This window comes from Onychomys torridus, chromosome 4, assembly GCF_903995425.1.
Source record: "Onychomys torridus chromosome 4, mOncTor1.1, whole genome shotgun sequence".
Classification (NCBI taxonomy): Eukaryota; Metazoa; Chordata; class Mammalia; order Rodentia; family Cricetidae; genus Onychomys; species Onychomys torridus.
Window position 1 is genome coordinate 92,838,849 of NC_050446.1, and position 138,725 is coordinate 92,977,573.

The 138,725-nt window shown below is 51.6% G+C and overlaps 6 protein-coding genes across 12 annotated transcripts in view; 3 read left to right on the forward strand and 3 right to left on the reverse strand.

The window, feature by feature from the left end:
- The first annotated feature begins 10,438 nt into the window (after positions 1-10,438).
- On the forward strand, positions 10,439-44,348 carry Pak6 (p21 (RAC1) activated kinase 6). Of its 3 annotated transcripts, XM_036185884.1 has the most exons (11): positions 10,439-11,362; positions 12,114-12,193; positions 24,644-24,749; positions 35,509-35,717; positions 36,757-37,410; positions 40,294-40,791; positions 40,929-41,062; positions 41,339-41,465; positions 41,561-41,686; positions 42,252-42,386; positions 43,443-44,348. In XM_036185884.1, exons 4-11 carry the CDS (start codon positions 35,514-35,516, stop codon positions 43,608-43,610), a joined length of 2,046 nt encoding a protein of 681 aa, XP_036041777.1. In that variant the 5' UTR covers positions 10,439-11,362; positions 12,114-12,193; positions 24,644-24,749; positions 35,509-35,513; the 3' UTR covers positions 43,611-44,348. The 3 variants fall into 3 exon arrangements, with proteins under 3 accessions (XP_036041777.1, XP_036041778.1, XP_036041779.1); XM_036185885.1 differs by lacking the exons at positions 10,439-11,362; positions 12,114-12,193 and adding an exon at positions 24,151-24,246; XM_036185886.1 differs by lacking the exons at positions 10,439-11,362; positions 12,114-12,193 and adding an exon at positions 24,288-24,553.
- Positions 44,349-45,820: 1,472 nt separating this feature from the next.
- Positions 45,821-50,716, reverse strand: Ankrd63 (ankyrin repeat domain 63). The gene has a single exon (XM_036183225.1). The coding sequence runs from the start codon at positions 50,015-50,017 to the stop codon at positions 48,845-48,847; it is 1,173 nt and encodes a 390-aa protein (XP_036039118.1). The 5' UTR covers positions 50,018-50,716; the 3' UTR covers positions 45,821-48,844.
- Positions 50,717-54,634: 3,918 nt separating this feature from the next.
- Plcb2 (phospholipase C beta 2) lies at positions 54,635-74,571 on the reverse strand. Of its 3 annotated transcripts, XM_036186430.1 has the most exons (32): positions 74,301-74,362; positions 72,605-72,777; positions 71,065-71,142; positions 70,422-70,490; positions 69,638-69,778; positions 69,429-69,508; positions 69,285-69,338; positions 69,109-69,184; positions 66,569-66,669; positions 66,246-66,412; positions 66,007-66,153; positions 65,686-65,843; positions 65,334-65,416; positions 64,974-65,058; positions 64,122-64,296; positions 63,945-64,054; positions 63,736-63,832; positions 62,252-62,336; positions 62,016-62,140; positions 61,368-61,522; positions 60,663-60,827; positions 59,997-60,096; positions 59,225-59,329; positions 58,983-59,077; positions 58,780-58,855; positions 58,179-58,389; positions 57,930-58,098; positions 57,759-57,835; positions 57,575-57,670; positions 57,022-57,079; positions 56,371-56,457; positions 54,635-55,790 (listed from the first exon to the last, which is right to left on the reverse strand). In XM_036186430.1, exons 4-32 carry the CDS (start codon positions 70,485-70,487, stop codon positions 55,587-55,589), a joined length of 3,348 nt encoding a protein of 1,115 aa, XP_036042323.1. In that variant the 5' UTR covers positions 70,488-70,490; positions 71,065-71,142; positions 72,605-72,777; positions 74,301-74,362; the 3' UTR covers positions 54,635-55,586. The 3 variants fall into 3 exon arrangements, with proteins under 3 accessions (XP_036042323.1, XP_036042321.1, XP_036042320.1); XM_036186428.1 differs by lacking the exon at positions 72,605-72,777 and having other exon boundaries at positions 74,301-74,571; XM_036186427.1 differs by lacking the exon at positions 72,605-72,777 and having other exon boundaries at positions 63,945-64,057; positions 74,301-74,571.
- Positions 74,572-90,431: 15,860 nt separating this feature from the next.
- On the forward strand, positions 90,432-93,295 carry Inafm2 (InaF motif containing 2). Its single transcript, XM_036184522.1, has one exon. The coding sequence runs from the start codon at positions 90,588-90,590 to the stop codon at positions 91,044-91,046; it is 459 nt and encodes a 152-aa protein (XP_036040415.1). The 5' UTR covers positions 90,432-90,587; the 3' UTR covers positions 91,047-93,295.
- Positions 93,296-97,693: 4,398 nt separating this feature from the next.
- On the reverse strand, positions 97,694-107,170 carry Ccdc9b (coiled-coil domain containing 9B). 3 transcript variants are annotated; one of them, XM_036185947.1, is made up of 11 exons: positions 106,651-107,170; positions 105,271-105,384; positions 104,875-104,982; positions 104,134-104,286; positions 103,921-104,049; positions 103,118-103,317; positions 102,792-102,844; positions 102,186-102,239; positions 102,013-102,103; positions 101,454-101,493; positions 97,694-101,370 (listed from the first exon to the last, which is right to left on the reverse strand). In XM_036185947.1, exons 2-11 carry the CDS (start codon positions 105,358-105,360, stop codon positions 100,828-100,830), a joined length of 1,461 nt encoding a protein of 486 aa, XP_036041840.1. In that variant the 5' UTR covers positions 105,361-105,384; positions 106,651-107,170; the 3' UTR covers positions 97,694-100,827. The 3 variants fall into 3 exon arrangements, with proteins under 3 accessions (XP_036041840.1, XP_036041841.1, XP_036041839.1); XM_036185948.1 differs by lacking the exon at positions 106,651-107,170 and adding an exon at positions 106,184-106,317 and having other exon boundaries at positions 105,278-105,384; XM_036185946.1 differs by lacking the exon at positions 106,651-107,170 and adding an exon at positions 106,184-106,317.
- Positions 107,171-128,231: 21,061 nt separating this feature from the next.
- Positions 128,232-138,725, forward strand: part of Disp2 (dispatched RND transporter family member 2) — a 14,841-nt gene continuing 4,347 nt past the window's right edge. The window contains exons 1-8 of the mRNA XM_036184415.1: positions 128,232-128,480; positions 134,650-134,979; positions 135,263-135,292; positions 135,434-135,557; positions 135,824-135,939; positions 136,125-136,252; positions 136,554-136,651; positions 138,129-138,725. The exon at positions 138,129-138,725 is cut by the window's right edge and continues 4,347 nt beyond it. Coding sequence (XP_036040308.1) covers positions 134,666-134,979; positions 135,263-135,292; positions 135,434-135,557; positions 135,824-135,939; positions 136,125-136,252; positions 136,554-136,651; positions 138,129-138,725 — 1,407 coding nt within the window. The 5' untranslated portion in view covers positions 128,232-128,480; positions 134,650-134,665. The remainder of the gene's footprint in view (positions 128,481-134,649; positions 134,980-135,262; positions 135,293-135,433; positions 135,558-135,823; positions 135,940-136,124; positions 136,253-136,553; positions 136,652-138,128) is intronic.

The following is a 138,725-nucleotide window of genomic DNA, read 5'->3' on the forward strand; positions in this document are numbered from 1 at the left end:
AAAGGCTGTTGCCAGTAGCAAGGTATGGAGAATCAGGTGAGGCTTGGAACTGTGTGGCACATCTTCCAGGAACTAAGTGCTCTGGCATTTAGGTACGCAGAGGCCAGCACCAGCCTTAGAGAGCTCCCGGCCGTGAGGACAAAACCCTCCGTGAGAGTCAGATCTCAGGAATGCACCTGGCCTTGTCTGCCAGTGCTGGAGCATGGTGAAGTGGGGCCATGAGAAAGCAGAAACATCCCGGATACAGATGAGGGGTAGATCAGCCTGAGCTGTGGGGAGCAGGAGCAGCAGAGCCAGGGGACAAAGTGCCCTGTGGGTAGTAGAACACCCATGAATAGTCCAGAGGAAGTCCAAAAGACTGAATGGGAATAGATGATATGGAAGAGCCGGGAGAAACTGAGGCAGAGCACTGCACCCCAAACATCCCTCAAATTGCCTTTTGCAGAGGAGCTGTGCAGGATGTGGCCTGAGCATGGTCAAGGTCCCTAAAATGAGGAACACCACAGCCCCTGCAAATGGGTCCAGCTATTGGCAGTTTTAGTGTGGGGGTGTGGACAATGTCCTTTAAGCAAACCTGAAAGGAGACCGTTTAGTCAGCGCTCTCTACAGGGACAGAACCAAGGTGAAGAAATGTGTTAAGTGACCTGTAAAATAGTGACAGAGACTGAAATCATACCTGAGGTTCTGAGTACCCGGCAGTTACTCAGCCCTTGAAGGTGGGTGCCTCGAAGGTTGGGTCGGGGAGGCGACAATCAACAGTTACAGGTTGCCTCAGTCGTCTGGCGACTGGGAGCCTAGAAGAATCCTAGACAGTCCCTGCTTCCTAGTCCATGAGGGAAGCTTGGAAACTTCTATCATGGGTGAAGGATTCAGCAACAGGGAAAATCAAGTCGGCGGAGAGTGTGTGTGTGTGTGCAAAAAGTGAGGTGAACATCTTTCTGAAAGGCATTTTGAAACGCCTTAGGAAAACCCTTTTTCATATGGGCTGCTACCTGAAGGTGCCACCCACAATCAGGGTGTGCCTCCCCACATCAATCAAGGCAATCAGGACAATCTTCAGGTGAGGTTCCTTACTTAAGTGATTCTAATTTGCGGCAAGTTGGCATTAAAACCATCCATAATAGAGGGCATAAGTGGTCTATGACCAATTGAAGCACATGATTTGGCCCTCCAGTGTCTCAGACACGCCAAGCTCCCTAGCCTCTGTGTCAGTTTCCCTGATACTGGCAGAAACCCTATTGCCCTGTAGGAACACTGGGCTAGTAACCTCAATACCCCTTACCTTTAGCTTGTAGAGAGTCAGCCCCAGGGGGTAGAGAGAGGTCTCTGTGGGTAGACAGGCAGAATGGACAGTCTCTGTTGGGGGGTCATGTTCCTCCTTAGTACCGGAGGCAGCCCGTGGCCAGGTGACCTGGGTTGTCAGTGTCCTCTTTATGCTGGTCAGTCAGTCTGTACATTTTGAGGTTCTGGGGATGGAACCCAAGGCCTTCTGTGTCCTAGACATACCCTCAGGCTACTTACTGGCTTGCCTTAATTCATAGTACTCTGTGTATCTAAACTTGGACTGTAATAATAAAGACAGGTCAAGAAACTTTTCTGGCTGGACAGTGGTGGCACACACCTTTAACCCTAGCACTCGGGAGGTCAAAGCAGGTGAATTTCTGTGAGTTCAAGGCCAGCCTGGTCTACAAAGCAAGTTCCAGAACAGCCAGGGCTATACAAACCCTGTCTAAAGAAAAAAAAAAATTGTTCTGAAATCAAAGGTTGGGAGTAATATCTAAAGAAACAAAAACCAGATAATCAGGAGGGTGTATCTGCTTTTGTTTTGGTCCATCAGGCTCTTTGGACCCCAAGAGTCACTGGCTTGCCGCTGCGGGGTTTCTGTGCTCTGTGCAGAGTGCAGGAATCTTCTCGGACCCTATTTACCCTCATACACCAGGCTAGTACTACCCACTAGCCACCCACAGACATGGTGCCTCCTTCCTCTCCCCTCCTTTCCCTACAGGGGAAATCTCTGGCTGGCTTAGGGATCTGGGCCCACTGACATCACACAAAGCAAAAATCCTTGGCCTCTTCCTGTTTGCACTCAGGCTTTTGAACCTTTTCTATTTTGTGTTCTGCTATATCCCTTTCTGAATGCAAGGCAATCAGTTGCTTAACAGAAAAGAGTCAGGGGAAAATAGGAAATTCCCTGAGCTTGACTCAGGAACTGGAAAAGTAGCCCTGCCAGTGACCAGCTGCGGACCAGGGCAGGCCAGTCTGCCATTGCTCTCCTACACAGGCCTGTACTTCCTACCTCGGGGCCGAGAGAGAGGAGCAGGACCTTTCTTGGGCTCACAGCAAACCACAGATTCATCTGCTTGCCGGGCATCCAGCTCTGAGAAGAGCATGGCTGGAGCTGCCCCATCGCTGAATCCAAGCCATGAGCAAACAAGATACCTCACACGCCTGCCTACTCACCGAGACCTCCAGCTGCAGTCATTGACTCCTGTTTTCCTGCTTGTTGAGACCAGTCCACAGACCTCCTCCAGGGCAGCAAATGATATCTTGGAATGTGGTTTTAAAAAAAAAGCCAAAAAGTATTTATTAAGCTCCACCATGGCCCCTCATCTGTGATAGGATTTAAAGAAATGGAAGGCCTGCCTATTCCCCCCTGGAAGGAGTTTATAATTTAGAGTTAATGGGATATAACAACAGAAAGTACACGAGAGAAGTCAGAGTCATCATAGGCAGCAAGATGGCTCATGGGTAAAGGTGCTTTTCGCACAAGCCTGGCAACCTAGTTCAGTCCTGAAACCCATGTGTGGTAGGAGAGAACTGATCCACAAAGCTGTCCTCTGACCTCCATATATCTCCAGAGAGCCATAGCATACATGCTCCTCACCCCCCACATCATGCACACACACAGTAATACTAAAGAAAAAAATGTGAAGGGTATTTGTATGTGTATGTGTATGAGCCACAGTGAGTGTATGTTCACCACGGGCATGCAGGAGCCAGCAGAGGTCAAAAGAGGGTGTTGGAGCGCCTGGAATTAGAGTCACGAGTGCTTGTGAGTCTCCGTGTGCATGCTGGGAACCAAACTCAAATCTGCAAGAGCAGCAAACCTCTTGCCTGCTGGGTCTCTTCAGCTGGGGGGTGGAGGTGGGGGAGACTCTAGAGAGTCATCTCAAGGAAGCAGGAGCCAAAGATGTAGACCCCTTAGTCTATGTTAGTACACCCAGAAAGTGAAAACCAGTGGATGGGGGCAGCCAGGAGCCACCACAGCTGGGCAGCAGTTGGAACTGCCTTGAATTAAGTAGTCTGGAACTGTGGGGTGTGGGGGTGGGGTGGAGTGGGGGACAAAACAGCAACAAAACCAGAGAGGCATGGCAACCTCACTTAAGGAAGCCTGGAGCTCAGCAGGCAAGTGATCAAATGTTGGCTTCTGCCTCAGGCTGGACCCCTTGTAAGAGTGGTTGGCTACCACAGTTTGGGCAACGTGAAGCTGAAAAAAGAAAAGAACAAAACCAAAAAATGTGCAGAAATCCTCCCAGCCAGTCTACCCAAGTATCCCTTGGCCAGAATGTCACATATTTGGGGCCTATGCCAATCTGTGCCTAAGGGAAGAAAAAGAAGTTACTAAGACCGTTTGGTCTAAGCCACATTCATCCCCGGGGCTGGGAAGGGACTCCTCCCTGGGCACATGGGCAGAAGGTGTACCTACAGATAAACGGGCTTCATCCACAAAGAAGGGGGATGAAACTGGTTTAGAAGGGCAATCAACAATGAGTGAATAGTGCTAGGAAGTAGAAAAAGGCGGGAAAAGGGTTGTTCCTCAGATACACTCTGTCACGACCTGAGTAAGTGAGTTAGCCTTAGGAAGCCTTAGTTCCCCCATCTCTAAAATGGGATAATAGCTTTTGCCCAGGCAGCAAATTTAGTGCAGATGGGCACTTGTTGGCTGAGTTATCATCTCCAGCAGTTAGCAGGCACACAGGTGTTTGCTGGAAGGGTGGATAAATTCACTGAGGTGCTGTGAGGTTTAGAAGAGTCAATGTTTAATAAGGCCTTAGCACACTGAGTAACCTGTAGTATGTGTGGGGAGAAATCCCTTTAGCTCAGCCCTCAGGAGCCGCCCTGCCCTCCACAGGCCTCCTGCTGCCCTTGCTCTCCCTGAAGCTGAGATGGACATTTTCAGAAGATTCTGCTTCGGTGGGTGGTGCTGAACCACAAAGGCCCATCACTTCCTACACTGGTGGGGGGCCCTGCGCGTCAGTATCTGTGGCTCCCTGGCTTCCAGCCAGTCCCTACTTGGCACTTCAGTTTGTAACTACCCTTGGACTGGCTTCTGAGCAGCTCTCTCTACACTGCCCTTAACCCCTCAGAGTTGACCCGCCCCTCCTTGGACCAGCTTCACTCACTTCCAAGGCCACCTAGCCGGGATCTGGATGGGTGCCCATCATTGACAAAAGGCTTTTCATTTTCATCCTTTTCCTACTGAAATGCCTGTTGTTGTTGTTTTTCTCCCTCCCTGCTCTGACAGCGGTGGGTAGCCCCTTCTGGAGACTCTGCACCCTGTACAGGCCCCTCTGTGAGGGATGAAACACTTAGCCATCAATAAGCTAGGCTGCTGCTGGGCTTGCTGCCAGCTGGGAACAACTAAGGACTGAAAGCCGCTCCCACCTGAGGCCTGAGCTCCTGGCTTTCCTCTCCCACAGGCCGGAGCCCTCCAGCCACAGAGGCAGGCCATTCCTTACAAGTGACCCACCACTGTGCTGTGTCATCTTAAAAAAAAAAAAAAAAAAAATGCAAAGCTCCTCAGTAAGTCTTGCCTGTGCCCTGAACTGCCCCTGTAAAAGCCAGACACAGACCCCAGACCCTGAGCCTAGCAGTCCCTCTCTGACTTGGGACAGGCTCTTCAGACACTGAGCTGGGGGTAATTGCACTCGCCTTGGGATGCTTTGAGGAGTCAGCACAGAAATAAGGCAGAGAGAACCTCGCCTTACCATGCCCGACTGTTAGATGTCCTCCAGTGGGGGCTTTTCTCTGTGTAGCCTCCGCCCGTCTGTCCGTCTGTCCGTCTCATGAAGCTGCCTGTTTTTGCAGTTCCAAAGAATCCCATCCTCTGTTTACCTCCTTGAAAAGACCTGTTCCAAGCAAAAGCTCCTCTGGAGGAGAGTCCCTTAGTGGGTAACTCCTGACCCTGTGACATTCTGACTCAGGACCCCTCACTCATCTCCCCCACAACACTGTGACTGAAAAGTGAGCAGGAAGGGAGGACCATATAAGACAGTGTGCTCCTGCTGCCTGAGCCCTGGGTCTGTGCCTATAACCGTGTTCTTCCAGAGCGCAAGCTCTCTGAAACAAGGGTGTTGTAGATGTGGAAGCTTCCCAGGCTTCCCTTGCCTTCCTTCAGGTCCCTCAGAGTTCCTCCCCACCTGTTCTGCCCATCGGTAGCCAGGATTGTAGCCCTGCCCTGACACTCGAAGGCTCCTTTTCTTCCTCTTTACTTCCGGGAAGAGAAGCAACCTCACCCCAGGTCAAGGCTGAGGGGCGGGGCTGGCCCACAGTACCTTCTGCCAGGTGGTCATTAATGGCCCCTCCTGACACCTCTTGCCTCAGCTGTCTTTGCAGAAGAGGGGGAGTTCCTGGCCACATTCCCTCAGCTGCTGCCCTGGCACCCACGTCTAGAGTAGAGCCTGGGGAGACAGGCCTGTCAGCAGACTACAGGGGACAGGGAGCAGAGCCAGGAAAAGGCACACAGGGGACCTAGAGCATCACCTGGAGTCTCCTCCCCTCTAGGAACACCTTGAATGGACCTAGTGATTCTCCCCTTTGTGGCCAACCCCCTGGAGTGGGTGCAGTGACCTGGGATGCCTGATGACCTCTGCTTCTGGTCTAGCCTTTCCCACTTGAAGGCCAGGGGCAGGTCAGCTCTGAGGTGCATGGGCCTCCAGTGGCAACACCTGCTCATGTGTCCAAGCTGTTCCTCTCAGGCTTGCCCTGGCCTGGGCTGGGCTGGGCTGGGTGTGGCAGGAAGTCTGTTCATCTCTTCCAGGCACTGACAGTCTAGGCAGGTGGAGACAGGCCCAGCTCAGTCAGCAAAAAAGGCCATTGTAAAAGGTGGGTAGGGAGTGTGGGGAAGCACCCCAAGATCTAGACATTTGGGGCCGTGAAGAGGAAAGTTTTGGACGCACTGGAAGCCGGAAGTTTGTGTACAACGTGTATAACAAAGTAGGGGAAACTTTGGAATTATTGGTTTATGAAGACATGAGATTTCGTTATTGACATGGCTTTTCCAAACGCATCCACACATGATAGTTTAAAATCATGGAGTGGGACAATGCAAGAACAAGCAGCTGTTCCTGCCGAGCCGACGCTGTGAAGAGAGAGGTTCTACTGCCGCGCTCATAAGTCTGTGTTCATTCACAAAAACAGAAGCGAGCAAAGCGAAAGACTTTATTTTGAAGTTGTAAGGACACTGGCTTGGCTGAGTCACACTGCGGCACTTCCCTGTGGGCCAAAATTTAAAGGCCAAAATGTCCACGGGGACAGGGCTGCTGCTGCCTTGCCAGTTACTGAAATATCACACTCAGGGCTCCCGGCTACAACGGGCTTGTGTCAGCAGCAGTAAGGGGAACACCCAAACCTGTGAGTAGGGAGAGTTAAGTTCTAGTCCTGGCTGCCTCTAATTGCCTTGGCGTTTTTTGCTGAATCACCTCATCTTCCAGGGCTGCAGTTGGCAGTTGGTATCTTAAGAGGAGGGGTGGGGCTTCATTTGAGCCCTGAATCATGTGTTCCAAAGGTGGCTAGAGCACAGAGCCTCTTCAGATGTTCATTCGGCTAAATGACCCAAGCAGCTGCTGTATCCTGTCCTAGAGATCTCAGAGGCTACTGGAGTGAGAGAGGCAATTCAGTAGGATAAGGAGGGTACAGGGTGCACCACTGGCCAGGACTTGGGATACCTGAGACCTCTCACTCACAGCAGGCAACCAAACCTTTTCAGGAATTCTTCTGGCTGGCAGATCTTCCCTTCATATGGGCTGTGCGTGTGTGCACATGTGTACAGACCCAAGTTTACACATCTCTCACCCCAGCCATGCAACACAACAGAGGACTGGGTTTCAGTCTGTGAAGGCCCTCAGCTTTCACAAGTCCCTAGAGATACAAGAGATCTAAGAGACAGCAACTGCTGACTCTCATACTTGTGACCTTAATTAGAAAAAGTAGTGGAGATGTTGTGACGCCCTCTGGCTGCAGTGTTTGTGGTTGTTGAAGGTGATTTTTGGAAGCGCGGCACCCAGTTCCCATTCCTTTAGTGGTAGCACACTGATTTTCCAGCTCATATATGTGAAAGCAGAAGTACTGCCTCCAGAATCTCCCTCCCTCTTGTCAGAGCGAGAGGTGGGCACATGACCAAAGACAGCCAATCAGAATCCCCTTGGTCCCAGGGCAGGGTTGCAATAGGTGCTTCGAAGCACCTTTTGTCCAGGTGTGAGCATCTGTATAGACTGAGGTCAGTGCTGATGCTTCGAGGCCCCGGGGCTGCCCTGTTCGCGATCTCTGGGCTGGTATTGGAGAACGTGGCTGATCCAGAGTGGGAGAGGGAGGCGGCTTGTTTTGTTCTATCCACGCACTCACAGTTATCTGTGACTGCTGTAGTGTAGCAGAAGGGAGATGTGTCTTCACTGGGGATGCTGACAGTTTCTTCAGCATTTCTGCTACTACTTACAAAGCAACAGGAACCTAGAAATGTTACAGTTCCTAAAGAGAGTGACTGTAATTGTTACCTCTATCAATTATTCTTTCAAATGTAGTATAATAAACAACCCACCTCTTAACCCCTTTAATCTTTATGTTGTCCTTCCTTCTAAAACAGACCATTTCTGGAGATTTGAAAGAAGAAAAACTGTTTTGTTTTGTTTTTTCATATGCCCACACTGCCTTAGAATGGAATTGGAGGATGTTCAAATATATGTATTTTAATTATTCTTCATAACTTGTGGGTTTCCATGCTAGCTTTGTATTCTGTATTTGAAATTGTAAACTCTTGCTTATTTCTTTAGAGCTTTTACTTTATGTATATAGGTGTTTGCCTGCATGTTTTTCTGTGCACCGTGTGTGTGTGGTGCCCACAAAGGCCAGAAGAGGACATCAGATCCAGTGGTTCCAGCTGCCATGTGGGTGCTGGGAATCAAACCTGGGTCTGCTGGAAGAGCAGCCAGTGCTCTGAACCATTGAGATATTTCTCCAGCCCTTCTTGCTTATCTTTACCTTCATAATTTTAAGACTAGAAATATATGCTCAGTGAAAATTTCAAATAATGCAAAAGTTATCTTTTTTTTTTTTTAAGTAAAAGATTCACTAGGTCCCCTCTTGGGGGCAACAGCATGAGAGTTTATTGTTCAACAAATGCAGAAATATCTTTTACTTTTCAACAGACATAAAGTGCTGTTTTCTCATTGTCTTGCAGCAAACTTGTGTCTTCTCTTTTCTCTTAGCTGTGGCTACCATCCTTCCCCACACACAAACAGATACAATTTTTAAATTTTATTTTATTAATGTGTCTGTGTGTGCATGTGCGAGTCTAAATGCCAGGGCACACATGTGGAGGTCAGAGGATAATCTGCCTCTTCCCCCATGGGATCTGGTGCTCCAATTAGGTTGTCAGGTTTGTGTGGCTATCACTTTTACCCACTGAGCCATCTTTCTGGCCAACTCCATCTTTCTTAAGGATCTAGGTACTTGGTTGCATTAGGAAGGACCATCCTATATTAGTCAACCCCCTATTGGTGAACCTTATTATAGCTTCCATTTTTTAAATATATTTATTTATTAAAATTTTTTTCATTTTACATATCAACCCCAGTTCCCCCTCCCTCCCCATCTCCCGCCTCCTTACCTCCCTCCCACTCTATCCCCATCCACTCCTCAGAGTGGGTAAAGCCTCCCATGGTAGTCAACAAAGTCTGGCATACCAAGTTGAAGGAGAGCCTAGCCCCTCCCTGTTGTATCAAATAGCTTCCTTTTTTTTTTTTCCTAATCACAAAAAATACTAATACATGTGTGGGGTGGCAAGAGAGAGACATCAGATTCTGGCAGGCCTAGAACTCTTTATGTAGCCTAAGCTAGCCTCAAACTAACAGTAATCCTTCTGCCATAGTCTTCGAAGTGCTGGAATTACAAGTATGACCCATCATAGATTTGCTTCTGACAAAATTTGCACCTGTCTGGGTTTTAGATCCTATGTAGACCATTTATAGCTGTTCCCTCACAACGTTCTGTTGAAGGATAGAAAGGAAACAGTTCTCCAACGAGAACCGCCTATCTGGTTAAAGGGCAAATGTTTCCTGTTGGCCCCTAGATGACGTTTGTATTTTGATTCCATGATGTGGGGCCCTGAAATTGTCTTTGTGTGCGGCCTGAGACCTTTGCACAAGCAGTGGCTGGGACTCACGGCTGTAGAGGATTGACTTGCTGACTGGGTAAATAAGAAAGAGCAATAAATGACATAGACCAGCCAGGAAGAAAGCAGATGTTCATCGATCTCTCCGATGAACAGTCCCTGAGCCGGGAGCTTTGTTCGCTGAATCCCCACATTCCTGGGAGGCAGGTGAAATCGTCTCCATCTTATAGATGGGGACATTGAAGTTCAGTTGGTTAAGCAGTATGTCAAAGTCACTCAACTAATGAACTGTGGAGCTCAGATCTGACCTCAAGACTGAAAATTCAGAGCTTGGGGTGTTAGCCAAATTTTAGGAAAAATTAAAGAACGAATATTCAAAAGTAGTATGTACACCTTAGTGCCATCTTGGACATCAGGTGGCTAGAGTCAACATCTCCAGCTTCCTCCTGTCAGTACTTGTGGACCTAGGAACAGGCGTTGGCCAGTGTGGGGTGGGCTGCCCACAATGGGACAGCTGCTGCATATGTTCGAGGCCAGCCTTCACCAGATTTTAGTGGAAGTCACCGAGAGGAGGTATTTCAATGGAGGGCTGGATGGGAACAGGGAAAAGACAAACAACTGGCCAGCACTGGAACTTGGGCACTTCACAGATGGACGGGAGAGATGGCCAGTGAAGAAGGCAGGAGGCTCAAGACCGGGAGGGAGTGGTCAGGCTCACCCAGTGCTATCCGGGGAACCAGCAGGTGGGCATCCTGAAAGCCCAGGGCTCCTTTCCAGCCAGTGCAAATGTTTCTAGTCATGGGAGGGGCATGCTGGGGCAGGGGAGAGCTGGAAGGCTGGTACCCACAGGGCCGAGTACCCCACCCTGCATCCTCACCCTTTTTGCCCTTTAGGACAAAGCCAGATGAGAGCCACTAAGGGGTGTGCATCCCCGGCTGTGGCCACGCCTGCCATGGCTGAGACCCACAGCTGCAAGTAAACCTGGGGCAGGGGCGGGAGAGGGGGTGAGGCTTGGCGGTGAGCCAAGAAGGTCGGCTTCTAGGGAGCAACGGAGACTACAGTAGGCTTCCATGAGCCCCACCCCTCCGTCCTTCTTCGCCCTCCCCCTCAGCAAAGGAAAGCAGTGAGAAACGTGTTTTTTATAAATAGCTCCAGCCCCAGCTGATTTGTAAATTCAGTGGGCTTTTTTTGTGTGTGTGTCAATGACATCACCCTCCTCCCCATGGCAACCCCCGACGATATCAAAATTGCCAGGCAACGCTGGAGCTGCTCGCGCCCTAAAGGAGCAGGTCGCTGCCTGAGGATCTAATGGAGAAATCCCAAAGTGAGCTGGGGTGCACGGTGGAGGAGGGGCGTGCCGCGGCCGGGGCTGCCGGGCCCTGATCAATCGGCCAGAGGAAGGCGGGAGTGGCTGCAGCTTGCTCTGCCAGCTCCTCTTGACAGGAGCAGCGGACCCCATCAGGTGGGGGGAGGGCACTGCCCGGTTCCTGACGTACCGGGAGCAGCAAGCAGCCATCCAGGTGACTAAGCCGGCCCACCGCCACTGAGTCACCCACCCGCCTTGGCTTTTCTTCCTTCCTCCTTTGCATCTGATTATTTGGGGAGCTAAAAACTTGGAGGTGTACCTGAGGCCCGCCCCTTCTAACTCTCCCCTCCCTGCCTCTGCTTGGAGGAAGATGGAACTCGCTGGGAAGCTGCCACTACCCCCTAAGGACATGGAAGGCACGGAGGGAGCCGGAGGTGCCCAGGGAGAGACCGCAGCTGGCAGAGTACAATAGTAGACATGGCGATCAGGCTGCCCATGTGTCCTCTGAAGGTGCTGGGAGAGAAGGGGAGTCTGCTCCATACCGACTGGAGTCCTCCTGTGACGGCTTTAAGCTCACCTCTCAAGGGGATCTTTCTGTAAACGTGTGGCTTCCAGGGCCATTGGTATTTGGAGAGCAAGGCTGGATTGGCATAGGCAGGCCTGTGCAGGTAGGTGGCTCTGTACTGGGTGTGGACCCACGTGTGTGTGAGAGGGTGAGGGTGTGTCACAGTGTGTGCGCCCAGCCAGACCTGAGGACAGCGGCTGGTCAGCGGAGAGCTGGGGATGGGGACTTGACAGCGGCTGAATCTGACGGATGCTGGGCTGGGCGGGTCCAGTCTTGAATGCATGCTGCGGAGAAGGGACACCAAACACATGGCCTGAGCAGACTGAGGGACGGCTGCCTGCTCAGGCAAGCCCAAGCCCTTGCTGGGTCCACAGGACGGAGACATGGCCAGATGCCAAGGTGGGAAGTGGTCCTAAGGCCTGTCCAAGTATGGGAACTAGACTCCGGAGGTTTGGGTCTGCAGGTCCATTGCTCCATCTTCCTGACAGCTCTGGGCACTCAGGAACGCCTTCCTACCAAGACAGTGTCACTACCCCATGCAGAGCAGGTCAGCACCCATGTGTGTCCCCTGCTGAGCTCATAGACACATTCAGTGAGTGAGCAGGCTAGTGTCCGGGGCTCAGCTGGAGGCCTCTTCCAACCATGCCCCAGTGTGTGTCAGGCTGAGGGGTGTGGGCCCCCTGCCTCCCCCACACCATTGGCAGGCTTTCAGGCACACCAGTGAAGAAGCTACCGCAGGGAGGGAGGTTGTGCCTACAGAGACTAGATGACACCAATCAGGAACCTTCCGGAGAAAAGAGGCTGAAAGAGAAAGATCACTGAGGTTTCCCTTTTTCTTTCTTTTTTGCCTAAAGGCAGAGCAGCTTTCTGGGCTCCCGACGAGCATCAGCCTGCAGTGGGAGAGAGTGAGGCCCAGCTTCCCAGGAGTGCCAAGGTAAGGTCTCTACTGTGGCGGCAGACTGAACTCTTGAGCTGGGGACAGGGTGTCCATGTATTGAGGCTACTCCTCACCTAGGACAGAGAAGCTAACTCCATGTTTACAGAACGGCTGTGAGGAGGTCCTGGACTAAGGAGTCTCAAGGCTGCTTGCCTGCTCGCCACCACTCTCCAGGCAGATTTTGAAACAGTTCTGTGGAAACTGGCTTCAGCCTCTGGGCTCGTTTCTGCAGTCCCTGAATTTGCTTCCTGCTCCAGCCGGACCAAGCCAGGGCCACCAGGACTCCTTCCAAGAAGCCCTTCTCACCTGCCCCTCATGTAGTCATTCCACAAATATTTATGGCGAGTCCTCTGCCTACTGGATTCCTGCTCCCTCTTGGTGCTCTCTTCCTGAACTTGACCTACCAGACTGACTCTGAAAGTTTGCATGAGGCCAGGGCCAGGGACCTGCCTGGGGGCACACTAGTGCTCCCCTTAATCTTGGGCTCCCAGCCTCTACCCAGGGTTCTTGGCTGGTAGGCTCCATCAGGCCCCAGGAACTCAGGTTCTGTAGGCACAGAGCTCCAGGCAGCATTTCTGCCTCTGGTGTGGAATGTCAAGGTCTGAGATACTCTGCTTTTGTGCTGGGAGGGGGGATGGGGTCTTTGCCAAAGTTGGTTCTCATGGAAACTGAGTTCCCAGGGTGGGCTTGGGAGCTCACCTAGATAAGATTGAGGATTGGCCTTTGGGCCAAGAAGGGTCTCCCTCTGTGGGTAGATACACCCACATTTTTTTTTTCTGGCGGTGAGTCTGGGAACTCTAATGACAAGGGTACCAGGGGAGTTGGCACCAAGAGCAAGCCCTTCTAGAAGTATTTGACTTGGGTGGGAACTCTAAGCCCCTGCAGGGTGGATAGGAACTGCATAACCTTTCCCCCCACATATACACTGAGTGCATTTGGGACTTGCCAAGCACAGGGAAGGTGCTGACCAGTGGGGTCCCAGCATACTCTGTACCATTCTTCAGGATGACCAACACTGTCCCTGTCCTGGGAGAGCACACAGGACCTCAGTCAGGAGGAGCCTATATAGTATGTTCTACACCTGGCTCCAGGATGAGGAAAATGACCCAGCTCTGGAAGTGCTTCTCGCTTCCTCCCAGAAGATGACTCTTAACCTTGGGAGCCTCCAGGTCTGCAGAGCTGAGCAGAAGCCAGTGCCCAGCTTGGGGCAGAGTAGCAGATGCTAGCGAGTACCTGAGCAAACAGTGGGCCCTCAGGGAGGCAGCTGGCTTGGCCAAGAGGAAGCCTCGGGTAGAAGCCAGGGCATCGGCAGATGGAAAGGCTGTCAGGTGCTTAAGAGGATGCAATGAAGGCTCTAGGCTGGTTTCTGACCAGGCCTGTCTCTATGAGAGATTCTCTGCGGAGGACTGGCTGAGTCAGTCAAGAGGTAGGCCAAGATCCTTGAAAACGGCATTCCTTACCCGCATGGCCCAATGAGCTGTGTCTCCCTTGCAGAGGCAGAAAGGGCTCCTGGGAGACCTGTGGCTGGAAGCAGAGAGCTCTTCCCAGTGGCTGCTATCCAGACTGTCAATGGAAAGACCCAGCAATAGAGCAGATGGCCAGACTTGGTCAGTACTGGGGTCTTGCAAATCTTATTATCAGGCATTTTGTAGCCATCCTTGAGAAAAGAGCTCATTTCTGTGAGTCTTCTGGTGAAAACGAGCTAGCTAGCAGCTTGGGGCAGAGCATAGGAAATGGAAACTCCTTAGCCAAGGTTGGCCTTCCTGTGTGTATAAGCTATGTGCATGACCTTGGAAGCTGTCAGCCTTCACCCATCCACCCACCCCCGCCCCCAACACACACACACACACACACACACACACACTCCACCTTCATCATAACTTAGACTCTGGGTCCAGGAAGGGATAAGCAGAGAATAGGGACCAATAAGATGGAGAAGACTTTTCTGGTGTCTCATATGTTACTATAGCATAATATATACAGCTAAGTAATCCACACACAACGGAGCTTTATTGGCATGCCGGTTCTAGAGGCTGGGAAGTCCACAGTCACACGGCCTACGTTTAGCAAAAGCCTTGGTGCTAACTGTGCATGGCAGAAGGCAGAAAGGCAAGAGAGCTCCACACACTTCTATAGTACACTGTGCTAGGGACATTAATCCACACATGAGGGTGGTACCCCAGTGACCCGAACACCTCTCAACCCTGTTGCATTGAGGGTTGCCCACAGACCATGGTGCCCTGCAGGCTGTGAAGTACAGAGAGTGTGTGTCCCTGCTCACTGGTTTGCATCTTGTGATTGCCTGGCTACTAAGTACCAAGTCCAGATGGCTGGATGAGGGAGTGGGAAAGAGATACGCAGGACAGAGCTCTGGGCCTGGGGAAGTTTGCAGGCCGTAGAGGGATGAAGAGAGAAGCTTGGGGTCAAGGCCACCGGGAACCAGCTGAGCCACCGAGCCAGGTTACGACTGGATGGTTTTGTCCTTACACCTCTGCTGGGTCCCTGTCTCATCCCTGAAGTTGTCACCCATGACTCATCCGTTCCAAATACTTTATGAATTCAAGACAGCCCTGAACTAGAACTTGATAAAGTACCCCCTACCAAAAAAAGAATCCCCATGTTATGAGTGAACTGCAGATGGGAGCAGCTCTTACCTCCAGAGTGCTCAGGGATAAGTCAGCCAGACCTCGGACGGTGTCACCGTGCATAGTCAGGAGCGAGTGTCAGGCCTGCACTGCTGCTTCTGCTAATGTGGATGAGTTATTTCATGTCCCTCCATTTCAGTTTCCTCTCCTGACCCGAAGAGATAATTAGCAGCTGTGGGTTAGGGCTGTTGAGCGGGTAACCATGATGCTTTCTGCTGAGACCATCAGAGGGGCAAGGTGCCGCCAGGAAGAGACCCATCTTATTTAGGGGACTCCGGAGAGGCTTGCTGGGTGACTGTGGAAGACCCTCCCCTGAGAGAAGCTAAGGCATCACAATGCTGATGGATGATGGATCAGGCCCAAGAAAACCAGGGAGAATAGCAATGCCAGATCAATTTGCCCCGTAGAGCAAATTGTGTGCTCAAGATATTTAAAGATCCCCGGGCTGCTGAAAACAGTTCCTTCTGAGGTCCAGACTTGAGGGTCCTGAGGATTTGGAGTGGATTGTACCCATGGAAGGGGTGGAGGGGCCTAGGACCGCTCCTCTCTGGCCTGACATCTTTTCTCACAGTGGTGGCTGCCGTTCTTGAAGAGCTATGGACTCAGCATCCCCACCTGACTCACAAAGCTTGGGGGCACTCAATCCCAAAGACTTGTCAACTTTTCTTACCAAATGGTAATCCATCATAGTAATTTAGAAAGTGTAGGCCGCTGTTCTGATTTCACCTAGAAATGAAGGCAAATCCAGAACCTGACAGGCTTTTGTAAGCTCAGAGAAATCATGTAAGTTCCCTTTCTGGACAAAGGCTGCAGTACCTCAACCCCAGCAAAGGAAGTCTCACAGCAGTCAGTAATGTGTATAAAAGCTCTTTATGGCACTATTGTGGTACAGAGACCCAAGTATTCACCAAGGGATGCCAGTGACCATTTTTGGACAATTAGGACTTCTCTGGGGCATGGATTCTGCTGAAGTCCCATTTGATCAGCAAATTAGACATCCCTGTCCTAGGTTGCTCTGCTTATGTGTGCATTTGTATCTGTATCCTAGGGTCCCTGACCTCTGGCTAAGGAAGAAGCATCATGGCTAGGTCTTTCCTCCTCACTTCAGGCTGCCCAGAGCTTGGAAAGGGCTTCCCTGCATGCTCAGAAGAGGAAGTGCAGAAACCTCAAGTCAGCTTTGCCTTGTTCTGGCCTCTGATCTCAGTGCAGCAGGAACTCAGCCTACTCTCCCCTAAGGCAAATAGCAACAAACCAGTCACCTTGCTCAAGGCTGCTGCATGGCACCAGGACTCCCAAAGCCAAGGCAACAGCAGAGTTAAAACCGGGAGGACTGGTTCTGTAGTTTAGTTTCCTGGCCTGGAGCATCTCCAGCTCCATGGCTTTCTTTCAGCCTCAAATGGTGCATCATATGGAATTGTACAAGAAAGTACTGAGGTAGAAGGGGCTTGAGGACCAGTTACACCACAGCCACATGGCCAGGGGAGGAGAGGACTATCCACAAATGAGCTGGCCCTCTTGGATGCTGCAGCACCTTCAAGACAAAGGAGGGTCTCTCTCAGTGTTCAGTTTAGATTTATAGACAGGCCCAGAGGGAAAAGGTGGGTCCTGAGGTCACCCAGCTAACTAGAAGATCCACCTCCCTTGACCAGCCATAGGCAAGAATGGCCCATAGCTTGATGATTTTGAGAGAGGTGGTTTGGTCGGACAGTGTGAGGGTGGACGGGTCCCTGTGCCTCTCCTGGGCATGCTGTTCTTTCTCACTGGGGTCTGAGCTCTGCCATCCCACCCTGCATTCTGCTCAACATGGGGCCTCAGTCTGACCTGTGCTTGTTGACCAAGTAGTCCCCAAGAACAGACATCATTCCTGGCACTAGGCTGCTGGCCAGTAAGCAGATCTAACTAATTCGTGAATGGATTGATTCAAGTTCTGTGTGTCCCAGGTAGTAGCACAGGCTGAGAAGGCCTTGGGCCAAGAAGGGGGAAGAATTTGGGCAGAGGGAAGAGAGAGCATAGGAGGAGAGGTATCTCAGACCATCTTTCCACCAGTATATATTTTCCTTTCCAGCAAGGAGTGTGCGTGCATGCGTGTGTATGTGTGTGTGTGTTATGCTGGTATGCTCAACAGTATGGACACAATGAGGAAGTCAGAGGTTGATGTTAGTTTCTTCCTCAATTACTTCTCTACCTTATTATTTTTATTTTAGAGATTTAGTTTTATATGTGTCTGTGAATGTGGATGCTGTGCGTGTGTGCGTTCGTGGTGTGTGTGTATGTGTGTGTGTGTGTGTGTGTGTGTGTGTGTGTGTATGTACATGTCAATGGTGGCCAGAAGAGAGTGGCAGATCCTCTGGAGCTGGATGTACAGGCCGTTGTGAGCCACGTGATGTGAGTGCTGGGAACTGAACTTGGGTCCTCTGGAAGCGACAAAGGGCTCTTACCAGCTGAGTCATCTCTCCAGCCCCTTCCACCTTATCTTTTGAGACGGTGTCTCACTGAACTGGAAGTGCATTATTTCAGCTGGATTACCTGGCCAGTGAGCCCTGGGAGTCTGTCTCCCGCTTACCCCAAGAGCTGGGGATACACTCTGTGCTTGCCATAGCTGGTTGGTTTTGTTTTTGTTTTTATGTGGCTCCTGGTGGGGGAGGAGATATGAACCCAGGCTCTCATTCTTGCACAGCAAGTACTTTGCCCACTGAGCCATCTCTTTCCCCATGAGGAAGGGATGTAAATGTGTAGCAGTCACCATTAGAGGTCAGTTCCCAGGAGGAGGAGGGTGGTGCTGTGTCAGCAGATCTGAGACAGACTTTAGGGTAGAACTTGTTGGAAGAAGATGGTGTGTCCAACATCCAGAAAGGAGGGTGAGGTAGAAATGTCAACCCATGTGAGGGATGGAGCCGGACTCACAGAAGGTGGGGCAGGAAACGCAGATATTCAGGACCCTATGGGAGCATGTAAGAGAAATATCAGGGACAGCCCCCCAACTAGCTAAGCAGGGGCACGGGTATGGGTGTGACAATGGTGTGATTAGGACCCACCCTGTCAGTGTTCACAGGAATGTTCCAGTAAGCAAATGGGAGCTTTGCCCAGTATGTGCCAGAGAGCTGGGAAAGGAAAATACCCAGAGAACAGACAGTTAAGCACAGACTGAGTAGCAGTTAAAGAAGCCATGCCTTCAAATATCAACCCAGTGGTCAGAGCTCCATAGAGGACACACAGCCCAGACCCTGTGGCCTTCGTGCAATTACATCTATGTATGGTCTTCTATTCAAAGAGTTAGGGTGGTACTTGGGGGGCCAACATCATACTCCCTCAGAAGCTTTGGTCCTCATCTGCCCAGGCGCAGGTCTCCCCCACCCCCATACCATCACCATCTGTTCTTCCCTGAAAGTCAGACCCAAGGATGCCCCAGTCATAACCCTGCCCCAGCCTCAGACCTGGGGCAGCAGTTGCAGGTCCAGCAGAGAGAAAGAGGGATAATGAAGGGGTCCTATTCAAGGGGGCTTCCAGCCGTTAGTTCAGCCAGTAGCAGTGGTGGCCAGAGAGCCATAGTGACAGCATGAGGCATTTGGATGGAACTTTGGGGGCCATTAAGAGTAGAGTCTGCAAAGCAATTGTAGCAAGAAGATACCAAATGACTCCATCATGCCTCTAAAGCGAGTGTCCTTACTGTAGAGATGGCTTTGCTCCCCAAGCCTTCCCAGGTTGGCTCGGCTTACAGTCAGTCCGTGCACCCGGGAAGGATGCCATGGACTGCAGTTAGGCCTCTGCTCCTGAATGGCTCATCTCAGGTTGTCAGGCCCCCTTGGGAATGTCTGGCTAGTTGAACCCCCAGTTCCAGTTTTTATCTGGAGGGCAGTCCAGAAAGGGTCAGAACTTGAGAAAAAGTAGCCAGAAAGAGACTGTTGTAGATGGGGCTGTCTCCTTCTACTGAGGCCAGTATGGGCCTGAGCTCCTGTCCCATCAGCAAATGGATGGGGTGGTCCCATCAAGTGGGCACCCATGGACTTTCCCAACACCAACTGGACCCTAAGCAGGGCTGGGTTTTTTTGTTTGTTTGTTTGTTTGTTTTTGTTTTTGTTTTTTTTTCTGGGCTATGAATCAGTTGAGTAGCAACAGGCAGTAACTGTATCTTCTGGAAGAATTCTGGGGATTCTGCTCTGTGGCATACCACAATGGGCTTGGCTGCTCTTTATGGAAGTGTGTGTACACTGTGTGTGTGTGTGTGTGTGTGTGTGTGTGTGTGTGTGTGTGTGTGTGTAGTCTCCTTCCTTTATCAGCTTCATTCACTCTGTTTGGAGGTATTTTTTGTTGTTTTTTGTTTTTTGAGACACGGTTTCTCTGTGTAGTTTTGGTGTCTGTCCTGGATCTTGCTCTGTAGACCAGGCTAGCCTCAAACTCAAAGAAATCCGTCTGGCTCTGCCTCCCGAGTGCTGGGATTAGAGGCGTGTGTCACCACTGCCCGGCCTGTTTGGAGGTATTGGTCTTAAGGACCCCTGAACGCTAATGCTTAGACCTCATCACTTCACCTTCCCAAGGCAAAGGAGCAACGTTTCCCCATTATCCACAGCAAGAAACCAAAGCCAAGATCACGATGAACAGATAGAGAGGAGGCCAAGGGGGCCCCAGTCCTGCAGGAATCCATGGTTTCTACAGCTAGACTCTTCCTCCCCCTGCGGGAGGACCCAAGGGTCGGTCTGGCAAAGGAAGCTTCCTGGCCATGCTCATGCTGCCTGGCCCTTGGAGGTATGCACTTGTTCTTGCTCCATCAGCAAATAGTGGATGGGCTGCCATGGAAAGGTGGTAGCAGGACCAATCCCAGAACAGAAAGAGACAGGCGTGGAACATCTTAGAAGAGAGGCATCTTCCGGGCTGGGAGTTCTGGGGAGCAGGCCCATTGCCCCTCCTAGACCCCAGTCCCCACAGACTCCTCCTCCTGCCTGGAGTGTGCAGGTGTGTTGGCTGTCTACCTCCCCAGCAGTCTCTGAATGCGAGACCCATGCTGACAAGCCCATTTTTGTCTGTGATGGACAGCTTGAGGAGGATCGGCAGGCAGGGTGTTGACTCATGACCAGCGAAACCTAGTACTTGGTCCTTACAAGGGACTCAGTGACCACCTTTACCCTGCACATATGGTAGTTCTCATGTCCTACTCAGATTTTGGGTGGAGATATCCCATACACCAGGCTCACCCTTCGTGCATAGCGGTATAAGGTGATGTCTTCCCACTGCCAACTGTTTGGACTGTCCTTGGCCTCAGGGGCTTCTGAACCTCAGGTTAGGAGGACAAACTTGGAGTCGTGTGATGTGGCTTCTCCACTCAGTAACTGGCTTAGGCCCCTGGCTGATGTACAGGATACCACTGACCATGGGCCTTATACACAATGCCATTCCTCACGTTTCTGCAAACTCAGAAGTCCAAGGTTAGGATGCTGGAAAATTTGGTGTTCAGTGATGGTCCATTTCCTGGTTTATAAATGGTTATCTTTTCATAATAACATCAGGTGGCTAGAAACTGGGGCCCATTCTGAGGCCACTTGTGTAGGGCACTAATTCGGTTCATGAGGTGTTACGGTTTTTTGTTTGCTTGTTTTTTAGAGTAAAAGCCTGTCCTCTGGCAGCCCCCAAAAGCTAGGCTCAGTCACCTCCCTGATAATGCCAATTAAAGAAGGAAGTAATGGGGTTTGGGAGTGGAGTACAAAATATTTATTCAATATGGCCACATTGGGAAGAGGAACAAAAGGAGGGATTCAGTGGCCCCCGCCAATGCCATCTTCAAGAGTACCAACAGGTTTAGTTGTAAATAGAGGGCAGGAAGAGAGTATGACTACCTAGTCCTAGTGAAGGTGTGGTTCTGCTGTTAGTCGCCCATCTTTGTCTCAGCAGCATCCTGTGAGGTGGGTGGATAGGTTGTCAGAAGTGTATGAAGTCCCTTCCTGGGAGGCAAGTTCTGGCTGGCACCAGAGCTTCAGCTTATCCCTTCCCTTAGAGAGGAATTCAAGCAGAAAATCACAATTCTTTGTGGTCCACTATCTCATAGGTTGGGTGCCGCTAAGGGAGGGCACACATGTTTCTCTTTAGACTATTTCCCTGCTAACCTGGAGAGTTATTTTGTTGGTGGTGAGTGCTTGTTTGTTTTTGGAGACAGAGTTTTTCTGTGTAGCCCTGGCTTTCCTGGAACTTGCTATGCAGACCAGGCTGACCTCACACTTACAGAGATCCACCTGCCTCTGCCTCCTGGGTGCTGCCTGGGGTTAAACACCAGAGTAGTTACAAGGGGTCTTCCGGGTGCTAATCACCTCTAAGACCTTGCCTTGTAATAACTTTCTCACATTGGTGATTAGATCTCAACATATGGATGGGTATGTGCGAGGGTGGGAAGGATCCATACATATGCTTCACAGCAGGAATTATGGGTCCTTTCTTAGCCACCCTGTGCCTCAGTTCCATCGCCTGTAAAGTAAGAATAATAGTACGGTGCTTCTGTCAGGGTTATTGTGCAGATAGAGTGAGGCAGTGTAAGCTAAGCGCTTACCTCAGGGCTCCGCCCACAGGAACCACTCAGTAATTGGCAGGTGTGATTACTACTGTTGTTAGGAGAGCAGAGGCATCCAGAGATAGGAAAGGAACAGAGAGCAAGGGAGCTTGTTAGCAAGCTCCTGTTTCCTAGGAAGCTTTTCAAGTTCTGAGCAGAAAAGCACAGGGAAGGATAATGTGTTTGTATTTCTAAACCACAAGTTGATCCATATCTTTCCTCTTTGGCCCTAACCTGGGCTCCCAGCCCTGACGGTGCCAGTCAGATGTTACAACAGGCCCGACTGCCACTGGCTGGGAGAGAATTGGGAAGTGCTCACCACACCCTATGTGCCACCCCGAGGCCCTTGAAGACTGCGCTGGCTGGCTGGCCAATACTCCCAGAGCCTTTTCTCAAGGTCTTATCTGCTTTCTCCAAGGCTCCTGCCTGATGTGTGGATGGCAGCACATGAACTCCCTTGGCAAACAGACCTACGCCAGAGACCAAGTCTCCTCAGGGGACTGTTTGCCTGGTGTCCCATAGCCTTGGCACCACAGTGGAGGACACAGGCCCAGAGTGAGGTGTGTGCATACTGGAGGCAACACTGTCCTTCAGACTGCAGCTAGGACTCTCCACACTGTTGTCCTGTGCTCTCCTCTGAGGCAGGGCTGAGCTGCCCATGGTTGAGAGGAGCAAGGAGGGAGAGACACAAACAGGGATTAACCATTCAATCTACACTTTATATCCTAGTTATCCCAGCAACAGGGCATCCTCCAACCTACTGAGTTGAGCCTTGTGTAGAAGCAGCGGGAATATAGAAACGTGGCTTGATGTGTGTGGCTCATGAGCCTGAGAGGTCCGCTAGTGTAGTCCTGTACTGAGGATGGAAACTTCTCTAGCGAATCTTACTGATAGCTGGTTTGGTTAACTTCATCAACGGAGGAGTCATTACCTCCTTGGTCCATCTTGTTTGGAAGTCCCTGCCTTTCTTGAGGTCCCAAGACTCCAGTTCAGCTTCCAAGGGTGGAGGAGAGATCCAGTGTTTCCTAAACCTACTCCCTGTAAGGAAAGGATAAGACTTGACCAATAGCTATTCTGGGATATGTCAACCTTGATTCAAACCACATTAGGTACCAGCTGATTTCCGGTAATATTCTAACATTCATATTTTATTGTAGTTCAATAATTCAAATTAATGCATAGAGCCATGGTTTTGACATATAAAGGTATTTTATTAAAAGACAGTAATTCACATGTACACTTGTGGATCAGTAAAAAAGTAATTTAAGGTGTTGATTCTAGAGTTCATGCTATACTCCATTCCAGCTTTGGCTTGCAGTTCATTTCAAATCCACAGCAACCAGTCTCCTCCCACCCTCCACACAACACAACCTCCTTCCTATAGCCAACACCAGGCAAGTACCTAGGCCCAGGGTGACTGATCTATGGGGAAGCCATATTGGTATCACTTCAAGGGACTCAGGCAGCTTCCTAGCTGGCCACAGGAAATCAGGGCTTTGCTTATAATGTCCAGAGGAAATAGAATCCACTTAGGAAAGTCAGAGAGGACAAAGGGGAGACAGAGGAAGGAGTGAACAGACATGAAATGCACATATGTGTGGAGCTGGGAGCACCTGTGTTGAGCTGCTGAAGCTCCCACACCACCCTTCCATAGCACACAAGGCTGCACCATGCCTTCCCCAGTACAATGAGGGTATGGAGGTCTGAGGTGCAACCACACAAGGCTCAGAGCTTCGTGGGGGATGGCAAGTTCCCATGGCTCACCCTTATGCAGGTTGGTGAGAGCCCCAGAGTAAACTCCAGAGAAGCAAGCGAGCCCACAATGCAGATGACATCTAGAAACAGCACCCAGACGGCTAAGGAATCGGCGATCAAAAATGTGTGGTAAACTTGATGTCAATTAAAAACCAAAGTTTGAGATACCTAGCAATGGTGACAGATGAAACAGTCCTGTACCGTTCGGTGTCTTGTGTCCCCTACCTGTGACTGACACCACAGTCACCTAGCCGCCATAGGAAGCAGCCATTTGGGTTCCAGATGTCACACATTTCTAAGCTAGAATTGCCTCAGCACTCAGCGAGTAAAGTTCTCCCCAGCGCCCAAGTAGAGGACAGCAAAGGTCTTTTCCTTATTTGGGGAGGAGAGAGACAGGTGGCCACTGCCCCCCCCCCCAAACCAGGTAGAGGGCTCCTGCTGGGATGTCACCGTCCAGTTTGTGGGTGGCATGCCGCTGGAAGCGGTCTCTCCTCTCAAAGTCCCTTTTCTGTAATCTTAAAACCACAGAAAGTTCTCAGGACTAAGCCAGGGTGACAAGGAAATCGGGATCCCTTTATATCCTGCTCTCCTGCCTGCTCGCCCCGGGACAGTCTCAGGGCGGGGGAACTTGTCCAGACTTGGCAAGCAAGCTAAAGTGCCCAGTTTCAGGACTCCGGATCGGGCTCTGAGAGATGTGCAAGTGGACACAGGTTTTGGAGAGTGGGTTCAGGGCCCCCCATCAGGTATCTGCGAGCAAATTAACGAGTTGATTGCACAACAGCCGCTCAGTAGATAAAATCCAGGTCCTGGCTGTGGTGCCTCGAGGAGGTCTCGGCAGGCGGGCGGGGGGGGGGGGGGGTTGGTGGCGGGGGGTGGAGCACGCAGTCGCCCCTTAGGCCGAGCCCGGAGCCCCTGCTCCCGGGAGCTCCGGCGCTCGCTCGCGGCGTCCCACCTGAAGCCACACCCTGCAGTCCAACTCCGGGCCAGGTGAAGCGGGCGGGCGCTGCACCGACGTGCCGCGGCCCCTCCTCGCCGTGCCCGCGCCGAGGTCCCTCCCGCGGAGGGCGGGCCCGGCTCCCACGGCCTCTCGGGGCTCTCCGCGGCTTCCCGCTTGGCAGGTGGGTGCCCCGAGGGCCGCGGCGGCCCGGGGATCCCGGGACCCGAGCGGGGATCAGGACTCCCTAGGGGGACAGGCTGGCCTTGCCCCTGCTCCTGCCCGGGGTTCTCAGTTCCCGAAGTTTGGGACTGGCCCGCCGCGGGACCTGGAGGCCCTTGGGCGCACGCACACCGGCGTGAGCGCCGGGCGGGACCGAGCGTGAGGGGGGACACCGGCGACCTCGGAAGCGGCACTGCGCCTCCCCTCCCCCACCCTCTCCAGCCCCACGGTCCGCAGCCCAGCAGGCACCCGAGTTCGTTCCGGGAGAGGTGCGGTTCCCAACGTCCTGGACTCCAGCCAGTCGCAGAATCCGCAGGGACACTTAATTACATTGATCACAGTGTGCTGCTTCTCCCTAGGCCGGCAGAGGACTGGCTCTGGAAGGTCCTGGGATCTTCCCTCCGCTTCGTGCTCTAGAGAACTGACCGAAGAGTAGCGAAAGGAACGGAGAGAAGGCCACAGGAGGTGAGTGAGGGGCCTCCTGCTCCAGTCCTTCCTGGGAGGTGGGTTGGGAGGGACAGGCGGAAGGGCAGGAGGCCCTCCTGGAGCTGGATCCTCTAGGTACTGTTAGACAGTGGCCGGGTGGAGGTGCCATTTCTCAATCCATAGAGAGTGCCTGATAAGTCATTGCAACCTCTTCTAGCACATGGTAGGCCAGCAGGGCTTCAAATGGACCGCCCCGTCTCTGGCCCGGCCTCTGATGTCATTGGGTTTGATAACCTGCTGAACAAGGCAGTCAGCAGGCCAGATTCTCAGAACGCATGCTTAGGGGAGAGGCCCCAGACAAGGAGGATGGTAGCTAACCCAAGTTTGTGCTGATCAGTGCAGGAAACTCTGCTAACATCCTGCAGCTCTTCCCACACTCAGAGAGCAGCGTTCAATGGGGGGTCGGCTCCTGGGATCCCCTGGAGCTAAGGCACAGAGTTCCTGGGATGTGAGCTATATTCTCTCTGTTTTGCCATATTCTAGTGCTTTTGAGGATCTTCTGACTTGTTTTTCTATGCGGAGTTGGGGAGGGGGCCCAGCCCATGTCTGCTTATTTTGTACTGCTGTGTGTATATAGGACTGAGAACACAGCGCAAAGTGGTGGTGATAATGTTGCCCTCATAGGTTAGCTGAAATGTGAAACTGGAATGGTTTACACCCAACAGCCCAGGAGGCCACCTCACTGGCCTCTGGCTAGAAGAGTTTAAGCTATCTTGAGCTGGGGACTTTTGAGAACAGAGTGGTCCACTTGCAAGATTATTATTGAGGGTGATAGAGACAAGCGGTAGGGATAAGACCAAGGCAGAGCGTCTAATAGGAGACTCCAACTCGCCGTCTCTAGCGTGGAGGAAGGGACTGGTTCTGGAAGGAGACCCGCTTCACAGACAGGAACAGGAGGAACATCTGTACACGTGACATTCATTCTCACGTGTTCACAGCCTGACCTGAGATATTGTTTCTGTGGGTACTTCAGGGACACTAGGAGCCTTGAGCTTGTGAGTCCATCAGAGCAGTGGTGTGATAGGACAGACCGGGTACTCCTCGTGGTGGAGGAGCTTAGAGTCAGAGAGACTGTGTATCCCACATCTCCATGTGCAATTGAGGAGAGAAGGTTTTCTCTAAGCCTCAGTTTCCCCATCTGTAAAATGGAGCCGGAATAACCGTACCAACCATTAGATGCAAGGATCAAAAGCACCTGGGACAGCATCCGGCACATGGCAGGTATCATACATGTGCCATCTCTTTCTTCCTCTTCCATGATGCCCACTATTTCCCCCCTCCCCAGCTGAGGACTGAATCCAAAGTGCTAGGCAAGCACTCTACCACAGAGTTAAATCCCCAACCCCCTGATGCCCACCATCTTTAAATGGGCCTAATAGTGGGACATGGTGGCACATGACTTTAATCCCAGCAATTGGGGGGACTGAGGCAGGAGGACCCCTGTGAGTTCAATTTAATGAGCTCCAGGACAGTTAAAAAAAAAAAAAAAGCTGGTTCTGCCTATCTCATGGTGGTTTTGAGCATAAAGCACGGAGGTGCACAAAACAGAACTCTGGAAAGTGAAGGGCTATAGAAACGTGAAGCCATCTTGTGGTTGAGGACTGCTGAAGTTCTTCTGGAAAGGTCCTGAGGACCAGGGCTTCTACATGAAGTCAGCTGGAATCTGAGCGTAAGAAGGGCCCCGGCCTCTAGCGCTCTTTAGGAACGTCATTCTTGGGCCTTCTTAGAGCCCGGTGCCCAGGCCAGCCCCAGGTGCGCAGGAAGCAGGATGGGAAAAGACTGGGATTCTAGGTCCAGTACACAGAGGTCCGAGGGCTGGGCTGGGGTGAGCAGCTGCTGAACCACAAGACTGTTAGAATGGGCTGGAACTGGGCCCAGACAAGGCCCAAGTCAATATTGACTGTCCTCGGCTGGCTAGCCTACTCTTCGGCCTCTCTCTCAAGGGGAGTGTTGACATAAGCTACTGAATGAGCTTCCCCATGGTATTCTTTAAACAACCCGTTGTCTCTCCCTGGGATTCTCTGAGGTCTGAGGTATGGGAATGGTATAAGGGTTTAGACCCACTTCTTTCTTCTCCCTGGGTCACACAAGTTTTCTGGGGCCTTCTATACCTCAGCACTGTGACCCTAGGCAGCTTCTCAAAGCCAGCAGACCACAGAGCAAAGGGTTATGGTTTGAGCCTAAGGTCTCAACCCTGAAGGGAACAACAGCAAAAAACCAGCGTAACTTCCTCGGGTGTGGTTTGGGAAGTCAGCATAGGCTGCTGGGATGCCACTTCATCTGACTCTCAGGGCATGTGAAGAGAAGTAACTGGCAGGCCTGGACCCTCCCTCGTAGGGGCTGAACAGTGAGGGGAGGAAGCCCCCATTGCTGACCATGTTTAAGCAGAGTGCAGCCAGATCGCTCTTAGGAGTGCCATTAGGGATGGAAATGTGGACAGAGGCAGAGGAACAGGTCAGAGGGTCCATGGAGTAGACATCACTTCCTCTGGACAGGCTAACCCAGACCAGCATCTCCTTGGAAGGAGCAAGCTTACCTTTCCCAAAAGTGAAGTCTTGTTTACCATGGTGTGCAGAGCCAGGAGTGGGGTTGATGCATAATAAATGATATAATTTGATATTTAGGCAAACTCCAGAGAGTAAAGGCTGAGAAAAATCTTCCTGGCCAATGAGACTTTTGGTGACCTGGGGGCTGATGAGGCCCACCGTTCTTCCAAGAGGAGTTGGGTGATGGGCCTACGGTGAGGTACAAGGGAGCCACACAGGCCTGCTGTAGATATGAGTGTTGGGGCCCAGCTCTGTAGGGAACAGGGTCCTCTACAGGCCACATCGCGCCCAATCGTGGCAATAATGAGTACATTTCTAAGCTCTGTAGAATCCAGGAAAGTCGCCTCTGTCTTATAGTACGATTTTTAAAGTAGGCCCTTCCTCAAGGAATCTTGGTAAACACCACTTGGGTGGGATGGGGTCCTGATGACTGAGTGAAGCCAAGTTGGCTCCAGGGTCTAGAAGAGACCTTTCTCTCCTTGCCGCTATACTTAGGCAAGCAATTTGGTTTTTGTGGTCATGCCCATTCCTCACCTCCTTAAGAGAGTAAACACTTCTCCTCACAGACCTGTGCATAGGGATCGTGTACATGACACCCTCAGCCTAGAGCCTGGTACTTGAACTAGACTCTCCCTAAGGGAGCCTTACTAAAATCGCCCCAACAGCTCCTGGAGTAAGGATTGTTACTCTCCTTGCTGTGTGGAGGGAAATGAATTCTTTATCAGCAACAGATACAAAGGCTGAGACCTGATATTAGGTCAAGGCCACAGGCCCCAAGGTCCCTGCTGAGCTGTAGGCCCTGGACATGAGCTGATAAGCATGCCCTGAGCCTCTCTGTGAGGAAGCTGGGACATTACTTCCCACTACATCATTGGCACCTGAGCTGGGGGGTCCTTCACTGTTCTGTGAACCGGATTCCCAGAAATGGCAGGGACTCCATCAGCCTCATTCCAGTATCCCGGAACTTACTTGTGTAAGTGACCTAATCGAATCCGGTCTTTTCCCCAGGAGCAGCACACCCCTTGCCATTCACTTTTTCTCGGCCTGTGGTCCACTCTCTGAATCCCTTTAGTGAGCTAAGCATGTTTTCCTCGAAAGGCATTCAAGGTGTGGAAGCCACAAGCCATCCACAGCCAGGGGTGGCAGGGTAAGGTGGGTGACCATATCGGATACTCGCTCCTGGTGAAAAGCAGGGCCGACAGGTTAGAACAACTGACATTGATTCAAGATAGGACCCAGACGTGGCTCTCAGAGCACAGGAAACAGATGTACACCCAAGGGCCCTGCTCTAAGGGTTGTGTCAACCCTGGGCCTCTATAGTTCTGTCCTGGGTCTGTGAGGAGCTGGCATGGCAGACTGGCTGTCTTCTCTCCTCCAGGAGCAGCAGTTTCAGAGCTACCCTCTCATCCTCTAAGTGGAGGACACTTGACCTGTTTTCCTTTGTCCCTATGGAATGGCGGCATAAACATGGAACCCTGCCCACTGCCCTGGGAGCCAAATCTACAGTTACCTCCCTCCTTCCCCAGGGGCTTTGTTTCTCATACATGCCAGAGCCTGGTCATCAAAGCTGCTAGTGCACTCCTCATGGAGTACAAGACATACTGGTTCCATACAAGGTAGAGTCAGCCTCCACAGGTCAGGATGGCCCTGCTTACCTGGGCTGACCCAGGCAGGCAGCAGGTCAGATGGAGGGAGAAGACCCTGTCCCTCTCACTTTAGACTTCCAGAAGTCCTCACAAGGCTATTAGTGGGCCCTGTCCCCTGCTGGTGAAGACCTCCAAGAAGGAGATCATTAGCAGAGCACTGCTCACAGTGCACAGGTGGACACACGGACACACTGCTCACAGTGCACAGGTGGACACACGGACACACTGCTCACAGTGCACAGGTGGACACACGGACACACTGCTCACAGTGCACAGGTGGACACACTGCTCACAGTGCATAGGGGACATAGAGATAGAGCAGGGCCCATGGAATCTGATCTGGGTTTAGTCCCCATCCCCACCCCACACACATACACAGTCATTTCCTGTTTCTGTGATCTAGGACAGGCTGTCTGCTTGCCTTGAACCTCATCTAGATGGTGAACAATGATGATTCCTTCCTTGCAGAAGGGACCTAACTAGTACTTACAAACAGCTTCTGCCTTTTCTGATTCTGAGTCTCCAAACCCACTACAGTCCCTGTCTGTGACCCCAGGCCTGTGGCTCCCTGGACACAGCAGCTCCCCTCTTCCTGAGTTCACTGGGGAGGGCAGCACTTCATCCATAAAGCCTCTGCCAGGGACGGCCACACTCCTGTCTGCCAGCCTCCCTGCCAGGGCAGCTTCCTTCGCTAACTGGTTTTGGCTGGAGTCATCCCTCCCAACACTGGGCACCCCGCTCTGATCCGGTTGTGGGTCGAGAGCTGGAAGAGAATATTGAAAGTACTCGGTAACCACCATAGTGCATTCCTAGCCTGAGCTCTGATCCTCAGCCAGCCTCCCTGTCCGGGGTTAAAGCTAGGGCCTGGCAGAAGTGGAGAGGCCAGCTCATGCCTGTCTGTTTCTGCGTCAGGTCTGAGGCTACAGCCTTTCTCAGGCAAGGCAGAAGAAAGTGTGGTCTGTCAGGAAACTCCCACTTTGCTCATCTTTGCCCCTAGCTCCTCTTTGGGTGAACAGAGGAGGACACAGAGGTTGGGTGACAGTTAAAGACTAGTGTGGCCTGATTTTATTGAACACCGCAGCCTGGTGATAAATGCAGCAACTGCTCTCTCAAGGCTCTTGGAAATACGTGGTTCATGCAGTCCGGGCAACACTGGCTATCGTGGGTCCCTCTTATGTTCAAAACTATCTTGGGGGCTGGAGAGATGGCTCAGTGGTTAAGGGCACTGACTGCTCTTGCAGTTTGGTGCCTGGTACCAGGACCAGATGGCACACAGCTGGGTATACCTCAAATTCCAGGAGATCCAACTCCTTCCGGCCTCTGAGGGTACCTGCAGTCACATGCATGTACCTACACACGGGTACCACACATGCACATACATAAAAATAAAATAAACCATTATAAAATAGATAAAAGATTTTGATCCACTCCTATAATTCCAGCACTTGAGAGTCTGAAGCAGGAGGACCAGTAGGAGGCCAGTCTGGGCTACATCCTAAAACTCTGTCTAAAAACCCAGGTGGTTTTCCTGAGACGAATGGACAGGTGGCATAGGAGAAAATCCCCACGGTCCCACCAGTTAAACCCAGCAATTCCTTTGGTATATTTTTTTTCCTATTACACTGCCAAGTGGTGGAGGTGAAATTTTAAGGTTGACCCCTTATTCCTCCTGCTTCGACAAAGGAAACCTTGATGGTTTAGTTTGCCTCTGGGGTCCATGAATGCAGACAGGTTTGGGCCCCAGCATGTCAGCAATTCCAGAAGCTATCGAACTTGGGCCCAATATAGTCATCACACGAGACTGGGGAGGGGATAGCCAGACTGTACCCTCCACCCTGCCACCTGCCACCAGCTTTATGATTTTACCTTTTTCTTGTAGGCTATGATCTGTATCTAATTAATTTGAGGGTATGCTATGAGCTCATTTCTTCAGGTTCATTTTTTTCCCCACATGGATATTTAATTGCTCCAGCTATATTTATTGAAAAGATCATCCATTCCCACCATATTGCAATGTCACCTTTGCCATCAATCAAGTGGCCTCATCTGAGTGGCTCTATTTCTGGATCCCTGCTTCTGTCTCTGCCTTGCTCTGTTTGTCAACCCTTGTGCTGTTTCTACAGCATATTAATTACTGTAGCTTTATGATAAATCCCAATATATATTTAGTATAGTCCTCCAACTTTGTTCTCTCAGACTGCTGAGGCTATTCCTGGTTCTCTGTTTCCTGCACATTTTAGAATCAGTGTGTCAGTTTCTGCCACAAGAAATATGCTGAGCCTGAAATAAGTCTGTAGGTTGATTTGGGAGTAACTGACATCTCCACAGTGTGAAATCTTCAACATATGAACAGTCTTTAATATCTCTAATGTTTTATGGCTTTCAATGAGAAGAGCTTTATTCCTGGATGTTTGCTATTTTTAATGTAAAATGATAAATAATGTCAATTCCTTTCTCTCTTTAAAAAATGCATCTTTATCCTATTTTGCATGTGTACATGTGTGATGTATGTATGTAAGTGCACCACTTACATGCAGGAGGCTGCAGAGGTCGAAGGAGGATGTCAGGTTCCCTGGAACTGGAGCTCCAGGTGGTTGTGAGCTGCCATGTGGGTGCTGGGAACCAAACCCATGTCCATGTCTTCTGCAAGCGCAGCAACTTTTATTTATCTTTTCCAGATAGGGTTTCTCTGTGCAGCCCTGGCTGTCCTGGAACTCACTCTGTAGACCAAGCTGGCCTCAAACTCACAGAGATCCACAGAGATCCGCCTGCCTCTGCCTCCTGAGTGCTGGGATTAAAGGCATGGGCCACCATTTCCCAGCTCAGTAATCACTCTTTTTTTTTCTTTCTTTTTTTTTTTTTTTTTTTTTGTTTGTTTGTTTGTTTGTTTTTGGTTGTTTCAAGACAGGGTTTCCCTGTGTAGCTTTGCACCTTTCCTGGAACTCATTTGGTAGACCAGGCTGGCCTCGAACTCACAGAGATCCACTTGCCTCTGCCTCTCGAGTGCTGGGATTAAAGGCGTGCGCCACCACCGACTCTTAACCACTGAGTCATCTCTCCAGAAGCACCACCTCTTCCTCCTCAAGACAGGCTATCTAGCCCACACTGGCCTCAAACTCAGTATGTAGTGCATGCTGACCTTGAATTCCTGATCCTCCAGTCTGATCTGGGATTATAGGTGTGAGCTGCTATGCCCAGCTCTGTTTCATTTTATATTGAAATCCAATGAACTTTTATTTATGTTGACCTTGAGTTGAGGACTTTCTAAATTAATTTGGTTGTTGCAGACTCTTCTGGTTTTTCTACTTTCACAAACACACTGTCCCAAGCACAGCTGGCCTGACCACATTTCAGATGAGTCCCAGTGGCCTTCCTTTCGGTCCCAGGTTTTTCATTGTTTAAGTGATTAGCTGATTTCTGAATCTCTGTCTCCTACCCAAAGCTCCGTTGACTGCTTCTGCCAGCTTCCAACCTCCACAATCCCTTGGGTGCTGGTCTTTGTCCTCGTAGCTCTCCGCTGATCTAGAGAGATCTTGTCAAGGAATGGCTGGTAGGGTGCACTCCAGAAGGTATAAAGTCACTGATACCACTTACCACTGCCACCTTCCCTCCCGATGAATTCCTATGCAAGAGCCAAGAGCTGATCTATTGGTTGGCATGGGAGAGTTGCAGAAATCAGGGTTCTTGGAGGAAGTTCCTTTGTGGCTCTGGATGGTATTTTCACCTCTAGAAAATCTCACAGCTACAGAGGAAGCAAGTGGGTCTGTGTCTTAGTTAGGGATTGTATTGTTGTAGTGAAAACCATGACCAAAAGCAAGTTGGGGAGGAAAGGGTTTATTCAGCTTATACTTCCAGGTAACGGTCTGTCACTGACGGAAGTCAGGACAAGAACTCAAACGTCTGGAACCTTGAGGCAGGAGCTGATGCAGAGGCCATAGAGGGATGTTCCTCATGGCTTGCCTAGGCTGCTTCCTTCCTTCCTTCCTTCCTTCCTTCCTTCCTTCCTTCCTTCCTTCCTTCCCTCCCTCCCTCCCTCCCTCCCTCCATTCCTCCCTCCCTCCCTCTCTCTTTCTTTCTTTCTTCTTTTTTTTTGCCAGAGCTGAGGACCAAACCCAGGGCCTTGCACTTGCTAGGCAAGCACTCTACCACTGAGCTAAATCCCCAACCCCTAGGCTGCTTTCTTATAGAACCCAGGACCACCAGCCCAGGGATGGCACCACCCACAATGGGCTGGGCCCTCCCCCATCAATCACTAAGTAAGAAAATGCTCTATGGCCAGATCTTATGGAGGCATTGTCTCAATTGAGGTTTCCTCCATTCAGATGGCTCTAGCTTGTGTTACGTTTACATAAAACTAGCCTGAAGAGTCCAGGAGAGAGGGTCTGCTGAGGGGCTGTGGGGATTGGCTTGCTGACCGAAGCAGTCCAAGAGGCTGCACAGTGGAGATGTGAGGTCCAGTGTCTGGGTCCCAGAACCCAGAGGTTAGTCATGATCCCTTAAGAAGTAAATGAGAGGGGAAAGGAGTTTGATGTCACTCCCCGACCCAAATCTACCCAAGTGCCAGTGTCTGAAGACCCCAGCTCAGGGACAAAGGGAGAGAGAACACAGCTAGAGAGATGGCCAACATCTATGGGAGTCTATTACTCTGCACTCCCTAGCTTGTGAGCCGTCTTCCACAAACACACCACTGGATAGATAGGAACACAGAGGCTCAAGTTCCTTGGGTAACTTGTTCCAAGTCACTCCTCTTTAGGGAAGAGATTCTCTATAGCTGCAACTCAACGATGCATTTCGATGTAAAGTTTTGGGTTTGTAAGGGTCCTGGATACTGACTCTGCCCTTAAGGAGGGTTAGAGGGACTGATCTTCTAAGGGGTATGCCACTGCCTTACACATGGCAAGTTCCTGCTGAGAAATCGGTGGTCCTACCACCTTTTCCAGTGGTACCTATTGCGTGCACATCCTCTCCAGAACCTACCAAAGTGATGGGGGAAATTGTTTCTGGAGCAAGAGCAGTCAGAGACCGCAATGACCCTGCATGCCAACTCTTTAGCTGGATGAGGGATCCAGGCATTTATATGGAGAAACAGCGGAAGCTGTGTAAAACAGTGTACTTGCAGTCAGAGCTACTCCAGAGACGGAGGCAGAGGGATACCCCTCTGGGAAACACAGAGACAGAGGCACATTGATTCATTTCCTTTCTGAAATGTTTTGAACTGCTTCATATTCAAAGACTCAAGTGTCGCTCATCAATATACTGATCCCGGCCTGGGACTCTCTAGGACTGACTAAGACACCTTTGGAAACTGCTCTGCCCTCCAGGTTCCCAGATCCCCACTCTCGGGTCTAGTCATATTATCCTTTCCAAGCCCACGTCATTCCCATTAACAGAGCTCAGTAAAGAAAGCCTCATGCAAGATCAGCAAGGTGTGGGTTGCAGGCTAGACCATAAGAGACATTTTGTACAGTGTCCTAGAATAGGATTAAAATCCATGAGTTGGGGATTTAGCTCAGTGGTAGAGCACTTGCCTAGCAAGCGCAAGGCCCTGGGTTCAATCCTCAGCTCAAAACAAAAAAATCCACAATAAATGAGTAAGTGGGACTCTGTCTTTTCTGGAGAACTTGGCCTATAAGGTAGCTACCCTAGCCCTACCCAAGGCTGACCTTTTGGCTCCGCCCTTTCCAGAATTAAGGCAAGGTGCATGTTTATGAGGGGGCCCATCTGGAGTGGCCAAGTGGTATGTATGATACCCACTCTCAGCCTGGGCAACAGTACTGCAAATTGGCTGGTTGGCTTCTTGTTAATGTATGTCACTTTAACAGGTTTCCTGTTCATCAGTCAGCAACAAACAAGATTTGAGCGTGACAAATTTTTTAACATATAATTTGATTCATATATTTGCTCGTTTTTTTCACATTTACGGAGTCAGGGAGGGGGCAGTTTAGACAAGGTCTTATTATATAGTCCAAGCTAGCCTCAAACTCACAGTAATCCCCCTGCCATAGCTTCCCAAGAGCTGGGATTACAACCATGTAACACCATGCTCAGCTCACGTTTATGTTCTTCAGTGAGACTGGTTGAGATTTTCCTTTTCTTGTATTCTTAGTTGGCTGAGAGTCAAGGTCATACTTGCTTCACAGAATACATCTGCCAGCCTCCTACCCATCTGCCCTCCTTTTGTAATTCTTTGACGTGGATTGATGTTTGTAATGGGCTTTGGGTTTTAAAAAACACTCCTTGGTAGGCGAGTCGGCACAAGAAGGTGGCTGACACCTCTTTTTCCTTGCTTGTAGTCTGTGTTGGCTTATTTATTTATTTCTGTATTTATTTTATTTATTTAATTTTGTATTTGAGGTACTTTGTCGTTTCTAAAACTGTTCTGCTGGGAGCCAGCCATTTCCCTGAGGAAGTCTGGAAGACAGTGGGGGAATCTCCAGGGACAGAGAAGTTACGCTGAGGGAGAGACATAGGCCTGAGCCTATACCCAGCATCCACTGAGCCATCCCACGGTCCCTGGGGCCAGCTCAACTGACCCTCCTCTTGCAGGCACCATGTTCCGCAAGAAAAAGAAGAAACGCCCTGAGATATCAGCCCCCCAGAACTTCCAGCACCGTGTCCACACCTCCTTTGACCCCAAGGAAGGCAAGTTCGTGGGCCTCCCTCCACAATGGCAGAACATCCTGGACACCTTGAGGCGGCCCAAGCCCGTGGTGGATCCTTCTCGAATCACCAGGGTGCAGTTGCAGCCCATGAAGGTAAGGGGACAGGCTTATAGCCATGTTCAGCCTCTCCCACTCCACAGGACGAGAAACCCCAGAGGCACCCAGAGGGGCCACTTGGGTATCAGAATCAAGTCTGCCATCTCAGTCCTCTGCTAATCAGCTTTTCTAACTGGGGAGAATTTTAAAACAGGTGTGGAGGCTTTTTATTATAAATAAGCCCAGCGCTTGACAGGCTGAGGCAGTCGTATGGCAATGAGTTGGAGGCCAGCCTGAGCCACAGGGTGAGGCCCTGTCTTGAAAAGAAACCACCCCCAAACCCACCAAAATTAATTCATTAATTTGAATTTCCGTTAACAAGAGTCTTTAAGAATGTCTCATCCGGAGCTGGAGAGATGGCTCAGAGGTTAAGAGGCTATTCTTCCAGAGGTCCTGAGTTCAATTCCCAGCAACCACATAGTGGCTCACAACCATCTGTAATGAGATCTGGTGCCCTCTTCTGGCCTGCAGGCATACATACGGGCAGAATAGTTTACACATAATAAATAAATAAATCTTAAAAAAAAAGAAAAAAGAAAAAAGAAAAGAATGTCTCATCCAACATTTAGACCTGTAACCCCAGAGGAGTTGCAGCTGTCCCAGCCCAGAGGTCACATGGGAGATTTAAGAGTTGGGTAGGAGTTGGGATCAGGAGCCCTGTTGTAGGATGGGATGTCAGGGAGGGAGGAGGCCCCAGAACTGGTTTTCTGAGATATCTCTCTGGAGACCATGGGAAGAGCTCGAGCCTGAAGCGCCTCTCCTGAGTTCTCCAGCTCCCTAGACTCGCCTGGCCACCCACTTTTCATCCTGGCCTGACCTGTCCTGCTGACAAGGGCTTTCTCCCTGCATCCTTATAGGCTGCCCAGCATGGGCCTCACCCACTGTGAACACAGGCAAATGTCTGGAAACCTAATGGATGGGTGGGGTGATAACGGAGGTGTGTGTGTAGGTATTCCTTCCCAAGGCCCTCAGGAAGGTCCTAAGCTACCCTCTGCCACGAAGGGGCTGCCTCCCCACACTCTTTTGTCTTCCACAGACGGTGGTACGGGGCAGCTCAGTGCCCACAGAGGGCTACATCTCAGGGCTGCTCAACGACATCCAGAAGTTGTCAGCCATCAGCTCCAATACCCTGCGTGGACGCAGCCCCACCAGCCGGCGGCGGGCACAGTCGCTGGGGCTGCTGGGCGATGAGCAATGGGCTGCCGACCCAGATATGTACCTCCAAAGTCCTCAGTCCGAGCGCACTGATCCCCATGGCCTCTACCTCAGCTGCAATGGGGGCACACCAGCAGGTCACAGGCAGATGCCATGGCCGGAGCCACAGAGCCCGCAGGCGCTGCCCAATGGACTGGCTGCCAAGGCACAGTCCTTGGGCCCCGCTGAGTTCCAGGGTGCCTCGCAGCGCTGCCTGCAGCTGGGTGCCTGCCTGCAGAGCCCCCCACCCGGCACCTCACCCCCTATGGCCACAGGGAGGCGTGGAGTGAAGGCTGCCAAGCACAGCTCGGAGGAGGCCCGGCCACAGTCCTGCTTAGTGGGCTCAGCCGTCGGCAGGCCAGGTGGAGAAGGCAGCCCCAGCCCCAAGAACCAGGAGAGCGGCCTCAAGCACCGGCTCTTCCGAAGTATGTTCCTGTCCACTCCTGCCGCAGGCTCCGCAAGCAGCAGCAAGCCTGTCCCTCTGCCACAGAACAAGGTATGTCCCCTGGGTCTTCCTCCTGGGGTCACTCCAAGGAGGACAAGGAAGCATGCCTAGCAGACAGCCACAGGGCACTGAGTACTAGAGACGCCAAGCCTGCCTGGCCCTCCCCCACTTACTGGGTCAGGAGAAGAACGTGAGAAATCAAAATGACCATCTAACCAGCATGGCCTCGGCTAACAAGTGTAGCCTGACTTCGCTATCTGAATCCATGTCTTCCAAAGGCTTAGCATGTGTGAGTCACAGGCTGCACGCCAAGTCATTTCAGGAGGAGTGGAAACCTGTGACTGACATTCCTATCCTCTGAGGCCCTGCAGTCCACTGGGAGGATCCTTCTCTTAGAAGCATTTTTAACCAAAAGCTCAGGGCAGAACCTCAAGACCCAAGCAGGGATGTGCACCCTGGCCTGGAGAGGGCAGGGTCTCTCCACCTCCCTGTTTTGGGAGCACTGTGGAGCCTCCTGCTTCCCTGAGGACCGCAGGAGATTCTGGATAGGGCTGCCTACAGCGACCACCCCTTTCACCTTTCCCTTCCCCATAGCTGTTTCTTCTCTAGTGTGTTACAGGAAGACCAAAGGGTCAAAGAAGAATCGGGCCGGTTCCCACTTCCACAGTGGTGATGGGGCTCCGGTTCCCCCGCTTCCACAGTGGTGATGGGGCTCCGGTTCCCCCGCTTCCACAGTGGTGATCCGGCTCTGGTTCCCACTTCCACAGTGGTGATCGGGCCCCGGTTCCCACTTCCACAGTGGTGATCAGGCTCTGGTCCCCACTTCCACAGTGGTGATCGGGCTCTGGTCCCCACTTCCACAGTGGTGATCGGGCTCTGGTTCCCCCGCTTGCACAGTGGTGATGGGGCTCCGGTCCCGTCCCCCCCCCCCCCCCCCCCCCCCGCTTGCACAGAGGTGTGTCCTGTTGTGCCCTCCTTAGTTTTTCAGTGTCCCTGGAGGGCACAACTTGCCAGATTTGTGTACTACGAGACTCCGTGGGACTGACTTTGCCCCAGAACTTGGAGTAGCAGGACAGGGGAGAGAGGGGAGGATGTCTTGGTGGTGGCTCTCCTTGGCGGGCAGATTAGCCTGGTTCCACTTCTCACCTAGCCCCTCCTTTCTAGGTGACAGTAGCACTCTCTCCCATCCAGCAGGTATGGCCTACTCAGAGTGAGCTCGCACCAGGAACTCCAGTGAGGCAGAGAAGCAAGCAAGGCAGGCACTGGCTCAGAGCTGGCACCCTGTCTCCGGCCTTCTAGGCTCCTGGATCTTGTGTACAGAGCTTTTTGATCATAGTAGATAGTTATCATCTAACTCTTGAAAGACAGGTTGAGCGTAAGGGCTTTAAGCCAGGCCTAAGAGACAGTTGCTGACGGTGAACAGGGAGAGCTTTGAGAGCAAGCCGGATCCTCTGCTGTGGTGACGCTGTGATGGCGATCTAGCCTGAACTGGAGGGTGACCTGCATTTACAAGGTCACTGCCAGCTGAGGCACCCAGGAAGCTTTGTGGCTTCATACATCCGTGCCCCTCATGTGCTTGTGAGCTTAGGGGTCTCTGGAAGGGAGGCTGTGACCTGGGAGACATCCTCCACTAAATTAAGGTGTGGCAGGGCAGGGCATAGCTAGCACCAGGGAGGTGAGTGTCACCTGATTCCCCCCATGTCTGCTTGGGTAGGCTGCAGGGGTCTGGAGGAAAGGTGTCCTAGCACTGAGCTGGGCACTGAGATCATCTGTTTGAACCGCCAGTCACCACACTGGCCATCCCTACTCACTACTGAGAACCCCTATGGGCCACTATGTGTGCCAGTGCACACGCCCACAGCAGAAGCAGTTTGTGGTTATCATGGGCTCAGCAGGGGTCCAAATTCAGGGGAGTAGTTTCCTTCGGGGCATCTCGGCAGACTTTCCAGATACATGTTCTCTCACTGGGGCTCTTCAGCCATCACTGTGTACCTGCTAGATTCCCTGCAAGGCCAGGGCCCATGCTGGGGAGTGGAACCCCAAAGCCTGGGAGTGGGAATCTAGAGCTAGAAATCCTTTGGCAGGACCTAGATTTGGGGTGCCTAAGCGAGCAGCCCAAAGTAACCATTCCAGGAGATTCCCTTCGGATAAATTCAGTGCTGAAGCCATGAGCAAAGCTAGTGAGTGTTAAGACATCTGTCTGTCTCTGTGATGGACTTAGGGACACCCTAAGCAGCCCTCTGCATAGCTACAAGGTCCCTCTCCACATGTTTAAAAACACAAGATCCTGGAAGCGGTGTGGAGAGGAGGGCTCCTTTTACTCGGGTGCTGGCCGGAAGGCTTGAGCTCAGAAAGGAGAGAGGGTTTCTTCCCTGGCTTTCGGGGATGGGCTGTCGCTCCTCTGCCTCGCCCCCCACTGAGGCTGTGAGACCAGCTCCAGGATTCCTTCTCCAAGGGTCCCTTAGCCCCCTAGATACACAGCCTCCCTGTTCTAGACACAAGCAGGGCTGCCAGACCCCGGCCAGGGCTTCTTCCCTGTCTTGGTTCCGGGAGCCAGTCCCAGCTACCCACCACCCCTTCCTTGCTCAGGGCCTCTTCCACTCACCCCAGGAGTCTCATCACAGCGGCCTCCCTGAGGTCTGCCTGTCAGTGGCCCAGGAAGAAATATCCAGCTAGAGGCCATCCCAGGACCCCAGGACTGTCTGTCTTCTCTCGAGCAGTAGAGTGGATATCAAGAGATGCTCTCGGGCCTGTCACCTTGGGAGCTTGGGGGTCTGGTTAGACTCAGCTTCAGTTTTCACTTCGTCCATTTAACCGGAAGCCCTGGGTGCTCCTGCTAGTGTCCAGGCCCCAGACACCAGCCCCGCTTCTAGGAAGCGTGCACTGCATATTCCCTGACCACACCCATTATGGCATCTCTCCTTGTCCTTACAGCTCAACTCTGCTTTCCGACCACCGCAAAAAGATTCCTCCTCAAACCTGGTCTCCAAGGCCCAGTCCTTGCCGTCGGACCAGCCCATGGGGACTTTTAGCCCTCTGACCACCTCGGACACCAGCAGCCCCCAGAAGTCCCTCCGCACAGTCCCAGCCGCTGGCCCACTTCCAGGCCGGTCTTCTCCAGTCGGCTCCCCCCGCACCCGGCATGCTCAGATCAGCACCAGCAACCTATACCTGCCCCAGGACCCCACAGCGGCCAAGGGGGCCCTGGCTGGCGAGGACACGGGCATTGTGACCCATGAGCAGTTCAAGGCTGCGCTCAGGATGGTGGTGGACCAGGGTGACCCCCGGACGCTGCTGGACAGCTATGTGAAGATTGGGGAGGGCTCCACGGGCATTGTGTGTCTGGCCCGGGAGAAGCATTCGGGTCGCCAGGTGGCGGTCAAGATGATGGACCTCAGAAGGCAACAACGCAGGGAGCTGCTCTTTAACGAGGTGGGAGCCAGGTGGGACCGGCAGCGGGGCAGTGAGTGTGCACCGAAGCCGGGCACCTGGGGGCAACGTGGCAGGGGGCCAGGGGGGCCTGGCCATGGGATACGGAGCTAGGCACTCAGGCCTCTCTCTACCCTCAGGTGGTGATCATGCGTGATTACCAGCACCTCAACGTGGTGGAAATGTACAAGAGTTACTTGGTGGGCGAGGAGCTGTGGGTGCTGATGGAGTTCCTGCAGGGCGGGGCCCTCACGGACATCATCTCCCAAGTCAGGTGGGCAGTTGAAAGGGCTGAGCTGCGGGAGGACCACCCCGCCCCGCCACTGCCTTGGCATGGGGATCAGCTGCCTCTGGCCCATAAGGCTAGTCATCTTAGACCCCCTGCCTATTTGGGGGTAACTGAGACTCGGTGGTCTTAGAAAAATGGTTACAGCCCGCTTAAATATGCTGCTTGGGAGTTGTAGGTCCCTTTGCCTGGGTCTCCTCTCTGCTCAGCCCAGTCACCCCGATAACTCGGCTCTCCCATGGGTGGCCTATCTTCTCTGTCCAGGCTGAATGAGGAGCAGATTGCTACTGTGTGTGAAGCTGTGCTTCAGGCCTTGGCTTACCTGCATGCCCAGGGTGTCATCCACCGGGACATCAAGAGTGATTCCATCCTGCTGACCCTTGATGGCAGGGTATGTCTTCCCTTTTCATGGCTCAGCTGTCTCCCATATCCTCTCTAGCACCCCCTCTCCTCCTGGTCTCTACCTAATTCTTTTCCAACTCCCAGGTGAAGCTTTCAGACTTTGGATTCTGTGCTCAGATCAGCAAAGATGTCCCCAAGAGAAAGTCCCTGGTGGGAACCCCATACTGGATGGCTCCCGAAGTGATCTCCAGATCTCTGTATGCTACTGAGGTAACTATTTCCTCCACCTCCAGGCCTCCCTGGAGAAACTTTGGAACATGTTGCTCCTCTGTCTTGTCCCTCTTAATGGTTCCCACCACTAATAACCCCCGTTCTGAAGTATCCATTTAACCAGATCTGTCTCTTGCCCCCCCCCACTTTGAAATAGGGTCTCTCTATGTAGCCCTTGATTTCCTGGGACTCATTATGTAGACCAGACTGGCCTTGAACTCACAGAGCTACTCCTGCCCCTGCCTTGCAAATGCAGGGATTAAAAGGCCCTCACCACCAGGGCCAGGCCTACCTCTCCTTTTCAATGGAGTCGCTCTTACGTGTACTTTACCGCCACTCTCTTCAGTTCAAGGGCAGGGTGGCATATGGCCAGCGTTCTCCATGGGGAATGGCTTCTATGGTCTCTGGCCACTCATACGAAAGGGGTCTGACCATAGGGTAGCTGGCCAGGGGATGAAGGAGGCAGACTCACTAAGGAGACTTGGAAGGAGACAAGATGCTCCATCCAATACACTGCCACCAAGAGCCAGACCCCAGCAACAGAGTCAGGGCTATTCTCCTGCAGGTGGATATCTGGTCTCTGGGCATCATGGTGATTGAGATGGTGGATGGAGAGCCTCCCTACTTCAGTGACTCCCCAGTTCAAGCCATGAAGAGGCTCCGGGACAGCCCCCCTCCCAAGTTAAAGAACTCTTACAAGGTCGGTTGTTGCACAAGCTGTGAACTCCCCGACCTCATACCCCAAGCCCTTTTCTCCTGAGATAAGAGGATGGGAGCGTAGGCTTCTCGAAAGCAGGGGTATATGCCTTTGGTCTTCTTCCATATAACATCTGTGCTGGGTACAAAGTCACATTCATGTACAAACTCCCACGTTCACTCCAACACATTCCCACCTGTAGCTGCAGCAGGAGAATCACTTCTTGGCAGGCTCTCGTCAGGAACCCACTCATACTGATGAGGAGGCAGAGTGAGGACCCCAGGACTCCCAGCTGTCTCCCAAGAAGGAATCCCAAGGAGAATCCAGCTCCTTCCACCTTATGTGTCCGTGGCCCCATACCAACACAGTGCCATCACATGAATGGCCTGTCCTCTTGTATGACACATCCTGACCATAGCTGAGCCAAATACCACTACAGCTTCCCCCCAGAAGCAGTATATATACTTATTAACTCTCTCCTGCCAAATCAATCCCCTGCTGGCAGATTGGCACGGGACAGCTAAGTGGTACTGCCACCTGGTGGCCAAAGCAAAGAAAAGGTCCTAGAGGATTGAAGCGAAGTCTCTAAATGGCTCCAAGACAGCTTGATCCTTGGAGACTGCTGTGCTAAGCCTGAGATGAGCAGGTCCAGAAAAGCGCCCATTAGTGAACTGCCCCCAAGGAGGCAGCCTTCTGTGGCATCCTAAGGCAGCCTTTTAGAACTGGAACTGGATCGCTGATCCCAGTTCCATGCCCCTTTCACAGAGCTGCAGAGCCTGAAATGCCAAGAGCCCCCAGAAGCAGGCAGGGGTAATGGGCCCTGTATGGAACCCAGCTCCCCAGAGTTCCAGACATCCTCATTCCATTGCTCTGCAGCTCTCCTGACAGGTGAACTGGCTTCCTTTTCTTACCTCATAATCCAACCCATCAGTGAGCCTGGGAGGAACCAGGAAGTAAGAAACCAGAGAAAATGAGGTCTAAAACAGTGGGAGCCCCTACGGCCAAGCTGCAGGGAAGTGACTGTGAGCCAAGGCTTCCAGTCACTGTTCTGCTCGACAGGTCTCCCCAGTGCTGCGAGACTTCCTGGAACGGATGCTGGTACGGGAACCCCAAGAGAGAGCCACGGCCCAAGAGCTCCTGGATCACCCCTTTCTGCTGCAGACAGGGATGCCTGAGTGTCTGGTGCCTCTGATACAGCTCTACCGCAAGCAGACCTCCACCTGCTGAGTCCACACCCAGGGTGAACCTGCTGCCTGTGCCCGCAGGCAAAGGACACTGGGCAGCCAGTCCACTGGCAGGGCCTACCTGCCTTGTTCTCTCAGTATTGAATCTCTCCAAAGATTGAATGTGAAGTTCCAGCCCCTCCCTCTTGCCCTTCTGCCCGCCGGGCCAGGCCGGACCTGCCCCCTTAGTCTCACTCCCCAGCGTCCCAGCTGCCTTTGGGATGACAGGGACCCCTTCTGCAGGTTTGGCCCTTTGTTATTTGCACAGGGATGTTTCTAAGAAACACGGAGAGCGGTGCTCCTGGCCACCAGCCAGCAAAGCTGACGGGCTGCTGAAGATTTTTAAAGGCAGTGTCCACTAGTGTCCTGGGCCACCAAGAGGGTGCATGCCCCATCTTCACATGGATACTTGTTATTCTCAGCTACAGCTTCAAACCCTGGAGGCCCAGAGGGCCGTGGGGAAGGATTTATTGCCTGAATCCTTCTCCCCCCCCCCCCCCGCCTTGCTCTGACTTCTGGAAGCCCCACTTGCACCTGTTCCCTGGCTGTCCCCTGGCATAGCCTCTCCCCAGCAAGCCTCCACAGAACTGTGAATTGCCTGTGTGTAGGCCATGGGAGTAGCAAGGGGGAATCTTCTGAGAGAGTGTGTGTAGTTGATGGTAAAAGTGGCCCCGTTTTTCAGGATGGAGAGAACATATTCTCATTCTCTCTCTCTCTCTCTCTCTCTCTCTCTCTCTCTCTCTCTCTCTCCCTCCCTCCCTCCCCCTCCCTCTGTGTATGTGTGTGTGTGTGTGTGTGTGTGTGTGTGTGTGTGTGTGTGTGTGTATAAAGTCCCCCAAAAGGCCCAGGCCTTTCCAGTTACCCACAGAGAGCTTCAGAAAAGCTCCCCACCCCCCACAATCTTCTTTTCTACCAAGCTCTACTCTGAAGGGACCTGCTTTGGGGGCCTGGTTTTCTGTCTCTCAAGTCTCATGTTATTACCTAAACAGTGAAGGGGTGTATGTATGTCAAGTCTAACACATGCTGGGGGCCCTTGATGTGTCTGAGTTTCTCCCATACTGAGGCAGGAGCCAGATCATCAGGGACCCATCCTCTTCAGAACTCTGGGCTGGGACAGGAAAGTGAACCGCTTCCTGTGTGTGTGTGGGGGGGGTCCCTCATGCCAAGGGATGGGTACCTCCTCGTGTGAACCAGCTGCCCCTGCAGATGCTTACCTGCCCCTTTGCCCTCTCTCCCTTCCCACCTTCCTGGCTGTGTGAGACAGGGAATGTCAAGGAAGAACTCCAGTATCTGGACCCTATCCAGACACTATTTTTAGATTCCTCTGCTCCCTGGTGACCTGCATTAGGGCAAAAAATAAAATAAAAAAATTGCAAGGTCTTTTTTTAAGGGTCAGAGTTTTAAAAACAAAAGCATCTTCCCTAGAAATTTTTGTGAATTGTCTGCACTTGTGCCTGTTTTAAATTAAACTGAACGTTCGAACCTCTGGGTTTTCCATTTTCTGGGACTGAAGCTTTGTTTTGGAGCTGGATGCCCTTGGAGTGGGTGCTTAGTGGGCTCCTCCATGGTCACTTGAGTCCACAGAACACCCCGCTTCTCTTGTGACTTGTACACCTAGAACGAGGGCAGAGGAGGAGGGAAACGGAGTGAAAGGCCCTAGGAACAGACTCAAAGGGGTGAGGGGCTCTGGCCAGGGCTGAGCTACTGAGCCACAGGGCTGACTGACCCTTCCACTTTGGCTCCTCCCCTTGCCTGGCCCTCAGGCTGCCCATAGACAACTCCCTGGAACATCTACTTGAGAGAAAGCAGACCCCCGTTCACTTCTTAAAACTGAAGGAGAAATTTCAAATTTTCAAAAGAGCAGGGAAGTGACCAGAAACCAAGAAACTTGTAGTCCTGGGATTGGAGGTGGGTAAAATTATCTTTTAACTTTTAGCTATGACAAGATTCCAATCTCCCTTTTCTGAGCTCTACACCCAAGGCACTGCTCACTGAAGCCACTTCACTAGGAGTGAGGAGCCATACCCAGGCCCTAGCCCCAGCGATTCAGCAAGAAGCAGTCTGCTGCAGCCCTCTACCTTCAGGCTCTATCTGTGGAATGGCCGGGGCCAGGGCCGGTGAGGGGAGGAAGCACCTCCAAATGAAGTGTGTGCTTCCATCTTTTCAAAGGAAGCCAAGAGGCAGGCGTGAGCACAGAGAGGCCAGTTCTCCAGATGGAATAACACTGGGTTTATTAGCTCTCCCCCACTAGTCCTCACGTATCGTCCCAAAGGCACGTGCCAATGCCCTTCAGCCTTCCACACAAGTCAGTACTGAGGCGCCAGTGGCCTGGGCGACTCTTCACAATGCCAACGATAATATGAAAAGCAAAATACACAGCAAAATCTCTTCTACAGCAGGAGGGGACAAGGGGGACCACAGCCTCAATGTACCGATAGCTGACAGGAAGTTTGGGGAGAGTGGAGCGTACTGGAGTTCTCCATGGAGCCTGCTAAGGAGTCTGTGCAGACAGCAAGGCCCACAGCTCAGTTCAAACCGGAAAGATCTGCTGCGGTGTTCCAAAAACATCACAACCACCCAGCTTCCAGCCACTCCACAGACCACAGACAGAGATGCACCAAGGTGACATTCCCCCAGAATACCACATCAGAACTGAAAAGATGACAGCAGCTGGACACACAACGTGTGAGCCAAACTTCGTGGTGCTTGAAGCCAAAATATTTGTATCCTTACACCATTAAAAATGTCATTAAAATTAAACACAGTTGAAAATGGAATGTGAGCAAGGAAGGGTCAGAGAAAAAGCAGTATCCTCTTGGGGTGACCCTGCCCTGACCTCCTCTGGCTTTTCAGACACTGTGGTATTGTTTATCTCAGGGGACTGAGGAGAGGCAGGTGTGTGTGTCTGTATGTGTGTTGGAGTGGGGTGGCAGATCTATCACCACAGAATGCAAAGCAGCTGTTAGAAGAAAACAACGCACGTGGTCAGGTCAAGGCTCAGAAACCATAGGGGTTGGCAGCTCCAGCTGTTCTAAAGATAGCAGGAACTCTCTCAATAGTGGCCTTGGCTTGGAAAATGGCTTGGGGTTCTTGGTAAAGGGTTTCTTGGTGGGGTTCTGGGCACTTTTTACACTCAGTGCTGACTTGTACACTGTTCCTCACTTCATTGAAGTGACTTCAAGTATACGGATTTAATATTCTACCAGAGGAACATGCTTCATGGGTAAAATGCACACAGTCGGGGAAGTTACACATCGATGATCTCCAATCAACGCCAAGTCTGAGTTCCCGGGGCGCAGCGAGGAGAGCGCAGAGGTGCCACCAGGGGGCAGCAAGGATCACCGTCCACAGTGTGGGCTGGCCCGGCCTCGGAGGCTAGCCAGGCAAGGATCTGGGGAGGTGTCGGGCTCTGCAAAAGCTGACTTCCTACCCCTCAGCCGCAGGCCCAGTTTCTCAGCATCAACATTCTCTCTCTGGGCAGTTCCCTCGGAGTTACTGGTGAGAAACCCTCCCACAAAGACAACAGGTCAACGTCTTAAAAAGACTTGATCGCAGGCAGGTGAGGAGCTACACGCTCACTCTTCGGGGTTCACGGCCAGAAAACTTTCACTGCCTGGAAGCAGGAGTTTTCAGCACCCCCCGCTGGTATAGCTCTCCCACCAGGAGCTAACACTGACATAGGGTCGTAGAGCATGCGACCTGTCAAGCCCCTTTCTTCGCAGCTTGTCGCCTGTCGCCGCAGTACAGAGTTGGAGGGCAGGGGCGGGGTGGGGGGGAAGGAGAGAGAGGACAAAAGACTTGGCGGGGAGGGGGCCTAACTACTACCTCTCCACGGTTGCTTCTGACTCACTAATCTGCCCAGTAATAAAAGCTGGAAGCTGGGCTGGGACTGCAGCCCACGCGGTCGGGCACAGGCAGGGGTCCTGGGGCTCGATCTAGCATCCATCATCTGCCCTGCCCTCCATTAACAGCCCAGCAAGAAGCAAGAGACGTTTAGCAGCCCCCTCCTATGCTCTCTCCGGAGTTTGATGTAATTTAGATCCGGACCTGCGGTTCGTGTGGGCTCCCGACTCCCGCGCGCCGCCGGTTAACGTTGCAAACACTCCAGTCAATTATCCCCCTCGAGGAGGTGCTATTTAAAGAGACATTGTCAGGTTCTTAAGCCTCGGATCAGACCTGCTGCTTTCTGCTTCATACACAAAGGCTCAAAACGCGAGTTCTTTTGAGGGCTGGAAGAAATACAATTAAGCAAATCCTTCCTAACTGTTCCACCCTCCTGGAGCACCCACGTGCAGAATGGGGGAGCTGAGAGGGGGAGGTGGGACGCTAAGTCCTTTCCATTTCAGGCCTCTGGGACTAAGTGGAAATATAAGTAAAGCTGGGCCAGCACGAGTGAGGGATTGAACCTCAAAGATGAAATTCAAATGCAATCATGCTGGGGGGGGGGGGGCAAGCTGGCCCAGGAGCCAAGAGTCAGTAGGGCTTGGAGGAGCAGTGACCCTATAATATCAAAGAAGTTGAACCCTGGGTCTGACTGAGAGAGCCAGAGGAAGCTCATTCTCCAGAAGCTGGTGAACAACACTGTACAAAGTCCCCAAACATCTTCCTCATTGCTTTGAAGAAGGAGTTTCTACCTCAGAAAACCTTAGCCACTGGATCCCTTCATAATCAGCCCTCTCTCTGGTCCAAAAAGCATATGGGGCCATTTCAACCCTCCCTTTCTCCAACACTTACAGGGAAGGGAGCTGGTAGTTTATCAGCATCAGTAGGCAAGGCAGGCTGGGCCTTTGTTCTCCATAGCCCGCCCTCCTGTTGCCGGGCTGCCAAGCTGATGCCAAGTTAGAAATAAGCAGGGAGTCTTACAGGAACCGAAGCAGAACCTAGGCGGCTGGGCCTCAGGGTCCACTTTTCTGGCTAGAAAGCTGAAGCCTACAGAAGAATCTTTCGCACCCCTTTCTTGCCCCCAGAACGAGTGAGGCTGTATAGGAAGGTGAGGGTCCTACACAGGAAATACCAGAGAGCACAAAAAGATGAGATCTCTTTCTCCAATCTGGTGGAGGACTGGTGGAGGTCTCCCTTTAGCAGTGAGGAACGTGTGTGTGTGTGTGTGTGTGTGTGTGTGTGTGTGTGTGTGGGGGGTGTGTGCAAATCGCAGAAAAAGGGAAGGACTTGGAGGAAAGGGACATCTCAGTGACCAGAGTGAGACAAGAGGGTGGACTTTGAAGGGCTGCATGCCCCTTACCGCTGAGCCTGCAGTACCACAGCCTCTGTGCCCGCCTGCCAAGGCTTTGGCTCAGGCACTGAGAAAGGCAGAGCGTTGGTCTCTAATTCCGAGCCACTCTCTGGCCCTGAAGCCTCCCCGACCAGGCTGGGGATGTCTGGGGCTGTGGAACGTCGCCGCAAACCCAGGCGGCCAGAGCCTGGACCACCCTCGGGATGAGGACTAAGGCCGATGGGGGCTTGCACTAGGGTTGGGGGCATTCCCTCCAGCACCTCCTGGGAGCGCCACCGCCCACTCCCCGACGACTGGGGTGAGTTTGATCGGGCCATCAGAGCTCCTGCCCGAAGGCGTGCTGTCTCCTCCTCCGTCATGGTACCCAGCGCTAGGCTCATGCTCCGGCCCAGCTCTGGCCTCTCGCTGCCTTGTGCCCTGTGACGGCCCGAGCCCTTGCCAGCAGAGGCAAGCTCACCTCCGTGGCCGTGGCCGTGGCCGTGACCATGGCCGTGGCCGCCGGCAGCTCTCGCGAACCGTGCCAAAAGGGGCCGCGGTAGACGACGGGGACTGGGTCGTCGACGCTCTGGGCTGGGCGCCGGGGCAGGGCGTCCAGGGGGACTGTCGGAATTGGAGCCCCGGGCCGCCGCCGCTGCGGCTGCCCGACCCCAAGGCCCGGTGAGGGCCTGCACACAGGTCCCGTGACCGCGGGAGGCGGCCAGCTGCAGCGCCGTGAGGCCCGCGCGGTTGGTGCGGTCAAGGCGCAAGCCCAGGCGGCGGAAAGAGCGCACCAGGAACTCCAGCACCGCCCCGTGGCCGCACGCCGCCGCCCACATCACCGGGCTGTTGCCCGCCGAGTCCGCTGCCTCCGGATCGCCGCTGAACTGCACCAGCAGCTGCACGGCGTCCAGGTGGCCTCGCTCGCAGGCCAGGCTGAGAGCAGTGCGGCCGCGCTCGTCCCGCAGGTTCACGGCCGCACCCTGCTCCAGCAGCAGTCGCACGAAGCGCGAGCGCATGGCGGGGTCCGGCAGCCCCACGGCCACCATGAGCGGCGTACGGCCCTGCTCTGCGCGGCAGTCGATGATGCTGCGGTCCAGCGCGTCCAGCACGAAACGGGCCAAGTGGACTTTGCCCGCCTGCATGGCCTCAAGGAAGGTGCGCGTACCCGCCCGGGGGCATAGGTCCTTGGGCTTGAGCATGGCTCCAGCGACCGTGCTCGGGAAGTCCGACAGCTCCGCACGGGGGCGCCCCTGTTCCCTCACCCCAAGGGGCTACGGCCCCGGCCCGGACACTGGTACCGCTCTTTCCGCGCGTAGGTGGCGGCTGCCAAGGGTCCTGCGGTTCCGACTCCGGTCTCCCTGCTGCTGCGGGTTCGTCTGGCGCTCCTCCCTGGGCCTCCCGCCTGGAGGTGTGGGCTGCTTGCTACTCCCGGCGCCCGCTCAAGCTCGACCTCCTCAACTCTTGGGCCGTTCCCCCCGTGTCCGACGCCCCTCGGTCCCTCGTGGCTTGGAGCAGCGCCACTCACCGGCACCCCGGGCAGCCCCGGCTCCCCTGCTGAGCGGCTGGCTCCAGCCTGGCGCGCTTGCCTCCTGCCTCGGCGGGGAGCGCCGCTCCTCCAGCTCTCGAAGCCTCTCCCCGCCTCCTCCCCTCTTGCGGGGGCCGGGACGCTTGCTTTTTTTACTTGGGGGGGCTCAGCGGCTCGTGAGGTGCCCGACGCCTAGATACCTGGCTTTATAGCTTCGGGGGTCTCCATGGCAATGGCTGCCCTGGAAGCTCGCTCCGCCGTCAGGGACAGAGACGGACAAGGCGAGGGAGACCGCCCCTGACCCCCACCCCTTCGTGGGCCACGAAGTTGGGGCGCGGCTCCTCCTCCGCGCTCCCCAGGGAATGCGGCGGCGGTTGCGGGGCGGGGGCGGAGGCTGCTCACCGGGGGGCCACATGCACCCGGCGGGGCCAATCCTAAAGTCGCAGTCTTCTTTCCCCGCCCCCCGCCTCCGCCCGAGTCGGTACCCTCCGCTGCTTAGAAACTGGCGGGAGCTCCTGCCATCGGTTCTAGGTTAAAGGGACTGGGACCCCCAGAGGATAGAACTGGACAATACACGAGCTTAACTGGGGTGGAGGTGGGGCAAGAGACAGGAGTAATTTGGGGTGTGAGGCATTTGTGCTCCGGACTGAGGGCGCTCAGTCTGGCTGATAACTGCCATCCAAAGTGCAGCGAATCAGTCACATACAATTGTGCCTCCCGCACGCGCTCACTCAGAGCAGGGCAGGGGTGCGTTCTCCAATCTCAGACGTCTCAAACCTGACAGCGCGCCCGCATGCTAGTTCCGCGGTCGCTGTGAAGCAGGCTGACTAGACACCTGCCGCTGTGACCCTTAGGAAGCACCTGAGAGTGTGCAGGCATTCGGACTATCTGAGCACTACTCCCTAGTCCCTCCAGGGCAAGCTACGGTCCAGGAAAGGGCAAAAGACAAAAGCAAAATTCCCCCTCAGGGCTGGGTTCTCTTGAACATAAAATCATCTCTAGGCCGCAGGGCTCTAGACCTGACCCCTAAAGAAAGGGGCGAGCCTGATCCATTTTCAATCGGATGTGTGCAAAAGCCACTGGAGCGCCTCTTCCTTTGGGGAACCACTGCTTGGCTCTGGGGAGAGGGGGATACTGAAGGCCTCAGCAGAGATGAGTTACAATGGGTGCCTCACTTTCCCAGGTCCAGAGGGCATGAGAATAGTTGGAATGGAATCTATTTGTAGAGTAAGTGAAGGGCTAGGGATTTTTGCACTTGTCCAATATACACAAAGCCATTGGTTCAATTCCCAGCACTGCATGAAACCAGGTGTGACGCTGCACACCTGTAACCCCAGCACTTGATAGGTAGAGGCAGGAAGATCAGAAGTCCAAGATCAACCTCGACTGCACAAGACCCCTGTCTCAAAAAAAGAAAAAGTGGACTCCTGAATCAGCTACTGGATGTCTAAGCTGTCATGAGCCCAGCGTTGTGTTTCTAGTAACGGGAAATACAGATGCACAAACTCGATCCTGAATGGATGAGATTTGCCTTCTCAGTCAGGAAGACAAACCCAGGATATGAGGAGGAGAGGCTGTCGCCCAAGGATTGACTATATCTGCTAAATACAAAACTCAGCCAGCCAGTGTAAGGAAGGACAGAATGATGGGAAAGAGAAGGATCAGGGGTATCCTGAAGACAGCAGCTGAGGTGGTTGGCCCTTCAAGGATGAATGGCGTTGGGCTGCTAAGCAACGGTCCAGACAGAGGGGTTACAGAGACAAGGGCTCCTAACCGAGACAACTTGAGGGTTGTATTCAGGGCTCCTTCGCTGTAAGAGACAGGAAACTCAGTGAAGAATCAAGGGGTCCTCAGCCTCGGCAGGGCAGGAATATGCTTTGTAGGAGACTCCTGAGGCCCAGGATTCTGTGAGGAGGGCTCTTGCTCCTGGAGAAAGGATAAAAGGCCCAGGAGCCCCTGTGCCTTCTGGAACTCCAGGGCTCCAGGGATGCCCACCGTGGATTTGGGCCAGACCATGAAGCAGGGACTCACACTCTCCTTTGTCCCCTGAGGAGCAGGTACTAACTGCACACCCTGTGAAGTGAGCCCCCACGCATTTCTGGGCACGAGAGCTAGGTCTCAGCCTGTGTCATGTACTAGTAGCATCATTCCAGACCTGCATGCTCCCATCTGTAAGAGGGCAGCACTGCCTCATTATTTAGAGGGTAGTCTGTCCCGCCTACGACCAGGTGACACTCTCCACTCCCAGGAAGGGAACAGGAATGTTCTCTTTATTCAGCAGAAGAAGCACTTTTGTCCCCTTTGGACTCAGTTTTTCCGGTCTGCATCTTGAGAGAACACACATTCTTCCTGTCTGTCTGCCTTGCGGATCAGGAGATAGGTTAGGCTGGGTACCTCTGGGAGGAGAAAAGCAGCAGACGGGCATTGGCCAAGCCCTTCCTCCCAGTGGACCAAGGCAGCTTTGCTTACGCCCCTGTTGCCTGTGGTGGAGGGATTAGTTGTGGGGGCGGGGGTAGTTGGTCAAGTCCCCTTCACAGCCTCACTCTGTCTGTGCTGAGTCCCTAGATGGACAGTGATCCCTGGGCTTAGGCCCTCCGGCCTTTGCTCTGACTTTCTTCCCTGGGCTCACCGTGTTCGGAACAGGAAAGAAACAGCAAAGCAGGAAAAAGCTGAGCCCTCGCTGTGGGGCCCAGAGGCACCGACAGCCTGAATTAGAAGCTGTCGCCCAGGGAGCTGAAGGCTGCCAGAAGGAGCTGTGCAGGTGGGGGCAGGCAGGCACTTCACGCTCCTCCCCTCCCACCTGCCCAGCTTCTCCTCCTGCAGGTCCCAGGCTGGCACAAGGGCTTCCTCCCAGAGGTGCCTCAGACTGCAAAGCTGTCTGTCTGTAACTGCCCTTCCCCGCCCACTCCTTTCCTCCTCAAGTGTCACCAGCCCCCTCAGCCTGTCACATTGCACTAGCTAGCTCCTCGGGGTTGAGCCTAGTGGCACGTGCCTGGGAGCTGCAGGGAGCTGGGGAGGTGGGGTGAGTCAGCAGAGGATCTGGTACTGAGTCAGCCACGGGACTGACTGCGAAGGGGTGAGGACCCTTCCCCATGGGGAAGGTCAATGGAAATCATGAGTGAAAAGGGAGCCTGGCCCTGGCCCTATGGTACAACAGGGCTAGAACCCAGGTGTCTTTCACCTGTCCAGTGCTCAGTGCCCAGTGCCCGCGGGAGAGCATCAACTCTTCCTCTGTCCTTCCCCGGTGGCCAGAGATTAATTTCTCTCTGGGGCCTACAGACAGCATTTGCCCAGGGGGAGAACCGGCCCCTTTGGCATCAGGCTGAAAGCAGGCAAGTGAGTGTCTGGACTGCTTAAGAAGCTGTTCAGAGGCCCCTTCAGGAGGCAGGGTCGCACCCCTGCCCGGTCCTGGGCTGCTCCGCTCAATCCTGGCCTGGCGAAAGGAGAACCGAAGGCAGTTTCTCCTTGCCCCGTGGGTTCATGGGTATTGATTGTGGCTATTGCCCAGTGGGCCATGCTGACTGATGGGTGCCCATGTACCTGGCTCACTGAGGTCCCCTCAGCCTGGATCCTCATCCCTACAGAGTTCTAGCCCCAGGAGGTAGGAGGAGAGGGGGAAACAGGACTTCTGGCAGTGGGTCGAGGTCTGAGCATTGCTCTGGGGTGTAGATGTCCCACCCCGGTGGTACCCAGTGTGGTATGATGGGGAGGCTGGCTGACAAATGCCAGGCTTTAGTTGTATGACTGAATAGGCCTTAGTTTTACTCCGTGGTCAGGGACTGGTAGGGACCTCTGAGGTCGGGCCCTGAGAGGTACAGGGGAGGGTGTCCCTGTTCATTTTCCAAAGGCACAGGTGCTCATAGTTAATGGCATCTGCTGTAACTCTCCGATAAGAAAACAACCTCTTCCCAGAATCACCCCACCCTGCTAGCCCCATTTGGGATTTGGGACAGAGCTGTAGGTGTAGTGAATGCCCACAAGCCCTGCCTCCAGCAAGAGCTGCAGTCGACCACAGCAGCGGCGGGTCCCCGAATATGTGGTCACTGTGGGTCTTCCTAAAAGAGGCCCAGATAACCTAAGGTTTGTGGGTTCCTAAGAGGGTGGGATGCACGTTTGTACTGGAGTCTTTTGCTCCAGCCCCGAGGGTGGAGACAAGGAAGGGCCACATCTGTGTGGGAGTGGAGAAGGGGAAATGACATCATCCTCCAGTGGTTCCAGCACCAGGACCAGCAGATGGGAAAGTTCAAGGCCAGAGGCAGGGCCATGTTACAGAGAGCCCCAGACCACTCCCAGGGACCCACCGCCATCCCCATTCAAACAGCTTCATTTCAGAGACATTCCACTCCTCTGCTGTTTTTTCCTCACCAGAGAACAGAGGCCAGCCTAAGGCAGGAAATGCCAGGTTAGGGTTCTTTTGACAGGCATAGGAAGGAGAAAATAAATAAACCACATCAATCAGGGAACAAAAATGATGACTAACCCCTTCCTCAAGCAACCCACCTGAGAGGGGTGGGGCACCTGATAGGAAGTACTATACCGAGACCCAGAAAAAAGGGTGAACCCGGGTTCATAGAGGGGAGAGTGAACACCCGAGAAGCTATAACCCCACCACCACCACCAGTCCAGTGTTTGAGCAGTCAAGGAAACTCGTCCATGCAGCCGCCTGTCCCCATAGGCAGGAGGTGAGGGCAGGGGTCTTTTGCTGCCATTCTGGAAGTAGCCATCCCCAGAGAGCTTTGAGGCAGTACCAGGCTCTGCCTTAAGGAGTTGGCAACAACACTCTGTACTCAAGGCAGGCCTGAGATGTGGCCTAGAAGCCTGTGTAAGGTACTACTACATCAAGGCAGGAGGGCGTGGATTTGGTTCTACTGGGGCCACGCGTACAAGAGTAAAGGTTCTAGGGGGCAAAGGCAAGTCTCCAGGAAAGGGAGCTCCAGTGGAGAGCTGTTAGTTGCATACTAGGAAAGGCAGAGGGAAGACCAGAACCCAGTTTCCTCTCTCTCTCTCAGTCCGTACTCCTTTGCCTTCAATGACAGAAGAAGCCAGCTTAGAAAAAGACGTGGGTTCCAAGTGGGTTCTTCACCCTGGTGGTCTCTTCTTCCTGCCTTTCCCTGGAGCATCTAAGGAAGACACAGGCTCCCACAGCCCCCGAGTATTAGGGTTCTTTTCTTCTAGGGAATAGAACCATGTTCCAGAGAAGGGTGTGAATGTCCTTGCTAAAACGTCTAAGTGAGACGGTGGCATCAGAGACGGCTCTCCTGGGTGTCTGCTTTGTTCGTGAGTGGTTCCTGTGGACACAACTCTTTGGAGGCCTCACAGGCCCCCTCAGGCTTGTCCTCTGTTTCAGAGGGGAAGCAGGCCTTGAAGCAGGCCCTCACTGATTCCTTTACTTCAGTCTCCAGGCCCTTCATCCTGGCCTCATACTCAGCCAGCGCCTTCTCCTGGAACTGTAGAGACAGCAGGGGCCACTACCTGGGTTAGAAAGGAGCCCTGCCCACCCACCCACCCCAACTCTGGACTATGGAAAACTAAGATGCTTACTTAGTCTAGTCAGAGCTCCCAAGAGACTGGAGTAGATGGGGGTAGTGAAGCCCACCAGAGAACCTCCCAGGAGAAAGACCAAGCAAAGAAATCTGCAGAGATGTCATTTGGAAGTGCCTGGGGGGGCTGGAGAGATGGCTCTGTGGTTAAGAGCACTGACTGCTCTTCTAGAGGACCCTGGTTCAATTCCCAGCACCCACATGGCAGCTCACTGTCTGTAACCCCAGTTCTAGGCCTTCTGACACCCTCACACAGACATACATGCAAGTGAAACACCAATGAACATTAAATAAAAATTAAAATTAAAGACTACTTAAAATTTAAAAAAAAAAAATGCCTCGGGACACCATGAGAACCTGCCTGTGACCCACTGGTCAGATGTGATGGTCCCCTTCCCTGACCTCTTGTCCACAGCCCCGGGGGTTGGACCCCTTCCCACCCTCGAGCTCATTTGGCTCCACTGGGACCAGGACAGAGACTTCTCACCTGCTTTTCCAGCTCCCGTATCTGCTCCAGGCAGGCAGTCTGCTTCCCTTCCAGCTTCTCCTGGTGCCGCTCCAGGGTCTCTGTCATCTGGGTAGAGGTGAGAAGCCGAGAATCAGAACAGTGCAGGCTAGGTTGGAATCCAGCGCTAATCTCAGCCAGCCAGCAGTGAGTCTTAGGGCAAATTCCTTAACCTCTGGGCAGGTTTTCTGTAATTTGTAAAATGAGGTACTAGTACTTGGCTCGGGGGATTGGGAAGGGTTACATGTGGCAGCTCACAGGAAGCACTCTGGCATCCTGCCTGATGCAAGGTCGGGCCACAGCAGGTGCCAGGCCTGTTGGGGGTGTGTGTGTCAGCAATGCCCAGGGAAGGAGCTTTAGGGTCATTCTCAGTGGGGCTTTCCTTCCCCTTTCCATTTCGTGGCACCTCAGGAAGCCTTCCTCACCCACCCCATCTGTTCCCACTCTTCCATGACCGGCTAACTCATGTTTCCCAGACAGTTCCCTTCACACAGGCCAGAGTACTTCCTCTCACTCCTGGCCGCATCTAGGGGCACTTCTGGACAGCATGCCACAAGGGCTGAAAGGAAGGACATCCACATACCCACCCACGCCCATCTAGAGAGTGTTGGGGAAGGACACAGCCCTGCATACCTGCTTGATAGCCTGCACCACTTCCTGGATGTGGGAGTTGTTAATCTCTCTCTTGAGCCTGTGGATGTAATTGGGGTTTTACAAAGGGACTTGGCCAGGGGCAGGGGGGGGGGGGGGGGGGGGGCAGGGTCCTAAGGACTCCACAAATAAGAACTTGTTGAAGCAGCAACGAGCAGAGACCAACTTGGAGATGGAGAGGGGGCTCTGGGAGCCCTGGGGCCTACCTACTTCCTCACTAAAACTCACTGGCTTAAAGGCAGCCAGGGTGGGCCCAGGTGGGGAGCACAGGCGTCTAAGTGGACAGGCTGCTATCTCCAGGCTCCCCCTCCCTCTCCCCCGTGCATGGTTTCCCTCCATTTCTCCTCTCTGCTTAAGCAGTGTTGGCAACTGTGTTTTGCTCAAGGGCGACTCGGAGAGATACAGCCGTGGGACCAACTTGTTAGGGGCCAAGAGAGCGGAAGAGCCGTGGGAGGCGAGTTAGGATCCCTTGTAGGAAGACCCTCTTCCAGCTGGAGTAGGGCCTGCCCAGCCGGGCCTCCCCTTCCGGGTTTACCTCTCCTGGGCCACCTTGTCTGTGGTGACTTTGGTCATGGCTTGGATCCGTTCCAGCCTCTTGGCCTCCAGTTTTTTCTTCATCTCTTTGGTGTCACTGAGTCGGGAGACAGGGAGGAGATATCCTGTGAGCTGCGGCCCTTTGCCCGGAGGTAGGACCAGGCAGACAAGAGGGGCACTCTCACGTTTCTGAGGTCTCCTTGAAGGTCTTGAGTTCAGCAGCCTGCCTCTCTCTGGCCAGCTCCATCATCTTGGCGATTTGCTGCGAAGGAGGAAGGACAGGCTTAGCGAGGAGCCTTTGGCGGCGCAGGAGAGGTGGGATGGGTGGCCGCCCTGTCTGCCGCCGTGTCCCAGACCTCGGTCGCGTGCTGTTCCTTGCGTTTGAGGACGGAGAGGTACTGCTCCTCCCCTTGCTGCTGCAGCTCCCGCTCCAGCCTGCTCTTCAGCTCCTGCACGCGCGGGTCTGCACCCTCGGGGGGCTCGCTAGGCGCCGCCACCACGACAGTCTCCTCACTGGGCAGGGTCCTGCGGAAGCCACGTGGGAAGAGGCCCTGAGCCGGGCGCCAGCACTCTGGGGGAGGGCAGGACACCGCCGACCCCTTTACCTCTTCTTGCGGGAGCCCTTGCCCGGGCGGAGCTTGCAGCCAGCTGCTGGAGCCCCGAGGTCTGCCAGCTGCGAGGTGCCACGTTGCAGCAGCTCTTCCCAGCGCCTGGCTCCGCGCCGCTCCAGCTCTCGAAGCTCCTTCTCCTGTCTCCGCTGCAGCTTCACCAGGCCCTTCAGCTCCTGCAGCTCCTCCAAGCTGGTGGTCTGTGGCTCTGAAGAGGCATGGCTAAGGCGCCAAGCCGCCCAGGGCGTCTTTCCTGCCCTGCTGGCCTCCCCATAGTTCCAGGCCCTCTCCCCAGATCCTGTCCCAAGATCGCAGGGCTCAGCAGGCCTTATCTGCCACTTCTCTCCAGCTTTCTCCTTGGCCTCGGCCCCAGGTGCTGTAAGAGCACGGGACTGGACTGCTAGGTGCCTTGGAGGCACCTCAGTTTGGTTCCTGCAGGGGTGCGGTTTGAGCCCTCTGCAACTGCCCCTCTCTCGCGCTGAGGCTTCAGACCCGGGTCTTCCCTCCCCAGATGAAAATGTTCGTCTTTGGGGGACTATGGGTGTGTTGGAAGAGGTGGAGAGCTATACATTAGGCAGGTGGACCCAGGACTGCCTACCTGTTGACCCGTTGCCTGCTGGGACGGATGCTCCATTGGACTGGCTGGCGACAGGAATCCCGGGTGAGAAGGGCTTCTGTGTGAGGACAACCTGCTAGAAAGGTGGTTCTAACTCCCGCCCCTCCCCTGAGCAGGGAACTCTGCCCCTCCCAACTCATTCCACAGCTCTTGGGGGTTTTGGCAGTAGTCCAGGTGACACAGACCTCAGGCAGACTTCCTGTCACCTCCTTGAACTTCATAGACTTCTTATCGTGGGCACTGAAGTACTTGATGGGGTTGGCGAGAGCCACAGTAAGATCTGGGGAGCACAAGACACGAGCAGCCTGGTATGAGTGAAGTGGGGCCTGGAAGGAACCACCTACCATCCTTTTTTGTTCCGCTTCAGGCTCAGTGAAGGAAAGGGAATGGGCAATCTGGGGCCCCTGGCATGCCTCAGGTCTCCTACCTGCCCACGTGTCAGGTACATAGTCCTTCATCTCCAGGAAGACAAAGAGGGCAGGCATGGTGAGAGGCATGTTGCTCTCACTTCGCAGGCACACGTGGTGGTATCCTATTGAACACGATGAGGCAGATGGAAATGGTAAGCTGGAGCCCATTCCTGCCCAGGACTACACACATCAGCACTTAGGATGTCTGGCTTTAGAGTCACCGGCCAGGGTCTTAAGCCTAATGCTTTGCTTCCTTACTATGTGACTTTGGGCAGGTTAGGTTAACTCTCCAAGTCTCTCCTCATCTATCTGCCTCGTGTGTTTATTTTAAGGATGTGTTTTAAGCTCCTCACACATTCTTATTACATTTTTATGTATTCACTTTGTGTGAGCCCACATGTACATGTGCAGGAAGAGGTCAGAGGACAGCTTGTGGGAACAAGTTCTCTCCTTTCACCATGTGGGGCCTAGGGTCAAACTCAGATCATTAGGCTTAGCAGCAAGTGTCTCTACCCGCTGAGCCATCTCCTCAGCTCCTCTCACACATTCTAAGTACCCGTGGATGCCAGCTGCTCAGGAATCTGTAACAGTGAGTCCAGAAAATCACGGGCATTCTGTTCGGTGGGCAGAGTTCCCACAGGTCAGGTTCCCAGAGAAAGTCTATTCCTGTCCCACTCCTTAGATAAGCTGGTGAGGCCTCAAAGGCCCTTTCGGAAGTTCCCCCACCTCCAGGCAGCATGCTGGTCTCGGACTCAGTCTCTGCAAGTAGTTAAGAAGCCCACTCCTTACCAGAATGTAAGGCATTGATGGGGATGATTCGGTGCCCAAGAAATCTGTTGCCTTCTTCCATCACAGCTATCCTGAGGGAGGCCAGCTCAGGAATCAAGATCTGGAGGTAGTTTAGTACAGGAAAGGCTGAGGAGTAGACATGGGGGAGCCAAGCTGCCCCTCGCCTGTCTCCAGAAGTCTCCAAGCCTGACAGACTTACCAGACTTGGTGAGGATAGGCAGAAGGCATGCCCTATGGCACATACAGGCATCTTATGGTTTGTGCCAGGCTCACATGGGGAAAAGGGCTAGATGTGCAGCCCAGGACAGTGAGCGCCATGCAAATAGCCCTTGGCAGCTTTCCAACCAGTGTCCAAGGACGCAACAGAATTCCACCATCCCACCACCATCCCCTTACCCTGAGCAGGGAAGGGAGTTCCTGCTTCCATCCCTAATCCTCATATGTACACACTCTCCCTTCCCTACACACACACACACACACACACACACACACACACACACACCTAATGAACTTGAGCTTGGGACTTCTGAAAGTCAGAAAGTAACAGATGAGGGGAAGAGAGAGGAAATGGTAGGTCTAGGAGCCCCTCTCCCATTGTTTCCTCTTATCTGTAAGCAAAGGTCAAGAACTAGGGACAGACCCCAATGCCAGCCCCATCCCTAGCACCTTCTCAAAGACAAAGGGCTCCTCTTTCCAGACAGGGTTGATGGAGTTAGTCGTAGGTGACAGCTTGGTGCGATAGCGCCTCTTGGGGTCCCCTGGGAGGCCAAAGAGTTCCACTTCTACGTAGGTGCGAACACTGCGCTCTGACAGAAACTGCCCAGAGATCACCTAAGGGTGAGGGCCCAAGGAGGGGCAGCATTAGATCCCACTTAGGTTGGTTCCTAAGCCCTCAGGGCCTTTGTCTCTATAGGACTAAGTATCTATCATGGGTATTAAGAAAATCCCTTTCAACACTAGCCATCAAATAGAGGCTGTGTGGCTCAAGATTTACAGCTCTAAGGACCTGGGTGCTTCCGGCACTCAGGGGAGAGGTGGGTCACCCACATTTCTTCTCAGACAAGAAGGGAGCAGCAAATATTTCCCCCCTGGCCTAGAGCCTGGGCTCCTGCTGCCCAGCATGGACTAGTACCTCTCCCCTCCCCCACTGGAGCCTCAGCCCTTCCCCTTGGTTTCCATGGGGACTAAGAGGCAGACTCCTGTGCTGAGGAGGAGGCAGTTTCCAAGGCAACTTGCTACTGCACGAACTGGCTAGGGCTGAAGTCTTCAGGATATCAGGGAAGGGGGTTGGGGTAGAGGGAGGGGTGGGCTTCTGGGCCTTCCTTCTCAACAGCCCAGCCCTCCCAGCCACTTGTCAGCCCCGGGCCTTGCCGTAATGGAAAGGGTGGTGGCTACCACCACATCAATGCGGTCCACTGAGAAGGGGTTGAATTGCTTGTCCGGCCTGCGCATGAACTCGTGCTTCAGGAGGTATCCACTCTGCCCGTTGAACTCAAACAGTGCTATGTTCTGCTGCATTGGCAGGTCTGGGGGTGTGAGAGGATGCAGTGAGGATGATGTCGCCTAAATCTGTCCTCAGTCTCTATTCAATACTTTTTCAAGCCTCTCTTGCCTTGGGAATGGGGAGGTTTGGGTAGATCATGAGGGTGAGAGTTTCTCATGTCCCTTCCCAGGTCCTTGGGGTATCTAGCCTCTCAGGAAAAGGTCCTCAGCCTAGAGTCAGCAAGGAACAGTGGTATGACTGGGCTGCATACTCACAGTGGATCAGGGATAGCTGGCACAGATCTTTCCAAAATCACAACCGAACAGAGCAGCCAGGACCCATGCCAGCCTTGGTGTCTTATGTATGTTCTGATATATGAGCAGCTGAACAGGCATGAGGAAATGCTCCCCTCCCCAAAGTGTTCACAGACCAAGACATGCTCCCAGAGCCTACACAAACGCCACAGCTAGTATGCACCAAAGATTCCCCAGGGAGGGTAAAGACAGGATAGGCAGGGCCCAGGGGAGGGTTCTTACCCATTGTTTGGAAATTGAGGGCAACCATCTGGCATCCAGCATTCCAGAACATCTGGGGCATGTAGTTGGAAGAGTCCATGCGTGTGCCCTTGGGGTAGACTCGGCTCATCTGACGTTTATTGTAGCTGTTGCTGAGTATAGGATCTGGCCAAGGCCATTTGCACCAGCAGGACCCCAGGCCCTCCCCCCAAACCCCATCCCACCAGGGGTCTTGGCTAGTAAAACCTCAAGGATACTCCACAAACTGCGTTGAGGCCTTAGAGAGAAGCTCATAGGCCTTGAGCTCCGTGAAGGAAGAGATGACGTAACTTCTGTTCTTCTCTGAGCAAGGGAGAAAGGGAGGTTCGGAACTCCACGTCAGGTTGCCCTCTGCCTCAGCCCTGCCTTCCTTTTGTGGCACCTTCCTCCAGAGAGCAATGCTTCCGACCCAGGATTCTGTTGTGGTCTCGGGTTTTAGTAGTCAGATTTAAGAGGAATATGTGTGCTGGGGCAAAGGGACTTCCAAGTGGACATGCAGAGGGAGAAAGCCTGCACCATAGTCCTAAAGAGTGAGGGCTATGTGCCATCGACGGACATGGAGGGTGTGGGGGACACATGAGGCTGAGTCCGGGGTATCAGGAACATGTGGTACATATACCTAGTGAAAGAATAGCTGGGGTGTATAGCTGAAAGAATCCACGTGCATGCCCCTGGGACACATAAAGTCATATGCTCTTTGTTATTGACCACCCCTGAGTATAAGTGCTGGCCAGGGCCGTTTTCGTCAGAAGGATGCCAAGCCTTCCTGCAAGCCCCCAATGAGGGGACTTTGGCTGGTGAAGCCTCGAGGATACCCAGGGAGTGACATTTACAGGGAATGAAATGTGTGAGAAATTAGCTAGTGCACAGAGGGACAGCAGTATGCTAAGAGCAGTGCCCCGTACCCTCCAAAGCACAGTCTGGGTGTGCCCAGGTAGCAGAACAGGTTGTGAGGTCAGGTGTGGTGAGTCAGTGTTGCAGACATCAACTGCACAAGAGTGTTCAGAAAGGGACTGAACTGCTCATGTTGGGGAGACACACAGAGAGTGGGGAATGCACTCGAGTGCACCCTGAAAAGACCCGGGCAAATAGCAGGAAGGATCCAATGGGGTAAGTAAGCATCTGGAGAATTCTCTGCCTCTGCCCCCTCCTGGGAGCGCTCCCTCTCTCTCTCTCTCTCTCTCTCTCTCTCTCTCTCTCTCTCTCTCTCCAAGGTTTCTCTATGTAGAGTCCTGGCTGTTCTGAAACTCACTATGCAGTTCCCATTTCAGAGATCCACCCCAGTGCTAGGATTAAAGGCATGCTCTCCGAGGAACTCTTACGTCCAGGACTGGGGCTCCTAGACTTGGGGCAGAACTTAATATAATTGAGGCCTGGGAGTTGCAAAACTAGGAAATTCCAGAAGCCCTAGACAGGCCTGGCTGAGGTAGCCTGTCATAACGACCTGCCTGTCATTGACAAACTCCAGAACAGTCCATTTGCTGCCAAGTTCTTCAGTCCAATGCTGGGAGCCACTGCCACTTAAACAAGTCATTTGCCTGACTCCTCCACTGAGTATTTATAGACAAGGACCTTAGTGCAAGGAGGGGACAGGTCTCCCTTCCTTTCATCCCACCCACCAGGCCATTCTTGAATGAGGGCAGCTTTCTCTTGAGCCTAGCCTGCCTTCTCTTCGCCCACCTCCCTGTACTAACATACATACGTGCAGAGAACTCAAAGGAAATGAACTTGGTGGGCTGGATGTAATTGACAAGGCTGGACATTTCCTCATAAGCTGTCACCTCCAAGCCTGCTGTGCCCTAGAGATTGAAAGGGAGAGTGAAGAAAGAAACAGGACAGAGCCCAGATTGTACTCCGTGTCCACCCAGACGGTACCACAATGGAGATGTCAGAGGGACTATCCCCACACACCTCATCCGACTGCATCTTCTTTATCTCTTCTTCATCCAGGCTTCCTGACTCCTCCTCTTCCTCCTCCTCCACCTCCTCCTCCACCTCAGTCTGGTCCTCAGCAGTCCACACTGCTACACACAGTTTGGTCAACACTGGCTCTCCCCAGACCCCACCCCATTCTTGTTACTCACTCACCTGTGTCCTCCTCTATTGGGACACTAGATGGGCAACTGCACTCGGCCTCCCCACCAGGTTTCTGCCCACCAGGGAAGCTGGGGGATGCTGGCCCAGAAAACTGGTTCTTCTTATTCTTAATGAGGATCTTGCCCCGGAGGTCCTCAGGGCTGGGCAGAGGGATGCCAGGTTTCAGCTGCAGAAAGGGGGAAAGTGGGCACCATTGCTTCTTCTGTGGTATGTGCTCCCTGCTCCAAGCAGTGCCCCCTGGTGTGGGCCTATGTCTGTTGCCTCAATTCCTGCCATTGCCCCTTGTGTCTTGAATTCCCACTTGACCAAAATTACCTGATCCTGGGCAGTAATGTCTCTTTCACCCATTCCTTCTGACTAGAAGGTGTTTTTCCCATGCCCACTGAGTCTTTGTTATCTTCCAGATTTCACCTTAACCACCGCATCCCTCCAGGAAACCTTCCCTGATCCTCTAACTCTCCAGCATTGTTTCCCATAGCAACCGCTGGCTGTAACTGGCCTGGATGCTTGTCCATCTCCTCATGAAGAGGGTCAGAAACCTGGGACAGCAACTGTGGATTTTAGATTTGGTTTGTTTTGTTTGTTTGGTTGGTCGTTTTTAGACAGGGTCTCACTATGCAGCTCTGGTTGGCATGAAACTTGAGATCTTCCTGCCTCATCCTCTCAAGTGCTGGGGTTACAGGTAAATTCCATCACTAGGAGAACCCTAACTCTACTCTCTGACACGTGGTAGGTGACAGGAGCCCAGATTCACAATCCAACCAAAGGAACTCAAGTATCTCTGCCCTTTTAACCTGGTTCCACATTTCCCCAGGTCCAGATGCCCCACAAGACTGCACTCACAGGGAATTTTTCCAGGGGATCTGTGAGCAGGGTTTCTCCAAACATAGTCCTGCAGTACTCGGCCATCTTAGCCTGTTGGCGGGGTCTGGTAGCAGCGAACACAAGAAAAGGAAGGGGTGAAGTGCCTAGCACCAGTGCTCTTGCCCATCTTTTGTGCCCTGATGGCCCAGATCAGAGGTCCAGGAAGTGGGAGAGGTAGGAACACAGGAAGGAGAGGCTGAGGTCCCAAGGAGGCTGTATTGAGACCAGAGAACTCAATGAAGGACTGGAGGCCAGGGACAGTGCATGTGTGTTAGCGGGGTTCAGGCCAGAGGCTGGGGTGCAGGTGGAGAATGAGGCTGGGTGGTCCTGGATACGCACGAGTCCACGTGGTTTTCAAACGACAAGATGACAGGATAGGGGGAGGTCTTAAAGGCGCTCTCTGCAATGGCTTCGATTGCTTCCTAGAGGAGAAAGGAACTCTGTGAAGAGGGTAGCCCCGCCCCGTGGTACCCCCCCTGGTGTCCCGCCCCCTGGTGCCCCGCCCACAGTGCCCCTCCCCACTACTTAGCTTCAGCATAGGCTCGAAACTAGATAGCCACGGTAGCCTCGAAGCAGCTTGAGGCATTCCAGAAAGTTCTTCCCTCCAGCTTCACTCCCCTATCTTCAGAAAGCCTCTCCTCAGCCCCTTTCTGGCAACCCCTGTAGTCAGTCTCCATAGCCCAAGACCCACCTTGAACAAGATATCTGTGGTCATGGTGAAGCCATGGGTGATAATGGGCTCCTCATCCGGGGGCTTCCCCTTCCAACAGTCTAATTCCACACAACGGCAGCCAGACAGGAGCACCTGGCGGTACATCTCAGCCGAGGAAAGGCCTGAAAACTGGCCAGCTGAGCAGGGGGAGAGAAGGAAAAAGATGTCACTGACAGCCGGGCTAGTCCCTCACAACCTCATAGCCTGTCCTGTTAGCAGGGTAAGCAGTAGCTGAGACGCATCCATGGAGAATCCAAGGCCCGGGAGCGGATGGACGGACACGGGGTTTCCAGGACCCACCTGTCAGGTAGGTGTTGTGTGAGGAGTTGATGAAGTAGTGATTCAGTGGCTGGGTCATGTCGTGGTGGAGCAGCAGTGTGTTGTGGGCTAGCACACTGTTCTCTGGTCCACAGAGAAACCATACCATGCCCTCTGGTGACAGCTGGCCTGCGAGACAGTGGATAGCAGGCAGTCATGGCTGCAGCTCAGCTCCCAGGGTGGGACGAGACTACAGGATGCGGGGACACTTGAGTTCTCACCCCTCTGCACGTTGATGCCGCTGGGTTCATACTTGTCGATGAGAGCCTGCACCTGCTCGGGCCGGGCTGGTGGGAACAACAAGGAGTTGAGCCGAGAGTCTCGCTGCTTCTGATTGATGAATTTGGTCAGGTGTTCCTTGGTCATGTAGGGTTTAGCTTTAGCATGGCTGCAGGCCGGGGGAGGAGGTCACAGATGCAGTCTTTGAACCTAAAGGCTTGGGCTGCCCTCTTCTCTTGTACAACCTTGTGATTCCCGAAAGGCTGGGTGGAAGGAAGGGTCTGCCTCCCTTACCACCACACCATGCCCAGCCCAAGGAACTCACTAAGAAGTGAAGATCTCATCAATTTCTGGCCGAGGACAGAGACTCATGAGGAAGCTCTTGTACACAGACTCTGGGAAGTCCTCGGGATTGATAGCATCATTCTGGAAGAACCATCACCTTGTTACCCCTTATTTATCTCGCCTGCTCAGAGCTAAGACTCAGCACAACCTGTCCCCAGCTCTGGGAAAGGTGGCCTGATCAGACAGAGTCCTTAAGGCAGACAGGCACGTGGGCACACGCACGTGGGCACACGAATCTCAAGGGGCTTGCCATCTGACTGCAGTACCAGCTAGCTGGCTTGCTTTGAGGATGATTTTGGATAGTAGCTAGTTCTGTAGCTGAAACAGGATCAGGACAGCATGAGCTTAAAGAGGGTAAAATGTCAGGAGCAAGGGGCGCTCGCTGCTTTCCGGCCTGAGTACTGGACACTCATCTCTTTTTTTTTCCTTCTAAGTGAAGGACAAATTATCTAAAGACAGTGTTTGAATGTAGACAAATATACACCTAACAGCAGAGCCCTGGAATATGAGAGGTAAAACCTGACTTGGAGGTTTTGAGAGAGAAATAAAGCAGTTCAACAGTAACAGAGAGTATTTGCCTAATATGCACAAGACCACTCAGTATACACCACACACACACACACACACACACACACACACACACACACACACACCCCATAAACACACATACATACAAAAAATTCAAATGAGAGATAGACAATGAATTTGAATTGATGTGTCTGCAAAGGAGATGTGGAAATGATCAATAAGTACATGAAAAGATGTTCACACATTATTGGTTATTAAGTAAATACAAATTGAAATCACAGTGAGATATCATTTCATTCCCACTAGGATAACATCAACAAAATGCGGGCAGTAGTGGTGCTGGTGGGGTGTAGATCACTGAAACCCTTTTGAAATGCTGGTAGGAGAGTCAAATGATACAGCCACTCTAGATAACAGTTTGTCCATTCTTCAAAAATGGTAAATATAGTCACCAATTTCACCTGAATGTTTATATCCATCAAGGCTGAAAACAGAATCATGACAAATTGCTTATAGAGGCATTATTTATAACAGTCAAAAAGTGGAGGGAAACCAAGTATCTGTCAACATAGACTCTGATACTGCAATATAAAAAGAACAATGAAGCGCTGATGCTACCACATGGATGAATCTAGAAAACCCTATGTTGAGTAAATAAAGCCCAACATCAAGACCACAGATTGTATAAGTCCCTTTATGTAAAATGTACAGAGTAGGTGAATCTATAGAAATAGAAAAGGAAAGTAGATGGATAGTACCCTGTGTTTTTCATTGTGTTCCTCCGGAAAACAAAACAAACATTAAGTATCACACTGGAAAATCAACCTGAGTTTTAATTGGAGGTGAGGGTCTCCCCCAGCCCAGCTCTGCCTCCGAAGCTGGTCAGTGGCCTCTATTGGGATAAAAGGGAAACAGACCAATAAGGACACATCTAGGGCTGGGAGCCGAGGAGAGAAGGTGTGTGGGTGTTACTAGGCAAGCAGTACAAACTGTAAGGACCACCTCAGGAGCCCAGCCCACCTTCTCCCCAGCCTCAGCCTTGCATCCAGTGTGACTGGCAGCACATGGGGTCACCAGTTATATAGAAACTGGGCCCATAAGGGAGCATTCCTCACGTGGCTCATAAGGATAGATGCTTACAGTCTCAGTTTTACTTATTTCTATTGTTCTAGATTCTTGCCAGAAGAAACGTTTCACAAGGCGAAGGTTGTGATTACACAAGGGCACTGGCCAAGGTGGACAAGGGCTTTAGGACTAACACCACTCCCCCAGTCAGGCTTGAGCCTTGGCTATGGGCCGTATCTACCCAGAGAGCTCTTTTTTTGGTAAATCACATAAGATGTCTCATGGGGTGACCCTCCTTCTGACTTGTAATTAAAAATTAATTGCTTAATTAAAAAGAAGTGGAAAATGTGTTTCCCAATCGAGCCGAAGTCTGTGCCCTGGCAGCTTCCACCCTTGACCCTGCTCCTCTCCCCGACACCCAGCAGAACTGGTGCATTCCTGGAACTGTCAGATCCCATGGCTGGTCTCCTGTCCCTGCTGATCCCCCTGCTGATCCCCCTGCTGATCCTATCTTGCTTCCTGACAATGACATCCATTCCCTTTCTATCCCTAAGATAGAAAGGCTTGCCTCGGGGTTGGGGATTTAGCTCAGTGGTAGAGCACTTCAGTCCTCAGCTCCGGGGGTGGGGGGTGGGGGTGGAGGTTGGGGGGAGATTTAGGGGTTGGGGATTTAGCTCAGTGGAATACAGGAAGACTTGCCGCATCTGCTGTTCTCCTCCCCAACACTGCTCCTAGCACTATTGGAGGCAGGCCTGGCGGCTCTGACTCCAGCACTGCACCCCCTTGCCCTGGTCCTACCCTTTATGCCTGGGTTAATTGGCTTTGGGAGCTATTGATGGGCTAGTGATATCAGTTTGGCTCGCCCCATCCATCACCATACCTGGCGGTGGGAGTGAGACTTAGTAGAGTTGACTGGGGAGAACTCACCTTGCCTTTTGCAAGGTGACAAGCACTGAGGGCAGCTTCTACTCGTTTTCGATCAGCGGGAAACATCTGGAAAAAACTGAGGGAGCAAAGAAAAGGACCAGGCAGCAGAGGAGTCATGCCTAGGGCGGGAAGGCTTGGGGAGCTGGGAGGTAGCTAAGAGGAAACTTGAGACTCACTTCTTCACAGGAATCTTCCCTTCAGGGTTGAGCTGCATCTTAAGCTTCACCAGGCTGAAGGGTTGGACAGTAGCCCATCAGGCTGTGGGCTGGCAAGCAAACCCCCCTGCACTCAGGCAGGGCACGCGGGGGTGGGGTACTTACATCTTGTCTAGGAAAGTGCTTCGGGGAGCATTGGCTGTCATGGGATGTTTGGTGAGATCCAGTATATCCTCAGCCCAATCCTGTAGGACAGAGCCTAGAAGTCATGCTCCTGACCACAGGTGCCTCTGACTTGGCCCAGGCCTGTGACTCACGCAGGAAGGTCAGGCTGTCCCAAGTGCCAACACTCTACCCAGGTGTTGCCAGCATACCTTGCCCACATTCTCCTTGTAAGAGACGAAGTTGTGGAAGGTGAGGTCCACCATGTCAGGGCCGGACACCACGGTGAGTGCTTTCTGCAGGAAGTGGTTATCTGGAAAGTCCATGTTGAAGACCTCTCGGAGTTTCTGGCTCTGTAAGAAGCAGTGGCACAGTGAGGTATGCTGACCCTCTGTCTTGCCCAACATGACTTCCTATATCTCCTTGTCAGCCACTTAAGCTGCAGGTCACTGGGGCAGAATGGCCATGGAACCTAGGAACCATAGGCCTCAGTATCCCCCTGCCTCTGGCCCCAGCAACCGCCATAGGAGAGGGGGGGCATAGGAAGAGCTTGGCTAAGGCAGTGGGACCTGGGAATCCTGGGAATTTTGTTTGAAGAAAGATTCTTAGCCCCTAACTCTGGGGATCCTGCTTACTGCTGTCAATCATTTTAGTCTTTTTACCAGCTTTAGGTAAATGTAGGCAAAGCAGTCACCAAGCAATGGGGGAGGGGGGCTTATGGGTAGAAGAAACACTTCCCAGACAGTCTGGCATGCTTAGGGGCAGGGGTTGGTTCCTCCTCCTCCATTCCTGCCATCTTGGCTCACTGTGACCAGTTCCCATGCTCAGAACCCAGGCAAGCTGAGCAGCCGCCGCCACACCACTCTTCCTGAGCTAGAATCCTTGCTGTCTAGCAGCCAGGACCCAGTCATCTGGTCCCACAGATGGGATCCCCACCCCCAGCAGAGACTTGTTCCATGCTCTCTGTAACTGGTGGCGGCTTCGGGGCCCACTTACCTTGGGCGTCTTGGCAAACTTGCCAAAGCGAGTGTCTCGGATGCTCGTGATGTCCAGAAACTCCATCTCCTGGTACCAGTTCCCAGTGGGAGCAATGGGTGGGGACACAATGATCAGAGTGGAGAGAGCGTCCATACCCCTTCCGGTCCTAGCTGCTGCCTTCTCTGATGCCCAGACTACCTGGACCCTCCCTTCACTTTCTACTCCTCAGTTTCTATTAATGGGGATCCTCTTTACTCCTTGGCCCATTCCTTCTCTGGAGTAAGAGCTGCAACCTGCACCCTATCTTCCATCCTGGAAGCTCCCAGGCCTTCTTCTTCTGTTGTTCTGTCTGGTTGCTGAGCCTGTCCTCTGAGTGCTGAGCTCTGATGTGACCTGGAGCCACTGGTACATCATTGCCCTTCAGCTCAGCAACTTGTCTTTTCCCACTGTCTCCAAGGGATACACACTCAGGACTGAGAAGGCCCAAGCCGTCATGGGGGGAGGTGACTGCAGCTTCCCTCCCCAGCCCATGAGAGTCCCAGGAGCTTCTCCCCCAGGCCAGTCTCTACTCTGCATCCATGACTCCATCCTATACCACCAGGGGTCTAGCAGAGTTCATTGGTTCAGCTGGAGCTAAGGGCTGTGTTGGGTAGCGTCTTACCTTGCTCTGATATGTCCAGTATAAATAATAGCCCTTGGGGTCCACACGGAGGATAACTGGAGAGGCAATTGAGGTTTCCTGCACAGAGAAAGGGTCAGCTCTCTGCTCTGAGATCTCAGACCAACTTCCCCAGCCCAGGGCAAGGACTCAGATAGAAACCATGTCCTTCCTAGAAATTAGAAGGCATTACCCTTTGTTCTCTGAGCTAACAGGGGGAGGCCTTGAGGATGGGAGATGGAATTGCTGGAGGAAAGGTGGTACACGTTCTGGACCTCAGCAATGCCTCTTTACCTCTCCATATTCTCAAGGGTCATGGCCCCATCAAAGGACAGAATCTCTCTCTAAGATTCATTGCTACCATCTTAGAAAGCTTGGCCCAGTGAGGGCTGAAAGCCTGAGCGCTCATCTGCACAGCCAAGGCCCTGCACACACAGCAGCGGAGCTGCTCCTCAGAAGCCCTTCCATCCAGCAATGAACACAGCCTACCCCTGCCATCCAAATAACCCAGAGAGACACCAAGTTCCCTCCCACCTCCAAAGTAAAGTACTCAAACCTCCTCAGCCTGAACTGTCTCCAAAGACCAGCCCACACCTTACCCCTTCAGAAAAGGCTTTCCTGAAATGTGTTGTTATTAATATGTGGGGGGTGTGGTCAAGAACCAGTTCCCAGATACGGAAACACATCTGGAAGATCCCTATGAGCTCAAGGGTCCCAGAGCAGTAAGCCTTGAACTTGGAGTTTGCAGAATAAGTACATGAATGCATAAGTGAGCTGGCCTTCGAAATTCCTATTCTTCTCACAGAGTACATAGGCCATCTTTTATTTTAATAGTCTTTGCATATGTAAACAAGATATTGCAACTGAAGTTTCCACCAATACATGATTGCTGCTGACACACCAGACCAAATATGGAATCTACCAAGAAAATGATACAAGGAAGATTCCCAGGTTAGAGGTCATTAGAGCATGGGGTGGGGGGTGGAGATATTTTGTAAAAAACCTGATTTGGGCCAAAGCTGTGTAGTGAGCTCTGGATATTTTTCCTCCCCAAGGGAATTCAGCCTCAGAAACCCAGCAGGTGCCAGGTGGGCTGCCTCTGAGTGCATAGTTGTGGCTGTATGGGATGAGCCTGCATCCTCAGAACTTGATGGGACAGCAAACAGTGTTGAGTATTTGCTGGACTCAAAGTGGACTCAGGGTGAGGGATGATGGGTGAAGGGCCCAACGCTTCAGGAAGAAGAAACTGGGAGTAATAGGGAGCTGAAGAAGTAGTTGCAAGCGATCCCCTGAATAGAGGCATTGGGAGATTTTAAGCAAGTGAGCCCCAAGACAGGGTGTCCCCAAAAATCATCAAAAAGACCACCAGAGGAAGAATAAGTTTTAAGGTCTGTCAGACTTAGAAATTCCAAGCCAGCTGTCGACAGCACGTACTCAAGAATGAACTGCCACACTTCCCTGTACTCCACTTAGAAGGACCCAGAAAAGAAAGAGCTGAGAACCCCACCAAGGCCCTTCCTTGGGAGCCTGCACCTGCCCTCACCTAGACCTGGAAGGACAGCAAAGCAGAGTGCTGAAGCAAGGCTGGAGTTTCACTTCTAACTTATTTCTGGAACAGGACTGGGTTTTGTGGGGACCGTGGGACGATTGTCCAAAGGTGAGGGTCATGTCTGATAGCTTGCTGAGTTTCTTCCCTCTAAGTGTGTCTTAAACGGGCTGTGGGAGACGAAACAGAGTCAGTTTTGATTGCATCCTTTGCACGGCAGTTATGACTATAGTGGGATAGATCCCTGTCACCTACTAACCCGACACAAAGCAGCCCAAGAGCAGAACCTGGCTCATAGGTCACATGTCCTGTGACCAGGCTTGGGACATTCCTGCTCATGCAAGTCAGGATCCAGGGATCACACAGTGCTCTGGCTTGGGGAGGTGAGTGGGTCAACCACAGGTTGGAGAGAGCGCCACCTGGCGTGTCCACCTCTGGTGACCCACTGCCCACTCAGGTTATACACACTGCCCAGAGGAACTGAGAGCAGTCACTTCGGTTTTCACTGTGAGTCATTTCCCTGCTTCCAGAGGCTCCTAAGACATGCCCATCATCACCTCCGAGTCACCACTGTGCTGCCACCATGCCACGCCAACCAAAACAGAGAGCATCTCATCCCAGGGCCTCACCCCCACAGTCTGGGCAACCAGAAGCCTTGACCTAGCATAGCCCCAAAGGGTCTAGACTCAGATTCCCCTCGTTGCCCAGAGAAACAAGACAAGCCAATTCAGGGAGCTGAAGTGATACTTGTAGGTGACCTCCTGAATGCCATGTGCTGTTGGGAACCCCAAGCCTTCCTAAGGCTAGTCTAGAGGTCTCTTAAGGAGGCCTAGCCTCCCTGAAGGACAGTCCTCGTTTTATTCTCCCTAGACCAAGAGATTCTGTGGTTAAGGGCAGTGTTTTGGGGGCCCGGAAGGACCAGAGACCATTTAGGAAGGAGCAGACTCAGCGGACTGGGGTACAATGCTGTTCTTCCTTGCAGACAGGTTGGCAGGTAGTAGCAAGTAGAAGGCTGAGCTGAGCTGAACCACCAAGGGGAAGCAGAAGTCAGCAGGTTCCTTCCCAGGCCCCAGAAGCTTGAGCCTCTCTCTAGTTTTCAACTGGATCCCCAGCCCTTTTGTGACTGGCCCCACAGTCGTAGCTCGAGGGAGAACATGGCTTCCCTGGGACAGGACACATCTTGTTCTGTGGACTGGGGTGATCCAGCTGGTTATGGGTCTCCTACCAGAGCAAACTTGGGATGTCTATGCTGGGAAGGGGGCCTGGCTGACCTCTTTTGCTTGCCCTGTCTCAGCTGGGGGTGGGGGTGGGGGTGGGGTGGGGGTGGGGACTATGCATTTCCCCTGCCAACACTGAAATTACTAGAAACAAACCTTTTTCATCTTCAGGGATTCGGAAAAGGGCAAATCAGGTCCAAAGAGATTACCTTTTCTGATACTGCTCCCCCCCAACACACACACACACAAGCACTCAGCCCACCTCCTCATTCCCAGAAGCACGGGCTTCCTCACAGCAGCCAAGGACAAGCACCCTTACCCCAGACTTATTTATCTAGCTGTGTGCCAGCTGCCTAGCCAAGCCACATAGGCGCCTGGGTGTTGGGAGACATAAACCAACCCGCCAGCTCTGCAAAGCACCGGAGCTACCCAGCACCGGCCACTCCCGGCCACTCCCAGGGCCCGTCCCTACTCACATCGTCCCACTTGATGAAGCGCTCTCCTTGACTCAGATACGCCTTCACATTAGGGGGCAACAGGACAGGGTTGAGCAGAGACATGATGTCGAGTGTCCCTCTTTTGAGAGCTTGGGCAAATACCAGCAGACAGGAGGAGGGAAGGAAGGCGGGTGAACAGGAGGGGAAGCTAGACTGGGCTCACATGGCACCCGCCCAGCCCTGGTCCGGAAGTTGGGGTGCTCTTATAGCCTACAGGCTAGACACAGGACTCATAGCCTCAGGCAGGGGTCCAGTCGATCTGCCTTGTAAATCAGCCTCCTCCTCTGTCTGAAGTGGGGGGCTACAATAGCTGTTTCTGCCCGGGGGCTGGGCTCCTCTCCTGGTTGTCCCTCCCCACCCTCTGCCTCAGCACTTCCTATTCTGGGCTTCCTTCTCTGGGCTGCTGTGAACTGAGGGGCGGGCCATGAGGTCTAGAAGTCCTGAGGTCAGGGCCTACTGTTACAAGGGTAGTCTGCTTAGATTTGACCCTGAAGGGTGGATGGAAGAGAGCCATGTGAGATGTTGGACAGTAGGAGATGCCATTACAGAGCCTTGGGATGAGGGGGGAACACAAAAAGCTCTCTAGAAAAAATGGTCCTCCACAGAGCAGGGGTTCTGTCCTCAGAGGGTGGGTCCACTCTGGAGATGGGAGTCAGGGACAGGCCAAGCCCCAGCTGGCATTGAGTGTTTTGAATAAGCAAAGTTCCCGTGCGCCCAGCTCATCTTTCTCAATGCTTCCTCCCAATGAAAATGAGGGTCAGGTGAAGCAATTTGCCCCTCTCCCGTGACACTTCTCTGGGCCTCTGAGTCTTTCAGTGAAGGCCTAAAAATCATTAGTGCTCTACACAGCCTGGAGAAGCCCTTTGTCACCAGCCTCCCTTGAGTGCTCCACATCACACAGGGACCCTGGGGGCAAGAGATTCTGAAAGGCAGAAGCAGCCTTGCTCTAGACCCTGTTCAGAGTGTTGTGATCCTCACAATGTCGAAGTCTATCCCAGAGGTTCAGTTCCAGCCCGGCTTGGCCCCAGCCACTTCCTCTTACCTAATCCACTCTTATCGAATTTCTTAGCCCAGCTGGGGAGGCTTGAAGATCTACCCAGGGTTTCCTTCCCCTCTGAGGCCCTGCTTTCTGCACTAGGTCCCATCAGGGGTCTTTGTGCCACCCCTGACAACTGTGAGGCCTTCCCCCTGCCCTGGAATTACTTACCTCTGCAGGTGATAGCCAATGCAGGAGAGTGGGGGGTGGGCACAGGGGAACAGGTGAGATGGACGTGTTAGTTAGTGTTAGTGAGAATTTAAGGTAACACTACGGGGCTGTGGCGCATGCCAGTTGTCCCAGCACTTGGAGGTGGAAGGAGGGGACCAGGAGTTCAAGCCAGCCTGAGTTACAAGAGAGCCTGTCTCACAAACAAACAAACAAAAGAAGGTAGTGAACACTTCAGCGATGGCTCAGAAATGGTCCCGAAAAGCAATTCAAAGGCCAGAGGGGCAGGAGCCTAGAGCAAGGCCTAAATGAGGCACCAGGAAGGAGTTCCCACGCTCCTACAGGGGACAGGTGCTCCAACCCCTCCCTCAGTGTCTCTCCTTACCCACTCCCTCTAGCCCTGGACCTTCCTGGGGGCCTCCTGGGAGCCCCTGCATATCTGCCTGTCTCCCTGGGATTAGGCTCCCTGTCTGTTTGAATGAATTTTGCAAGGGAAATCCCTGTCCCTTCCCAAAGCCCTACACCTGTCACCTGCAACGGATCTGGCCCCCACATCCAAGTTCCTCCTTTCTGTCTTGCCTGCAGCCATAGGCCTAGAAGAGAGTCTACAAGGGGAGGAGGGTGTTTCTGTTCCTCCTTCAAAGATTTCTGGACTCTTTGCTCCTTCTATCTCAGGCCCTAAGCCCACAGAACGAAGGTTTTATAGCCTTACCCATTGATGGTAGCCCCTGGACGGGTCCTGGGATTCCCAACTGTCACTGCAACGGAGGCCTGTCGTCTCCTACCAAATCCTGATGCCAGCCCCAAGAATGGCAAGCCACTTGAAAGACCTTTATTGAACAGGGGGTTTCCTCTTTTAAAAATACACACGGGTTGCCCAGCATGGTGGCACATGCCTGTAGTCACAGTTGGTTGGAAGGCTGAGGCTAGAACTCTGGCTGGAGCTCCAGGCCAACCTAGAGACCGAACAATGTAGTGAGACTCTGCCAAAAGAGCATTAAAAATGTTAAGTTGATAAAGGAAAATCAATGTAAGTAATAGTACAGTAGCTGTGGCAGAAGGAAGTCACAGGACTACATTGGGGAGTTGGCCTCGGGCATTGCTGATTGGAAAGCACTGCTGGCTGAAGGCCAAGCCGGCCCCCAGGGTGGACAGAGGAAGGACAAGGATGCCCCCTGCTGGGTGCACTGGAAAGCCGAGCCGCTGGAGAAAGGGGTGGAGAATCAGCCACTCCAGGAAGTCACTGGTAGATCTGTGTCATTTGTGATGCTGAGTTTGACATGTGGGAGCTGTGGGCTGCAGACAGGGAAGGAGCTCATGTTCAACAGCTGTCGTGGGGAGGGGTACAGGGTGGGGGTGGGGGCTAGTAGGTCCCAACTTCCCATGTTCACTACTTGTCAGTGTGGCTCGGGACTCATGGGGTGACTGGATTTCCTATCTGCTCACCAGAGAAATTCAGAACTTCTGAACTGAACGCATCTCTAGGAGTAGAGAGCTACCTGCCATGTACATCATTTTCCTACAGGATGCAGCAGGATTCAGGAATGGGGAGGCACACTGTGTGCTGTGGGCCAATGGCTGTCTTGCTCCTGACACAGAGATGGATCAGTTGGTACACCCTCTGGAATGGGTTTCTCACACACTACTCTATGCACCCAGCCAATTACCAAGTAGGTTTGTCTTATGATACTCACCTTCTTTTACACCTCATCTTTCTCATCTGTAAAGTGAGAATAATCCCACCTTACAGGGATGTCCCCAGCCTGCTGGGAAAAGGGGTGGGCCCAGGAGAAGCAACCAACCACTCCAGGAGGCTGCTGATACATGTGCCATATGTGATCCCATGTGAATTTGACATACGAGAGCTGTGGGGAAAGAACTCAACAACTACCTCCCAAGGATAGGTCCCAACTTCCCACACTCATGGCCTGACCTAGGACACCCCTCCTGCCTCAGTTTCTCCAGTGCTGGAAATGCAGGCATGCACCACTCTGCCTAGCCTCTTCTATTCCTCCTCAGTGCAGTTAGCCTCTGAATCCACGGGTCCTGCAGCTGTGGAGTCAACCAACCACAGATTAAAAAAATAAATAAGGTAAAAAGTGGCATCTGTACTAAAAAATGGAGACATGTTTTCTTGTCACTATTCTCTAAGAAATGCAGGGTAACAACTACTTACATGGCATTTACATCATATCAGGCATAAGTGATCAAGACATGGCTTAAAGAATGTGGAAGGTGTGGTAGTCGATATGCAAAAACTATACCATCTTTTGTAAGGGGTGTCTTTGGATTCTGGTGTATATGGGGAGTCCAAGAGTTAACACCCCATTGATACCAAGGGGCAATTTTATGTGCATTGGTGTTTTGCCATGGGTGTCGGGTTGTGAGCTGCCATGTGGGTGCTGGGAATTGAACCCAGGTCTTCTGGAAGAGCAGTCAGTGCTCTTAACCTCTGAGCCATCTCTCTAGCCTCCAGAACAATTTTATACATGCTATTCTTTCCATACGTCTTCACTGACTTACTCTATACACACACACACACACACACACACACACACACACACACACACACACACACTGCTGTTTGCATGAATCAGGAGCTGGACCCACTTTCCCAGAACAAGCTGAATTAGAGATGCTCCAAGCTGCCGTCTTGAAATCTGCTGTCTCCAAGCTGTCTGAATTCATGCAGTTATGAGCACTGGGGCTCAAATCATCAGCGAATGGCAGCCTCCCCTGAACATCTCAGCTTACCCTCCACAGCTGATGACACAGACAGAAGAGTGAGGACCCAGGGTTATTGCTCTGTCCAACTGGGCATCGGCTGGAACTCCACTGGCTGCTCCCTGCAGTGCTGAAGGTGGGGTGTGAGTGGAGGTGGGCACAAAGATGGAGCAGGAGCCAAGAAGACTCAAGTGCCCTCCGAAGCTGGTGTGGCTCACGTGTGTAACCTCAGAATTCAGAAGGCTGAGACAGGAAGATTACCACAAGTTTGCAGCCAGCTTGGGCTACAGAGTTATAGCCAGGCAGAGTGACACATTCCTGAAAACCTAACATGCAAGAGGCTGAAGCCGGAGGATCGCAAGTTTGAAGGCAGCCTTGCTACATAATAAGGCTCTGCCTCAAAACTAAATAAGTAAATAACTAAAAGTTCTCTAGAATTCTAGATGTTGCTTGTCCCCCTCCTCCCAATGCTCTGGACTACAGGAGAACCATCCGGAACTTCAGAGTGGAAAAGAACAGTCTCGAATACGGTTTTTTGTTTCTGTTTAAGTTGGTTTTGAGATAAGATATCTCTGTGTAACCCTAGCATAACCCTGGCCGTCCTGGAACTCACTATGTAGATCAGACTAGCCTTGAACTCACAGAGATCCACCTGCCTCTGGCTTCTCGGTGCTGAGATCAAAGGTGTGGGCCACCACTCCTGACCATATGTTTGGTCCACCCACATTTTTTCTTTTTTCTTTTTCTTTGTGTTTTTTGTTTTTGTTTTTGTTTTTTTTTTGATCTGAGGAAACCATAGCCTCCTGGTTCTGTGACTAGCAGGAAGCTAGTGATTACAGGAATATTTGGGAGAATGAGGACCAGACTCAGTCTACTCTCATGGAGCAACCCACCCCCAAAACCCACAAGGTAAGATGAAAGGGCTTCACTGAGAGATCCAGGCTCGCCTCCAAGACATCAGCTGTACAGGGACGGGGTGGGGAAGTGTCGGCTTAGCAGAAGCATGTGTGAATAAAACAGGGATTTTGCTGACAGCCAGCTCTATCTGAGTCAAAAGACAGAGCTGCCAATAAAATCGGACACTCTTTAGTTGCCGGATTGAAGCTGACTCTGAGCCTAGGGGTTCTCCATCTTGAAATTCCCTAAGTATCACCTACGAATGGGTGCTCCATATTCCCTGCTGCACCCAAGCCCTTCGAATCAGGACCTAGAATGAAAGAAGAGACAAGGCAGTGAGAGAGTTGGGACTTCTGTAGTTCTTCACTCTTTGGTGCCAGGAGCGGTCAGTGTCCTAGAACCGAGGAAGACTCTGCTCTGTTACTCTCTGCATTATAAGGCCACACCTGAAATACTTGTGGATTTCTGTCTAAGTTGCTTTACTGAAGGAAATGCATTAACTGGAAGGCATTTGGTAGAGATCAGCTAGGATGTAGGATGGACACAACATTTTGTTGGACCAGTATGGGAATCCCAAGTGCCTAGACGCTCCACCTTCATATGAAGAGTCTTATTCTCTGGGTCCCAAAGGCCAGAACTGGAGAAGAACTTTGGGTCTGGGAGTGTTTGGGGGTGTGCTTCCAGAGAAAACACTTCTAAAGTGGGAAACAAGTAAGGATGGAACAGAAAAAGAACTAATCAGTGATATGGTCACAACCCGAATGCCTCCAGAGGCAGTGTGGTCATTTGAACGAGATTGGTTCCTATGGGTTCATATATTTGCCTGCTTGGTCCTCAGTTGGAAAACTATTTGGAAGTAGTGAGAGGTGTGGCCTTGTTGGAGGAAGGGTGTTGCTGGGGGTGGGCTTTGGGGTTCCCAAGGCCCACACTAGACCCAGTGTGTCTGTCTCTGTCTCTCTCTTTTTGTCTTTTTGTCTCTACTCTTTTTCTGTCTGTCTGTCTGTCTGTCTGTCTGCCTGTCTCTCCTTCTGCCTACCTGTGGATCAGGATGTAAAGCTCTCAGCTATTGCTCCACCACCATGTGGGCTGTCATGTCCCACCATGATGATAACGGACCTACCCTCTGAAACTGTAAGCGAGCTTCTGATTAGATGCTTTCCTTAAAGAGTTGCCCTGGCATTGTGTCCCTTCCCAGTAATAGGACAGTGACTAAGGCAGGGAGCTCTGGGGTTGCTATGATCCCACTGACCTAGCCCCTACTGAATAAAGAAAGGTTTTATCTTTGAGAGGGGTCTGTTTGGCAGCTGAAGGAAGTGTCTGGGGAGAAACTCAAGACAGGATCCCTCAGCAGCCAACACTCCTGGCAACTTAGTCCTAAAGACAAGATTGAGGGTCCACCTGCAGTGTCTCTGCATGGCTCGGACCACGCCCTTCACAGAGCAAGTTCATTCTACCAGGACCAACTGCTTTAGAGTGTTGGCCTTTTTCTCTGGGAAACTTACAAAATGTAAATGGGATGAGCTGTAGGCCCCACTACCACAGTCAGATCCTGGTGTCACAACAGATACTCATTATCTGCCCCTGTCCTTTCTGTACCATTTTGGGTCTCTTTACCTTCAGTGTGCACTGCCGCCGCTGGTCTAGGTGGGTTGTCTTTCCAACCATGCTGCTACACATGCCTGTTTTCCATCAGAATCAGCCAAAGGAGCATCAGGAGACAGCCCAGGAGAGCCCCTAGATACCAAATATAGTTCCCTTCTCCATTACTTAATGGCATTCCAAAGGATGGGGGTCAGTTACCCCTGCCAGCAAGTGACTCCTGGTCTGGCTTACTGGTCTCTTTGCACAAGGATTCTAGATAGACAGCAGCACTTTTTATGGGGATTTTATTCTGTTCCCTTGGGGAGCTAATCCCCACTCTGAAGCCAAATTCTCTGAACACTGGAGTTCCTACCTAGAACTGTAGGAACACAGGAAACGATAGATAAATAAGGTCATTCATATCTCCACCTCTGGTTTCCTAAGACTTTATACTCCACGTGTTCAGCCATGGTACCGTATAATGGATATTAATTAGGGTGCATACATTCCCTGTATCCCAGAGGCTCATCTTATTAGCACTTTACTTGGAGAGGCAAGTCCATTCTTGTCTCAACCCATAGCATCTGGGTGGTGAATTGTGCAACAGACCAGAAGACCCTGAGATCATGTGCTACTTTTGCTATAAAGTAGCTGTTTATAGTAGCTACACTGTTCTTTGGAATATTATTTTAATATGTGTTACATTTGTTTAACAGTTTTAATGATGCAAAGGGGTTTTTGCATTCTTTTATGTTGCATTTGTTTAACTCTGTGAAGCTGTGTTACTTTGCCTGTCTAAAACACCTGATTGGTCTAATAAAGAGATGAACAGCCAATAGTGAGGCAAGAGAAAGGATTGGTGGGGCTGGCAGGTAGAGAGGATATATAGAAAGAGAAAAAGAGGGATAGGAAAGCAAGAGAGATCAAAGAGTGATTAAAAGAAGGGACCAGCCACTCACTCACACAGCCAGCCATGGAGTAAGAGTGAAAGTAAGATTACAGAAGCAAGAAAAGATAAAAGCCCAGAAGCAAAGGATCATTTAAGCTACGAAAGGCTGGCAAGAAACAAGCCAAGTTAAGGCCAGGCACTCATAAGAAAGAATCAGCCTCCGTGTGTGATTTATTTGGGAGCTGGGTGGCAGGCCCCCCAAAGAGTAAAAGAGTCAGAGAATAAAAAACACCCAATCACACCTTGACAGCAAGTCCACACTTTCTAAGCATCTCACACAGTGGTCTTTCGGATGGAAAGCTAACTCCATATCCAGGACATATGCACTTTGAGTCAAGTGAGATACCAACTCTTCTAGAACAAAACAGGTGCAGCATAGTCAACTTGTTACCATATGACAGGCCGATTCTTGGGTTTGGGAGGTAACAGAGAGGTCAGTCCACCCCAACCATCACTTATATGCCCGTGCACAGCCTCCACCTAGGTCACCACGGCCGTTCATGTGACCATTGTGCCATACATGCAGGTCCTCCCATCTACTTGGTTGTTGGATGTCTCCTTGGTGCTGGTTCTCTTGAGTGGACACTAGCATGTGATACACAGATTTTCCCACTTCATACCCATTGCCATAGATTCAACACCTCCCTATTCCCTAGACTTTCTTGCTCTTCATCCTCATTTGCCGCAGCTTGTAAGCCTGTACAGGTTTTCACGTTAGACCTCTGTACAGGAAGGCTATGATGATAACGCAATCTCCAGGCAGGTTTATCTTCAGTATCAAGATGGACACTATATCTAGTATTTAGCTTTCATGCTTGCTCTAGTCTTCAGGTAGTCAGTACTCAAACACACACACACACACACACACACACACACACACACACACCCCTCTGAAGAAGTCGGAAAATTACAACTGCATGGCCAGAGTGCTGTGGGAGCCTTTCTCTTGGAAACATGGCCACGAAGTCGATGTCTTAGTCACTGTTTCTATTGCTGTGAAGAGACACCATGACCACAGCAACTCTTATAGAGGAAAAAGCATTTGATTGAAGCTTTCTTACATTTCAGTGGTTTAGTCCATTGTCATCATGGTGGGGAGCATGGTGGCATGCAGGCAGACATGATACTGGAGAACTACCTGAGAGTTCCACATCTGGGTCCACAGGCGACAGGAAGAGAGAGACACTTGGCCTGGCTTGGGCCTTTTCAAAGCCCACCCCCAGGGACACACTTCCACCAAGGCCACACCTCCTAATCCTTCTCAAGTAGTGCCACTTCCTGGTGACCAAGCTTTCAAATATGTGAGCCCATGGGGGCCGTTCTTATTCAAACCTCCACAGTCGAGTTCTAGATGTAAAAATGGAATCAGGTTTAGAAATTGGACAGCATGTATAGCTCTGTCTCTTGGTCTTTCATCAGTTACTTTGGTTTTAAAATTTTTATTCGTGCATCTCTCGCACATTTTAAAACTTACTTTGTGTGTGTGTGTGTGCGCGCGTGCGTGTATGTGTGTGCTTGTGGGCATGGGTGTGTAAAGATGTGTGTGTGTAGGTCAGGGGACAACTTGTGGGAGGGGGTTCTCTCCATCTCTCCTTCCCAGGATCAATCTCAGGTCATCAAGCAGCAGGCATCTTTGCCTGTGGAGCCATCTCGATGGCCTTATTAGCATATCTTGACAGTACCCAAAAGATGGGCTTTAAGATGGCAGTTTCATACATGTAGATAATATACTCTGTTCACATTCAGCCGCCATTATCCCCTCTTCCATCTTCCCTCCTACTGGTCCCCTCCCCCTCCCAAATAGTCCCTCTTTGGCTTCCATGGCTTTTTTAAAATCTAGACTCCTGTGATGGCTCATTTTGCTTGTCATCTTGACTGCATCTGGAATTAACTAAAAGCAAGCTGCTGGGCACTCTGGTGTGGGATTTTCTGAATCAGATTAGTTAGAGCAGGAAGACCCACCCTAAATCTGGGCCACCCCTTCTGGCAAGAGAAGCTTTGCCTTGCCTGCTGGCCCTCACTTGCTGACAGATCCATCTACCCTTTGCTGTGGCATTCCTTCACCAATTTTAGGACCAACATATCCAGGATTTCAACATAGACTGAATACCAGCAGCTCTCCAGGACTCCTTCAGGCCTTCAGTGCCAGATCAGGACTGCCAGGCAGACTGGCACTGGATTCCTGGCCTCCACAATGTGAGACAGCCATTGTTGGACTACCACATCCCAGTAAGACAATCCATTCTTTCGGTCTGATTTTTTAGAGAACCCTAGTACAATTTCTCATGTGAAAGAAAATGTGACATTTGTCTTTGAGTTTGGCTTACTTTAATAAACATTATGATCTTAAGCTATATTCATTTTCCAGAAAAGTGACATAACTTCATTATATATCACTCACTTGCTCATTCATTCATTCTTATTCCTTTTGGTTTTTCAAGAACAGGGTCTCACTATGTAACTCTGGCTGATCTGGAACTTACTATGTAGACCAGAGTGGCCTGGATCTTACAGAGATCCACCTGCCTCTGCCTCCCAAGTGCTGAGATTAAAGATGTGTGTCATCATACTTAGCTTGTTATTACTTTTCTTGGTGATGGTTATCCTAACTTGGGTAAGATAGAATATATTTCTGGTTTGCTTTTTCCTGCTGGATAACCTTTTTGAGTATTTTTTTCTATTTTAATAATTTTTAAACTATTTACTTTTAAAGATTTGATTTTATGTGTATGAGTGTTTGTCTAAGTGTACATATGTGTACTATGTGTGTGCCTGAGGTCACACAGAGTACACATAGAAGCTAGAAGAGGGTTTCTCTGTGTAGTTTTGGTGCCTGTCCTGGATCTCGCTCTGTAGACCAGGCTGGCCTTGAACTCACAGAGATCCTCCTGGCTCTGCCTCCCAAGTGCTGGGATTAAAGGTGTGTACCACCACCCCTGGCTACTTTGGGCATCTTTAAACAACAAGGAAATGGCACCAAATGGCACCAAATGGAATGCCAATGATAAACTACCAAGTTTAAGAGAGGAAAGGCAAGAAAAGGAAGGAAAAGCCAATTTCACTTAAGAATATCCTTCACAAAGCAATAACCATTGTTAAATTAAACTAACTCATGACTCATGCATTTCTTTCTAATATTCTGAGTGACTGAATGCAAAGTCTCTCCCTCACACAGGAGCCCACTTGTCCTTTTGGTGAAATCACTTGAGTGACCGGGTTATGAACTGAACTAGCCACCTTCACTGTGGTAGATTATTCCCACTTGAAGAATAACTGACATAAAGCTACTGTCATGCAGACTTGACCGCTTGGCAGATGTTTGCTCAAATGTGAGCCACGTGTCTCTGTCACAGTGAGGAAGACTGACATCTGTCACTAATGATAAAAATCTGACCTCTCAAGTAAAAATAGGATTTGGAATAACCTGTTTGCACCATATTATGACCTTGATTGATTTCCAAGGGCTTAAACTGTTTCTGGTATTACCAAATATGATTAACATACTGCATAATTAAATGTAACAATATTTGGAAATATGTGTACATCAGTAAATCAACATTTTCATACTAACCAAAGTAGGGTGTTACAAAATCATCTAAGTGTAAAGTGCCATTCCAAGAACAAGATGGACAGTGACTTCAGTGTCAAGTACCAAAGCTCCACTGATACAGTAATAATGGGGTGCAAGCTTTTTTGGTTTTTTGTTTGTTTGTTTATTTTGCTTATTTATTTGTTTGTTTATTTATTTATTTTGAGACAAGGTTTCTCTGTGTAGCCCTGACTGTCCAGGAACTCGCTCTGTAGACCAGGCTGGCCTTGAACTCACAGAGATCCACCTACCTCTCTCTGCCTCCCAAGTGCTGGGACTAAAGGCGTGTATCACCACCGCGAAGCTAGTAATGTTTTATAGTCTGCATGGCAACTTCCATTTAGTACTCATTGAGATTTGATGTAGTACAAAAAATAGCCACAACGATCTGAAAGACTACTAAAATACTCTTCTATTTTTCCAACCACATATCTGCATGATGCCAGATTTTCTTTATATATTTTGACCGAAGGAACACAGTGCCAGCAAAAGTAAGACTCCAGCTGTCTCCCATAAAGCAACGTGCAAGAGAGTTGTAAAAATGTGAAACTGGCCAGGCATAGTGGCACGTCTTCAATCACAACACTGGGGAGGCAGAGACAGGCAGGTCTCTGAGAGTTCGAGGCCAGCCTGATCTGCAGAGCTAGTTCCTGGAAAGCCAGGTAGGGCTACACAGTGAGATCCTGTCTCAAAAGAAAAAAAAAAAAAAAAAGAGAAACTAAATCGGGAATAGTAGCATACACTTGTAATCCCAGCTGAAGCAGGAAAACTGAGTCCAAGGAGAGCCTTGGCAACTCAGTAAGACCCCATCTGAAATAAATAAAGCCAAGCTACTTTTTAAAAAACTATTTTAAAACAAATACATTTATTTTCATAAAAATATGCTCTTTGTTCACCTGCAATGGAAATGTAATGTCCTTAAAAAATAATATTTTATAAATTCCTGCCTTCTTTTTAATATGGCAATATATCAATAACTATGACCCACACAAACAAAAGTTTTTTGTTGACCTCAATTTTTTTTTATGTCTGTGTTGTGTTGCCAAGATTGGTCTTGAACTCCTGGACTGAAGTGGTTTCTCTACCTCATCCTCTCAATCTGGAAATCTGAAACTAAAATGCTTGAGAAGCCATGGCACAACTGAGCTACAATGTACCATAGCCAGCTAGCTTGCCCAAAGGCTGTTATGATATCACCATGTTCCATAGATCTACTGGTTGGAACCCCTCACTGGATGCTCTTCATATTAGCTATGGCAACAGCTGGCTTCTATTATTTCAAAAGGCCAGTTCTGGAAGGGCCTTTTTGTGGCCTAGGAAGGACAGCTCACACTGAGAAGAAGCTCCTCGATACTGGCCTCCTTCCCACCAGAAGTTCCTTGTTGCTTTGATACCTAGGTGTTGTCTGAGTCTCCTTGCCAAACTTAAATAGGCTCCTAGCCATACCCAGAATACCACTGTAGCACCCCACTCTCAGTGTTTTGAAGCCTTCTTCCATGGTAGTTCTGGCATTCCATTTTACTCTGATGTTTCTCCAATCTCCCAAGGTCTTTGTCAGGGTATAAAATCCTGCCTCATAGGACAGTGCTTCCATAACGATAGACTCCCTGACTCAATACTGTGTTCAGTCCTTCCCACAGCCCACTAACCTATACCTCTGTCTCTGGCTCCTGCCAATACGCGTTGATTTCACTCTACCTATTGGTCTTGTAGATGGGGAGACAGAAGCAACGTCCTTTGGTGTTGGAGAATATTATTTTAAGATGTGTTACATTTGTTTATGCTGCGGAACATTTAATGATGCAAAGATGTGTTGCAGTCTTTTATGTTGCATTTGTTTAATTCTGTGGAGCTGTGTTATTGTGCCTGTCTAAAAAACACCTGATGGTCTAATAAAGAGCTGAACAGCCAATAGCAAGGCAGGAGAAAGGATAGGTGGGGTTGGCAGGCAGAGAGAATAAATAGAAGGAGAAATATGGGAGGAAAAAGAAGAAAGAGCAAGAGAACAAGGAGAGGAGGATGTTAGGGAGCAGCCAGCCAGCCACGGGGTAAGACTGAAAGTAAGATTACAGAAGGAAAAGGAAAAGGCCCAGAGACAAAAGGTAGACGGAATAGTTTAAAGTTAAGAAAAGCTGGCTAAAAACAAGCCAAGCTAAGGCCAGGCATTTATACTTAAGAATAAGCCTCCATGTGTGATTTACTTGGCAGCTGGGTGGTGGCCCCCCAAAGAGCAAAATCAAACGGCACTTTGGTGCCTCCCTAGGGACAGTTCCCAAAGACAGCAGCAGCAGGGAATCATCCACAGCCAATAAGCCAGCAGCTGGAGGAAGGGTATTGTCTATCCCATGGAAAACCTGGCTGGTACCTTACAAATTCCACTGCAGAGACAAGATTTGGCTGTGCTACCAAGCAGAGAAGAGCACCCCAGCCCTGGAGGCAGTAAGACTTAACTGAATTCTAGTTATGTGACCTTGGGTAAGACCTTAACCCTCTTCAAGCAGTTTCTTCTACAAAATAACTACCGATAAATTGTGAATACTTATGACCGTCACATCCAAGGCCACAGGCTGCTGCTTGGATTGCTTTGAACTTTTCCCGAGGCTGGCGGGGCTTCTTCAGGGCGCAGAGGCAGTCACTTAAGGGATGCTGCAGAGTGCTCCACAGGGATGTTGTATAAGAGGCTCTGGGGTGGTTGAGGATATTCACCAAAGATGGCCTTTCGGGTCCTTTCTGTCCCCAAACTTGCTTGATTCCTGAGTTCCTGCCTAACCTTGGTGGGGGAGAGGCACTTAGAAAAGCATATTCACTTTCAGGCCACTAGGGGGCCATTTAGTTGCCGGCAACAGGAATACACTAATGGTTTCTTAATGGCTCAGGCACCAGGGAGATCAGGCTCAATTATATCTGAAAGCATTTTGAGTTCCAGGGGTAAAAGACACTATGTAAATCCAGATAATAAATAGTGCTTATTGACGACAGGTTAAAGAATCTGGCACCGTTTCATTTGGGGAAGAATAGGAGAGGAATTGAATAAGGGCTTCAAGTACATCATTGTTTAGAATAAAAAAAAGAGTGACATGTTATTTTCCTACTCTGCTGGGAAGCAAGCAACAAAAGGGAAGTGAAATTTGCAACAGAAATATGGAGAAGCAATATAGAATGCATTCCAGGAATGGAATCAAAGGGTCTTATGTGGGATCTTAGAGCATAATTCACCTTGGGATGGTGGTACGATCAATCCTACCAGGAAGGCCCAAGAACAACAGAGAAAAGAAACAACATTTGATGGCAATTCATAAATGTTAACTCTATAGGCCACCTTCAAGACTAGCTCTGGTGGCACTGGGAGCAGGGTAGGGGAAAGTAGCTCTCTCTCTCTCTCTCTCTCTCTCTCTCTCTCACACACACACACACACACACACACCACCACCACCACCACCACCACCACCACCACCACCACCACCACCTATCAATCCATAGAAGCCAATAAACACTCCAAACTCCCAGTGTCCTTGTAACTTCTCAGAAAGTAAACGGGCAAGTTTTTCCTTGAAATAGCATGAGTGGGGCCATTTTGCTAGTGGCACAGTCCTATCTGAGCCTCCACCAGCACTGGATTAGAAGCTGCTTCTGCGCCTAGGGATGGGAGGATTGGGGAAAAGCTTGGGTAAGGAACGTCCAAGTCAAAGGCTCCTGGAAAAGAAGAGATGGAGAAGGCAGAGGGAGGCCTGCCCCACAGGGTCTGAAGCCAGCCAGGCCCTCCCTCGCAGAGGCCACAGAGAAGGTACCCCCCACTCCAACCTCATCAGTGCCACAGTCCTCCCTCCCATACACACTCACACCGGCAGTTCTCTCATCCATGCAGACACCCAGACTGTTCACAACGAGACAGTTTGGGGAACACAGGAAGATTCAAGCAGGAGGGCCCCAGAAATCACAGTGAATCCCACAGGGAGGGAAAGAAGAAGAAGAAGCAAAGAAGAAGGTGAAGGCATAGGGGAGGTGGTCACTGAGAATCCCTTCATACAGTGGGTTGTAGGCACCCAAAGGTCCGGAAGAACAAACACAAAGTCTAAAGTCTAGTAGGACAAACCTTAAATGGGAAAAGACAATTCTCTAGATCCTGGGGCTGGAAAAAAAAAAAAAAAAAAAAAAAAAAGGAAGGAAGGAAAAGAGAAAAAAATAAATACACTGAGAGATTGAGAGATGCCCTCCATCAGCTCAGTGCAGCCCCATGGGTACAATTCAAGGCCAACCCCGGGAATCAGAAGACCTAAGCAGGCCTGTTGTCTCAGATTAAGGTGGCAGGCGAGTCTAAGGAACAAACTTTGACTCTGTCCCTGAGGCTCACGGCAGCCTGACTCAGGAGTCCTAAGAGGACCCAAACGGGCAAGATTCGTGTGGTCTCGGAGTCCAGCCCAAAAGGAGAAAAGAATCGCGACAGACAGCGGTGTCGTTCTGCGCGCCAGGTTTCCGACCTGAACCGACTCTTTGGGGTGAAGGGATCTGGGACACCACTACACCCCCTCCTCGAGAGGTAGCTGGAGATCAAGAGCTTAATGTCAGCCCCATTTCGGAGGCCTAAGGGACCTGGGCCTGGTTGGCCCTACCACCTACCACCTCCTAGCCTGGGGCGACGTGAAGAGAAGCCTGAGTTGACAGCTCTCCCTCCGCCCTGCTGGTCCACCCCGCCGCCTCCCCGTTCCGCACTCCCTTCGGCAAAACGCTGTTTCCCTCTTTAAAGCTGCGGTCCGTCGCCCCTTTAAGGCCCAGCCTCCCTTAACTCTCTCTTAACTGGGCGTCCCCAGGGGGCCCGCGACGCTCGGCCGCAGCCGCCTCCCCCCCAAGAGGCACTTCCGGGCCTCGGCATCGCCCTTTTAAGAGGCAGGCCCCCCGGGCAGCGCCCGGCCCCGCCCCCTGCACCGGCGCGCCCCGCGGGGGAGCCGGGCTGGTGCCGGAGTGCGCGGTCCGCGCGGCCACTGGAGACCAGGCGGCCGGCGGCTGGGCAGGCGGCGGCAGCGGATGGGGACTCGGAGTCGGGCGGCTGTGGCTGTGGCGGCGGCCGGGAAGCAGCTGGCGGGCCGGCGGCGGCGGCGGCGCTGGCGGCGGTGACGGGCCCCGGCGGCGGCGGCGGCGGCGGCGGCGGCAGCAGCAGCGACGCGGTGGCGGGCTGCGGGCGGGCGGCGTGAGGAGCAGCGGCGGCGGAGCGCGGGGCCGCCGGGAAGCTAGGGCGCCGGGACGCCCCCTGCCCAGTCCTCGCAGGCCGTCAGGCCCCCTCCAGCCGGGGCCGTGGAGCACCGGGGCAAAGGCCGGGGCCCCCCCATGAAGGAGCGCGACGCGGCCCCGGCCGAGCGGGGCAAGCCGGCCACCTACACCGGGGACAAGAAGGCGAAGATGGCGGCCAAGACCAACAAGAAGTGGGTCCGGCTCGCCACGGTGTTCGCCTACGTGCTCTCGGTGTCGCTGGCCGCCATCGTACTGGCCGTCTACTACAGCCTCATCTGGCAGCCGGTGGGCGCCGGGACCTCGGGGGGAGCCGCCGGCCCGCCCCCCAGCGGCTCCAACACCACCGGCCCGTCTGGGACTTCGGGGGCGGCGGCGGGGCCCAACACCACCAGGTCGTCCCGCCGCGAGGCGCCACGCGACCCTCCCCCGCTGCAGGCGGCGAGGCCGGCGCCCCCGGAACCCGCGGCAGACAACCGCCTAGCGGGGCCGCTCGAGCGGCCGCGGGGGCCGGACGAGGACGAAGAGGAAGCGGCCGCAGCGCCCGGGAGTCGTTGAACCTCTCCGCGTTGGGGGCGGTCGGGAATCTTCGTCCCCCCAAGCCCACAGGCAGGACTTTGCAGCAGGACCGGCTCCGGAGCCCTCCGGAGTGACCCCTACGCGAGCGAACGCCCCCACACACCTCAGCGACCGCCAGCTCGCCCCGGGAGCGGGGAACGCACAACCGGATCTTCTGCCAAGGGACCACGATTCGCCGGGGACTCGGGGTTTGATCTTCCCAGCACCGTGCTGCGCCAGGGCCCTGAGCCATAAGGGGAGCTGGGGGTGGGGAGGTGGGGAGAGCCTAGCACCCAGCCCTTCTGCGCCGCTAGCTCTGGTGTATCCTAAAGCAGGGGGTGACTCGGGCGCCCCATCCCCAAGACTCAGGGGGAGGGGAGGGAGTTGTGTAGGGCTCTTTTTTTAATAAGCTAAAGCTCTCCGAAAGAAAAGAGCACCAAAAGTAGCGGAGCTCAGGTACGTCGACCTAGTTGCAGTGGCCAGACATGCGTTTAATTTATAGATCCCTGTATATAGTTGTTGACATATGCACTAGAAGCTATAATCACATAGAATTCTATGTATTTCCCCACACGCTGGGTAGCTACTGAATGGTGGGGTCCAGCAAGGGCTATTTGCTGGCGTCCAAACTGCACTTAGCCAGAAGGGCACAAACACAGCTTTTTTTCTTTTCCATCACCTGTTCCCTTTCTGGTTCAGAAAGCTAAGTTCCTGATGTTCTTACACAAGAGTATAATCATTCTTAGATTGCTACCGTGACGGTGGAGAAACCTTAGTAGTAGAAACAGTTTAGGAAGGGTGGGGAATGTGCTGACCCCCTCCGGTTCCCATCCTAGAGCTGCCACCAAAGTGGCTTCCTGCTGCTTCCCTGACCATCTGGATACACGCCAGGGGCACTGGAGAGGAGTGCTGTGTTTAGATCAGTCCCTTTCCCTCTCAGAATTCCTTTAGGAAGAGCAAGCCTTTTTAAGTACAGTGATTGGCAAGTGTTTTCTCTCATTCCTTTTCCGGCTCCTCAGTTATCTTATCTGGCTCCAGATCTTGTCTTATTCAATTTCTTGCCCTTCTAGATCTTGTCTTACTCATTTTTGCATTTCCTATTTTCTGAGCCTGAAACAACACAGCGGCTTGCCTTGCCGTCAGGACAAAATCCGTTTCGGAAACCAGAGCTCTGATGTGCTCTGGTTTTGAGTTACTGTATAGGACTCAAGCCTAGGAGTATGCTTAGACAGCCAGTGAAGAGACCAGCCATGGAAGACTGAATTGGCAGCTTGTCTCTCTCATTCTTGACAAACCTCCACTTAAATGCAGCAAGTTTTCTAGAGGTGGCGACAAATGTCAAGGGACGGGGACACACACACACACACACACACACACACACACACACACACACACACACAGCTCCAGGGCAGCAAGAATTCCATTTCTTCAATTTGGATTCCATTTCCTCTGCCACTTGCTTTTAGGCAATTGAATGTGGGTAGTGACAGAGATCAAATCCCTCAGTGTTTCCTTTTTGGGAAATGAGCTACTTAAAAAAGAAACAAACAGGAACCTTGCCCACCTTTGTCCTGAACTGTCTATCCAGTGTTCTGGCCTACCTTGTAGTTAGCTCTGATTCAGGTTTACAGGACAACAGTCTTGATTTAAGCCATGTCCTGTCCTGGGCAAGAAAGTAGCTACTAAGCTGGCTCGGCCTCCCAGCAGGCTGCCAACACCCCAAGGTGTCTGGGCTTAGAGATGTTTTCACAGCTGATGAGGACTTCAGTCATTAGGAGGCCCATGGGGACTTTCTAAATTTTTGATGAGAGACTGGGGGGAAGAAACATAAAATGTCACTTTATAACTTCAATAATAGCCTGTAATTTATATTTATGGTGTGAATTTTTAGTCCTATATTTTAATAATTTGTAAATTGATCTCTTATTCCAAGAATCCTCGGAACTCATGGGAAAATACCTGGGAGTCCATTCCTCCACCCCTCGTGACCCTGCTTTATGGACTGTTTAAATCCACTTTGGGATGAATCAGGGTCCAGCAAGACCACTCGTGGTCCAGCTGGCCTCTCGACTCTCCAAAGCCTTCACTGGAATTGGGACATTTTTCTCCAGCCCTAGCTGTGAACATGACCAGAGACATTATTTGTAATCCAGCCATTCGAGATCTACCTGTACTTTAAAAGTCCTGTATATTTTTTAAAAGTTTTATTTTTCAGGTGAACAAAAATACATTCTAAGAACTCTGCCTAAGCCTGTGTAAGTTGGTCGTTTCTCCTGCTGACTTCATGGAGAAGGAGTCTGTGGTCTCAGATGCAGTGGATGGGTGCTGATGAATAGGTTTAGAAGGAAAAAGCAATTGCCTTGCTCTTCTCAGGGCTGCAACTGAACAGATTAGAGAGGATGCAGGATCCATCTTAGTCAGGAAGCCAGTCTCCTGGGGCCAGAAGATGATGCCAAAAAGCTGGGGGGCAGACAAAAGTTCTATTCCGTCGTATCTTAGCAGATTTCTAGCAAAAGGACTAGAAGGTGTTGAGTAGTAAGTTGTAATCACAAACATTTAGCTGTCTGAGCTGAAGATACAGTTGCCTGCTCTCATCACATTCTCACCTGAAACTGTTGGCAAAGACAAAGGCATGCCTGATCTGTACTGCCTGGTGAGAACCGTCTCCCCAGGAACCAAGCTGCTAAGAGGTGTAGGCTGTTTCAAAGGTGAGGGTTTTTTCTCCCCTTAAAGCAAAAAAAAAAAAAAAAAAAAAAAGACATGTGGGTGAAAAGCATAAATATAAGGGATTAGTTATGCTGCAAAAATACATGGTACGAATTGAGCTCAGCTCATTACTAGACAATGGTGCCCAGTACAAATCCAGAGTGAGAAGCCAGTGTTGGTGGAGCCCCCTGTGGCCTGCACTTCTCAAGAGCTGTTAGGGGGTAGCCACTGTGCTTTTACTTCACCTTGTAGTCTGCAGGGAGGCCAGGAAAAAGTGCCGCCCTTCTTTTATTTCCCTCTTGAGCCTACACAATGGCTTTCTGTGAGAGGGCTTGGTAAGGCAGGAGTGAGTTCTGTGGCTTTTGACTCAGCCCCTCCTTCTGCAGATGGGGACGGGAGGCTTCTACAGCTGCACACAGCTTACCACATTGGCCAAAGACAGCAGTAGGTACATGGAGAGCCTGCTGGCTGATTAGAACAGGGCCCGATGGGATGGGAACAGGCGTCAGAAACAGCTTTCTTTGCAAATGTTCAGAAGGAGCAAAACTGCCCATGTTTTTAAGCCAGGAAGATCTGTGCAAAGGATGTTAGAGATTTTCTCCGCACTGGGACAATCCCTAGGTGTCTGTTTATATTGAAAGTTACCATGTGTATTCATTCCCTGGCAGCCTGAATTCGAAGGCAAAAAAGAAAGAAGTTTTGAAAGTATGGGGTCAGGAAGCCCAGTGGATAAGTTTGTATTTTTCTCTTTCCTCCATGGATTCTCAGGCACAAAGAAGTGTTCCTCAGAAGCCTGAGGCAGCATTATTTCCCCCTCTAACAGCTACGTGGTTTGGCACCATGGTTTGGGAAGCTTTTCTGTCTACCTTGTTTTTCAGTCTTCCCTGGGGAATTGTAAGCCGGTGTGTTCTGTAGTCGAGTATTTATATCCTGTTTTGAAATGCAGGAGGCAGAGAGTCTACCTGTTCCTGCACGCTGCTCTGAGGAGCGCTGGAAGGTTGGTGGCTTTAGGGCCACTGCAGCTGTTTAGAAGAGTGATAATTGTCCTCCCTTCCTGTCTGCAGAAAAGGGAGGTACTTCTGCAATTGCAGTTCCGTAACAAAAGGGCCACAGCTGGACTGTTTAATTGGCCTCCCTCTGGATAGGAAAGGGCCGCCTCGGCTTCGCTCATTTCTCAAGACCAGTGCCAACTCAGTGCCTGGCACGGAGCACTGGGTCCTCAGAGTCTGTCGATCGCCGGGGTGGCCACCACGATGGATGTGATGACACGTCGTCGTGGTGTGGATGCAGCAGGAGCTTTTCGGCCCATTCATTGTCCTCTCGGCCCCAGCCTTAATGTAGAGCCACAAAACCAGTTGCACTGGGGACAGTCTTTTGGTCACATCTGTTTCCCTCACAGACATGGCCTGTGCTTTTCTGCTGCAGAGAGCCTCTGTTATGGTTTTTGTTCCCTCCCATAGCTCATCAAACAAACCAACCAAGCCTGTCTTCGCCACTCACCCCAACCCTATTAGGACGTCAGAACAAACTCGGCCCTTAGTGATTCCTCTTGCACGGGAGTCACCTGGTCAGTCACGAGCACCTTCGCGGAGCCGGTTCCTGTGGTCCTATCCAGTTCTGGAGGCCTTGGTTAAACTACAAGAAAGAAAATGACCACACACTTCTTGCCTATGGCTATCACGCTCTATTGCCTAAAGAGCCCCATTTTCCTAATTTCAGTCATTAGTTTTTATACCAGCAGCAAGACTCTGTTTAATATCCTCGGGAATATTTTCCACAAATCATTGCCATTAAATTAGTATTTATTGAGTGCCTAGAGTGTGCCAAGGGAACATCAAAACTCTCAAAACAAACTTGTCACCAAAAAAAGCTCCGTTCATCAGAAATGATTTCTTCTTAAATATACCTTCTCCCTCAGTACTCATAGCCACTAGATAAGATCTCTCCCCTTGTGTCCTAGAAGCCATCTGTCCCCTTAGGTGCCTGCTGGGAAGTATCAAGTTAAAGAAACAGGGCTGCAGAGATGGATCAGCACTTAAGACCACTTGCTGCTCTTCCAGAGGACCCAGGTTCCTTTCCCAGCACCCACCATAATGGCTAACAATTGTCTGTAACTCCATTTCCAGGGGATCCCCCACCCTCTTACGGCCTCCATGGGCACCAGTCATGAACATCGTGCACACAGGCAAAACATGCACATACAAAATAAATTATGTATTTTTAAAAAAAGTTACTGGAGCCCATATCTGAGGTGCAGTCATCTCAGGGCATGACCAGGACCTGGGTGTGGAGGCAGTGTGCTCTCAGAAGTGACCACTGAACAGGAAGTTAAGAAACCTGACAACTCTTCAGTAGCATTGGAAAAGACCTGGGCCTCTTCTGCCAACCAAGTCAGGTATCAGGAGAGCAAAGGAGAGTAGTGGATGTGAAAGGTCTTTAAGGCCTTGGGAATAGAAGGACGGTACACACACATGAAGTAATATATTTTCAAGGGAGTAACCATTCCCATATTATAAAAAAATGATGCATGGAAGGAAATGTGAAGGGGAGGCCAGCAAACATGACACTAACTCCCAGATCAAGAGCATCAGCAGCACCTGAGAAGTGGGTGGAACTGTGACACCATGCGCCACATCCCAGACCAAATGAGCCACTGTCGCAGAAAGTGGAGACAGGCCTTTTGTTTAAAACCAGCTTTCCAGCCAGGCTGTGGTGGTACATGCCTTTAATCCCAGCACTCCGGAGGCAGAATCAGGCAGATCTCCGAGTTTGAGGTCAGTCTGATTGATCTACAGAGTGAGTTCCAGGAGGGCCAGGGCTACAGAGAAAGCCTGTCATGAGAAACCAAAAATAAATAAAACAGAAAAATAACAAACAAAAACCCAGATTTCCAGGTGATTCCAACGCACACTAAAGTTGGAGAGCTGGCCCAGCCTTGCCCTCTGAGTCTGTAGCTTGGGGATCTTTATGTTTTGCCAGCTGGTTATCAATGTGACTTTGGGGCCCTTTTGCTTCATTGGAGCCAGCTGCCCTGCTTGAGGGAGAGGAAACACTATGTCTCCAGAGTTTGTAAGAAAAAGGAAAAAGCCTACACTGTCCATTATTTTTGACAGATTGCCCTGGAGAGCTTGTTAAGATGGAGGGAGGCTTGCCAGCCCCCTCCCTGTGCCTCAAAGGTGCTGATGTGTTTGCTTCACCTCCTGCCCCGGGGCCTGCTGCTTCTCCAACCAGTCCTTAAAAGGAGCAGTGGGTGCCACGCTTGTCCTTTCTGGTGCCAGGTCTGCATTATTTCACCTCCCTGGCGTCGAGTGGATGCTTAATGAGAGCCGTGACGTAGGCGCAGCAGGCCTGAGAGAAAGCAGCCACAGTCTGGCCTTTCTGCTAGCTGTCCTCTTCACCATTCCCAGCCCTGAAGTTTGCCTCTGTGGGGAGGCCATGGTTACCCGATCTGTCCTTCCTCTGTAGCCCAGATAATCCTGACTCGGAAGGAGATGCTGGTGGACACTGATAAATGACTCAGTGTGAAAGGGTGGTACCTTTGTTTTTCTCTATTCTCTTGACAACCCCTGCCCACGTTTAGCCCCACCTCCAGAAAAGACAGTCCATATGGAAAATTTTGCCATTTCTTGGTGTTTTTAAGGGCCAGTGCTATCTTTTCCTGTAATTCTTGTTTCTGAGGGCAGAACCGGGGCTGGAGTTAACTAGTGGTCAGATCTTCCAAACTTGTACGTTGTTTTAAATAGCTGAGGTTGGCCGTAAGAAAAGCAGTCATTTGCTCATCTGGGTAGCAGGACTTCCTTCCGGGAGACTCCGAGGAAGCTCCCGAGGGGGTGGGCTTCTGGAGGAAAATAGTGAAGCCAAACTGCCATCCTTTCCCTGAGAGAGTATTGATCCCCAGTAAGAGGAAGTCGGAAGTGACAGAAAACAAGCACACAGCGACATCACATCAAACGTCCACCTTATTTATTCAACATATTCTCTGTGTGTCAGGCGGCTCTTATCAGAGTCTACTGAGTGCAGTTAGGTTTTGCACACTCTAGATTTCTCAGCAACCCCCTTCAAGGCTGGACTGCAAGCCTCATTTCGCAGATAAGGAAACAGAGGCTTTTAGAGCTTCAAGTTGACCAAGGTGGATGGGAGGTCCAGTGTTCATATGTAGTGACTCCAAGGTGTGTTTTACTCTACCGTGGTGCCTGGGATCAAAACATGAACCTTTCTCCACTTTCCTTCTGCTCTCTTTGTTTCAAGGTTTCTGTATAAGATTTGTGTTGTCTCCCTACCGGGTCCTCCTGGGTCCCCTCCTTGCTCGGTTCCTCCCAGCCCTGCATCTGGTTCTCTAGAGCTCTGTCTAATGAAGACTCCTACTTTTGTAGGTCATTGGAAAGAAGGTGCTTCCTAAGAGAAAGCTCTCGGTCGGACCTTTCAACAAAGCGACCAGGAAGAGTCACAACCAGCTCTTTGTAGCCTAATGACATGGACATGGATTTCTCCTGCTCCATAGTTGACTCTGTAATAGAGCAGGCGGGCCACCCCTGGACAGAGCTGGGAGTGTCACCCTTGTCTTGTCTTGGAGAAGAGCTCCCCTTCCCCAGGAAAAGCTTGGTGTTATTGATAGCACTGCAGGCTTCTGTAATGAAGATGTCCTGTGTCGGCTGCTTCTGTTCTCTCCAGTCCCTAGGATGGCTCCCCCAGCAGTCTACTGAATGGTTGTTGCCCATGGAGAAAAGCCCCATATCCTCTCAGTACTCCCTGCCAGCTCTTTCTCTTGCTTAGGACCCTTTGTAAGAACCAGCTAGAACCCTGCCAGGTTTTTACATCCTCGGCCCGTGGGCAAACACGTGCTTCTCTGTGTTATTTGGTGCAGCACATTGAAGAGTTGGCAACATCCAGTGGGAAGCAAATTGTAAATCTTTTTTCTCTCTCCCTCTCTCCCATCCCCCTCCATCTCCCTCTCTTACTCTCTACCCTCCCCTATTCCCTCCTCACCTCAGCTGTCTTGGGGATCCTAGAGACTGAACCTAGGGGTTCGTGTATGTTAAGAATGGACTCTACCAACCTACACCCCCAGCCAAGAATTCAAATTCTTGATCACAATCATTTCTTCACAATATCTGAGTTCAAGAGCTCTGCCTGAACCCACTCTATTTCAGTTCCATCTTTTAGGAGTCATGAGCTCCAGGGCCCATGTCACACTCCAAAGACCTATACTTGAGACTGGAAAGCAGATATAAAAAAAAATGAATTTGGATCCTTCACTCGGGCCTAGGCATGTCTCACATGTACAGGAATGTTTTTCTGCCTTTTCAAACTTCCGCTGACCCTCCCAGTTCAACCTATCATATCCCTCCCTGGTCAGCTTCCTTTTGATACACTGTAGAGTTGACTCCACTACCCACTGCCCAAAGAATCTTCCACAGGAGCCTCTGAAGCTGGGAAACCTCTTCCATTGGAGACACACACTCTTCTAGTTCCTGCATAGCCAGCAACTTGCCTCACAGCCTAGCTTCCGCTCTAACCTGAACCCTTCACACACTCCACTCCAGAACCCGACTCCTCAAAGGGTTCTTCAGGCCAAAAAAAGAACAGCCATGCCTCCCTCACCTGGGACTTCTCAGAAATGCAAACTTCCAGACCTTCCCCAGCCCCACTGAGTTCAACCTGCACCATGGGCCACACAGAAGTGTGAGAAAAATTCTCTGAACAACCTGACCTGTTTGAGGATTCCCTCGCCTGAGTAGAGGGAATAAAAGGAACCAAGAGCCAGGAAGGAAGACCAAGACAGGAGTCCAAGTTTCCGGCCTCACACGGACAGATAGAGATGGTGTGGGCTTTCCCTAGAGTCTCAGAGGATTATGTGGACCCCCCCCCTCACATAAGGAAAGGAGAGGAAAGGGGAGAGGGCTGCATGGTGCCATCCAGATAAGGGCCCGGGAGCAAAGGGCACAGGCCACATCAAAAGAGGGGAGCAAAGGTGAGGTGGTTCTCTTCAGGCTCCTACCCTTATCATCCTCAGGGCTGCCAGGCTTCTGCAGACAGAACAGCACTTGCCATTCAGCCTTGAGCTGTCGGATGCCTGAGTTCCTTCCCCCACTCCTGCTGGTAGAATCACCCCTCACCCACCGGCTGGATTGCTGGGAGAAGACGCTCAGGAAATGTTTGTTGTATTGAAAGGAAGCCACAGCTTGTGCAGAGTCTGGATAATTCACCAGACGTGGGCCTCATGGGAGGGGCCTGCATGGAGCCTGAGTTAGAAAGACACCTCCTGATGTACTTAGCTGCGGTTGCTATTCCTCTATCTCTGTGCTTGCTTTCGCACGGCCCTGGTGAGGGGAAATGCAGAAGGAAAAGAGGTCAGGAAATGATGGCCCTGGGCTGCAGGGTCCATTCAGGGTGCCCATGATGTCTGATCTGGATATGGAAGAGGCAGGCTCAGTACCTGCTAGTGAGCTTCCCCTTCCCCTCTGGCCATGGACAAGAGAAGCCTAGCCCAGGTCAGAGAAGAGGCCTTCCTGCAATGCCTCCTTTCCCCCAAGAAGCCCGGGATTCTATTCTTCCACCAACCCTTGTTCCTGTCAGCCGTGAGTCTCAACCCACTTTCTCTGGGCCTCAGGCAATTGTTGGCCATCTTGGAAGACCAGGACTGTGAGTCACCTGGATGAAAGGCATGGGTATCAGAAAGGGGCTGGGCTGGCCACACCAGCTTTGAGCACCGCCTAAAGCTCAGGCACCTGAAGGCTGGGACTGGGGAGGGAGACCTGGCAATGACCCACGTTCTGGGGTACTACCAACTCTTGTTTTGTGGGAAAGGCCTCTCCTAGGTAGCAGTAGGCCCAGTCCAGGCATACCATTCTTGAACAAGAGATCCCTGCCTGGCAAATACACCAGGGGCCTTGCCTACATGTGAAAACCCACTTGTGTAGAGAGATGTGCATAAGAGGCCCTCGTGTGGTGTCCCTGCGGAATTTTGCTCGATCAGAAAGTTACAAGCGACCAGCAGCCAGACTCCTGCCACACCGAAGACTCTGGACTGAGCTCTCCCCTCCGTAGCCTGGCTCCCCAACTCCATGAGCTTTGCTCAGCATCTTCCTGCAGGGCCAGGACCGCCTGCCCTGGTTCTCCGACTAGTACCTCTCGCCCTTTGGCCAGTCCCTCTCGGGGGCCTGCTTCTTGGTGCCAGGCTCTGCTGGGGCCCAGCCTTAGCGGCCCTGTCCTCATTGGGTTCCGAGACCTCGGCTTCTGTCTGTGACTCAGCATGAGTGTGGACTTCCAGCCCAGGCTGGTGGTCATCCCACACCAGGCTCTGCTGCTCAGAACCGTTTGGCTGTGGCCCTGGACTTTCCAGAGCCCCGCACTTTGGACTGAACCCATCTGTGCTTTCTCCAGGTTTGGGGCTGCAAGCCCCTCCTAGAGAGAGGTCAAGGGGAGCCAAGTCAGAATTTTGTGGGGAGTCTAGGGCCAAACTGGCTGTAGAGGTTCCTGGTTCCCCTTTTAGCCCCTCTGGGGAGGCCAGAGCCGGACTGGTTGCAGGCACGGTCTCCTGTCTGCCTGGTTCCATTTCACGCTGCTTCTGTACATGTCCTTCCTCTGCATTGGAAGTCTTTGCAGTGCTCTGGCTTCCCTGAAGCAAAAGAATAGCCCAGCTGACTAGGAAAGTTGGGGTTCCTGTCCCCAGACGGTTGGAGCCTATGCCTAAGTACCCACCTCCTGGTTCTGCAGCTTCTCATCTTCCTTCACATCATACCTGTAGAAACACAGCAAGTGGCAGGTCCTGTGCCAGGCTCTGCCTGGCTTTGAGTAACCCCCCCTCATAGCCAGGAGCTCGTGTACCCCAGAGAGAAGCTAAAGCCCAGTGGTTTCAGAGTGAGGCTCCTGGATGCTTCCTTCCCAGCCTGACCTTGCTTCTTGAACCGAACCGTTTCCCCTCAGCATCCATCCTGGGTCCCCAGCTGCTGTTTATGACCAAGCCCGTTGCACCATGAGATCCATGGGGACTCCAGGCATGTCCCTGCGTGCTCTGCCTGGGAAAGGCGCACCTCATATCCCAGAGGAAGCGAGCTGTTGTAATTACCCAGTCTCTGGGTGCCGGCTCGCACCGCCCCCACCTATGCTGGTGGCCTTTCTCAGTATCTCATTAACCCATAGCAGGCAGCAGGAAGCCAGGAAGCCGAGGCCCTGGGGATGAGGGGGAGAGACCTGTGCCAGTCCCAGAAGTGAGGACACCTATATGCTTGCCTTGATTTTGTCCCCAGCCACCTGTTACCTTCGGGCCCTGCCAGTCAGCCTCTCCTTCCCCTGGGCTTTGCTGACTATGGTGGCTGTCACTGAGGATCTTCCAGATTGTCCACCCCGACCTGCAAGACATTGAGAACAGAGGGGCCATGACGACTGCCTTCACCAGCTGAAGCAATCCTGCTCCTTCCCCTGCCAACTCACGTTTTCCATCCATGGATGGTGGGGCAACTTGTAGCTTCTGGTAGGTCCTAGGGCCTGAAGGGAGACAAAGGAAATGAGGATGGGGTGAAACAGAAGCAGCAGTTCTCTAGTACCAAGAACCCACCAGAAGTAATTCTTAGGAGTCCTACCTCTCCCAAAGCCCGAGCCACCTCCCCAGCAAAGCCTGGCCTGGCCTGTAGTCCTGGACTGTTTGTCCACTCCCCAGCTAGGTGATATGGCCAGCTTGTTAGCCCCCAGCTTCTGTGTATGAGGAAGGAAGGCACCAAAAGTCCACAGAACTGGGAACTCAGACTTTTCCCCACAAGGACCAGTGTCTGGAAAGACCCAGGTCAGTTCCCACTGAATCCAGACTGAGCTGTGGCTCAGAGGACACAAGAGAGATCTAACAGTGTGGGAAAAGAAGGAAGGAAGGAAGGAAAAGAAGATATTTCTCCATGCTCCTTTTCATCTTTGATGAGACAGAAAAGAGAGGAGAATGGGATCCTGGATGAGACAGGAAGATCATGAGTTCTGGGCCAGCCTGGGTTAAGAATGTCTCAACAAACAGAAACAAGGCCCAATGACGCGAGGTGGGTGTTGGCTCACCCTTTCTGCCTACGGTCGAGATCTTGTCTCTAGGCTTGTTGCTGTCCTGTGGCCTGTGTTAGACAGAGGAGGGCATTAGGTCTGTCCACTGGTGACAATATGGGCAGAGCCTGCCTCAGGCTCTACCCTGACACTGCTTCCCCTAACCTCAGAGCTCAGGGCATACAGGTGGTGGACCCAAGAAAGAGGGGGCACACAGAACCCTGAGCCCAGGGTCTGACCAGAAGTCCGAGGCCGGCCCTCTCCCTCCAAAAGGCACCCACAGTAGGCCTACCCAGGTCCCGCAATCAAAATGGCTCAGCAAGCTGCTCAGCCATGCCACCCACATGGGCTTGGCTTTGTCCAGGTCCCACGGGCGGCTCCAGTCACCCTGTGCATTTCTGTGCCGGGCAAGGCGGGCCAGGTCGATCTGCTCACGCTCCTGTTTCCACTGGCGGTAGTCTTCCCTGATCTCTGCAGGCAGTCCCACAGGCTGCTGGGGAGGTGAGCCTGGGGCCGCACCTGGACTCCGGGGCTCTTGAACACCCTGCAAGGGGAAGACACTTAGGCTTGTGGGGGAGAAGTAAGTAGGTAGAGGGTTCCAGGGGCGCTCTCTCAAGGTCTCCACATCCCCATGTATGATTAGGTTAGTCTCATCTCCAGCATGCTGTGCTTGCTATGGACTGTTTGCATCCAACACTTGCCAGCTGTCTGTTCGGGAGCAGTAACTGAACCTCTCTGTGCATCATTTCCTTATCTGTAAAGGGAGGTATCACCTTTCTTAGCTGTTGGTATGGGTAGACTGGCCCTTCCGGGAGGGACACCCAGAGGCTGGGAGCAAGATCAAGAGCAACAATAAGGGGCTGCTGCCCCCTAGAGGTCACAGCTGGCACATAGCCAGTCGCCTACACATCCCTCTGACACCTCAGGGGTTGAGTCATGGCTGGATCCTATCTCGGACTTAAACCATTTCTCATGGCAAGGTGAGCCCGAAATGGATAGAAGCCAGAGAAGCGGGAGAGGGTGAGAATTCTCAAAGGTGGTGCCTAGGCCAGGTTCCCCCAGGCGAGGGACATATCTGACTTCGTTTCTCTGCCTCCTCCAGATAGGGATTGCCGATGCGTGTCCCAACCCCTTCTTGAAGATGTACCTTCCCTGCTGAACCTGGGCTGAAAGTCACCTGCAGGGGAGAACTCTGACCCCGGCCTCCTCCAGATGTCCCCTTGGCCCTTGGGTTCCTTGCTGGGGTGGTGGGTTTTTCACTTACGATCCGCTTGGCCTGAAGAGGGTGCAGATGAGCATCATGGCTGAGCCAAGGGAGATGAGAATGCCCACCTGGGGTCTGGGTGCTCCACCTGCTCACCTTGGCTTTGTTCTCCATGGTCACAGCTAGTTCCACCCGGTCCCCCATGCAGAAAACGCCCATTGAGGCTGCAGCATCCTCATCTGTCAGGGCGCCAGTCATCCCAGGGGAAGGGGGCACCCTGGCCCAGTTTCTGCTGACCACCCTCTTCTCCTGCGGAGTGAAATGTCTGTGTGCTCAGGCCACATGGGTAGTCCTGGGCAGGACCAGGGTGCTGCGTGCTGGGCAGGGGGGTTCCTAGGTTTGGGTTCTGGCCCTCACCCTCTCTGGAATGCCCTTGGAGAAGCTCTGCCTTTCAGGAGTCCACACGCCAATGGCATTAGTTAGTCAGAGCTCAGGGCCAACCCAGGAGCCCAAGATGCCACAAGGGCTTGTCATCTCTGGGTTGAGAAATCCAGAGCACGCAGACAATACAGTCTCTAAGACACAATTTCTTTCGCTTTCAACAGACTACTCTGTCCTCCGCTTCCTGCACGGTTTCAGCCTCAGGGTCTGGGGTTGGGGAAAGGCCGTGCTTTGGGACACATGTACAGAGCCACGGGACTAGAAAAGACAGTAAAAAGGATTCTGCTTGGTGACCTTTCATCTACAATCCTTTGGGGGAGGACAGCAATACTTGGTTGTTGAGGAGGCCTGTTGTTGGAGGACACCCAGAACAGCAAGGAGGAGAAAGTGGGGTAGTTGTAACACCCCAGGCATGGATCAGGCCTCAACTCTGCCTGTCTCCAGGGTGAGACTTACACCAGGAACCTGGCTGATGGTGACTGTGAGACCGTCAGGTTGGAAGACTGCTGGTGTGGTCACAGCCATGCCCCCCTGCTCGGCCTGGCGACGATCTTCCTCGATCTCCTGTGGGAGGGCCTGGGGTCAGCAAGGCCATGGCCCCCCAGGCTCACAGACACACAGATGCTGACAGGCCTACACAGAGAAACACCAGTGGGACACCAGGGGGCAGAGGGTACCACATCACCAGTGCCCAAGACTCCGACCATGCCTCTGAGAGAGACTATCTACCCAAACCCTAGGCCAGGGCCTGGAGACACGGTCTAGGACCCTCAGAAAGCACCCACTGTACAAATAGGCTTTTGAGGGCACCCAGGGACAGGAGAGGCCTCTCAGCCACTACACCCCACTAACCTGGTACCTGCGCAGTAAGGCCTGGTTCTTCTTGCGCAGGGCAACTATCCGACGGTCCAGCTCGGCATCTTTTTCCTCGTGCCTGCGCATTGTGGACTCGGCTCTGTGAGGTCCCTGCAGAAGACAAGGAACCCAAGCTTACCAATGACCCGACTTTCACATTCCCACTCAAGGAACAGGTCCTATCCCCAAATTAAGGCACACAGAAGGTGAAGGGGGTTCCTTCGGAACAGGGCCTACAGAAGGCCCCCAGGCCCCAGCCCAGTGAGGCCTGTCTGCCAGTCTGCCTCCTCAGGGGGTCTCAGGTCAGGGCTTCTGTACCCAGGGCCTTTGCTCCCAGCAGCAGGCTGCCCCTCCCCCTGGCTCCCCAGGGAGCTCTACTGTGAGCACAGTCTGGAATGGGAGTTAAAAATGGCTCTGGCAGCAGAACCTGCCCTGACTGGGAAGCTGCCAGGGGATTCGGGAGGTCGAGGCGGGGACTCTTTGCCTCCCAAACCTAGAACCACACACACAAAAACACAGGCCTCAGCTTGGTTCTGGCTTCCCAGGTGCTGGACCCCACTCCTTAAGCCTGTGCCCAGTCTGTTGGAGAGAGCTGCTCCCTCAGGCCCAGCCAGCCCTCCAGGTCTGAGCTGCTGGCTAATGGGCAGGAGAGCAGCAGGTCCATAGCAGCTCCAGCTGGGAGCTACCCTGGGCCAACCACATCGCTGCATCAAGATCTGAGGTCCTTTTCTGTCTGGCCCCAGGGTCTGTGTTTTCGCCCAGTGGCTTGCCGAGCCCACCACCTGCCCCATCATGCCCTGCTTCCTCCCAGGCCCAGCTGTCCCCAGCTGTCCCCAGAAAGTGGCTGCTTAGTAGTTCAGCCCCCTCCCATCCTCTAGAAGCCCTCTCCCCAAGACGAGATGCCACTCACAGCCAAATGCATGAAAATAGCAGGCACTGAGAGAATTCCAAAGCAGCTCCACGGAGCCAGAGCTGGAGGGAAGCTGGAGCCACCAGAGCTGGGCCTGTGGGCCTCTCCCTGCCGGCTTCAGCTTCTCTGCTCAGCACAAGAGATCATGTTGTGATTACAAAAGAGTGCTCTGGGCTCCCAGCCAGGAATGCCTGGCCGCCACCCCCACCCTTCCACTCACAGAGGGCGAGGACCAGAGCACTGGCAGCCGGCCGGTCTCCTCTGACACCTCTCCCTGCCCTGCCTCAATGTCCCCACACAGGAGGCCTGGGCACCCAGGGCCCACCTTCCCCTGTGGTCTGAGCCCCAGGAAGACCCCTGCCTGTATTTGCCTGCAAACAGAATGGTGGACAGCATAGGCCTTCATCCCTCCCAGTAGTAGAAAAAGTCAAGGGATGCAGGCTCCACGCCCACCCCCCAGGCCCTACCTCAGACGTTCCTCTGCTTTCCTGCTGGCAGTCCGGTTGGCATAGGTTTGAGCCACTAGATAAGAGTGAGAAGCCCTCCTTCCCAGGTCATCACACTACCACAGACCTCAAATGCCTCTCCCCACCGATTGTTTCCTGAGGTAAAACTCTCTGGGTCTCCAGCCCTTTTACCATGCTGGGGTGGCCCTTTCTCTGAGGTCCTAAACATTTCCACTCAGAGCAGTGAACTATCTCCTTCCCTTAGGATCCTCTCACAGGGCCCTTGCACTCCAGGGATGACCTATCCAGACTCTCTGATCCCAAGAAAGGACACAGGCCCCTTCCCCAGTAGTCTTCACACAGCCGGTCTCTCAGCCGGGGTACCCGAGTCAGCTTCAGTACTTATGAGGTCCTGACTTCCAGGCCTTGAAATGAGGATCACAAACTCTGGCATTCCCTATGTCCCCGACTGAGCAGGTTTCCACTCTCCTCACCACAGTCTACCCCATCTGTCTTCTCTTGTCACCATCCTCGGGCCCCTTTGCTGCCCAGGCTCTCACCCCTGGCCCCACACCCCATCTCTGCAGCTCCAGAGTTCCCATCCTGCTTGCAAATGCCACAGTGTACCCTCCTCCCTTCCTGCCGGATGTTCCTACTGAGTCAGACTGTGTGCTTTCCCAGGAACAGTGACGCACCCAAGCTCCTAGAAGCGCTCTCTCTCTCTCTCTCTCTCTCTCTCTCTCTCTCTCTCTCTCTCTCTCTCTCACACACACACACACACACACACACACACACACACACACACACACGAGCATGTCTGTACTCTGCCCCACAAATACTGCTGAGTTCAGCCCTCCGTCACAGGTCCCCAGAAGTCACGGGCTTCCTGCTATACCTGTCCCTGAGATGCTTCAATCAGCCAGGAAGTCCCCAGAGCCCAATACTAGAAGGAAAGAGACCTAATGCTGTCCACCCTCTTTGTCATTTTAGCCCCTTGACCAGGTTTAGGGAGAAGGATGTGGATAGACTACAGAGATAAGGCAAAGTCTTGTTTCTCTCAGCTGCCACTCCTGGCCAGGGTCAGGATGGAGGATCAGGAGACACAGGTAGACATCTGGCCACCCCGAAGAGAGGTGACCCCACTCTCTGGAAGCTCTGCAGGAAGATATCCTGTATGGAGAAGCAAAATTTCCAGCCATGCGGCTGAAGGGCCAGGTACCCTGAACACACCTACAGTCAAGACCAAACCCACAGTTGCTGACCACGTCTTTTTTCCAGGTGTCACTCACATGGCTTGTCCTGCTCTTGAGCAGCCCCAGGTTCTTCTACCACTTTCTCCTCAAACCACCGTTTACCTGACTGGTCTCACACTGGATGGAGGCTGAGAGCAGGGAGTGGTATTCCCCAGGGCCTAGCTCAGTGCCCCCACGCTGCAGAACCTCGTTTCCTGCAGGATGAGCGTGGAAATAGCAGGCGCTACATTATGTGAACTGTGGGCACCCTGTGCACAGGCTGGGATTGCCTTTCGGTCCATTCAGAATGCACACGAGCTGAAGAGGGCCCTCGAATGGCAAAGGATCCTGGGGTGGGGGACACAAGAAGCTGGGTTTCCAGGCAGGAGGATTTCCAGTCTGGTAACCCCAAACCTAGGTCTTTTACTGTGAGTCACCACTAGGGGGCAGAAGCATTCCAAAAGCTTGGTTATGGGTGGGGGAGGGCCCCCTCACTTTCTCATGATCTAAGTCTAGCTCAACCTCACTTTCCAACTTCTTCAGACTAGACAGACTACCCGTGGTAGAAGCTTTATTTTATTAAGGAGGAAACAGGTCCAGAGAGGTTTTGCTTCTTGGGATGTCGCACCTGTTTGTGCTGCAGACAATCCACGACGCCAGGGTGGTGGCTTTGCTGTCCCAGGCAGGCCTCCCTGACTCTTTGCACAGATGCCCCACCAAAGCTAGGTTAATTGAGATGTCTCTCTGTACCAGATGTGGGTGGGGTGACCTTGCTTGGGCTGAATCATTGCTCTTCTCTGGTGGCTCCCCACCTCCCCAGGCCACCTGTCAACTCAGACGGCAGCCACACCTTTAGGGCCGACATCATGTGAACCATATTGGTGGCATCTGGAAAAATACAGCTGAAGCCAACTTCAAGAACAAGATGGCTCTGAGTCCAAGTTTCTGTCTGGGAGAAACAGGGAGATCTGCCCAGAAGACAAGGCCTAAGAAATCCACCAAGGAGGGACTACGCCCAGGCCCTCCTCCCCACTTTGAATGGCTGCCCCTCTGGATCGATGGTTGATCAATTATAATACTTGGGCCCTTGCCCTACTCCTCACCCTTGGTCTAGGAAGAGGTGGATTCCAGCCTCCTCCCTCCTTACAGACAGGGTCCCTTGTCTCTCTACTTCTATAAAATGAGATGGCTATCCCTCAGTGAGTCATATGGTCATAACATTTAAATAACCTAGCAACATCCAGAGTCGCTAGGTATTTACTCTGGGCCACTGTGGCACAGAGTAAGGTTCAAACAGCTTTCTTCTTGCCTCAGGTAACTTCATGGTAAAGCAAGAAATCCACAGAGTCTGCTCAAGGGCAAAGGAATTTATTAGGGGGAAAAACTCACTGTACAGAACAGAATTGTCGCAGGTTCTGGAACGCAGTTCTGGCCGCCTGTCTCAGTCCCTCATCCAAACTACGAGGGAGCGAAGAGAGAGCGTGCCCACTTGCATCTTAGGTTTTAAAGGTTGACAAGAGGCCACGCCCCAAGAGCATGTACTTCAAGGTCATAGGCAGGTAGAGCAATTACCTGCTGCATCTCTAGGGGTGGTGCTTCAAGGTCATAGAACAGCTACCCACTACATCTCCCCCTTTTCTCTAAATAAGAAAGTTCTAACCTGATACAAAACCATATACAATGGAAATGATTATCAAGTAATGTCCAGGAGAGGGAAAAAGTAATGACCTAAATAAAAATAGAAATACAACCAGCAAGAACAACATCAAACAAGAGATACATGCTAAAATCCAGAGATGTCCAGAACGAAGGTAAATGGCATGTTACAGAGATCACTCCAATAGCTGTCCATCCTACCCCGAAGAGTATGAATCTAATATTTAATGTGGTCTAGCTAAGATAGGAGAAGATTGTAACTGTAACTCTTAGTCTTCATCCCCATCAAAGACCTGAGAAGGAACACAGTAATACCTGAGAAAATGAGAAAATGCATGTAAGCAATTTCTGAAATTTTGCAAGATAGACAGAGACAGCTGGCAGCCTGGACAGTCACCTAAAGTTTCTCAGCACCATTGGGGCATCCAATTTGGCTACAGGCCTAGAATATCTGACAGATCATTTTCAGGAGCAGAAATGTTGAAAGACCATCTTGCCAGGCAGTGGTGGCTCACGCCTTTAATCCCAGCACTCAGGAGGCAGAGGCAGGTGGATCTCTGTGAGTTCAAGACCAGCCTGGGCTACAGAGCAAACTCCAGGACAGGCACCAAAACTACACAGAGAAACCCTGTCTTGAAAACACAAAAAGAAAAAGAAAAAAGAAAAAAAAATCTTACCGTGTCTCGGCAGGGTTCAGTAGTCACTTTTCCTTGTGTCCTGCTCCTCCGGAAGGACAGTGTTCATACTGTCAGCAGTCAAGGCAAGGGTAGTTCTTTGCCCAGCAGGACATTTTGTGCCAAGAAGAAGACAAATATCCAAAAGGAAATGTCTTAGAAGCCCAGCATTCTCTTGGGAATAGATCGGTGCTGCCAGGAGCAATCATGTCTCATGTCAACAGTAAGTTATTAATACATTTAAATGCCATATTCTCTAGGTCTATGAAGTGTTTGAAGATTACCTATCCATCCAACATATATTTCTGTATATCTGAAAAAAAAAACCCTAACTAACTATAGAAATGACAAGCATGGGTGACTATAAATCTGTAAGTCTTATCTACCAAAATAACCTAGGGACTAAGGCTTCATATAAACAAGGTAGACAGTCTGTAAACAGATGTACTGTATAAGGACAATGACCTCAAAATTGTGACAATACACAAAATATCTTAAATGGAGGAAGAAATGTGAAATGTATAGTGTAGTATAATAACAATATCCTAAATATGTATCAATATACAAAATATCCTAAACAGAGGTAGAGCATACATACAGTATGACAAATATAATTTTACACTTGTACCAATCCACAAAATATTTCAAACAGGAGTGGGAACATGTATACAATATGACAATTATAGTTTTGAATTTGTATCAACATACAAATTATCTTAAATAGGAATATAAAAATAGTTTACATTTCTATCAATAACCAAGAATCCATATCAGTGCAAATTATCCAAGGCTGATAGTTTGCTAAATTAATTTACTAATAGATACAATAATCTACCTTAATATCCTATACCTATCCATTCCCCTTTTTTTTCTTTTCTTAAAGAATAGTGAGTCTAGATTTTATTGTTCCACCCCAACCCTATGACCATTTATCCATACCCTGAGAAAAAAATGAAACCTTTAGGGGAGGTAGCATCATTTTCTTAGAATTGCTTCCTGCTGTTTAGGAGGTGACCCCTGCTGTGGAGTCCTGTGAGAAATCTCAGATAGTTAGGTCTCAATAGGACTATCTGTAGAATCTGTAACCAGTCTCAGATAATGGGTAAGGTTGTCTGAGATTCCGGCTAGAAGTGTAGTATGGTGGACCATCTCATCTTGGAACTGTCCTGAAGAATAATCAGTCCAAGGCTGATCATTGAGTAGTGTTCTTAGGTACAATGGCATCATTCTGGACTGAGTAGAGTCGTTGTTGTGGGGCCCTATCTTCCTTCTGGAGGCTTCAGATATTGCTATTGGAAAGGCTTAATTTTCATTGTGGAAAACTTGAACACTATTAATATCAAAATGGAAAGTTTGGATTTGGGATGATTTGAGGAAGAATTCCCAGAAATCAAGGATAAGCATGGAAAGAAATAGTATATTGACAACAAGGGTCCCAGATGAGACTCTTAATCTCAGGGTCATGGGTTCAAGTCCCACATTGGGTGCCAGATATAGTGAAAAATCCACGGAGTCTGCTTAAAGGGCAAAGGAATTTATTAGAGGATAAAAATGTATTGTACAGAACAGAATTGTCATAAGTTCTGGATCACTGTTCCAGCCGTCTATCTCAGTCCCACATCCAAACCACAAGGGAGCAAAGAGAACATGCCTACATGTATCTCAAGTCTTAAGGGTCACTGAGAGGCCATGCTCCAGGGGCACGTACTTCAAGGTCATAGGCAGGTGGAGCTGCATCTCTAGGGGTGGTGCTTCAAGGTCATAGACAGAACAGCTACCCACTACCTCATGGTATTCATCTCCTCAGTGTCCTTTAAGGAATGCCCAAGGCTGCTTCACCCAGCCATTATCTAAAGTATTTGTAAAGTACTAGTGATGTCCTGAGGTGCCCCTTTAGTATCCTTTCTGGACCTCTTTTTCTGACCAACAAAGCCCAGCTTCTGTACCACCCCTGCCAAGAAGTCCTCTGTGTCTGCTCCCCTTCCCAGGCCCCAGACTATGCCTTCTCTCCATACCAGCACCAGTGCTTCTAGAAGCAGACCACATCCTTTATCTGCCTGTAGATGCCAGCAGGCTGTGTTAAGCTCCATCCCCGTACTCAGGAATGGCTCATCTTTGTTGGGGCTGAGTCCTTAGAGGTGGGGAAATGTTGAGGAGGATGGAGAAAGGTTGTTTGCATAAGGCCCAGCAACTAGATCAGCTACCCCAGATGGAAGGAGAAGGCAGCCCAAAGCACATTCCTTTTCTGCATGACCCTCCACCCTCACCCATTCCACTGCGCACATTCCTGTCCCATGAAATGTTGTCCTGATTCCTAGGCCTGGAATGGAAACTTCAGAGTACCTGAAGTAGGGCTGCAGGGACTAGTCCCGAGCAGGCCCCAAAATCTGGGCCCCACCTTACCAAGAGCACACATGCCCCAGCAGGGTGGCTTCTGGAGGGAGCAGGTGTGCTGCCTAGGACTCACTCCATTCTCCAACACCTCAGGTTGCAAGGCCTAGTCTGAGGACACACCCAGTCTGTGCATTCCTCAGCCCCAAGCCTAGAGATGGGAGGTGAATCCCGGTGTGGAACAGAACTCCCAGGAACTCCTTGGGTTGGGGCTCTATGCTTCATGGTGGAGACAGAGCCTCACAGTGTTTTCCTAGAACCCTGCATTTCATCCCCTACCTAGTGCCACCCTTGGTAGAGGCTGAGTGTTGTCTCTACCAGGGCCTGCCCATCACGTGCCAAGCCGGACATCTACTATGGGTTTCACCTTGCCTGGGTAAGCAAGAACCACGTGTTATAATTTAAAAGCATCAAGAAGGCATCACACCACGTAACAGGGCCCACGTGGGAGGGGAGAGAAGGGGCAGAAAAGGAAAGAGAAGGGACCAGAGACCGGTCCCTGGGCACGAGAGTGAAGGAAGAGAACCAGACGGGAGGTGGGCAAGGCGGGAGGTGGGCAAGGCCCGCCTTTTATAAGGAAACATAGTGAATGCACACACGGGGTGCTCTTAGTGGCTGCCGCTGAGGATATATCCTGTCAGGACCCTGAGGACAGGCCAGTACAGATACCTGAGTGCTGACATTCCTCCCTTTTGTGTATTATAAAAAGGTGAGGAGTTAGAAAAGGGGTAGCGGGTAAGGAGGGAATGAGGACGCCATGTTCTTGAGACTGCTTCCTGCTGGCCTGGGGAGCATCGATCATCTTTGAGGGACCTGAGGAAACTCGGGTGCTGTCCATGTCCTGGGGTAGCCAGCTGTTTCACTTTGCTGTCCAGGCTCTGTGGAACCATCCGGCACTGCTTGGGCCTGGCAAGACACTGTTCGAGGTAGATCCAAGTTGACTTCTTGGAGCTCACAAGAAATGATGAGGTCACCAGCTGAGATGGAGGAGAGCCACATGGTTGCTGTTAATAGTTACATGCCCATACACACAGAATTAAACAGGAGTTGAGTGAATAGAAAGGGAGAGCCGGTGTGTGCTGTGCTAGACGAAGCTGATGGCTTCTCCATCTCTGACTTGCGCGCTGCAGCAAAGACAACATTTAGAGTGAGAGAGCAAACAGACACAAGCAGGTCGTGGAGCAAAGAAAAAGAAAGAAGGTGGAGAATTCTTTCTCGGTTCCCCAACTGCCTGGCCCAAAGAATGGTCAGTGGGTCTCCAAAAGACATCCCAACAGGAGGGAGGAAGTGTTTCACACAGTTCCCAAGGATGAGGCAGAGAGAAAAAGATCCAAGGCCTGAGTGTTCTGGCGTCCCAGGGATCCATCCAGGGGGGATCAGATTAAATGGGCACACGCTGTTCAGTACATCATCACGCAGGAATAGGGGCTGAGGGCTAAGAGCCTGAGAGAGACACAGTTGCTGGCACCAGGACTTTGAGAAAAGCCAGAAGGCAAGGAGAGGCCTGTGCTCAAGAAATGAAGCCTCACATCTAGGGGAATGGTCAGAGGCGGGTAGCCCCACCAGAGACTCAATCGCTGTTACTGAATGGCAGGCAGAGCTGTCGTGAATGAGAAAGCAGATTTGTTGCAGGTGGAAGGAGAACGGATCTGTTGCAGGTGGAGCAGGTGGATAAGGTCCTAGCGTGAAGTGGGTGCCTTTGGCGGGCCCTGCCAAGGTATGCCACTAAGCAAATATGCCACACACAACAGAGTTCGTGCAAGAGGTGTATTGGGAGGGGAGAGCTGAAGAGTGAACAGTGGCCTCAGAGTGGGGACTTGAGAGCGGTGGGCAGGCAAGAGGAAGAGAAGAGAGAGAAAAAAAAGAGAGGGAATTAGATGCAAGGAAGGAGTAAGAGGCAAGAGATGAGGCAAAGAGAACCAGCTCTGCCTGGCGGGCACTTTTAAAGGGTGCACATGCCATGGAAAAGGACCTGGAGACAGGTGATGATGTAACTGCTTCGGCAGAGGCTGGGCAGGGGAAATGCAGCTTAACAGGGAGGCACAGCAGCAGGCTTTGTAGCAAGCAGGAGCTGAGTAGAGCAGGAAGAAAGAACAGAGAGAAGGGTTCGGAAAAAGCTGGAAAACAGGGTACCCCCGTCCATCTATTGGATCTTGGCAGAAGTTGTAAAAGTCCCGTGAAATACTGGGATATGGGGTGCTGGTAAGTGGCCATTTAAGTTGATATCTGAGGGGTACTGGGGCAAAGGCAGATAAGTTTAGCCCTTAAGTCTGGTGGTAGGTATGGTGGTAGGTGCATTTTCCATGAGTGAGGTAGAGAAGATCCAAGGGCTGGAATCTCTAGCGTCCCAGAAATTCAGCGAGGACCAATGAGGAGGCACAGGCTGCTCAGTGGATCGTCATGCAAAAATGCAGGGGCCAATGGGCTTAGAGACCGAGTGAGACAGTGGCCTGGTACCAGGACTTGGAGAAAAGCCAGAAGGTGAAGACTGTGCTTGAGAAACAAAGCTTCACTCGTGGGAAATGGCCAGAGGTGGAGGTGGGGGGCTTACCAATGATGCCGATGTTGGAGGAAGGGCCCAGCAATCCTTTGGTTGGAAAAGTGACACTATTGAAGGTGCCAGGGTCCCGGTGTGTCTCAGAGCGCCGGAGGGTAGGAAAAACTGCCAGGAGAGCCTGTCAAATGTCAGAGCACCAAATGTTGTATTTTAAAAACAGCAGAAGAAGTCACACCATGCAACAGGGCTCATGTGGGAGGTCCCTGGGGATGAGGGCAAAGGAAGAGAAAGAGAAAGAGTCAGGAGGTGGGCAAGGCCCACCTTTTATAAGGAAACATAGCGAATGTGCACAGGGGGTTCTCTTAGTGGCTGCTGCAGCTGAGGTATGTCCTGTCAGGACCCTAGGGCAGGCCAGTACAGATGCCTGAATGCTAACACCATGTGGGAAGAGGCAGAGAAAGAAGGATGACTTTTACTCTCTCTCTCTCTCTCTCTCTCTCTCTCTGTGTGTGTGTGTGTGTGTGTGTGTGTGTGTGTGTGTGTGTGTGTGTGTGTTCTGGAACTGCCAGGCTGGCCTCAAACTCAGAGATCCGCCTGCCTCTGCCTCCCCAGTGCTTGGATTAAAGGTGTGTGGATGGTAGCCTTTACTAACAAGAGGATGTCAAATTAGGAAGGTAGCAGCCAGACTAGGGAGGTCACTAGAGGGCAGCCTGAGAGGTGAAGAAGTCAGGGAACATACGGAAGGTTCCACAGGGCTGGTGAGGCCACACGACAGTCTAGGAAACTGAAGCCAGAAAGTCTCAGATGGTTATCTTTCTGGTCAGTTGAGGGATGGGCATCCCAAGGCAGTGTCCAGACATCAGAGAGTGGTGCCTAGGCCTGGCAGGGGGAAGAAGTGAGTGGGAAAGTCTTTGGGGAAACCAATAGCCACCATGGACACAGCCAGCCAGGACAGTTGGGAAGTCTCAAGCCAGGCGTCCTCGTGGAAGCGGGAGGCAGAAGAGCTAGCCTGTGTGTCCATAGTGCATTCCTCATGTGGCCCTGGAGCAATGGGTAGAGGTCCAGAGACAGAAGCTGGAAGACCATCTTGGGCCACACAGGTTCTACCAACCTGGAAGCTTACCGCCTCAGGCTGGGATGTGGGCAAGGCCACACCTGGTGGGAAGAGGGGTCTGGTATAGCTTTGAAGGGTGACAGGAACAGAAGCCCGTGAGTGGGCTGAAGTATGGGTAGGATTTGGCCAGGCACTGTGGGGCTAGGGCCTGGGCAGCACGGTAAGAAACCCTCACGGGGCTTGAGGCTCACAGGCAACAGAGAGCAACCAGATGAAAAACCCATGTCCAAAGGTCAGGCTTAGGATCCCGTGGTCACCATGCTAGCTGCTAAGAACCCGTTGGCAGCCTGCAGGGTGGAGGGAGGAACAGGATGATTAGTTGTCTCTGTTTACCCGTATCTGCCCCTGTTTTAGTACAGAGTCCTCTGCTAGGAGTATGCGTTCATCCTCCTGAATGTTCCAACAAAGGAGATGAGGGCGGCAAGGTGTCCCTCAGGAGCAACCGTGCAATGTTCTGAAGGGTACAAAAGCCAAAGGTGATGATGTATGTGTCCAGCAGCCAGATGCCCAGTGTGAAGTAAGGGGAGGGTTAGAGAGGCAAACAGCCAGGTTGCTTACACTCACTACAGTAACACGTCACACCCCACAGCTTACGCTCGCTGAGTCTCACGCCTGTGACGTCATTTGATCTCCTCAATTTTTGAAATCTGTGAATGAGCCTGGGTTGCTGCTATTGGCATCTCTGTGGAGGTCGGTGACCCGATTAAATGTCTCTGTGGGTGAGGCCTCCTCCCTCTTCTCTGGCACTTCCTGAGTCACGGGGGCTAATAGCCCTTCAGCGCTTTCTCTAGCCCATATCCAGGGTGCGCCACCTTTGTGGGCACCGCCACCAAACCACGGCATCTGGATAGATGTCTACCCTCCCTTTAGCCTGCTGGGCAGGCCAGGGAGCAGAGTGGCCTGGCTAGCTCTCCTGACAAATATTGGAAGGTCACAGTGAGGGTTAGTGTCCTGCTTTGGGAGACTATTGTATGTCCCCATCAGCCCAAAGACCCCATGTGTTCCCCTGCCCGAGTTGCCCCAGGAGACTCCCTAATATCTCTTTTTCCTAATCCTGATCCTGGTTCCAGCTTCTCACCACAGACATGCCCCCCTCACCTTCTACCCGGTTTCTGGGATTTCTGGCAGGAAGTTGCCCTCTGTCAACCAAGCATTTTGAGACCATTTACTCCCTGAAGGGACTACACATGTGACTGGGGCTCTGCTGGGGTTGTGGTGTGCAAGACACAGCAGATGCTCTGCTGTGGGTACTCCAGTGTGCCCATCACTGCTCTGGCAGCTTCCTTGTCTCCTGAAGGTCTCTGGCCCGCAGGCTACCCACAATGCCTTACCTTCTCCATCTATCCCATCAAGACAAAGTCTAGCTCCTCTTTGCAGACCATCATCATCTCTACTTTGGCCTGCCCTGCCCTAAGCCAGGGGTGTAAAGCTTGACTCCAGAGAAAGCAGGAACCAAGGCCCCAATCCTGGAGCCCAGAGTAGAGCACTGCTCCCACCTCCTTGCTGGGGAGGTCTATGAGGACACGGAGCTCTCTTTTCAGCCTCCTGCCCAAGGCTGCCAGTGAAGTAGACTGTAGTATCAGTGTCCCTTAAAGAGAACAGGAAGATTCCTGAAAGAGGAGGGTTGGTAAACACAGGGCGTGGTGGGCACAGGAAGTACCGTCTGCTCAGCATGGACTGCAGTGTGGGAGCTTCGCAGGCACCACACCTTTGCAAACCTCTTCTGGGGCCCTGCCTGTCTGCTGCATCTGCCCTGGTTCACTCTCCTCAGAATGTCAATGATTGTACACAGAGCAGAGTTCCCCGCCTACTTACAAACCAAAGCCCTCCGCACAGACGTTTCCAAAGCAGGCTGGAGGGTTTTTTTTAGAAGCGCCTTCCTGAAAGGAAGAGGCTCCACCTAAGAAAAGCCCAGGCTCTAGATTCAGGCAGCCCCTGATTAGGACTACAGCACACTGGCAATACCTCTGAATACCTTAATACCTCTGAACCATGGTCCGTTTTTGAATCTGTCAAAGAAGAGAGAATAAAGCTGAGCGTGGTGATACATCCCTATAAGTCAAAAACTCCAGAGATGGAGGCAGAGGATCAGAAATTCAAGGTCAGTCTTGGCTGTGAGAGACTGTCTCAACACACACACACACACACACACACACACACACACACACACACACACATGCATGCACGCACCAAAAACAGGTTGGGTATGGTGATACATACTGTAATTCCAGTACTTAGGAGGTGGAGGCTGAAGGATCAAGAATTCAAGTTTATTCTCTGCTCTGTTGTAAGTTTGAGGCCAGCTTGGGATACTTGAGACCCTGTCTGAAAAACTGAAGCCCCACCTCCAAAAGAGATGAGGATGAGTCTGGAGCGATGGCTTAGCGATTAGGAGTGCTTTTTCTCACAGAAAACCAGGGTTCGACTCCCAGCACCTGCACAGTGACTCACAACCATGAGTAACCCCAGCTCTAGGGGATCCAACAGGCGTGTATGTAAGATACCTATATGCATGCAAGCAAAACATTCATATACATAAAGCAAAATTTTAAAAGATTAAAAAGAAGGGATGATGGTAGGACCTCCTGGGGGGAGGTCTGGAGAGACGGCTCAGCAATGAAGAACACTGGGTGCTCTTCCAAATGGCCACGGTTCCATTTGCAGCACCTACATGACAGCTGATAACCATGTGTAACAATTCTAGGAGATCCGACTCCCTCTTCTGGCCTCCAAGAGCACCAGGCATTCAAGTGGTGCAAAGATACATCTGCAAAATACATAGAATACATGTATATAAACTCTAGGTGGTTTATATAACCTAGAGGTGATCTGAGTTCCCTAATACTGTAAGAGATCCTGGTCGGCAGGTGCCTCCTTCCCCACCATTGAGATAAGGAAGACTCTCGCTGTTCCTCAATACTTTTATCTTGTTTTTTGATGGTGGCTATGGTACTTTTCATTTTACAACTCCAATTGAGGTCAAACTGATGTGCCATAAACCATGCATATTTGAATTGTACAAACAGTTTTGCCATGTGTATACTTCATGGAGCCATAACACTAACCCTCTTGTTTCTTCCTGCCAGTCTCTGGTGTCTCCTCCACTGCCCACGGTCTGCTATCCTCATCACTTTTCCGGGTTCTTTATTCTAGACCAAGACATACAGGATGTATTCTTTAGGGGTGGCTCCTTTCACTCCACATAATTACTTGGAGACTCTGCCACAGTGTGGTTTGTATCAATTGTTTATTCCTTTGTGCTGTTTGATGTATGCACCACAATCAGCTTATTAGCTCATATGATGGGGAAAGTCAGAGATTGTCTCTGTCTTTAGCTGTTCCCAAAACTGAGCCATTGCCAGCCTTGTTTTTGTTTTTTATTTTGATAGGTTCTCACTCTAGCCTAGCTGGTGAGGACCTTGTTTTGAGCAGCACTATAATATTAGGACAGAGCACAGCCATCTTCCAGATAATAATTTTAAAAAATATATAAACAAGAAAGGGAAAAATCCACACAAATATAAACCTCACCAAAAGGAAGCCAGTTATATCCAACAACAACTAACTCCAGCAAGTTTATCAAAATCCGTTCACTAGGAGGCTAGAGAGATGGCTCAGTGGTTAAGAGCACTGGCTGCTTTTCCAGAGGACCTGGATTCAGTTCTTAGCTTCTATATCACAGCTCACAAGTATGTAACTCTAGATCCAGGGGATTCTGACTGATCTTCATGAGCACTGTATGTAGGGAGTGCACAGGCAAACCTGCAGGCAAGACACCTATACACAGAAGTTTTTATTGTTGTGGGGTTTTTTGTTTTCTTTTGTTTTTGTTTTTGTTTTTTTGACACAGGGTTTCTCTGTAGTTTTGGAGGCTGTCCTGGAACTCGCTTTTTAGACCAGGCTGGCCTCGAACTCACAGAGATCCACCTGCCTCTGCCCTTGAGTGCTGGGATTACAGGCATGTGCCACCACCGCCAGGCTGTGTTTGGTTTTTTGAGACAGGGTTTCTCTGGGTAGCCCTGGCTATCCTGGAACTCACTCTGTAGACCAGGTTGGCCTAGAATCACAGAGTGCTGGGATTAAAGGCAAGTACCACCACTGCCCAGCCATATAAACTTTTAAAAAATTAAAAGAAAAATAAATTTCATTTGGTGAATGTATTAAACACTTAGTAATGCCAAGAGAGTTGTCAATGGCCAAGTGACTGAGGAAGCCACTGTGTCCCTGAATCTGAGTCATGCAGAGGTCAGTGGAAATAAGAAGCATTAGAAGAAAGGATCCCAGAAGGTAGGGGCTTCTGGTCTGCTTTAGAGAGCGCACAAAGCAAATCACTGCGGCACATACAGGTGCGGGGGAGGCAGCCTACATGGGCTTGGTGAAGGCAGAGCAAGCTGGCAGCCTGGGTTCGGAAAGTTTTCATCCTTTCTGCCCCATCCAGATCTCACTCCCACTGTCCCCTTTTCTGTGTGTGATTTCTGTTTCCAGACAAGCTCCCCGGACTGGGCAGCAACTTAAGAACTCATCTGGGACATGGAATCCAAGGCAAGAATGTGCTTAGGGTTCCTTTTCCTCTTCCACCTGCTGGGAGATGTCCAGTTTGTGCAAGCACTCACTTGTGACCTTGAATTTGGCTCTGAGGATGCTCCCCACTCTTCTCACCTGCTCCACCCCACTCCCACCCCCTCCCCGCTCACCTCCATCCCTCCCCATTCTATTTCCTAGTGCTCTTTGCCCAGGTAGAGATTAGCCCATCCCTCCCTAAACCTTCTATTCTAGACTCTCCCAGAGAATATGACCTGACCCAGCCCCACCCTCTCTTGAACAAATACTCTCCTGGGGGAGACAGAGCCTCAGCCTTCCTGTCCCTGACTCTGCACTCTCAGGTAAGGACCTGGCCTTGCTTGCTGTGGATGTAATGGGACAGGGCTCTGTGAGAGTGGGTGTCTGTGTGGTCCTAGTCTCACTGGATGTGTATTTGTGCATTGAACTAGTGCCTCTGCCTCTGGGTCTTTATAAGGATGTCTGTACATGCTGGTCTGTTTCGAAAGGATTGAATGTGTCTGTGCCCAGTGGTGTGTATTTGTATGTGTGTCTGTCTACCTGCCCTCCCCACCTTCCAGGATGGCTCCTGTTCCTCCACTCTGCAGGAGTTAGAACTGACATGCCAGGTGAAGTTATAGGCTTGCATTTTGAGTCTTTTCTAGAGCTGGCAATTCCTGCTTCTCTGATAGCTGGGCCCTAAGGGAAAAGATGTTCCAAGGACTGTCTTTTCTCTTGCTTTTAATTCAAGTCTTGATTGAACCAAAGGTTTCCTTTACCTCCCCTCACACCCCTAAGTCCAGCCTCATGAGACTCTTCCAAGCTCATCATTAGTCAAGGGTAAAGAGTAGGGAGCAACCTGGGCTGGAGAGGTGGCTCAGCAGTTAAGACCATTGGCTGCTCTTCTAGAGAACCTGGGTTCAGTTCCCAGCACCTACAAGGTAGGCCTCTCACAGCCACATGTAACTCCAGTTTCTGGGTATCTGGCATCCTCCTCTGGCCTCTGTGGACACTGCATGTGAACATGGTGCCCAGACATAAGCCCAGGCAAAACACCCATACACATAATTTTTTTTTTTTTTAAAGAGTAGCTAGAAAGAAAGACTATGGCTGGGCGGTGGTGGTGCACACCTGTAATCCCAGTACTCGGGAGGCAGAGGCAGTTTGAGGCCATCCAGGATAAGCTCCAAAGCTACAGAGAAACCCTGTCTCGAAAAACCAAAAAAAAAAAAAAAAGAGAGAGAGAGAGAGAGAGAGAGAAAGGAAGGAAGGAAGGAAGAAAGAAAGACTATGGTCATAATTGGGGATTGATTTCAGCTGAATGTACAGAAGCCAATAAGAATGAGTGGATGGGTGGGGCTGGGGTGAAGCTCAGTGGTAGAGAGCCTGCTTTCCAAGTATAAGGCTCTGCATTTGATCTGTAGCTCTAGGTCTTTTGTGTTAGAGGCGTGTGTGTGTGTGTGTGTGTGTGTGTGTGTCTGTCTGTCTGTCTGTCTCTCTCTCTCTCTCTCTCTCTCTCTCTCTCTCTCTGTGTGTGTGTGTGTGTGTGTGTGTGTGAACATCTGTGCTCAGATGCTCAGTCACCATATGAGTTCAGAGAGCCTTGATATCTTGAAATTCAAATCTTCAAGTGTATTGTGTTGTAGCTACTAGTCCACACTGGGCTTGTTAATTGTGATTTGCATGCCAGGCCCCAAAAGATGAGGCTAGACCTCAACAGTTCCACATGATGAGAGCTGGTCAGTGAATGACAAATTGTCTCAGACCTTGTTCCTCCCACCCTCTCCCAATCCTTGTGGGAGGAGTCAATAATAAGCAGTGAGGACCCTGGAAGGCTCTCCATTCATCTGTGCGGCAAGAACAACATACTTAAGGTCTCCCGGGTTCCCATACTCATCAATCTGTTCTACCTCCCTACTCTGGGTACACTGACCTCCCTGAGTCTGTATCCCACCTCTATCCAGGTGTTTATACAGAGACCGACATAGGGAGGGTATCATGTAGATGTAACTGTCTTGTTAAATAAGAAACACAGAGCCAGTTGCAGAGTTAAAAGCTACGAGGTCAGAGCAAGAGCTGAAAACCTTACCCTTCACTGCTTCTGCTGTCTTTCCTCTCCACAAGAGACCTACTTCTGTGTGTCCTGTCTTTTATATAGACACTCTGTTCTGCTTTTTCATTGGTTGTAAACCCAGCCACATGACCTCCTCGTCACTGCCTGTCTGTACAGACCTCCAGGTCTTCTATGATTGGTATTGAGATTAAAGGCGTGTGTCGCCATGCTGGCTGTGTCCTTGAACACACAGAGATCCACCTAGTTCTGCCTCCCAAGTGCTGGGCATAAAGGCGTGCACCACCACCACCACCCAGCTTCTGCTATGGCTTGCTCTGACCCCAGGGCAACTTTATTAATATACAAATAAAATCATATTTTACAAATATAGTATCACCACAGTATCATGACCAGGGCGCTTGGCAGGCACCCCTTTCATCTCGTGAAGGGACTGTGTGTGCAGCCCTAGGAGGGGAGATGGAAAGAGATCTGATTGGGGGGTTACATGACTGCAAACTAAAACGTTCTCTGTTAACCACAGGTGTTCTGTGTGTCGCTGCCTGCTCTTGCCCCATAAAGATGAACGCAGGTAAGTAAGCAGCATGGCTGGGAGGCCAGGGGGTAGAAGAGGGGAGAGAAAAGGCAGAAGGGTAGGGAGGGCAGAGACCATCTGTCAGCCATATCCACTGAAGGCCAAGTGTGCTTGCATATGCGTGTGTATAGGTGTGGCGGGGGGGGGGGGTTCAAAATGCAAACTTTGTATTCTGAAGAGCACATTACAGTTTAAGAAACAAGTGTGCACATCTTTCATCTCACTAGCTCTTCAACCTCAGGCAGTTTCCTCTCCCAGGGTACACGTGAGACCCAGGGAAGTCAGGCATTAGGCTCAAGGTAAGATCATGAAAAGCACTGCCAGGTCTGGAGCCCAGAGCCCAGCAGCTGTGCCATTGGATCCCCTCAAAAGACCTAGAATTCCCACCAAAGCTTACCTTTTGGGACACCCAGTACCACATAGGTGGCTTCTGCAGAAGGAGCTGTTATGTCTACAGTGGGGATCTCCGCACCCCAGTGGTGTGGAATACCCACTGGGTAGTAAGGCAGAGTGAAGCTAGAGAAGTTTCCAAGCAGTGGACAGCCAAGGCCCAGAGCTGAGACCAGAAGGTCGACCAGGATATAAGCAGAAGCCAAGACACATCTCTGAGGGGCTGTCAGTAAAGGAAGGAACAGGGGAGACTGGCTAGGACCCAGATGGAGATAGAAGAGGAAAAAATGGGGTTTACCACAATAGAATGCCTCCCTGATGCCCTGAAATTTGACCAAGGTTAGAAGGGCAGACCACTGGCAGTGTGGACAAAAGCCTAACTTCCTACCTGGCTTGGTGCCACCCAGGGGACTCAGCCAGCCCTTGAGCCCACAGGGATGCACAAGTGAGCTTTGTATTGACTTTCAATATGAATCTGCTGTTAGTGGATGAATGAAGAAATGTTTGTCAGGCAAGTGGCCAGGTCTGAGGAGCCTTGTTGGGGGTGGGGGGTGGGCACAAAACTAACATCAGGGAGAAGGCAAGTTGTCCCCTTCAGAACCAAATGACTGAAACCGGTGCTTCTCTCCCCTCTCTCTCCAACAGGTCACAAGGTAGGAACGTTCTCTAGCTTTCTTCCCTCTGCCTACCCCCCCACCCCACATGCCTGCCCCGGCCATTTCTATCAGGTCCACTTCATTCTTGGACCAGTAACTTCTGCCAGATGAAGTCAGGAAGACTCAGGCATCAGCCTGGGAAGGGCGGGCACTGCTGTATCCACCCACCCCCTGCCAACCGCAACCTCCTCCTTGGCATTCTCTCCTCTGTTTTCCCATCTGCCTCTCTCCTTTCCTCACTTCCCTCCCCTGGCCCAGCAGCTCATCTTCTCCCTGCTGCTCCCCAGCCTGTTCTGTGCTTTCCCTGGCTGGATGGCTGGCTTGCTCCCAAGCCCTAGACACACTGCAGGGATCCGAGGACAGGCTTCTGCTAGGGAAGGATGGGAAGTCAGGGAAGGCTGCCTGCTCACCACCTCCCCATCCCAACCTGCAGCAGCCACGCTCCCTGGCCAGATCTGTGGCCCACCACAGAAGAGAGGAGAGGGTGGGATGTTTCCTGGTACAGCTGAGGCAGGGACTTCTGTAACCGGAAAGTCTCCGGTTCAGGAGAATGTGTCCCCACCTGTATTCTGCCCTACTCAAACCCCAGGGTGTGTGGGGGGGTGTCAAAACAGAGCAGGGAGCCATCCTTCTCCCAGAGTAGGGGGCATAACCCTCTACCTCTACCCCACTGGACTCCAGACCCCAGTGCCCTAGCACAGAAGTAAAATGGTTTCTCTTCCTTGGGCCTATCACAAGAGGCAACCGCTTCTGGCTGGTCTCCAGCCAAGAACGAAGGTTAAAATTTCCCAGGCCTCTTGGGTCTAACTTTACTTTCTCTTCTTCCTGATTAGGTCTGGCAGCTGTTCAGAGGCATTATAGGCTCATATCCAGGCACCCTGTGCATGCATGCATCTGTGTGCACCTATGTACATGCTTTTGTACCCACCCTTGGGAATATACTCAGACATAGCTATTTTGTTGTGGTTTGGGTTCTTTCTTTGTTTGGTTTGTTTTTTTTGTTTGGTTTTTTTTTGTTGTTGTTGTTGTTGTTGTTGTTGTTGTTGTTGTTTTTCAGTGCTGGGTTTGCACCTTCCTGGACAAATTCTCTACCATTTGAACTCCACACCCAGACACAGCTTTAAAGTTATATTTGTTTACTTATTTTCATTGTCTGAGAAAAGGTCTCTCACCACATAGCTTTGACTGGCCTGGAGCTCCCTATGTAGACCAGGCTGGCCTTGAACTCACAGAGATCCAGCAGTCTCTACCTCCTGAATGCTAGCATTAAAGGTGTGCACTGACACACCTGCCCCCCCCAGCCAAAAAAAAATTAAAGACAAGGCCTCATTCTATACATCCATACAGACTCTGGCTGGCCTGAAACTCACTATATAGATCAGGCTAGTCTCAAACTCACAGAGATCCACCTGCCTCCACCTTTTCAGAGGAGTGAAGCCATGTACTACCATACTCTGTAACCAGAGCTATTGTATATAAATTTAACACACTTCCTATCTATATTCAAATACATCCTTGATTTCCACCTCTTACCTTTGACTTGCCACATCTCTTTTCAAAGCCTGGATTTCTCCCTCCCTGGTTTTCAGGGAATTCTTCTTCGGCCTCCCCAGATTCACCTTTGCTCTCAAATATAGCAAGCTGCCATTTCTAGCAAGGCAGAACTTGTAACCATTCTGCTAGGGTCCCCGGGCCAGGGAAGGGGTTTATGAGCTATATGCAAAATGAATAAACCTAAAACAACTAGACTTTTCCCTCTTCCTTGCTGAGTTCTTAAGGGACTTCACTGCAAGAGGAGCAGGACCAGGAGCAGTCCCTTGCCATCCCCGACACAATACCTTGCAGATGCTTAGGAATCCCGAGTCCCTTGGGGAGGGAGGTAAAGAGGAGTTGACTGCAGTCATCAGCATCGGCTTTGAAGGCTGACATTTCTCTTTTGGCTTTCCACAGGGTCCTTGCCATCCTCATTGTGGGCCACATGGCCATGGACCTGGAAAACACCACCCTCCAGGACCTTGTGCCCCACCCCCTGGCCATGGCCCAGGACACTGTCCCCCACCCCATGGCCATGGCCCAGGACACTGTCCCCCACCCCATGGCCATGGCCCAGGACACTGTCCCCCACCCCATGGCCATGGCCCAAGACACTGTCCCCCACCCCCTGGCCATGGCCCAGGACACTGTCCCCCACCCCATGGCCATGGCCCAGGACACTGTCCCCCACCCCATGGCCATGGCCCAGGTCCACATCACTGAAAAATCGGAAGAAAAAAGAATACAAGATGAGGAGCCTGCATAGAACCCCCAGCTGACCCAGCCCAGGGGTCTAAACCTGAATTTTTCCCTTCCAAATAAATAGCCTCCTGGAGGCCATGTTTGTTCTCCTCAGAGACTTCACATCCAACCTGGCACTCAGGGCCCAGTTCTATCTAAGTTTCCTTGTTGTGAAAACCGGATGTCCATCTTGGCATTTCCAGAAGCTTGACTTGGTGGTGGCCACAGCATAGGGCTGCTTAAGACTACTGAACTGAGGGGACAGCTTCCTCTTCTCTGCTTGCATATATAATCACCATTTCCTGACAACACACTGAACTCCCAACTTCTTTTTGTGGCGGTCTCCTAATTCCCACTCCCAGAGACATGCTCTGTCTTTCATACCTCCACATTTTCAAAGCCTTCCCAAGCCAGCCGCAGCCCTCGCTGTCTCTAGACAGTTTTCCTTAAGCCCGTTAGGAAAAGAAACATCTCTCTTTGCACCCTGCCCCTTCTCTGCCACAAACTGCAGATCAGAGATGGTAGGAGCCATCTCATAGGCCTAGCCACACCCTGACCACCTGGCACCAATTTAGTTAGGACCGCCCTTTATCTCTCCAGCCAACTGTAAGTCACTCAAAGCATGTCTGGACCTCTAGCTCTGCTCAGTTCGTGCCCTATGACGGGTGCCTTGCCTAGACCAGTACTTGGACACACTTGCGGGCTATCTTCCATCCAAACCATCTGGAGTCTTACTGTCCTCAGCCCCTTGCTTTCAGCCTTTACCTATCCAAATCTATCCAGGATGCTTTCCACTCTGCTGTGCCCAGGCTTCTCATACTTCTGGTATCCTCTGTAATTCTGCTACAGTCCTCCAGTCAGGCCTGCCCTACAACCAGCACCTCAATATGTTCTTTTCCTTCATAGCTAGTCCCTGGTGAGGGCTGGCAAGAACCCCGGAGGAGGTGGCTATCAGGTCTCTGTAAGGCCGAAGTGGGGAGTGGTGGTGACGGCAAGAAGGGGGCTGGGCCTTGCTCTGAGCGTCTCTCCTCCTCTCCTTCCCCTTGTTGCGCACTTTTAAAAAATCGACAAGAGGTTCTAAAGCAGAAAGAGGCAGCCGACTCAAGGCCAGGTCCAAAGTGGGGAAAGACCCACGTCTAGATACCTAACCCCCTGGGGAGGACACTAGGACACGGAGAGAAGCCGAGAGAAATAGAGGTGCTCATGAGACCCGACCTCCCTGCCCCTCCTGCACTATGAAGCGTGGAAGCCTGAGGTTCAAGTTGTGAGGATTTTTGCACGGGTCGCTCTTCCTGGTTTCTTATAAGAAGAATGGCGCGTCCAAGGAAACACGGTTCGGTCACATTGCTAAGCACAGGGATCAGACCTGGCCAGGGTAGAGGGGCCTGTACCGCAGCCTCCAGCCTCAGAGGCAGCGAACCTCCTGCCCCCGATGCTGCGGCAGCCTGTGTCCCTGTCTCCCCTCCCTCCTTCCTGTCCTGCGGCCATTGGTGGATTCCTCTTCGGCCCCGCCCAGAGACTGGCTTCTGAAACTGACGCATGCGCAGAAGTGCACCGCTGCCTCTGCTTCAGCACCGGAGCCCGGACAGCGGCGCCGCCCACGGGCATGGACGATGGTAGCAGCCCCAGCTGCTGCAGCGACAGTCTCCTTGCCAGTTTCTGAACCGGCGGTGAGCAGCGGCCTGCGGGGAATACAGTAGCCCCAGAAGGCAGCTGCCGGGACAAGTAAGAAGAACCCCTCCGTAGATCCTGCTGGAAGATCTTCTCAGCACGCCTGCATCAGGTATCTTTAGTAGCTGCCGCCACATATCACCTCATTCATTCCCCAAGCCCTTCTGAGAGCCCTTTCTCGGGGCGGATATGTCTGTACACTTTCATCTTGCCTGGTTGGTTTATCCTCTCGCCGACACTCGATAATGCCAGCTGTCATTGCTTCACCTCCTGGGGGACCTGCCCCACCCACTGTTCCCTCCTTTCTCCCAAGGCCTCCGGATGTCCCTTTCCATGGCCTCTGGAACTCCCCCAGCCCCTAGGCCTTGCCTCTGCGTCTTTGCAAAAGGCCTCATGTCAGTCTGCATGTCAGTGTGCAAAGGGGTGTGCATGGACAACGAAAAAGAAGCTCGCCAAAGCAGGTGTCCTGGGGAGGGGAGGCAGGCATTTGGGATCTACGTCAAGGACTGCCTTTGTCCATCACCGTCAGTTGCTTGTCTGCCCGTTGTCACCGGTTGCTACCTGCCCATCGCATCGTTATTTCTCTCCCCTGCATGGCCTCCTGCTTGTGCTCAGACTGATTTTAGTCCTCATCTGTGGTAAAAACTAGACCGAAGCCACTTGTATATGCAGGATCTGAGGCTCAGGCAGTGGTCTATTTGACTCCTGAAAGAACCTCAGGCTGGAGGAAGAGGAAAACACCTTCCTGCTGAGCACCCATTCCCAGATCTGGGTGCCCTTGGTTTTTCTGCCTTCACCATACATGTGGCGGAACAATCTGGCCAGGTAGCAACATGGCGCCATTTCTGGTCCTGTCTGACTCTGCCGCCCCCATAATCTCTCCTCAAACACAACACTACCTCTCTCTCCTGCCTGGACTGAAATAAAAGGTATTTTTAAGAGGCAAAAAGCAGATACAAACACATTATCTCCAGATTATCTGATTTAAAATGTGCATTCTGTTCCTCAGAGGGAAGAAAAAGTCCCACAGGTGGAAGCAAAGGTATTCTTCCCTCTTTTATTAATTCATCAGTCTGAAAGATATAAACCCATATTCAAGAGGATAAGACATGGGATGGGTGTATTCTCCAGACCAGGGACTCCGCTTGGAGTCACAGCCTAACCAAAAGAAGGTGGGGATGGGGGCACAGCTCAGTGATAAAGCATTTTTCTATCATTGGCAAGGCCTTAGGTTCCATCCCCAGCCACTGCAAAAAAAAAGGGTGGAGAGGGAGGGCAGTGATGAATCAGGGCAGGCCCGGGGCCAGGAGCATCTGTACAAGGGGCTACAGCATGGTTGGCTGTCTGGCGTATCTTGCCAAGGATCAGCCTGTCTGGTCTGCTCATTTCTCCCGGGCACGAGAACCACCCATTCTCTTCCAGCTGCTCTCTGGAACCTTCTGCCTCTTTCTTCAGTTCCCCCGAGACCATCGACACTGCGCAGGCATAAGGACTTTGTTCAACTCAATAGGAGAAACACAATCATGCTCCTGTTGAATTAAGTACCATCCTGGAGATAGCTATACCATGTATAAGAGTACATGCACTGTACGTGTTAAACACATGCACACAACACACACACACACACACACACACACACACACACACACACACACACACACTTCAGTCCCCCCACCAATACAGGAGATTAAATCCAGAGCCTTATGTATGCAAAGAATGCTTTCTACTACATCCTCGAGCCCACCCAGAACATTTTGGGAAGGAGTCAGGCTTTAAGCCTGGTACCACACAAGATAACACACACCTGTAAAGCCCACACTTAGGTGGCTGGAACAGGAAGATCACAAGTTCAAGGCTGCTCTGGACTGCATAAGTCCTGGTTTCTCTCTTTTCTTGGCTTCCCAAGTCCCTCTCTCTAGGCTTTGCCTCTGCATCTTCATCTAGGCTATGTACAGAGTCTCTATCTTTAAAAAAAAAAAAATCCAGGTGTGGTGGCAAATTAACCCCAGCATTCACTTAGGAGGCAGAGGCAGAAGTGTAGTTCAAGGCCATCCTCAGTTACAAATTTAGTTCAAGACTAGTGCAGGCCACATGTAATCTCATTTTGAGAGGTGAGGAGGGGTTTGACATGGCTTTGAGGTCATCCTGAGCTATATATCAAAAGCCAGGAGAGAGAAAAGTCTGGAGAGGGAAGTGGAAATCATTTGTCTAGGTTAGCCTCCAAGTATCTGAACTATATATAGGGACAACTTCCAATTCTACGGTATTTTATAAAATCATTGACTAGGAGGTGTTTGAAATAGTTAATTATTTGTGTTTTTAAAATTACCATTTATTTTCTTAGTGGTGTGAACTGCTCCCTCATCTGTCCTGGCCACTCTGTGGGATCACAGTGACATTCAGATGACAACTCTGTGGATTCAGGACCACGTTAATTCATACACATTTGCCCCTTCTGGAACTCCCAAGTTGGGGCTCTGTGCCTAGGGTCCCGATGAAATGGTGACCTTCCGTGTGAGGCCAGATTCCCTAACTTCCACCCTCTTCATGGCTTGGCCTATAGGCTCTGGGGTGCAGACAGGCAGCCTAGGAAGTTACTCATCCTAACTAGAGACCTGGCTCTTTTCACTGGGAAGACTGAGACAGACTCAGCTCAACCACAGTCAGGCTAGAGAATTCCAGGTTCTCTACACTGGTATAACGTCATGCACAGGGAAGAGGGGTAAGATTAGGATCCATTGATTCTAGATCTCTGAAGAGGGACTGAAAGGGTTGAAAGAAGGAGGCTAGAGCCCTAGAGACACCAGTGGAAATAAACAAATGATGGAGACTAGATCCCCTGTAACTAGAAGGAATCTAGGAAAGAGAGTACTCCATTTTCCAGCAGCTCTCCTTGTGGCTGACACTCCAAGTGAGGGCCTGCTTGCTAGGACAAGTCCTGTGCCCTGTGCTGTAAGGTCACGGGCTGCTGGGACAGCCCCCTCACCTCCACTCTGGCTACCCCACTGCCTTAACCTCTAGGAGGCAGGCCCTGCTCTAAAGGGGGGGGGGGGGCAGAGCTGATAGTGGTCATGTCGGAACCCAACCCAGAGCAAGCTTGGTGCTATAAACTATGTAAGTAAATCGGGGTGGTTGAGATCAAGGCTGAGTTCTACAGCAGCCAGACAGGAGGGTTTCAGCTCTCCATGGTGATACAATGGCTAGTATACTGCCGAAGGGTGAGATTAGGGATAGCGGCATAATCTAAACCAATATGTACACAAGCAGGCAGCCAGGCAGGGGGAGGCGAATGGTCACGTGACCGGCAGGGAGGTGAGCAGGCCATGGCGAAATAAAGGGCAAAATAAAAACAAAGAAGCAAAAAAGCAGAAACTGACACTGTCTCCCAACAAAGGGACGAGAAGGTCCCACAAGTGGAAGTGAACGTTTTCTTTCCTCTTTTATTGAGTCCTCAGCCTGGTAGGTAGGAAGCCTTCTTCCAGAGGGTAAGTCACAGAACACAGGCTTTGTTCTCAAGAGAGAGACCATTGCTAATGCCAGCCATACTCAAGCCTTCAGGACCCAGTGCAGACCAAGCACTGTGTTCAGCACATGGAATATACAAATAAATAAATGAATACATAAAGTAGGAGAAGCTATCACATTAAAAAACTCTAGCAAATGTCAGCACCAGGCATCACACACATCTGTAACCCTAGCACTCGGGGAGCTAAGACAGGAGAGTCATGAATTCAAGGCCAGCCTGAGTTACACAGTGAGATCCTGTCTCAATAAGTAAATAAATTAATAAGTGATCTCACACATACACATGACCCAGGGCACTTATCCAGTTCCTCTGGCTCAAAGGGATTGGCCTCCAAGAGTTGGTCTCTGCCAGCACCCTGGCTGCTTATGTCATCAGCATTATGGAGTCACCTAAGGTCTTGCTTGAGAGTGTCTTTAGTCAAATTCATATATTTCTAAATGTTGAGTTAGTTCAAATAAACATCAGTGATTTCAATCATAACATCAGATTTCAAATGCAACGTTCAGTGAAGAAACAAAAGAAAGTATTTAAGGTTAGAGCTACAATGAGATTCCCAAGATCTAGGACATGAAATGGGGGTATTACCTGAGTACCTAAAAGGAACAAGTTGCCCGTACAAATACACTTCTTAGAGCACACACTTCCTATGGTCCTGAATTTGGGAAAGGACAGGAAAGCTCCACATGCTGAGTTCTGTTCCAGGAACCTCATGTGTGCTACATCCAAACATTCAGCATCAAATGCTCCAATCATTGTTTTTTCTGAGGATAAGTCACAGAACACAGGCTTTGTTCTCAAGAGAGAGACCATAATGGAGCCTAAAGTCTACCTCTACTGATCCATTTTGAGGCTTGTTCTTTCTTAAATAGCCATCCTTGGGGTGGGGTGGGGGATCTAAGCAGTGTTCACCTTTTATTTCCAGTTTCTCTTCATAGTTTCTGGGCCATTGATTGATGCCAGTCATAGGTGCAGCTGTGGAGAGAGAAGCTTCCCAAGATGCTAAGCCTTCATTTTCTGAAGGAGCAGAGAGGTTCAGCCTTCTCAGAAAAGACTGACAGACAGTTAGCTCCCTCTAGTTACTTTGTTCAAACACATACAAGGTTAATAGGGGCTGGGAAAGGCTCCAACCACCAAAGTCATCTTTCTCTTGCACCCCATGCCAGCAGACAACCCACACGAATCTCAGGTTTGCCAGGAATGTCTTAGGACCAAGATGGGAGCAGTTGCAAGCTCTCATGTAGCACCAAGTGCAGACTCTCCAGAGAAACAATGTTTCTTCAAGGTTTACAGTCTCAAAACAAATTTTCAGCCTTTACTGATTAACCCAAACAGAGCAAAGGTTTTGCTGAAACATTTCACTTAAAGCCAGACAGAAAGGCTTTACTTTACCTATCACTACAAGGCAAGCTACGGGAAACTTCACCAAATAATTCAGCCTTGACCCCCTCTGGAGACCCCCATGATCTCCAGGCAGTCTGCTCCGTAGCCATCATTTTTCTTTCCCAAGTCTGGCCATCCTGCCACAGGAGTGAGACTCTACCTTCCCTTGGAGCCAAAGACTGGAACTCGACAGACCTATGTACAATGTTGTCCTGATGACTAATTTGGGGCCATCACTGACTCCTTCCTGCCATATTCCTTGGAGGTTCCAGCTCCCTCTCTGAACTGTGTACACCCTGACAAAGTAAAACCATGCTGTGCACAGCCCTGGGCCAGCACTGTTGAAAGAGCAGCACTCCTGTTTCCTGAACTTTCCAACTTCCTTCACTCCCATTGAAACTGGGCCATCTGAATTTCTTTCTCATACAAACCAACATGTTGGGCTGTCTGCATCTCCCAACTACTATGAATTCCCAGGGACAAGAACAGGGTCTTATTTATCATGGTGCCACTCTTCATAGCCAATCTAGTACCATGTTCACGTAATGAACATTCCCTGACCACATTCTGTGCCAGTGAGCTGTTCAATGCACTGCAGATATGGTGATGAACCTTCCTATGTATCAGCTTCTGCATCCCCAGCCTCCACCGCCCACCTGACAGAGGGGCCAAGTCTCTAATCTGATAGCTAGTTGCAGCAAATACATAAAATTCCCAGTAGGAATGGACAATGGAATAGAGAAGGGGTGAGAGACTGGTTTAGGAGGACTAATTAGGGAAGCAGGTACTCAAAGGATGTCTGTCAAGAGCAGAAACAAGCTGGGCAGAGTGGCACACGCCTTTAATCCCAACACTGGGCATAGGCAGGCAGATCTCTGTGTGTTCAAGGACAACCTGGTCTATATAATGAGTTCCAGGATGGCCAGCTCTACATATTAAGACCCTAGACAGAGATGGGGTGGGGATAAACAGACTACTATACAAGAAGTGCACAGTGTCCAAGTTCAGAAGATCTTGAGCATGGTTCAAGGTCCTAATCTTTACTTCTCACTGAATCTGTTCTCAAACCTGTAAAACAAGGAAATTATTGTTTTTGTGGGCAGTAAATAAGATCATGTATGTAGAAACAGGTTTGATACCAAGCAGTGTCTGATATATGGCAGATGGCCAGTGACATTTTTTGAGTGCATGGATGTTTAGATGAGAGCATGGACCCTGGGGTTGCAGATTTTAAGCTCCCACCCATCTCATTTGTCCTCAGAACTAAGAAAAAATAGCAACCTCAGGCTCCCATCTCCTTGTCTTGCTTCCTGAACAACTCTGGGACGCAGATAACCCACCGCCACTCCATCTCCCTTACCTGCCCATCTCCCAGGTCCTAGACCAGAGCCATGGCTCCCGAAGCAAGTCCAGAGAGAAGCTGCTCCCTCCACACCTGTCCCCTTGAAGATCCGACAGGTGCTTCTGTACCAGAGCCAACAGTTTCCACCCTCCAGGCTGCAGACCCAACCAGTCCGTTAACAGCCGGCCATTTTGCCTTTCCTCGAGCACCTCAAGACTATCAAGAAGGCAGTTCGTTACTAGGATTGGGAGACCAAGCATCTTTATGTGGCCATGTCTCCAACCTCAGCACTTCCATAGACCCCTCACAGCATGATGGGGTCTGGAAGCCACCTTCTGCACAGCACCATGTGGTCAGTGTCAGGTAAGGAGGGGCTGGCAAAACCCGCTGGCTGCCCTAGAAAGGTACAGCAGTCACTGAAGCCTCCTTTCTTAGCAGGAAACCTGGGCATCTCCTGCTTCTGATGAAGGAGGCAGCTTGGATAGAGGGGGATAGGGGGAAGCTGAAACTTAGGGGGTGGGCAACTCTAAAACTTAATACCACTTCCTCTATGCCCTGTCATCTGTCTTTACCCACATCCTCGCACGCACATGCACACGCACGCACACCAGAAGACTGTGGTAATTTCTCATCTTCTCTTTCACAGGCAAGAACGTACTTTCCGGATGCCAAAGAGGTAGGCCCAGGCCTCCCCTGAACTCCCAGGAGTGGCCAGGCTGGTACCCACTCCATGGGCTCTCTGCTCTGCTCTCCCAGCTCACCGGCCTTGCTGCCATACCCAACATCAGCTCATGTGGGCTTCCTCTCTCTTTTCCAGCTATTCCCAGCTGATTGCTGAGTGGCCAGTGGCTGTGCTGCTGCTGTGTTTGGCCTTCATCTTCCTCTGTACCTTAGCTGGGCTGTTGGGAAGCCCTCCACTTGACTTTTCTGAGCCTTTACTGGTGAGAGGCTGGGGGAGGGAGAGAGACCGTTGGACTAAACATTGAGCTCAGTCCGAGGCAGACAAGGTTGACCCTTCTTGGTAAGGTAGCATTGGTGGGCTCCTGCTTGCCAGAGAGCTGTAAGTATGGTACACAGATCATACGTCTACGATCCAGATAGGGGGCAACCAAAGGGGCAGAGTTGGGAAGGGTCCAGAGGGAGAGCACGCCTCCCTAGGCTCCACTCCCTCCTGCACACCTGCTCCTCTCTGCTCTCCTCCCCACAGGGTTTTGAGCCTCGAGACACAGAGATCGCCAGAAAGCTAGAAGTCTGGAAAGCAATGCAGGCCCTCACTGGCCCCAAGAATCTGTTCTCTCTTTCCCCAGACCCTGAGATGAACAGGTAACAGGTTCCCATCTTCTCACTGGGAGTGGTAAAGGATGGAGAAGCTAGGAGGGACCATGGGTGATCTCTCCAAAGACCTGAGACATGTGAGAGGCTGCTGGTCTCCTTGGGGGAATGGTCTACCATTTCCTGAGTCCACCATGCTGAACAGTACTCTGGGAAAACTATTCTCTCTACCTCAGCTCAAACCTCCTCAGCACTCTGAGCCCTGCAGCCTGGGGAAGGGCCGAGGAGAGTGTGGTCCGGACCAAGAGGATGGTGGAGCCCGTGAAAGACAAAGAAGAGGAGAACTTCTTTTGTGGTCCTCCTGGTAAGTTGCAGCATGGCCAGTCCTGACTTCGGTAGCGGTGCCACAGAATTGGATGAGCAGGTCCAGAGCAGATGTGGGCAGATAGAAAGAGAAAATGCCCACAGCCATATTCAAGATGGAGTAATGAAATAGGTCTCAAGTCAAGATGCAGTCAAGCTGATGGGGGGCAGGATGATGCATCAGGCATAGGCTTCAGGTTCCTGGGAATCGAGACTTCAGGTGGCCCAGGACGGGCATTCTCTTTTAAGTGGGCTCGGGTTCTGGGGCCAGAGGGCTGAGCTGTGTGTGGGTTGTGTTGCAGAGAAGAGCCATGCAAAGCTGGTGTTTGTGTCCACCTCTGGAGGAAGCCTGTGGAACCTTCAAGCCCTCCATTCCATGTGTCGTATAGAACAGGAACAGGTGAGCTGACTGGGGAGATGCCAGGGGCTTGAGCAGGAACTGGGGACACAAAGAACCTAGTCCCAGTGCAATACCGCTTAGCCAGGACTGCCAGGGTGGACTGGAAGGAGCCCTCCCTGCTTAGAAAATTATTCCAACCCTACTGGAGGCTCTGGGTTGGGAAAGGAAAAGCAAAGCTGGCTGATTTTAGAAGCACCAGCTTCCTGTCTCAAAGAGTTCAAGCAGAGCCTGGGGAGCTTCAAAGGGTTTTGCAAAGAGATCTCAAAAATGCGTTGAGGAGCCTCAGGTCCTTGGAAGCTAAGACTCTTGGCTTCCAGGCTGCAGCTCTTGTCAAGCCAAGCCAACTGGATTATGCTATTAGAGAACCACACACACAGTCATATCTATGATGTGTTTACTGCTGAAAACAGTGTGGAAACCACTCTGTTGTTCTGTAGCCCAAGTCCCCTGTGTCACCCCATGATGACTGGTTAAGAATATGTGTTCTGGGGGTTGGAGATTTAGCTCAGTGGTAGAGCACTTGCCTAGCAAGCGCAAGGCCCTGGGTTCAGTCCTCAGCTCTGGAAAAAAAAAAAAAAAAAAGAATATGTGTTCTGCACTCAGATGCCCAAATTCAAGGCCAGCTCTAAGGCTCCCTTGGTTCATGACTTCTTAAGCTCTCAGTGCCTCATATGTGTTGGTGTTTTTGTTTTTGGTTTGGTTTGGTTCGGTTTTGTAGTGCTGGGGATCAATCTTAGACACTTGTATTAAACATGCGCTCTATTACTGAGCTACAGCCTCCCCCCTGTATATGTGAAATAGAGACAATGGCAGTACATACGTTACAGGGACGGTGACAGTGAAGGGAGACAGAATTGGAAGACCCTAACCCAATGCTGGCAGTATCAATGACTTGACAAACGTTCAGCCTTGTGGTCATGAACCAAGCCCCATGGCTGTGCACGTTAGGTCAGCAGCAAAGCAGAGCTTCCGAGTCCTGGGTGGGAGCTATTTGCACCGCACCAACTGTTGTGGTGTGAACAGCAAGGTTGAAGAGGAAAGGGGATACAAGCTGGACCAAGAAAGGATTTAAGCGCCCCAGAGAAAGGGGAGCTGGGAGTTCTCAGTAACCCGAGAATGTCTCCGATCGCTTCCTTCCAGCTCCCCATCTCTTGGCTTTATGTGGCCTATCACCTCCCACCCCTAACTCAGGAGGTTGCAGAGTTAGGATGTGTGGCCTATAGGAGCCCTTCTGGCAGAGCCTCTGGGAGAGGCCTGGGGAAGCTTCCCAGAGGTTCCTCTTGGATGAAGCCAAGACAGAGCTACAGAAGCTGGCAAAGGCAGCTTTGAGAGAAAGCATTTCTGTTGGGCTGTCAAGATGTTCTCTCTCTGCCCTTCAGTATGACAAGAGGGGAAAGGGTCCAGGACAGGGCTGGGGAGACCTGGGCCCCTGGACTTCCCTCTGAGCCCTCTCCTCCCACTCCTGTGTGCCCTACAGATCCGCTCTCATATCAGCTTTGGGGCTTTGTGCCAGCGATCAGCAGCCAATGAGTGCTGCCCCAGCTGGTCCCTGGGCAACTATCTGGCTGTGCTGAACAACCGATCCTCCTGCCAAGATACGACCCAAGCTGATGCAGACCGCACACTGGCCCTGCTTCGGTTCTGTGCCACCTACTACCATCGTGGTGTCCTGGTGCCTGCTTGTGTGGGACCTGGGCAGGATAAGCCCCTGTATTGTGCCCAAGTCCCCACCAAGTGTACCTGGAGCAGTGCAATCTATCAACTCCTGCACTTTCTGCTAGACAGAGACTTTCTGAGTCCCCAGACTGCGGATTACCAGGTGCCCTCCCTCAAGTTCAGCCTTCTCTTCCTGCCCGTGATAAAGACTTCCTCCCTGCTAGATATCTACCTGGATGGCCTCGTTGACCCAATTAAGGTCACTGACAACTATACATCTATCAGTGGCATGGACTTGGGCCTCAAGCCTAGCCTGCTCAAGTACTATCTGGCCGAAGATACCATGTACCCCTTGCTAGCCCTGGTTGTCATCTTCTTTGGCATGTCCTTCTACGTGCGTTCACTCTTCATCACATTC

Bases quoted from the DNA above. Each gene is read 5' to 3' on its own strand.
- Inafm2 (XM_036184522.1), top strand. From the start codon at position 90,588: ATGAAGGAGCGCGACGCGGCCCCGGCCGAGCGGGGCAAGCCGGCCACC.
- Ankrd63 (XM_036183225.1), bottom strand. From the start codon at position 50,017: ATGCTCAAGCCCAAGGACCTATGCCCCCGGGCGGGTACGCGCACCTTC.
- Pak6 (XM_036185884.1), top strand. From the start codon at position 35,514: ATGTTCCGCAAGAAAAAGAAGAAACGCCCTGAGATATCAGCCCCCCAG. The intron at 35,718-36,756 runs GTAAGGGGACAG...TGTCTTCCACAG, and splicing joins TGCAGTTGCAGCCCATGAAG to ACGGTGGTACGGGGCAGCTC. The intron at 37,411-40,293 runs GTATGTCCCCTG...TTGTCCTTACAG, and splicing joins TCCCTCTGCCACAGAACAAG to CTCAACTCTGCTTTCCGACC.
- Ccdc9b (XM_036185946.1), bottom strand. The intron at 101,494-102,012 runs GTAACAGGTGGC...GTGTTTCTACAG, and splicing joins CTGACTGGCAGGGCCCGAAG to GTATGATGTGAAGGAAGATG. The intron at 101,371-101,453 runs GTGGGTACTTAG...CTTTTGCTTCAG, and splicing joins AGAAGCTGCAGAACCAGGAG to GGAAGCCAGAGCACTGCAAA.
- Plcb2 (XM_036186427.1), bottom strand. From the start codon at position 74,384: ATGTCTCTGCTCAACCCTGTCCTGTTGCCCCCTAATGTGAAGGCGTAT. The intron at 62,337-63,735 runs GTATGTATGTTA...TCCCTTGCTCAG, and splicing joins TTCCTTTGAGTTCTCTGCAC to AGAAGAACAGAAGTTACGTC. The intron at 60,097-60,662 runs GTGCTAGGGATG...AACTACCTCCAG, and splicing joins AGCCCTTTGTCTTTGAGAAG to ATCTTGATTCCTGAGCTGGC.